Source organism: Castor canadensis, chromosome 7 (assembly GCF_047511655.1).
Source record: "Castor canadensis chromosome 7, mCasCan1.hap1v2, whole genome shotgun sequence".
NCBI lineage: Eukaryota > Metazoa > Chordata > Mammalia > Rodentia > Castoridae > Castor > Castor canadensis.
The window spans coordinates 86,898,594-87,034,924 of record NC_133392.1 but is presented as its reverse complement, the minus strand read 5'-3'; the positions used below and the strand labels follow the sequence as shown (position 1 = coordinate 87,034,924).

General features: G+C 38.4%; 2 protein-coding genes and 1 long non-coding RNA gene across 9 annotated transcripts; 1 reads left to right on the top strand and 2 right to left on the bottom strand.

Annotated features, from left to right (window-relative positions):
* Nucleotides 1–15,096: 15,096 nt before the first annotated feature.
* Kyat3 (kynurenine aminotransferase 3) lies at nucleotides 15,097–63,417 on the bottom strand. Of its 4 annotated transcripts, none has more exons than XM_020157228.2 (14): nucleotides 63,282–63,417; nucleotides 53,755–53,854; nucleotides 44,339–44,397; nucleotides 43,776–43,920; nucleotides 41,266–41,415; nucleotides 37,635–37,721; nucleotides 37,075–37,200; nucleotides 36,861–36,981; nucleotides 30,607–30,683; nucleotides 29,361–29,450; nucleotides 25,567–25,753; nucleotides 20,323–20,396; nucleotides 19,765–19,851; nucleotides 15,097–15,355 (listed from the first exon to the last, which is right to left on the bottom strand). In XM_020157228.2, the coding sequence occupies exons 2-14, from the start codon at nucleotides 53,851–53,853 to the stop codon at nucleotides 15,293–15,295; spliced, it is 1,365 nt and encodes a 454-aa protein (XP_020012817.1). In that variant the 5' UTR covers nucleotide 53,854; nucleotides 63,282–63,417; the 3' UTR covers nucleotides 15,097–15,292. The 4 variants fall into 4 exon arrangements, with proteins under 4 accessions (XP_020012817.1, XP_073935594.1, XP_073935596.1 ...); XM_074079493.1 differs by lacking the exon at nucleotides 63,282–63,417 and adding an exon at nucleotides 44,581–44,692; XM_074079495.1 differs by lacking the exon at nucleotides 53,755–53,854 and having other exon boundaries at nucleotides 63,282–63,343.
* A 218-nt stretch (nucleotides 63,418–63,635) lies between these two features.
* LOC109698698 (uncharacterized) lies at nucleotides 63,636–113,665 on the top strand. Of its 4 annotated transcripts, none has more exons than XR_012449818.1 (7): nucleotides 63,636–63,981; nucleotides 92,403–92,496; nucleotides 95,594–95,864; nucleotides 98,642–98,726; nucleotides 106,295–106,386; nucleotides 108,642–108,786; nucleotides 110,644–113,665. It is a non-coding gene; the product is annotated as an uncharacterized lncRNA (long non-coding RNA). The 4 variants fall into 4 exon arrangements; XR_012449817.1 differs by lacking the exon at nucleotides 92,403–92,496 and adding an exon at nucleotides 101,893–103,573 and having other exon boundaries at nucleotides 63,637–63,981; nucleotides 98,642–100,507; nucleotides 110,644–113,587; XR_012449816.1 differs by lacking the exon at nucleotides 92,403–92,496 and having other exon boundaries at nucleotides 110,644–113,660.
* Nucleotides 91,615–102,438, bottom strand: LOC109698697 (guanylate-binding protein 1). Its single transcript, XM_020183051.2, has 10 exons — nucleotides 102,249–102,438; nucleotides 100,335–100,462; nucleotides 99,127–99,236; nucleotides 98,574–98,770; nucleotides 97,642–97,884; nucleotides 96,565–96,845; nucleotides 95,477–95,689; nucleotides 94,588–94,690; nucleotides 94,147–94,340; nucleotides 91,615–92,629 (listed from the first exon to the last, which is right to left on the bottom strand). Exons 1-10 carry the CDS (start codon nucleotides 102,436–102,438, stop codon nucleotides 92,513–92,515), a joined length of 1,776 nt encoding a protein of 591 aa, XP_020038640.1. The 3' UTR covers nucleotides 91,615–92,512.
* Nucleotides 113,666–136,331: the final 22,666 nt, after the last annotated feature.

The following is a 136,331-nucleotide window of genomic DNA, read 5'->3' as shown; positions in this document are numbered from 1 at the left end:
CTGGAAATGAATCGCTCTTGACAAGGGATTGGAGGAGAAAGGTGTTTCCACTGGGAAGAGGAATCAGACACAGTGACCATTTTGTTTGTTTTCTTGAGCAGGTAGACAATATTAGCTTCCTTAGAAAGAACAAGAGGCCTGATCCATAGGAACACAGAAACTGAAATGTAGGCATGGATGGGAAGTTGGGACTCTCCCTCACTCCCTGTCTATTCTTCTCCCCCTGTCCATCTAAAAAGGGCTTGAGAGTCTCCACCCCAATCCAGCTGCTTTTTATGGTAGGAAATCTTGGTTAGTGAAAAAAGAGGAGGGCAACTGGGCACTGCTGGTGATCGAGAATAAGGGGCTAGTGGATTCACAGTAGGTATTCAACAGTGTTTGTTGAAGGAAAAAAACCGTTAAAGAAATTGAAACCCCAGGGGAGGGAGGCAGACCAACTGGTTAAAGTGCTCCTGTTCCACCCAGATGGTCCTTTTGTGTTTTCTTTTGTTTTGGCAGTGGTGGGTTTTTAACTCAGAGTCTCCTGCTTGCTAGGTAGGGGCTCTACCACTTGAGCCACATCCTCAGCCCTATTTTGGTTTAGTTATCTTTCAGTTAGGCTCTTGTTTTTGCCCTGCCGGCCTCAGACCACCATCCTCCCACCTAAGCTCTCTTGTATAGCTGGGACCACAGGCTGTACCACCACACCTGGCTTATTGATTAAGATGGGGTCTTGCTAACTTTAACTTTTTGCCCAGGCTGGCTTGGACCCATAGTCCTCCCCATCTCTGCCTCCCAAGTAGCTGGAGTAACAGGCATGAGCCACTACACTCAACTTGGAGTGTCTTTTATCCATCATAACTTTGTAAGGATTTATTTTATATTACAATAGAAGACAGAATACATAAGCCCTTCCTTTTCTTTTGTTAGTATGGCGTTAGCAATTTATAAAGTATTTTCATCAACATTATCCCATTTAGACTTTATTTTTGATCCAGTGTTTAACACACACATGCACATCCACCCACACATTAGGGTTTTATCACTTAGGAATCAGTGACCTAGACTAGCATTTACCAAAACTTCTGGTTTGCGAACACTGATATTTTTATGTAAATTAATTAGCATAATTATATTAATTATTTAAACTTACTTATCTTTTTTAGATTAAAATTTATTAGAAAAGCTTATATTACTACTACTGTGAAATTACAACTTGATGTGATACCTATTACTCCTAAAATACAAAATGCTTTATATACCTAATAAATGATCTTTGAAAGTTTGTAACCTATACATAGTTACCTTTTTAAAAAAAAACTTTATTGAGTTATGATTACATATCATAAAATTCATCTGTTTAAACTTCAATGATTTTAATAATGTCATTCAGTTGTACAAACATCCCCATAACCAAATTTTAGCATATTCCCCCTGTCCCAATAAGAAGACTCATGCCTACTTATAGCAAATACTTTCCCCTCCCAAGCCCAGGAACCACTAATCTGCCTGCTGTATCTGTAGATTTTCTTTGTCCAGACTTGTCATATAAATGGAGTTTCATGATATGTCATCTTTTATGTCTGGATTCTTTCACCTGCATGTTTTGAAGGTTCAGGTGGCCTCACTTTTAGTAACATTGATACATATCCTTCACAAAAATGACTGAATGGTGATGTTGGATAAGATAGTGATTTCCTAATTTAAGCAAGGATTGACAAATATTTGTATGGGAAACTAAGACAGTCTCTTGGACTAGGAAGAACAGAAATTCAGAGAAATGCATGACCAGATTTGACAGGACTGCCTGAATGCTATAGGGCTGTATGTATTACTTCTAGAAAAGTGAGTTTCAATTTTTTTATCATTGAGCATTTATACAATGTTCAAACACCAAAAATTAGAGAGAATGATATAATGAATCACCATGATACCAGGTGGGGGCTAGGCAGGGAGTTAGGAAACCTGATGGCTGAGAACCATGACTTGGATGTTGACAAGGAATCACATCCTTGTGGCTGTGACACACGCAGGGTTTTTCTGATCCACAGCCCCTGGAGCCCACGAAAATAACACCAGTCTGAAGATTGAAGGCCAGCACCTTCCCCTCCGCCCGGTTTATGGAAGGAGTTGAGGATACTTGGCAGAGTCTCTGGGAGTTAATTCACATAGCCCAGTTTTCCAGGACTGATCACTCTCATCTTTGCAGATCCCAATAAAAATGTGGTATCTTGGGACCTCCACTGCAGTGCCTTCCCAACCTCATGTCCTGTTTGCTTTGCTTTTTCTTTGCCCTCATTCAGGCAGCAGCAGCAGACTCTCTGTGCTGGGCTGCCTGCTGCTTCTCTGTGTCCTAATAAACTTCTTCCTTTTCTTATCTGTCTTGGTAAATTCTTTAACCCACCTGTGGCCCCATAAATCTCCAACAAGCTCTATTATCCCAAATAAATAATTTGCAAGATTTTACCCCATCAGTTTTATGTATCTATTTTATTTTTTCCTTTGCTAAAGTATTTAAAATAAATCCCATATGTCATCTCCACCCATACATGTATTAGTGTACATTTAGGAAAAAACAGACTTTTTAGCCAAGTTTACTTTCAAGTTACCAAGTAACTTGTACTACACCAAGTTTTCATACAGGTGATGGTCCTGGTCCTGCTTCTTACAGTTTGGTTTCTCTAGGCAGAAGAATAAGGCCCTGCTAGAGCTGAGGCAGTTCACATGCTTTAGCAGCAAGCTCTGGAAGCCACATTTCATGTAATGCACAGAGACTCCTTGTCTCTACTTGCTCTTCTCCCCATATTATGGAAGTGCCCATGTTGAAAGGACCAGAGGCAAAGGCACTGGGAGGTCAGCAGAGCATTACAGAAATAGGAACATTGCTCATCATTCAGAAGTTGACTTTGTTATGTCTAGTTTTTTTTTCTGGGTGGAATAAACTCTAATATGTAGGTTTTGCCATGAGGCTTCCAGGATATAATTCTTAATAATTATTCTCCTATTTTAAAGAATAACACACTTCTCAAATTCCAAACACCGTGTAGTGGAAGCCTGGTGGCAGGAAGTCAAAATCAAACAGAGGGTGGATCCCTTCCCTTAAGGATCTGCAAGAGCTGGTTGAATTCTTTCAAGTTGACCCAAGGTCCCCATTCATCACGTGCTCTAGCAAACACCTCACATTCATTATCTATCTACTTTTGATTATCTTCTCAGGCAAGTATTATTATTTTCCTTCCAAAGGCTTAAAAAGATTGAATAGATGAATTACCTGGGGTCACACAATATGTTAGTGGTGTAGGTAGACTTCTAAGCCAGAAATGACTGATAAAAAAATTTCCCACTTCTATATATTCATTCTATGTAACTGTTATTATAAGACTATATTTCTAGGTCCAAAATATTGTGTCCTGAGAAATACAGATTATATTTGTAAAAATGTACTATCTTTTTTTTTTGTCTGTTCTTTTTTGGTGCTGGGATCGAACCCAGGGCCTCACACATGCTAGGCAAGCGCTGTACCACCGAGCTACATCCCAGCCTAAAATGTGCTATCTTTTTGATTTATTAATAAGGGAATCAATTTATGGAGAAGTAGTAACAAGAATTAATAATCAGCTGGGCGCTGGTGACTCAAACCTATAATCCTAGCTACTTGTGAGACAGAGATCAGGAGGATCCTGGTTCAAAGCCAGCCCGGGAAAATAGCTCTCAAGACTTTATCTTGAAAATCCCCAAAGCAAAACAGAGCTGGCCGAGTGGCTCAAGTGGTAAGAGCACCTACCTAGGCAAGTATGAGACCCTAAATACAAAGCCCAGTACCACCCCCCAAAAGAATTAATAATCATGAATAATAATAGCAATTATGAATTAGTAATAGCAATTATGTAATTCTTACTATGTAGCAGAGACTATTTTAGGACTTTGCATATATTAACTTATTTAATCTTTCCAACAACTATATGACTTTGGTGCTATTATTGTCCCCATTTTATAGATGGAGAAATTGAGGTACAAAATGGTTAAGTTGCTACCCTGAGGTCGCATAGCTAGTCAATGACAGAGCTGGACTCAGAACCCTGACAAATTGGTTCCAGAATCCATGCAGTATGCTTCCTAATAGTAACTCAATATACAGAGATTTACAGAGTTTAAAATCAGGGAATGGATGTAATAAGCAATGAACTTGTAGCAATTGCATAGTCTTAATTTTATGGGGCAGCTGTGATCTAAAATACTCTAGCCAATTGTCTACACAGGGCTCTTGAGTTTGTCAGGCCGTGTGAAATATTCCTGGCTCATACCCCATTGTTAAATGAACTTGCATATGTGATCTTGAAATTAGCAGTTTTATTTGCTGTTTACTGATTTCATTGAAACTTTATTTGTGGCTTGTCTTCCAGTTGAAAATAAGTCTGTCTTTTTATTTGGGAAATTCAGCAACTTCTCCAAGTCCTAGGAGGTCATATGCAGACTTAAAATACTAAAAATTTGTAGATAGAAAATATTAGCTGTCAGTTTTCTCCTTATAGAATCAGAGAGGAAGATTGCTAGAAATTAATTCACTTTTTACTTCAGTGTTCATGGAGCAGTAGTTTTCTTTTGAACTTTTGAATTACTGTGATCAAAACAAAACAAACAGCCCCAAAGGGGTCACATGATAACTTGTAACTTGTTAAATTAATATTTTTCAAAAAGATACTATTTTGCTTGAAATATGTGATTTTTGCTACACTATTAAATGTTTTATTATATATATATATATATATTTTTAAATTTTTGTGGTACTTGCGTGTGGTGGTGCATGCCTGTAATTCCAGCACTCTGGAGGCTGAGGCAGAAGTATTTTGAATTTCAGTTGGAGGTCAGCCTGGGCTATGTAAGAAAACCTTATCACAATTTTTTTTTAGAAGGATTTGTTAATATGGAAATACAAGTTAAGCATCCCTAATCTGAAAGCTAAAATGCTTCAAAATCTGAAACATTGAGTGCCAACTAGATCCCAAAAGTAGAAACCTCCATATCATAAGACTTTATTTCATGCACAAAACTATTAAAAATTTTATATAGAATTAACTTCAGGCTATATGTCTACTGTGTATATGAAACAAATGAATTTCTTGCTTAGACTTGGGTGTTATCTTTAAGATACCTCATTACGTATATGCAAATATTCCAAATTCTGAAAAAAAAAAACCAAAATATGAAACACTCTGGTCCCAACCATTTTTCATATGGGATACTCAATTTGTATGTTTTTTCAGTTAATTGATAATAAAATAAATTAAGAGATAGGTTATGTGATTTCTTAGGATAATTTATCAATTATTATAGAGAGCCACTACCATTTCCTGAAAATTTAAAATTCTGAGCACAAGAAAAATTGTATTAACATTTTCACATGACCTCATATCTAATTTACATAATTCAAACTCATGTAAAAAGCTCCCATATTGTACTCATGCACTTAATCTATTCATTTTTTTATACACAAACAGATCTCATTCAATAGTCTATTTAGTTTTTTTCAAGTAGCAGAGTTCAGCCAAATACTTTGAGTAGGTAATTTATTTAATAATTTATTTATATCACCTAATAATGAAAGAATTGGTTGTTTCCAGTTTTTTAGTATTATAAACAATACTATCATGAGCACCTTTGTAGGTGATGATATGTATGCTGAAAGAGTAAATATCTATTAGTGAAGCCAGGCCATCGAAGGCCATATTCATATTATGTTTGTTCAACACTGTGAAACTGCCCCCCATAAATGCTATGCCAGTTTACTCTTCAACCAACAGCTTTCCTAGAGAGAGCCTGTTTCCATGTCCATGCTTGTTCAGCAGAGGCTGAGACATCTTCTGATCATTTCAGACCTAAAACCAGACCCTGATTAGAAATACCTACTAACCAGGCAAAAGGGAGATGGATGTATCATTCCTAACTTTTATTTATGACTACTTTTCTCAATTTATTTATTTATACTAGTGATAACTAGCATGAATTATAAGTCCCAAAAAATTGCTAAATTTCTGTACTTTTGTTATTTTATATGCCACTTCCTTATTCTGTTTTTCTCCTTAGCACATAGCATCTAATGAATCTTTAACTTGTTTACTGTGTTGTTTTCCCCCACTGGAATATAAATTCTAGAAGGTAAGTATTTTTGCCTGCTTTGTTTGCTACTGTATTCTCAATACCTAGAACACTGACTGTTAGACAGTAGACTTCCAATAATTATTTGCCAAATAAATTCATTGTAAAACCAAATAAAAATGTATCAGTACGTAAGCAAAAATGAGTAGAATTCCTTCCTTACCCACTCAACCATACTGACCACAAATTCCACTTCCTTTTCCAGAGTAAACCACCGTAATCAATGAGTGGCATCCTTGTAAACTTGTTTCTCTGGATTATCCATGAATAACTGCAGCAAAATTTTATATATGCAATAGAAACATAGAATGTTATACGTTTATTTTTATTTAATTAAGTTCATTTACTTCAGGTATTACTTTATAATTTTTTTTTCTTCTTTGTATATATTTATGGTAATTTCCTAGCTGTGCAGAAATTTCCTCCTTCTTTTTACCTTCTTCTTTGCCTGACATACTTTAGATGTAACTTTATTTATCCTTTCTTGTACTGATGAAGAGTTAGATTGTCTCTGATCACTCCTGCCTTTTAAAACAGCAAATTCTGAGCTTGTGTACATGTGTACATGTATGTGGACAGGGATACATACAGGACATGGATTAACTACACCCAAATATAGTTATCTTGAAGCTCCAGGGGCCAAGGGCAACATTGATCTGTCTGTCCTAGGAATTGGGCTTCCAGAAGTCAGAGTTTCACATTATTGATTAGCTGAAGCCTTATACAAGGGTCCTTCAGGGGCCTGGCTGAAGTGACCAGTTGAATCTGGCATTTTAGGAAATCACTAATAAGTGAAAGATGTGGGCCAAAGAGAGACTTGAGATGAAAAACAGATCAACAACAATGGTGCTTGATGGCCAAATTTAAATGACCGAAATTCATCTGTCTAAGAAACACGATGTGCCTAGACTTTGCTCTAGGTGCTGGGGATTCAGCAATGAACAGAACATTAAAAATCCCTGTCCTCATGGGACTTTTATATGGGGGATGGGGAGATAGATTAAATTAGAAAAATGTAAGTTAGATGATGCTAAGAGCTCAGGAGAAAAATAAGGTAGGAAAACGAGATGGGAGAGCTAAGAGTTACAACTATTTTATTTATTTATTTATTTATTTATTTATTTATAGATGGTTTTTTCACTATGTTTCCCAGGCTGGTCCCAAATTTATGAATTCAAGTGATCCTCCCACCTCAGAATCCAGAGCAACTGAGATTAAGGGAGTATATTACTCTTCTTAGCTAGGAGTTACAACTTGATTTTTATTTTATTTTATTTTTTTGGTATATGTAGAAAGCAATTATGAAATTTAGAAGTTACAACTTTAAATGGAAGGGCAAGTCAGTTCTCTTGAGTAGAGAATTGAGTAAAGAGCTGAGGTAATTGATTGAAGGCTGGAGGAAAATCATTCCAGGCAGAGGGAATCACAAGTGCAAATGAATCAACTTAGAGCTTGCCTGGTCTTCCAGGATCTTCCAAGAAGGCCAGGGTGGTCAGTGTTGAAGACAAGCAAGAGTAGTAAGAAATGAGGCTAGAAAAACAGGGGTCAGACTATGCAGGGACTTGAAGGTCATGGTGACAGATTGAATTTCTCTACTAGGTGAGACAGAGAGTTGTTGCAGGGTTTTGATCAGAGAAGGAAGTGTTGTGGACTATTCAAAATGATAACTAGGAAACATGGTACATGGATACTAGTGCTTTACTAGGACAATGACCAGAGGGAAGAATTTTAGAAATATGAACCGTTTTCATGAATTTTGTGCTTTTTTCCTGTGTAAATTGGCTAGCAAAATGCTTCAAGAAGCACTGTAAAAATAGTGTTATGATAAGTCACCTCAGGAATTTATACAGAAAATGAAATTATAGTATTAAGAACATATTTCTCTGAGTTTCAGCTAAAGTGATATGTTTATACTTTTAGTAGATGTATGTTTGTGAGAAGTATGAGAGTTTATAAAAAGAATACTTCAGACAGGGTCACCAGTCTCATAAAAAGATCAATTGTTATTTCACCTTCTTAACAATGAGACATTTGCCACTAATGGAAGGCTTTAAATAGTATTTTTACAAATGCTGTATCTAACTGAAAAGGAAACTAGAAGTTTCAGAATATGTGAAGTTAATATTGATTAGAAAATCCAATTATTTCTACAATTTATTCTGAGATATCCCAGGATAGCTGTTTGTCAGCAGGTGAACTTCCTATTTAATTGGCATGATTGAGTAATTAGATGTATTCTCAGAGCAGCAATAAAATGAAATTCTCAGGTCTCTGTAACATGGTTGAAAGTTTTTGTTTTGTTTTACCCCTGAGTTTATACAACTAAGACCAGGGAGAGGTCTTGTTTTATCTGGAAATAATTTTTAATTAAAAATATTTGGCAATGGCTGGGTGCTGGTGGCTCATGCCTATAGTTCTAGCTACTCAGGAAGCAGAGATCAGGAGGGTCATAGTTCGAAGCCAGCTCAAGCAAATAGTTCATGAGACCTTATCTCAAAATAGGACTGGTGGAGTGTCTCATGTGGTAGTGTGCCTGCCTTGCAAGTGTAAGGTCCTGAGTTCAAACCCCAGTACTGCAAAAAAAAAAAGGCAATTATGCACTTATATAATTGTTTTCATCATAAGAACTGTAGGAAAAGTTCCTGAATTTGTCAAAATTTTTGACAACTTGACTTTCTCTCATTCTAAATCCTTCAGAGCCTCATCATCTTTTGTCTGGGCTCCTGAAGGAGCCTTCTGGTGAGCTTCTCTCTGCCTCAGGCCTTTCCCTAAGATCAGTAGATCTTTGCACCATTATTATCTATGTTAGAAGTAATATATTCCTCTATAAATAACACAAAACTCTACTACAGTTGCTTAAACAAATAAGGGTCTATTTGTCTAAGTAGGTGCAGTGGCTTCATTTGCTTCCAGGATCCAGGTTTCTATCTTTCTGCTCTGTGCTCGTTCAAATGAAAACTTTCATCCTCATGATAGTTGCTGCATAAATATTAAGATGGCCTCCATTCCAGGAAAGAAGAAAATAGAAGGTATAGATGACAAAAGACTTATGAGGACTTTGCCTTTTTACTTTTTTCCACAAAGGAAAGCCTTTACATTTCATTTATGAATAGTTGCAAATAAAGCTGAGAAATTTTTAGCCTGAATAGTATAAGTAGTCAAAAGAGAAGGTGGAGCCAGGTGCTGGTGGCTCATGCCTGTAATCCTAGCTACTCAGGAGGCAGAGATCAGGAGGATCTTGGTTCAAAGCCAGCTAGGGCATAATAGTTCTAAAAAAAAAAAAAAACTCTGCACAAAAACGGGCTGGTGGAGTGGTTCAAGGTGTGGGCCCTGAGTTCAAGCCATAGTACCACACACACACACACACACACAAAAGAGGTGGACATTATTGCTTTTTGATAGCCAAACCATAGTTTTTGTCATATTGCCTTTCTTCCACAAAAGAACTTCAAAAGTTCATCATCATTTAATGTGCAAAGTCTTGTAATTGTGTAACATGATGTCTTAGAATGACTACTTACTAATGGGGACTTTGTAGACAACTTATCTTTACTTTTGCATTAGTCATGGCTGTCCAGAGAAACAGAACCAATTAGGATGTGCAGACAAATAGAAAAAGGGTTGTTTTAAGATATTGGCGCATGTGATTATAGAGATTGGCAAGTGCAAGATCTACAGGCTAGCCTAACAGCTTGGAGAAGAGAAAGAGCCAATGTTGCAGCTCAAGTTTGAAGGCAGTCTACTGGCAGGTAAAACACCCAAATAGAATAAAACGCAAGCCACCAATTAAGATGGTGATCCCATCTCAACTCACAGGATCATCCAGAATAATGTTTGATCACATATCTGAGCACCATGATGTAGCCAAATTGAAATATAAAATTAACCACTATAGGACCTAAATTTAGTATGATTAAATATGAAAAATGACATATGCTAAAAGGTAAAGAGGAAAAGGCTCAGTTGAGAAATTGAACTGAGATCCATAAATAGACCTTCAAATAGGAAAGAATGATTGGGAAAGATGAGCCTGCAGTGTCAGCAGAGCCTACATCATGCAGAATATTATAAGCCCTGCAAAGGAGAGCCACCTTTGTGTGAAGAGCAATTGGGAGTTAAAGAAGGGGCTTTAAGTCACTGAAAATGTTTACTCATTCATTTACTCTTCTCTTCATTCTGTCCCTTCTTTCAACCAATGTAATTGTGTGGAGTTAACCTGGCATTGGCCCAGATCATTTGGCATGTCTGATCCCTTTGTTCACTTAGTTAAGGGGCAAGTAAGTAACACACAATAAGCCATTGCTGGAGTGTCTAAGAAAGTGTCCCTTTTGTTGCATTTGTTAGTGTGACCATATGATCCTTAGAAACTGCTTCAGCTATGTTATGGTGACACACAGAGAAGACAGCTGTGAGATGGAGCTTGGTGACAGAGTATAGTTTGAGTTCTGGATCGACAGCTATAACTGAAACTAGATTACTTTAAAAATATTTGGTTGAGACAGAAAATTCCTTTTTATTTGACTTAACCCCATAACTAACACACACACACGTATGTACAAAACATGATCACATTTGCAGTTTAAGAAGTTCATTTGGTCTACAGGGATCATGGATTGCACAGGAAGTTGAAATATGTTATTAGATTGCACCAGAATGGTGGCAGTTGGGGTAAAGGTGATGATTTAAGAGCTATTAGGATACAATAGAGAGGACATGCTTGAATGTGAGGGAGAATCCGAAGGAAAACTTAAGAATGGTTCCTATATTTTCTAGCTTGAGTTACTGGATTGGTGACATCATTCACTGAGCTACAGAGACCAGCCTGTATTTGGTTTGCTACTTAAAAATTCACATGGAGATGACAAAAATGTAATGGTATATACATAGATCTGAAATTCAGTCGAAAAGACTGTACTAGAAATGAATTTGGGGATACCTGGTAGAGAGAGAGAGAGAGAGAGAGAGAGAGAGAGAGAGAGAGAGAGAGAGAGAGAGAAAGAGCAAATGAAGTCATTTAATAATAGGGTATAAGAAGACCACAGTGATTCCTAGTGGTAAATACAGAGCTAAAGTCAAATGAGGCAGGAAATTTCCTTTAAATTTAGTAACATGAAGCTGATGTGGTTGTGCCCACCTGTAAATCTCAGCAGCTGGGAGCCTGATGGAAGAAGATGGTGAGTTTGAGGCCAGCCTGGGCAACAGAGCAAGACCCTGTCTCAAAATTTGCAAGGCTGAGTTACTGTCATCTTCCAAACCTAATACTTCACCCCTACCCCTGAGCCTTGAATCCAGTCTTTCTCATTGCTCAGGACAAAGTTTGTGCCTTTTTTTTGTGGTACTGGGGCTTGAACTCAGGGCCTCATGTTTGTTAGGCAGATGCTGTACCCCTTGAACTACTCTACCAGTCTTGAGATAATTTTTGATTCATTTTCTCTCATTCTCCTTATAAGTTTTTGATTCTTCATTTTCTCTCATTCTAAATCCTATTGATTCTACTTTCAAAATATATCCAGCATATGGCCATTTCTTTCCTTTGCAGGGCTGCCACTGTGACCTCTTGCCAGAAATATTGTAATGGTCCTTGTATCTTTGCTGCTCCTAGTCTATTTCCAACAATAACAAGTAAAAGCCTCAAGAACTCGAGGTCCCCTCAAGAAGAGAGTGCAAGGAATGTACTCAGAACAGAAGGAAAGAGAAAGGTTGGGTTGCTTAAGCAAAGTGCTCGATTGTCAACAATGGAGGAAGCGGCTGGAAACTTCAACCTGGATGAGTGCAAATGCAGATGCTACTACATTGTAGGGCCAAATACTTTGAGCGGCAGTGGAAATAACCATGATCATCAGCAACAAGCTAGGTGCTAGGTGTGAGCTGGGGTATCAGCCAGAGCCTACGCTAATCTTATTGTTCTGTGGGTTTCAGATTCCTGCAGACCCTTCTACTCCCCTTCCCACTGTAACTCTAACTGCTTGGGCCTGAATATCTGGTTAGGCATCTGGAAGTCCCAGGTTTGGTCCTGGCTTCTAACATCCCAGGGATGCTAGGGTCACACCTTGGTCCAGTATTGCACTATTCACTTACAGGTCCTATATTTTTTTATTTTATTTTTTGTGGTGCCAGGGATTGAACTCAGCCCTCATACATGGTAGGAAAGTGCTCCCATCCCAAGGTCCTATATTTAAAATTCATTCATGACAACCTCTGCCCCTTGAATCATCTGCGGAGTTCTCATGGACCAGTGTAGGCTTGTCAGACCAAACCATGGAAACACTTACCCAAGTGGACCCACAGAAAATTTAAACCTCTGAGGTGAGGGATGATGTCAGTTTAAATAATCACAGTATCAGATTACAGTATTATAGAACCCTCTGTCTACTGAGAACGCTGGTTGATTCTCTGAAGGCAATATGAAGAAACCCTATGAAAACTATGCTGCTGGAATTCATTCACATTATTGTGAGTAGGGGTAGTTTGTTAATATCCATTGCTGCATGGTATTCCACTGTGTCAATATACCCTCCAAAACATTGATGGGTGTTTTTTGCTGTTTCCAGTTCAGAATAATTGTAAACAATGTTACAATAAGTATATGTTGAAAGTGTAGAATGGCACCCTGATTCTCTGGATTAAAACATCATCATAATAGTCCCAAGATCCAATGTTACTTCTCTAATCTAATGTCTACTACTCTCCCTCTTGGTTATTCCACCCAAATGAGACTCTAGTACTCATCAAACATGGCAGGCACCCTCCTGTTGCAGAGCTGAAGCACTGGTCCTATCCGATGACCGTAATGTTCTGAAGATCCCCACAAGGCTCTTCTCCTTACCTCCTTTCAGTCTGCTTCTACATCTCCTCTATAAAATCCACCTGAGCACCTATTTAACATTGCAATTTGCTTCTTCAGCACTCTCATTCCCCTCTATCCCGCTCTACTTCTTAATTCTTTATACACTTGTTTACATACACTATATTTCACTTTGCTTGTGATTTAGTCTTGCTTCTCTGGCTAGATGGAAAGCCTCTGTGAGCAGGAATCTTTATTTGTTCATTGATGTAAAGCAGAGAATTTCTGATAGTGTCTGGTACATACAAGTTCAACAAATCTCGTGGAAGAGTGGAAGGGAGGGAGGGAATTTTGCCCTGAAGAAGAGATGATAGGGTAGTAGATAGAATGTGGAAAAGGATTTTCTAAGATGGGAGAGGTGTGAGCATGCTTCATCTGTGAGGGAGTCAGTAGAGGATAAGGATATGAGAATGGATCAATCCAATTCTCAGAGAGTGTGAGGAGAAATGGGATCCAGGGCACAAGTGGTGGGATTAGCATCAAATGGGTCCAGAGCTGCAAAGAGCAGGTTTAAAACTTGACAAAACTTCTTGAAGTCCTCAGCAAGGGTGCACAGGCTAAACATTTCCCATGGGATTTGTATCGCTATACAACAGTTGGCTCTTGGGGTTCTGAGCCTCTTTCCCCTCTTGATGCCTGGGACTGACAATTTTTAACCAATGGTCTTCCCTACTATACTACTACCCTCAACCTGTCAGCCCCGAACAGGTTAAGGTATGACCTTTATAATGGGAGAGAATGAAGAAAGGATGGGTGCTGAGGCAGGTCAGTTACAGACTTGCAGGAAGGATCCCAGGGAAGAGTGCAGCTCTGGTGGCTTCTGTTTTTCCTTCTGTTTTTTGCAAACTCAGATGCAGCTATATGCTATGATTCAACTTTGCTGCTAGTGGCAGGTGAGGGTGGAGAATGGAGGTTGAATTCTATTTTAAATTATGGAGAATATTAGGAAATGCTGCTGTTGTAATAGGTAGAAAAAGCTCACTGGGGGAAACATAGGATTATATCTAATTTAGGTTAACAAAATTCATGGCTGCTAGAATTTGCTCTTGTATGGTTTGCTTCAGTAATGTTCAGCAGCCCAGGTGCAGGCATGGAGCTTCTGAACATTCAGAAGCTTCAGAATGGCAGGGTTGAATTATCTTTTTTTTTTTTAACCAGGAAATTGAGTTAGAATAATGGGGTACTAATTTAAGATAGCAAAAATATCTTGGATTTCCTCAGCAGCATCAAGTGTGCTGTCTTTCTGGAATTAATGAAGCGAAGGACAATGAACTCAAAGTTTGGTGAGGAAGGGAATGATGATATGAGAACCAATAGGAATAAAACCAAGGGCTATGTGGATTACAAAGGTGATTATCAAATTTTAATCTGTGGAAGTGCCAGATCCTGAAATTAGCCCTTAGTAGGTCTGGGGTGAAAATCAGAATTTTTTTTTTAAACAAGGATCATGGTTGATAATGACATAAGAGGGCTATGGACCTTTTTTTTTTTTTTTTTTGAGAAGTAAGGGACTTGAATCTGTAGTAAGTTTTAAAAAGTGTTATCTTGAGAGGAACAGAAGGAACAGAGGGAAAGAGAGGGAAAGACACACAGAGAGACAGAGACAGAGACAGGGAAAGGCAAACATGAGCTGGAAGGATAGGTGGTTATAGCATCAGATAGTGAATTTATTATCTCAAAGGTAAAGGAGCCTTCCAAGGGAGTGGGTGACTGAAGTAGAATAGAGGTGAACATCACCAGAAATGAAGATGTCAAGGTACAGGAAGCCTAAATCGTTCTTGTGGACCTTGAAGCCACCCCAAATAAGGACAGTACTTAAAATAGAGGCAAAACCACCAGCAAATTTCAGGGTCATTGGTAAGGTACTGTCAGTGCAGAGAGGGTCAGAGGGGATGTAACTGGTTAATTCTTTACACAACAGAGAGGTGAAACTGGGTAACACCATGACAGTGCTTGTTGTTTGGTAGGCTTTACATAGAAGTTCCTAAAAAATGAGCTTTACAAGAAGTAGGTGCTATTTTTTTTCCTTTTTAGAATGAGGAAAATGAAGCACAGAGGGTTACGATTTTCTCACTTATACACTATGCTATGTTGTCGCTCATAAAATGATACTGGAAGATGTTTTAATAGATTTCTTATTGAAAAAAAAATCAAGTCTCCTGCATATTGTTAGGAATGGGGTTAACTTTGGAAAAAGTGAAAAAAAAGTTTATTTTTACTGAAATATATGCTTTTCAAAATCCAGCAGGTGGCAGCACTGAGTAGCAATTTCATACTAGTCATGTAGTGGAAATTACTAACATTCTGCACACATCAGGACTTCTGTCTGCTCCATGCCTTGATGATTTCCTCAGCAGCATCCAGTGTGCTGTCTTTCTGGAAATTAATGAAATAATTGTGGTCACTGAAAACCCACATAAATTCAAGGCAAAGTTTAAAAATAATAGTAATATTCTCCACTCCTTGCCATTTGTCCTTATTAATCTGTCCATCCCAAGACAACCTCTAACAGCAATTTCTGGATTTAGTTCTAATGGTTACCATCAAAATCTAAAAAATTTATGCTTTTGTTTCCTTATTTGTGAACTTTTAATTTCATTTGTGAACTTCACATATTATTCATTATACTTTTCTTTGAACAAGGAAAATTTAGTATAGTCTAAACATGACTCTGATGGGACCTTTTTCTATCAAAATTTCAGTTATGATTACTGAAAAATAATTTACTTAGTTTTTAAATAGGTAATGCATGCCAATGGTATAAAATTAAACTGAAAATCTAGCCTTGTGTTTTCATCTTCTGCTTCTTTTCTTTCTGTTCCCCTCTCTACCAGAATGATTAGTATGAAAGCCAATAGATAGGGGCTTGTGAAGTGGAAGTCTACCTGTGGAGGCTGGGGAGCCTGGGCAACCTAGCCACAGGATAATGCAGTCAGAGTTGAATGGGTAGGGAGGGTGGTCATGGTGGGTAGAAAAGGTGGTGATGACAGAAGTGGGGGTATGGAGTCAGAGCCCAGGGAGGGGGAGTGTCTGTGTGATAGGCCCCATGCAGAGTACTGGGCACTGGATAGGGTGAAGCATGCACCTGGCATGGAGTGTCAAAGCCTAAAAGGGGCAAGGAGGGTTTCTCTGCAGTGAGACCATAGGCAGCCCAGTGTGGGGTATTGCCCAGGAGAGCATTTCTGTGAGAAGGTGACAGAGCAGGATGGCATGGGATGTTGAAGCTGTACAGTGAGAGTGATGAACTTATGGGGACAATGGCAACAGCTTGGCTCAAAGTGTCAAAGCCTGGGTGGGGTAAAGGGATCCATTTAGAGATTTGGGGTAGGAGGTAGAGGAAAACAGGGGCATTCACAGGAGATCGATCACATAAGTATTGATTAAAAAATTAGGTAATGGGAACCAGGTTTTTTACTGTTGAGGAAGTGGAATTGGAGAAGCCTAGAACAATCCCCATGGTGGTTTCAAAATATTTGGAGATAAATAAGTACAGATGAAAACAGATGTGCAATTAGCCCTACTTATCTGCTAGTTCTGCATTTTAACCAACTGATGATTAAAAATGTTTGAAAAAGAGATTATGTCTGTTTTGAACATGTACAGATATTTTATCATGGTTCCACTCCTTCTCTTACTTTCTGTGGTACTGGGGTTTGAACACAGTACTAGGCAGGTGTTCTACTGATTGAGCTCCAACCCTCTTTGCCCAGGCTGGCCTGGACTGCAGTCCTCCTATTTTGCACTTCCCACTGTTGCTAAGATGACATGCATTTGCCACCAATCCCAGATTTTTTTTTCTTTTTCTGTTGAGATGGGGTCTTATAAACATTTTTTGCTGGGGCTATCCTGGAGCTACGATTCCCTAGATCTCAGCTTCCTGCATAGCTTGGGGTGACAGGTACACACAACTGTGCCCAGCTATTGTTTGAGATTGGGGTCTCATAAAATTGTTGCCTGCCCTAGAGTCAAACCATGATCCTGCTGATTTTAGCCTCCCAAGTAGGTAGGATTACAAGCATGAGGCACCAGTGCCTGGCTCATAATTTCTAAAATCTAATAGGTTTATTTTTCCTTCAGTTTCTTACCTGAGCTCTGACAGGTACCATTTAATCTTCTTATACTATCTTGCACTCTCTTCTTTGAACTGTAAAAATCTCTACTTTAATCTTTTTTAAGTTTAGAGTTTCAAATGTCATAATTTTCATTTGCTCAATGGCAACATTTTTTTCCGGTGACTATTCTCTGATGCTTGTTTTTTTCTTCTATCTTTCTCTTTTCCTTGTAGTGTCCTTTTAATGACTCATAACTGGTTCCTTTTTGATATGTGATCATTTTTGATTGTGTTCCCTTTGCAAGTTCCCACTTCCAGCCTACACCCTGTTCCTACTGTTTTGGATAAAGAGTTTGCTACCTGCTAGCTCTGTCTAGGATTTGAAGATGGATTTGCAGATTTGTACCTGGGAGGAGCCGGGTGGAACTAGAAGTCAGCAGAAAAATTCTCCCTGGCTCACACTTAAGTTTACTACAACTGATGTAGGGGTCAGTCTTTTAGACTTTGTTTCTTCCTAACTAATTAAACGGGCTATACCAAATTTAAAGTATCTCCTCCACATTGCCTCAACACACAATGTATTGCAACAATGACAGGTGAAAGAAGAAATCTACAGCCCAACCAGAGTCCCCTTTCCACCATGCCTCACACAGGGCTTAGATGACTGTGTGCTTCTACCCTGTTTCTTCCTTCTGAAATTCAGTTCATCTTCAGTTGTGCTGCTATTCTTGGTGATGAGCATACATGTGGATAATGTGAAGACACAGAAGCAGAGTCCTTTCTAAATTATCTTCCCTCTACCATTATATCATGGTATTTGGCAGCCTTCCTTAGACACTGGGAAATTTGTGAATTAGTTGACAACTCTCCTGGTTGTTTCTAAATAATTTCCAAGAAGAGAACAGAGTAAGTCTGTGTTTACTACTTTAAAACTGAAGTTTTCTGTTTCTTTTTTCTTCTGTTGATTATTGTTATAGTTTCAGTATCTTATAAACATAGTCCCTGCCTTATGGTGGTTCAACTTAGTATTTTCCGACTCTACAGTGGTGAAAAAGCAATAGATATTCAGTAGAAACCATACTCTGAATTTTTGTCCGGGTTAGCTATTCACTGTAAGATAATGTCACCTGAGGCTGGCTGCAGTGGTGAGCCGTGTGAGCAGGAGAGCAAACGAGTGAGACTCCACGGTACACTGGGTCACTCAGATCTGCTGTGCACTAGGTTGGGGCATTAAATGTATTTCTAATGTGATATTTTCAACCAAGTTTACCTGGCTATAACTCCATTGTGAGTGGAGAAGAACATGCCTTTCTATTTCCAGATCCAGGCTATTGTAGACTTACTTTTCCCCTACATTTCAGTGAGTTGAATATTTGCATCATTAAGTTATGAACATTTATTTCTTCCATAGTTTGTTTATAGGTTATTTCTAAATGTTCAAACAGTGTTTACCTTATTACTACTGGGTATATGGCAAAGTGAGTTGGTATAGACGGTGCCTCTCTCTTAGGAAGACTATTTTCAGTAGTAGTAAAATGTGAAAAACAGCAACAATACCTTCAGATCTTCTAAGTCTAATGAGTTCTCTCAGGTCTTGTTTGTTGGGATATCTTTTTTTCTTTTTTGAGGGTTGGGGATCCAACCAGGGCCTTGCACATGCTAGGCGATTGCCCTACCACTGAACTACACCCTCAGCCCCCATTTTCACTATTAAATAATAGTTTTTTTTTTGGGTATATACTACTAGACTGATTTACTTTTTATTTCTGTGCTTTGATATGTTATTTCTGGTCTCTATTTGAATGTGTATTTTGGTCTCCAGGGTCTCTAATAAGAATTTAGTTAACATTTCTTTGTTTCCATGCACAGGATATATAGCAAACTGAATTTTGAGGGGAGAAACAGCACATTTGGAACCCCCAAATCAGTGTCCTGCTCTTTGCTATACAGATGGGTGTGGCATTTTCCTTTTCCTTTCTTTCTGGGGTACTGGGTTTGAACTCAGGGCCTCTCACTTGCTTGGCAGGCGCTCCACCCCCTAAGCCAGGCCCAGCCCATTTCATTATTTTCAGATAGGGAAAATACTTATTGCCTTGGACCCTATCCTTCTATCTGTGCCTCCTGAGTAGTTGGGATTACAGGAAGGACCATCATGCCTGGCTTGTTTGTTGAGATGGAGTCTTGCTAAGTTTTTGTCAGGGTTGGCCTCAGACCTTGATCATCTCCATCTCTACCTCCTGAGTAATTTAGGATTACAGGTATGAGTCACAGGTGCCTGACACTTTTAAGTTCTTGAATTTTCATTTGATTCTTTTATATATATAGGCAGTTCTAATTCCTCTATTAACTCCTTATGGTCATATTTTCCTTTAGTTTTTTGACTATATTAGTAAGTAATATTTGCTTTAAAGTCCTTGTCTGCTAATTCCTATATCTGGGTCACCTTTAGGTATATTTCCATTGAATAGTTTAAAAAACTATAGGCCGGATTCCCTTGTGTCAGTATGTTTTACCACACAGTGGGAAGTGTTATTTTGCATGATAAGGTGTCTGGATTGTGTTGCTTTTGCAAAGAAGGTTGAGTTCATACTGCTAATAGTTAATTTAATTCAACAGGATAAAATTTTAAAAAATGCCTATGAGCATATAGTTTTAGACAAAGAAAAAACAGGTGCTTTGTAAATTGGAAGGAGGGATATTGTAAATCTATTTCTGAGTCGAACAGGAAACTTACTTTAATGAAGCAAAACCGCACAAACTTCTCAAACTGTGATTTAGTCTCTGAGTTACAGAATGCTGACACAGGGATGGCTGATAGTTTCTGAAAAATAAGTAGGATGATATAATAGGAAAATAACTTACGTATCAAATATTAATTTTAAGAACATAGACATTAGAAATAAATGGATACTTTTAAATATTTGCAATAATCTCCAAAAAGAAAAATGTCTTTAAAATGCTTCAGAAATCATGGGTGGAATATCATATAAGAAAACCACAGTAAAAGGTTTTTAAGCCAGGTGCTGGTGGCTCTCACCTGCAATCCTAGCTACTGTCAGGAGGCAGAGATCAGAAGGATCGTGGTTCAAGGGAAGCATAGGCAAATAGTTCTGTCAGACTCTAACTTGAAAAAACCCTTCACAAAAAAAAGGGCTGGTGGAATGGTGAACTCAAGGTGAAGGCCGTGAGTTCAAGCCCCGATACCACAAAAAAAAAAAAAAAGTTTTTTCAAAGCATGCCAGCAAGTTAACCATTAATACAATGCAATATTGCAAAGGCCAGTAAATATTACCTTATTTTTAGTCATCCACTTCACAAATTTATAGTCATAAGGCTCGTTATTCTTCATATCAGAGAGGTCGGCATCTAAAATACCACTGAAAATCAGCTGTTTAGGAACACAAGCAACAGGCATTTCACTTCTTAAGTCTGTTGAGATCCAACCCTTCTCCTGATTTAAACAGGTTCAATCTAGAACCTTCTCAGGGACATTCACAGAACATGCTGGGTTTCCCACCGGATTCACCATGCGGTGAAGTGAGGTGCAAGTGAGGGAGTCTCAGATGAGGCTTACTGATAGCCTCATCTATCAGTAAGCTCACACAGTCACCTGGCCTCACTGTTGCTGGCGCAGGGAGAGAATGGAGAATGGGAAGAAAGAGGAGCATGGTCACTCTTTCTATTTTCACCAGTAATAATTCTATCTCCCAACAGATTTTTAGGCTCCAGAAGAATAAAGTGTCTGTTTTACCACCTATTGTATTTCCAACTCTCAGGTTAGTGTGTCTAGCACACAAGTAATGAAAAGCATATTTGTTGAATGAATAAACTAATATTATTCTCAATCTATAAACAGAGAATGTATGTTTAGATCTCCCAAATGCTACACTTATTGTTTATCTCTTGTTTCCATGAATTAGGCTATTTTTTAACTGGGGGAAAATACTTCAAATATGTATTCTTATTCTTTTCACTTTCATCAATCTTGCTTTAAAGTCTGGGGAAGATACTTCTCTGGCATTCAGTTTCAACCGTATTAGCTTATTCTCTTAGATCTTTTAGAACACCCCAAAAGAAATAATGTTGATGCATATTGTAATGAATGAAATTTACAATTTACTGCTTAAACAAATCAAGGCAGAGACAAGGTCTCACTATGTAGTTTCAGGCTAACCTCAAATTCATGATCTTCCTGCTTGTGCCTCCTGAGTGCTGGGATTACAGGATGTAACACCATGCCAAGCTTGATATAGTACTTCTTTTGTTCACTAAGTACTAATGGTTTTTTAAAACTAACCATGTTTTTTTTTGTCTTGACAGTGAAGAAAGCTTCACTTGTATTTTTTTTTCCTAAGTCTTAATATGTTTTCTGGTGATTTTGTATCCAGTCTCCCCTATTGTAAGGAGAATGTAAAATTCCCTATAACAGTAGTAGAAGAGGAAGATGTTACTAATTATAACCGACACTGTACTACTCATTTATTCTTTGTGTGTGTGTGTGTGTGTGTTAGAGAGGGATTGAACCATAGCCTTGAGCAGGCTATGCAAGCACTATACCACTAAGGGCTGGGCTGTACATCCCCAGCCTTCATTCATACTTACAAAGCTTAGAAAAATGGAATTTCCTGCCATGGTACTGAAAAGGGGAAGAAGGGAATAAATACTATTATAAGGGTTTTAAAGTTAGAAGGAAGTTGGAATCTATTTTTCTGAGCTAGCAATCCTCAAAGGAACTAAGCAAAGTCATTCTTTATTGAAAGCAAGAGTTTAAACCAGATGTATGAGCATATTTAAGTAATCTATGAAAATCCAAATAGACTTTTGTATTCCTGTTACCTCCTCCATAATCATGAATCTCTAATCTCACCAGAACAATAGCAATAACCTCATTTGTTGTCTTGTGCTTCAATCAAATGTTTCCCTTTTTAGTTCTAGAATGAAACTCATTGTCTGGAGTAGGACTGGCAGAAAACAGAAGTTCATTGGTGAGGACATGGATATCTGGATTCACAGCCCAGTTCTGCTACCTGTCAGCTGATTAACTTCAGTAAATTACTTGATTATAGTTCTAGTTTTTCTCATCTATCAGTATGATTATGATAGCACCAATCTTGTAAGGCTTTCTGGAGAATATATTTGTAAAGCTCTTAATATAATACTATATCACAAATGTTCATTAAATATTAACCAGTCATTATAATTAATTATAAGGGGAAATAATCTCTCTGTTCATAAATGTTATGGCTTACTTTTATTCTCAGACTATCATCACATGAAAATTTTTCTTTATATCTTTGGTAAAGGTGTGATGGTTAATCTTGATCATCAACTTGTTTGGACTGAGAAACACTTAGGAGATTAGTAAGGTATAGTCTGTGTGTGTGTGTGTGTGTGTGTGAGCTTCCAGAGACAATTAGATCATGAGAGGATGGCATTATTGGGAGGTGGTGGAGAGTACAAGGCGGGCCCAGTTGGAGGAAGCAGGTTACTGGTGTGTCTTTGGGAGTTATATCCTGCCTTGGTCCTTTCGTGTGTTGCTTCCATTCTGCTTCTTGTCCACCATGGGATGAGTAGCCTGCCCTTCCACATGCTCCCTAGATCCTCTAAAACCATGAACTAAAACAAATTCTTCCCTTTAAGATGTTTATATCAAGTATTTTGTTACAATATTGAGAAAAGCTAACTAACACAATAGGACAGAATCAACCTCTAATACATGAAAGAATTCATACGATGCAGTTTAATCAAAGCAGATGAAACTGTAAAATAAAACAATGTTTTTTATATGTAGGAGGATTTTAGACATTTAGCATTTTTTCTGAGGTGAGGGACATGTTCTCATTCCCCATCACCAGAAGAGGTTTTCTAATTAAAATCATTTCTGCTTTTATTTTAACCACACAAATTCAAGATGTAAGACCTAAACTAGTATTGCATGCAGGATGGGTTGACTGAGGACCAAATGGGAAACTAATTAAGAGTTGAGCACAGTGATCTGAATTGTTATCACTGTTCTATTGATAATTAATGTCACAACTGTGATAAATCCTTTTTAGAGTTTACTATCTGGAATAGTTTGAATCCAAAAAAGAATTGTTCTTATCTAAAAAGCTGTTAGACTTCCTTTATCCAAGCATCATGTAACTGGTTCCAGTTTCCTACTTGTGTTTACTGCCATGGAAATCTCAGTTCCTGCTATTTGCAATACTATGTGACCCGGGTAACTGAAATATTTGCTTCTTTCACCTCCTATGTGGCATGATTTTCGATTTATAGTCAGCCATTTCTACTCACTTGTTCTGGTGTAGGCTTTTTTATATGAGTAGGCTCAAATTCCTCTTAGAAACATATGAAGTATGAACCATTTTCTTTTAATAAATAAACTAATTCATGTGGAAAATCTTGTAGATTTCTGATTCAGAGTCAAAAATACAAGTGATGGAAAAAAAGTGCTGTTTCTTTTTATCATCTTACAAATTGAGCTGCACATTTAGAGTCAAATAGGAAAAATACTTTCCAAACCTTAGGATATTGAACATATTGAGGGATTTTGGGTAAGGATGGTGCTCAGGAGCCTGCCAAATAAAGCTTTATGGCAATTGGACTGCAAGAGCCTCTGCTTCACAGCAAACGAAGGAGGAGCTTACTTCAGTTTGAGTCAAACCTCATGCAGTGAATTCTTGTGATTTTTTTTTTCAATGTTTGTGTTTAGTTTCCATTCTAAACACAAGCTGGACTGTTTCATACCAGAGGCAGGGCTTTGTCACCCTGGACACTGTTTCCAATTTTCTGCTCCATACCCCTGAGATACCTTCTTATATAACCACATCCTGATGACTATACCTCCCTATGGGATGGCCATAAACAACCTACTTGACTTGTCCTAGTGACTCCTACACTCTTCATGGACAGCAAAGATATGCCACACTGACAATTTCTCAAAGTGTAACTCTATTGAGCTTGTGTATCCTTACTCTAAACCCACTGATTAGTATGGTCTGCAGGACAATGGCTTAGAACCCCAAAAAAGGCTTTGGGTCACAAGTCTGTTGTTCTGTCTTGTTCCCCACCCACTAGATGAGCACATATGTTCCAGAGGGCTGCTTACTTCCTGTTAGCCCTGCCAGGAGAGCTATATTCTTTTCTCAGGGATCTGTATGTAATATAATGCTCTGTCTTCTCAGGTGTTTTGTTGTCCTGCCTCTGCTGTGTCTGACCTGACCAATTCAACCAAATTTGACTCTCTTCCAGGTCAGAGTGCTCCTAGAGAGTGGCTATTTTGTAGTAACAAACTGGACACAGGTCAGACGAAAGCCTCAGGGGTGTCGTCCAGGACAAACAAGTTTCCTGTGAGAGGAATGTCTGGTCACGGGGTCAGGCACTTAGGCTGTTCACCAGGATAAGGAAGCATTCTGGGCAAGGCCCCCTGCAAACATCCATCACCACTTCCCCTACAGCCCCATCAGTGCAGGACTAGTGCTTATAGCCACTCTCCAGAGACTAAATTACAGACAAGTTCTAACACCTCACTTCCCTGAAATCTGTGAAGATGGTAATGAAACATTCTAAGAAAGAGAAATTGCTAATGTCAGAATGGCTGTGTATTAGAAAATAATTCCTACATGAAGAATATAAAGTTAAAAATACAATTACTGTTATTATAAAACTGAAGTTTTTTTTAACTATTTCCACTTTTCTAAAAAATGTGTACAAATAAAAAAACTTCAGTCTTTTTAAGTTCAGTGGCATATAACTTTATTGTGATCAAATTTACAATATTTAAAACTATATTTAGAATTGGCATACCTTGTCAATTAATGATGCTTATAGATTATTATACTACTTTTAAAAGAAAATAAGTTATATATAAAATATTAACATGCTTTTAACTTCTAGACTTGCTGATAGCATGTCAGAATTATATCTATTAGTTTTAGGTAATATAAAAACTAGAGCTTTTCAGAGACAGAACTGTTTAGAATCTAGCTATGTGACTTCAGGCAAGTTATTTAAGGCTTTCTAAGCCTTCTTGTCTGTAAAGCTAACAAAGTCTTCAAAAGGATACTTGAGTGCTTGGCATACAGCAGAATCTCAATAAGTGTTATTCTCTTTGTTTATTTTATTTCAGTATGTTTGAAAATGGCAAATATTTCCTGATGGCTTCAAAATTTCTGGAAATCCCATTTATCTAACAAACTAATGTTTCCTATTAAACGAAAAGGAAATTGAAATTTTACTCAAATGAACCCAGGGTGCATGTGTTAGTTCATGGATGGAGTTTTAAATCCTACACCAAAACAGGATTAGGGCAATTCTATGCTTAACAGAATATCTGAAACAATACTGACTCTGTAACCATTTAACAGTGGTCATATTTCAGGTAAAAGTCCTAAAAGCAAAGATAATTGTAGAGAATTTGACATTGTAAAAAATCCATTCTTTTCTATGAATAAAATGTTGCTATGGCTTTGATGTCAATCTTTTCTGCTATGAGTTCACACTTAGGCATATTTGAAGTAATAAAACCTTTACAAACCTAGTGAAGACACATCAGCAATGATGAAGTATCCGCCATCAGGAACTATGGGTTTTAGGCCAACACTTTCAAGTAAATGTACCATCCGATCCCTTTTTACTTCTAACTCTCTTGGCAAAGAATTAAAGTAACACTCTGGGTCATCCATACGTTTGATGTCAATCCAAAAAGCTTGAGCCAAGGCTTCCTGTAAATGTTGAAAAGTGTGGAAAGGAACTATGATGTTAGTAGTGCTTGGTCCAATAGACCAAGCACTATTTGCTTGGAGGTCCAGGCAAATAATCAAGAACTTGGAATAGCTAAGAGACCGAAGGAAAGAGCAAAGTAGTTAAAAAAAAAAAAAAAAAGAAATTTGGTGGTACTGGGATTTGAACTCAGGGCTTCATATTTGCTAGGCAGGTGCTCTTACTGCTTGAGCCATTCCACCAGATGAGAAGAGATGTCAGGAACTAAAGGATAAATTCATTCACCTAGTAAATATGTTTTGAGCCTAGCATTCAGTTTGCTCTGTTGGAAGAGTAAGAGAAGTCCAGTGCAGCGAAAGAGTAGCAAGAGACTCAGCGTGACTAGGGATGAGCGAGACAGAGGGGAAGATCACAGAGAAGGCTTTGTGGCAAAATAATTCAGCGATAAAACAGAATTAAAAGAGAATGACAGAGCGAATAATATTGAAATATATTGTGTCTGTGTATGACATGGCAAAACAAAACACACTGAAAGCTGCTGAATAATGGGTAGGAGGATAAAGAGGTAATAGGGGGTTAATTTGATTAAAGTCAATGTATTCATGGGTAAATTACTATGGTGAAACCTCTACGAACAACAAATATACACTATAATAAAAATGAAGGATAAGAAGATGAAATGGGTCCTGTTCGGGAGTGAGTAGCAATGTGAGAAGGAGGGTGAATGAAAAGGGCAAAGGAGAGCAAATGAGGTTGATGTACTTTATATACTTGTATGAAAACAGAACAATGAAACCTGTTCGTTGTTTTAAGATATAATGTTTTAAGAATTGTTTTAAGAAGGGGAGAGTGGGGAGGAAGAAGAATGACGGAGGGGGTGAATCTGACCAAGTTACATTGTAAGCATATATGGAAATGTCACAATGAACCTGTTCCCTCTGCCCCCCGTACAACTAATATGGCTTTATAGAAACACTAAGAAATACAACAAAAAAGTCAAGCTAAAAAAGACCAAAACAAAAACAACCCAGAATGGTCCTCCAGTACAAGGAAAAACAGATCAGTTTCCAAACATAGTTGTCTGAAGGCAAAACAGGGCACCTCGCTTAAATGAAGAGTAATATGGTTTAGAAAAGAAAGTTCTAGAGTCTCAGCTGTCTGTTCTTAGCAATTGGTTCATTCACTACAGTAGAAGACACTGCCCTAGAAAATTCCAAGTGTAGAGACATAATTGTTTATTCCAATGAGAGCATTATCCTGGATTGCTCTTTTTTTTATAACCCCATATGTAATTCATCCATAAATAGAGTCCATCACTTCTTACTGCTTCTACCATTTCCACATTGGTTCAGCCCACTGGCATCTCCTTCCTGAACCTCAGGAATAGCCTCTGATTCAGCAGAGCACCAGATTCTCTTTGAAAATACAATCCATCCCATGCCAGTCTTGTGATCAAAACTCTCCCATGCGTTCCTATGTTGCTTAGCCCTAACAGTGACATACTTGCCTGGCTGAATCTGATTCCCAGTTACTTCTCTTATCTTAGCTCCTCCTGCTCTTCTCCCTTGATCACTTCATTCTAGCCTCTATGCTGTTCAATGACACGTACATGCCAGCCAGGCTGTCTCCAAGGGGACCTTTGCACCTGCTGTTTTCTTAGTCTACAGGTTCTTTTCTAGATAACCACATGACTGCTAAACCTCCTTCAGTTTGCTGCTCAGATGTTACCTTTTCAGTGAGGCTTTCAAAGATTACCCTATATAACATTATATTTCTCCTCCTTGGAATTTTATATCCTCATCCTCTATTTTTCTTCTTTGCATCTATTAACATCTGAAATACTACATTTTAAAACTATTTATTTATTATTGTGCCTCCCCCCAGATGGTAAGCCCTATGTGTGCAGGCATTTTTGTCTGCTGTGTCTCTAATACTCAGTAAATCTTTGTTGAATAAACACATAGTGAATAGGTTTATTTTGAGAGGATAAAATAAGCTTAATATATAATAAGCCTGGATGTCAGAACTAGCCTTTATCATAGTATTATTTTAAAGAATCACTAAAAATAAAAAATAATTTTAATGCAGTTTTCTCCTATTAGGTACTTTTCCTTTCTCTTTTCTTTTTTCTAGTCCTGGGGTTTGAACTCAGGACCTAGTGTTTGCTAGGTAGGAGGCCTCCTACTTGAGTCACACCTCAGCCCGTAAAAACATATTTTTGATAGGAAGTAAAAAAATCAAGTTCAGGTATAGTCAGTACATTTTACTCTTTTGTCCTTTTAGTTGCTATCTAAAAATAGAATTTTTTTCAGTATTTTGTTTATTCACAGAATGACAATAAACAGATTCATATTTCTATAACTATGTACAAAAATCCTCACTACTATTTCACCCACTTCTCTTACTCTCACAAAGAACCACTTGTATTAGTTTCTTATGGATCCTTCCAGAGTTCCTTTAAGAAGGCAAGTAGCTGGGTACTGGTGGTTCACACCTGTAATCCTAGCTACTTGGGAGACTGAGATCAGAAGGACTGAGATTTGAGGCCATCAGGGCAAAAAGTTTGTGAGACCCCAGCTCAAACAATAGCTGGACATGATGGTGTTAGCCTAGGTCATCCAAGGACAGTGGGAAACCTAAAATAGGAGGATCCTAATCCAGATAGGCTTGGGCAAAATGTGAGACCCTATCTCCAAAATAACCAGAGTAAAAAGAGGCATGGCTAAGAGGTAAGAGGTAGAGTGTGCCTAGTAAGCACAAAGCCCTATGTTTAAACTCCAGTACTGCAAAAATAATAAACAAATAAATAGATTCATAAATAAGTAAATAAAACACAAGAAGTTTTTCTCTTTCTTATACAAAATGCAGCATAAATACACACTGTTGTGTATCTTGTTTTCTTTTATACTTCAGAATGCATTCTGTAAATCTTTCCATAACAGTAATTATGGAGTTTCTTCATTTTTTTTTTTTTCTTCATTTTGAGCCCATGGAAGCCAGGAAGCAGACAGAGATAGGTCAGAGTCAGGGACAAGACATGCCCTTCAAAGACACACCCCTAGTGACCTCCTCCAACTAGGCCCCACCTCCTAGCTTCTATCATCTCCTAACAGTACTATCAAATTAGGAATGCATCAATAGATCAATCCATTGATATGGTCAGAACGCTTATGATCCAACCATTTCTCAGTGATTGGGTCCACCAAGCATTCCACACATGATCCTTTGGGGCCATTTCATATCCAAGCCATGACATAGCTCTAGGATAAATTCTCAGAGACAGATTGTTGTTTCACAGGCCCCACACAGCTGTAATTTTGCCAGGTATTGCCACTGTCCTCTACAGAGTTTGTGTCACCACCAACAATGTATGCATGTTTAAAGCTACTACCTGAGGCACAAAAACACAAAAAATAAGAAAACGAACCCAAACCAAAAAAACCTATCTCAATAACAGTAAATACATGTCTGTTCCTAAAACCCCAAATGCATTAGAAGGCCCTGGTCAAGAAGGACATAACAGGGTGAACTAAGTCAATTTGAACACACAATATAAGTGATGTCTTCACCAATAAACCATGCTTCAACTCAGGTTGCTACATCACCTACCTGCAAAGGAGTTGCACAGGTATAAATGGTGTTTTGTTGTACGGTCTGTAAATGTTTTATCAAATGATTAGGGCCAATGGACCAGCCAAGCTGGGAAAAGAAAAGGTAAAAGCAGATTTCAAAAGTTAATCCAATAGTATTACATATCAACTCTGAGGGAGAAGTTAATGCAATTGTTCAGAAACGTTCACACTGCATAAGCAGTGCAGTATTTGTACTTGGAAGCATTTCAACTGTTCTTTTTGTGGAGAAGTTGCCAGCTGGAGTCATCAAACTGTCTTCATCACTCAACTCTGACTTTGGAAGGTAAACAAAGCCTGCAACCATTATTAGTCTCTTCTCATTTGCTAATTTCCTTTTTTCCCTTGTTTTTTGAGATAGGGCTTCACTTGGCCTTGAACTTCAGATGCTCCTGCCTCAGCTGGAGTGCTGGAATTAAAGGCATGCACCATGATTTGCTACTTCTGATATGCCAGAGGAATGAAAAACAGCAGCAAAGCCTGTTTGAATTATAGATACAAGTAACTCTGAATAAGAGCCTGGAGAACTGTTCTATAATGAAATCATAAAGACTTTGATTTTCCATGTCTCCTTGATGCTCCCTGAATCTTAGCCATGTTCAAAAGAGGAGAGGCTGGAAAAGAATTGAGTTTCAGCTGGATAAATTATTATTATAATAAACAGTAAAGAGGTTAAGTGCACTGATTCTGAAGCCAGACTACATGCCCTGGCTTGAATTTATTAGCAGTGTAATCTCAAGACAAGGTAATTCTCTGTGCTTTAGTTTTATAATCTATAAAACAGGGATAATTGTACCACCTTATAATGTACCTGTGAGAATGAAATAAATTAGCACATGTAAAACAATTAGAGTCTGGCAGAGTGCCAGAATATTAGCTATTATTTTTCTTCTTTTATAATAATATTCAGTTATCTGAATATTCTTTGTGGAAAAAAAAGTATCATTAGTTGATCACTTATAAAAGGAAAAATTACCTAATTTTTCTTTTAGGGAAATTGCTAGACTCAGTAAGTGTGAAGTTCAACATGAAAGCTAAATAAATCAACAGGTAAAAGACTGCATAAGCTGAGTGTGTATTTAAAACAAAACACCCCATCAAAGTAAAACATATGCCTATTTTTAAGCAACTAAATGTTTTCTTTTTCATGGAGAAAGGGGTGCTGAGGATTGATGCCCTACTGCTGAGCACACCCCCAGCCACAGCTAAGTTCTGCCTTCTCTCACCTTCCAGCCAGTCACACTGAAAGTCTTCCCAGCACTTCCTATTGTTATTGTCCTCTCCCACATACCCGGAAAAGTGGCTGCAAAGGAACAGAAAGATGGTGGGGTTAAAATAATTGCTTTCTAATCAATGTACATTTAGTATAATCTAAAAATATAATACAAGTATAGGAATTCAAAGAAAACAAATGTATTAATTATAGTATAGTTATCTTAATAGGCTTTTAAGGATAATGCAGCTTTAAGTCCAAACTCAGCTGAAAATGTTGCAATAATTAAAACACTGTGAAACCACTTGATCATCCTCAATAGATGTAGAAAAAGCCTTCGACAAGATCCAACACCACTTCATGATAAAAGCTTGAAGAAAACTAGGAATTGAAGGAATGTACCTCAACATTGTAAAGGCTATATATGACAAACCTACAGCTAACATCATACTTAATGATGAAAAACTGAAACCATTCCCTCTAAAATCAGGAACCAGACAAGGGTGCCCACTATCTCCACTCCTATTCAACATAGTACTGGAATTTCTAGCCACAGCAATTAGGCAAGAAGAAATAAAAAGAATACAAATAGGTAAAGAAACTGTCAAAATATTCCTATTTGCAGATGATATGATCCTATACCTCAAAGACCCAAAAACTCTTAAGACACCATAAACAGGTATAGTAAGGTGGCAGGATACAAAATCAACTTACAAAATAGCTTTCCTATACACCAACAATGAACAAACTGAGAAGGAATACATGGAAACAATTCCATTTACAATAACCTAAAAAAAAAAAATCAAATACCTAGGAGTAAACTTAACAAAAGATGTGAATGACCTCCACTAGGAGAATTACAAACTCCTGAAGAAAGAGATTGAGCAAGACTACAGAAGATGGAAAGACCTCCCATGCTCATGGATTGGAAGAATCAACATAGTAAAAATGGCTATACTACCAAAAGCAATTTACATGTTTAATGCAATTCCATCAAAATCAAAGTGACTTCCATCACAGAGATTGAAAAATCTACCCTAAAGTTCATTTGGAAACACAAGAGATCACAAATAGCCAAGGCAATACTCAGCAAAAAGAGCAATGCAGGCAGTATCACAATACCCGACTTCAAACTATATTACAAAGCAATGTCAATAAAAAACAGCATGGTACTGGCATAAAAACAGACATGAAGAGCAGTGGAACAGAATAGAGGACCCAGATATGAACCCACACAACTACACCCACCTTATTTTTGACAAAGGGGCCAAAAATATACGATGGAGAAAAGACAGCTTCTTCAACAAATGCTGCTGGGAAAAGTGGTTATCCATCTGCAAGAAGCTGAAACTAGATCCATGTCTATCAACCTGTACTAGTAGCAACTCAAAATGGATCAAGGACCTTAACACCAGACCTGAAACTCTAAAGTTAGTACAGGAAGGAGCAGGAAACACTCTGGAACTAATAGGTATAGGTAAGGACTTCCTCAATAGAACCCCAGCAGCCCAGCAACTAAGCGAAAGAATGAACAAATGGAACTTCATAAAATTAAAAAGCTTCTGCACAACAAAAGAAATGATCTCTAAACTGAAGAGACCACCCACAGAGTGGGAGAAAATATTTGCCAGCTATACATCAGACAAAGGACTGATAACCAGAATATATAGGGAACTTAAGAAACTAAACTTTCCTCAAATCAATGAACCAATAAAGAAATGGGCAACTGAACTAAATAGAACTTTCTCAAAAGAAGAAATTCAGATGACCAAAAAACACATGAAAAAATGCTCACCATCTCTAGCCATAAAGGAAATGCAAATCAAAACCACGCTAAGATTCCACCTCGTCCCTGTTAGAAAAGCCATCATCAAAAACACCACTAACAAGTGTTTGTGAGGACGTGGGAAAAAAGGATCCTCGTACACTGCTGGTGGGAATGCAAGCTGGTACAACCACTCTGGAAAAAAATTTGGAGGCTTCTTAAAAAACTAAACATAGATCTGCCATATGATTCAGCAATACCACTCCTGGGGATATATTGAAAGGAATGCGACTCAGGTTACTCCAGAGGCACCTGCACACCCATGTTTATTGCAGCGCTATTCACAAGAGCCAAGTTATGGAAACAACCAAGATGCCCCACTACTGATGAATGGATCAAGAAAATGTGTTATTTATATACAATGGGATTTTACTCAGCTATAAAGAAAAATTAAATCTTAGCATTTGCAAGTAAATGGATGGAACTGGAGAACATCATTCTGAGTGAGATTAGCCAGACTCAGAAGACCAATAATCATGTTCTCCCTCATATGTGGTCTTTAGATCTAGGGCAAATACAGCAATGTTGTAGGACATGGGTTACATGACAAGGGGAGAACATAGTATGGGAGGAAAAGGATTAGATAGAAAACCCAAAACATGAAAGAATTTGATGTCCCCACTCCAGAGGAACTAATACAGAAACCTTAAAGTGACAGAGGTCAACATGAGAAGGGGATCAGGAACCAGTGTAAAGATCAGTTAGAATAGGAAAAGGGGAACAGGTACTAGAGAAAAGGTTAGATCAAAAAGAATTAACCTAGAAGGTAACACCCACGCACAGGAAATCAATGTGAGTCAATGCCCTGTATAGCTATCCTTATCTCAACCAGCAAAAACCCTTATTCCTTCCTATTATTGCTTATACTCTCTCTACAACAAAATTAGAAATAAGGGCAAAATAGTTTCTGCTGGGTATTGAGGGGGTGGGGGGGAGAGGGAGGGGACGGAGTGGGTGGTAAGGGAGGGGGTGGGGGCAGGGGGGAGAAATGACCCAAGCCTTGTATGCACATATGAATAATAAAATAATAAAAAAAAAGAAGTATGGCTAAAAAGCCTTATGTGTTACATTAGAAAATAACTACCACACCTTGCAAATTGTTGAAATAGCCATTTCTCATCTTTCATAAAACAGGCTACTGTACTTATTAGAATACCCAAGTTTTTCTTAGACTTTTTTCTGGTACTGAGGTTTGAAATCAGAGCTTTGTGCTTGCAAAGCAGGTGCTCGACCACTTGAGCCATATCTCCAGTCCATTTTGTTCTGGTTATTTTGGAGATGGGTGGGGGAGAGGGGTCTCAAAAACTATCTGCCCAAGCTGGTCTTGAACTGTGATCCTCCAAATCTCAGTCTCCCAAATAGCTAGTATTACAAGTGTGAGCCACTGGCACCCCGTGAATACTTAGGTTTTAACGCAAACAAACTGCATTTTCTTTTTTTTTTTCATTTTTCTTTTATTATTCATATGTGCATACAAGGCTTGGTTCATTTCTCCCCCCTGCCCCCACCCCCTCCCTTACCACCCACTCCACCCCCTCCTTCTCCCCCCCCCAATACCCAGCAGAAACTATTTTGCCCTTATTTCTAATTTTGTTGTAGAGAGAGTATAAGCAATAATAGGAAGGAACAAGTGTTTTTGCTGGTTGAGATAAGGATAGCTATACAGGGCACTGACTCACATTGATTTCCTGTGCCAAACTGCATTTTCTAAATTATTAAATAGTAAATTGATTTCTTTGCTTGTTTTAACATTATAAGATTTTACAACAACTAAAACATGAGTTAAAAATTGAGTTAACTAAAAAAGCTAATTGTTCCTGTTGGACTGATTTTTGACCAAGAGATATTTCCAATGACCTGAAGAACTGGTCATCACCAAGATGGGTGGTGGGGATGCAATTTGGAGACAATACCATTTTGCCGTGTTAAGATATCATGCCCTGCAATTCTTTGCTGCCTTCTCTGTTTATATACTCTCCTTGAAAAAATTAATTCTCTTGCATGGGTCTGGCTATCCCCCAAATTTGGATGACAACCAAAAATTGTATGTCCTTATAATCTGATGCTGACCATTCAATCCATGAATTTCATTTATCTCCAGATATATGCAACTCTAAGTCTCAGAGCCACTCAAACTTAGCAAAAGTTTGGAGCAAGAATTGTCTTTGCTTACCTCTTGACCACAGATCTGTTCTTTCTTCCATATTGTCTCTGGCTAATAGCTTCCTCACTGCTGAGTAGTATGTTAGGGATCCCAGAATTACACTTGCTTGTTTCCTTCTTACTTTCAGATGCTATGCTCTATGCTCTGTGGTTTCCACTTCTGTGTAACCCAGCTGGTCTCAAACATGGGATCTTCCTGTCTCATACTCTGGAGTGCTGCACTACTTCTGCTGTAGCTTCTACTTCTATCAGCCACCATGCATCATTTCCACTTCCAGGACATGTGATTTGCTTATGACCCTCATCTGCACCTTATCTTTATCCATATCCAATAAATCCAATCTCTTTGTTTCACTCTTGTAATAATTCTCAAAGTATGCTCACTGATCCTCCAGTGATTAAGTTAATGTATACAATTTTTTCTTATTTTTTTTGGCAATACTTAGGTTTGAACTCAGGGTCTCACGTTTGGTAGGTAGGAGGCTACCACTTGAGCCACACCCCATAGCCCTGTTTTGTTTTAATTATTTTTCAGGTGTTGTGTTTTTTCCCCAGGGCTGGTCTCAGCCTGCAATCCTATCTATGTCTCCCACATGGCTGGGATCAAGGCACATACCACCACACTGAACTAATTGAATGAAACAGGATATCTTTAACTTTTTGCCCTGGCTTGAACCCCAAACCTCCCAATCTCTATCTCTCAAGTAGCTGGGAGTACAGGCTAATATACAGAATTAAAAAAAAAAATCAATTTAAAGGTTCTTCCACACAATTTTCTTAAATCTTTTGCAACTGCTGCCACTTAGCTGATAGTAAATGCTACAGATCATGAAATAAATGAGTATTTAGTAAATGGCAAGATCAGAAGAACTCAGATGTGTTTGTTGTAATAGCTCTTTTGTTATAGACAAGTATAGATAGAATTACGATTTTATATTGATTTCTAATTGTCAGATTTCTGTTATGAAAAAGCATTTCTAGGTTCAGGATGGAACTGCTTCTAGTTACACTATGTTGCTATTTCATGATGCAGGACATTCTGGTTTCAAGGTGTTCCACTAAGAATTTTTAAGAACCACTGACTCTCCAACAAAGTTTATACACTCTTTACTCTCATATGCAAAGTCCACTCTCACTCAGTTACCATGACACACCTTTGTAAATCAAACTGTTACCTTTCTTAAGTATACTTGATCTTTTACGCCTCTTTGCCTAAGTCTATACTAGTTTATATGATAGGAACTTAGTTTCCATTTCTCTGCCTACCTCATTCCTTCTTTTGCCCACTGCTTTGCTGATCTCCTCAAACAGTTGCTTTCTCCTCCCATCTCAATAGCTATTTGTAATGTATGCTAGGAACAATTATGATATGTGCAAAACTGTTTGCATATATGTGCCCTAATTTTTAATTTCTCTCTACCACAGCATCTCTTAATCATCTTCCTCCAGTACATCTTGTATTTCCTACTTATTTATTCAACAATTACTTCCTGATTATCTACCATGTGCAAGACCCTATTTTGGAAAACAGGGATTCAGAAGACACCAATCCGAACAATAATCTCTATCTCTTGCAGTATACATTCTGATTTTACAACTGAATAAAAAACAAAACAGAAAATAGATGAAGCAAATGCTGGAAGGAGAGGCATAACAACCTTAAATCTGGTGTTTGGAAAAGTAATATTGAACAAAGACTTCAAGGAGGTAGAAGACTAAGCCGTGTGGACATTATAGAGAAAAGCGTTTCTAGGCAAGGAAGCTCTGATGGTTGCAGCCCATCTTATAATCCTATAGTTGACAGTTTGTGCTACCCTAAAGGACAGTGTGGTATTTGTGATAGCCCAGTAGCAATGGCAAAATCCAAGGCAAAGACTGAATCATGGCAATAGCTACTGTCCCTATAATTTCTGTTGCCTTGGCATTTTGGCAACTTGCTCAGCACAAATAGTCCAGAGCATCTTCAGGAACAGTTATGTTATTGATGTCTTACACACAAAGGAATTCTTGGTAAGAAGCCAAGGATATGGGCAAAAGCACATCTCTTTGTCTTCACAGCTTTACAGTGTAATCTGAAATCTCCTCCTTAAGTTTGTACTGTTTCCTCTTCAAGTTGTTCTTTAACTCACTCAACATCATTCATTTGAATACTATTTTTAGATATTCATCGGATCCCCACACAAAGGTTATTTTAAAACTGAACTGAGATACTTTTCTATCAATTGTTCCACATGTGTCCAAAAACAATGAAATTTGTGACCCTGTGTAATATTCAGTACCTATTTTTAAGTGCTTATTTCCAGTGTACACAAGCCATTCATAAACTTCATCACTGATGCAGAGAGTGTCATATTTGATGCAAAGGTCAGCAATTACTTGGAGCTCTTCTTTGGTGTACACCTATACATACAAAGCAAAGAGCACAGCCAATTATTCTTCAACATGTGAGAAAACAGTAGATAAAAGGCTTTGAAAAGGAGATAAGAGACTCACCTTGCCGATGGGATTATGTGGCGTATTTAAGATAATGGCTTTGGTTTTAGAATTAAATTTACTCTCCAGTTCCTGAGGATCCAACGTCCAGTCAGAACTAGACCATTTTTCCCCATCAATAGGTTTCTAAGCATGAAGAATGAAGTTGCGATTTAAACAAATTAACTCATGTTTGCTGTCTTACAAATAAATAACCTAATAAGGAAAAAAAGTTGGAGAAAGGCATGGCAAAGGTAACTGAGTAAGTGGCTAATGAATTGAGAACAGAATAACTATGCTTAGTTCTGCCTTGAGAACCCATGAGGTCTGGAGTCTTACATTCACACCTGTTAAGTGGAAAAATGATCCCTGTCAACGTAACAGCTGTTAAAGTGCCTAGATTCTTTTCCAGGAGCCAGCTGCATCACCAGTTAACATGCAAGCCACTGTAGGGCTAATAGAAGATTCTGATTCACCTTAGAGCATTAACTGCTTTGAAAAGACTTAGGAGCTTTATTGGTGACAAAGTAATTGGTATTATAAAAAATTCGTGAAGCACATGAATGGACTGGCAAACTTACAGATCTTAGGGGAATAAAAACTGGTGTTGCTCCAGCCATTCTCACCATGGGCTCATAGCAATCATAAAAAGGCACCATTATTATGACCTGTAATAAAAGCAAATAAGAATATAACACATTTATTCATTCATTTTATGAACACTATACATCTCATGTATGTGAGGCACTGTACTGTGTGTTGAGATACAGCACTAAAAAAGACAGGCCCTACTTCCATGCAGCTAATGTCAGACCATGAAAGACTTGGATAGAATCTTATCCATGGAGTCTAAATGGAGTCCTTGGTCTCTCTGGGAGATCTATGGATGGGTCTGCAGGGGGGCACTTGAAATGATAAGTTTTTAATATATATACAGGTAGACTTCTCTAGGGAGAAGGCTATCCATTCATCATATCATATTTTCAAAGGGATGCTCTAATCAAAACCATTAAGAATTTCTTTATATTTCAAGTTTAAAAATAGATCATAGGCTATATAACTGTTATATCAGACAGTGAAAGAAGTGGTTCTATAAAGAATGCTCACTGGTCCAGAGTGCAAGTTTACAAGCATTAATCCTGAGGACAAAGATGTTGCTTTCTTTGCAACAGACGGTGGAAGGCAGGGAGTCTGGATGCTATTGCTCTTTTCTGATATTCCCTCCAGTTGTCTATTATCTGGAGCCTGTGTTTTTCCACAGTCTTTTGGACATTCTCTTTGTCCCGTCACCCATACAAGCTCTCTCCCAGTCACTCCTGGCTAGGTTTTCAACTGAGAAGCCAATCTAGCCAGTGTGGTAACCATCCCACCACCAACCTGCTAGCCTGACCTAGCATCTCCAACTTTTTGTTTTTCTATAAGGAGAGTTTGAACACATAATTTATAACTATCACATACATTTAATTTTTCTTTCTACATTTTTAAACCTAGCCATATTTTACGAAAATTTCATGTTATTAGTTTTTATTATTTTGATTATCTATTAAATTTTAGAATACTTTACTTACCTTCTGCTTATATAAATAACAGTGCTGTGTTTATCTGTGAGCATATAATTTTCCATTTTTTAAATAGTTTGTTAAATAAATTCATGATTGCTATCTCTAGATTAAAGATTATAAAACTTTTGTGGATACAAACATGCACATATATATAGTCAAATTGTTTTTGAAAAATATGACAAGCTGGGTTCCTGTGGCTCATGCCTGTAAATCCTAGCTACTCAGGAGGCAGAGATCAAGAGGCTGTGGCTCAAATCCAGCCCAGGTAAATAGTATGTGAAACCCTATCTCAAAAATATCCAATACAGTGTGTGTGGGTGGGGGGAGGTGGCCCAAACAATGGATACACATGTGAGTAAATACAAAAAAAATGATAAAATAAAATAAAAAGAGAAAAAAAAAAATCCAACACAAAAAAGGGGCTGGTGGAGTGGCTCAAATGGTAGAGCACTTGCCTATCAAGTGTGAGGCCCTGAATTCAAGTTCTAGTACTGTCAAAAATAAAAAAAAGGAAGACAGCAATGTATAACTCCAAAAGTATAAAAACTTAAATAAGTTTGCCTTATTTAACTTTTTGGTGGTTAAACTTAATGGTACTCTAATGTGCAGTTTTTACTGTTTGCATTTTTGGGGGGGGTGTGGGAATGGGGTTTACACTCAGAGCTTTGTGCTTGAAAAGCAGATACTATATCACTTGAGACACACTTCCAGTCCATTTTGCTCTGGTTATTTTGGAGATGGGGGTCTCACAAACTATTTGCCTGGGCAAGCCTCCTGATCTCAGTCTCTCAAGTAGCTAGAATTATAGGCATAAGCCACTGGTGCCAGGCTACAGTTTGCATTTCTTATGATGTAAAATACCTGCCCAGCCTTTTACATGGGAATCATATATCTTAAAAGTCCCTTTGTACTTGTGCCAGACTGAGTGCCCACTAGGTACAGCGTGCTAAGTTCAGTGTCAGGAGCTGTGGAGGACAGAGAAATGAATCAGGAATGGATCAGTGGACTACAGTCTTTGTTCCTCTCAGAAATTCTCAGGGACCAAGATGACCGATCTATTTCTGCAACCTTGGTGGGAAATGTAGTGCCCAATACAAAGTGAGAGTAGGTCTGCACAATGGATAGAACTTACCTCTTACTCTTCACCTTAAATTATTTATCGTTAGGATGGAACAATTTCCCTCTCTTTTTGAAGAGTACTTAACCTGCACGCACTGTTTTAGGTGCTGGCAATACAGCAATAAACAAGTTCACCCAGAAACTTATATCCTACTGACAGAGATGTAGAATGCATGAGAAAACAGGTAATGTAGATATTTTCAGACAGTAATAACAATGCTATAAAGATAATAAAATCAGTCAGTATTATAGAAAACAACATTCATGTTACTTCAAATTACTACATAAAGTGATGAGGGAAGAAAGTATAAAGAAGACGAACGTCTAAACTGTGGGACATTGCAACAGAGCACAGAGGAGGACACAGCAAAGGACCAGCAGCCTCAAGATATGACAGCATGCTCCACCACAGTGCAGGATCAAGAGACTAGGTGTAAGACAGTGTGACTGTACTCCTTACCAGGTGACCTTAAATAGCTTATCATCTGACAGTAGAGGTAATTGCAGATGCAAAGGATAATGACACAAACCACAGAGCAGTGTCTTCTATAAAAGTAGTCTGGAAGAGCTATGAGAGCTCAAAGAAAGGGAGCCGTACAGATCAGGATAAACATTCCTACTTCAGATCCAGCTTAAGAAAACTCTACTGAGCTTTCCAGACCTGCGATACCAGAGCAGATTACTTTTTCCTTTTGTCATCACCATATATTGTACATCTTCACTACTGACTAACACACAACAGTCCCCTTTATCCATTTGCAAATCTATCTGTCCTGCTAGATAGGAAAGCCCTTTCACATAAAAACTGCCTTTTAAATTTTTTCTCTCTTGCAGTGCCTATCATCATAAAGTAGATCCCCAGTAATTTCTGAATAAATGAACAAGGTCAAGAAATATTAAAGTTGGGGTATTATAGCGACAATGGGGCAGTAGGGGCCAGGATGACTGACACAGGTGCACAAAACGGTCTTGCAGCATGGCACTATATGGCACTGTTCCCATCACACTGGACACAAAAAGGCACTGACCAAATATTTGTTGATTGAGTTCAATTAGAGATTATTTTTAGCAATGAAAACAAAGTTCTCTTTTGGTTCCTCATTGTTAGTTTATTACACCTACCCTTAGTCTAGTAGTCTATAAAAACAAAAAGAATTAACTCATGCAACAACATAGATGACACTCACAGATACAATGATAAATCAAAGAAGCCGACTCCAGAGTATATTCTGTTCGATTCTACTTTTATCAAGTGAAAGAGCAGTTCGGACTAACTTACGGTGATGGAAGACAGAAGGGTGCTCAACTCTGGGAGAATGTGGACTATGAAGGGGTGCAAAGGAAACTCTGGGTTATAGCTACATGGAAATTCACCTAGCTCTACATGTAAGAGGTATGAACTTTACTGGATGTGCTTAGACTTCAAAAATAATTTAAAATGAGAATGAAAAGAACCTAAAATAAGTAAAAGATTTAAAGGTGGGACAAATGATAATGACTAATACAGGCATGATAATGTCAGTATACTTACTTCATCTCCTTCTTCAACTAATCCTTGAATGGCATTAAAAAGGGATCCATATGCTCCTACTGTCACAAGGATTTCTTTATCTGGATTGATTTGATTTTGATAACATTTTTCATATAGGCAGGACAGAGCTTTCACAAGTGATGGATGACCCTGTTGGATTAAAAAATAAGAAAACACCTTGAATAGTTGGTTACTTCTTTGAGCTACTATGACTCTGAAAATGTAAGTATTTTTAAAATTTGGGTTTGATGTTTAGAGTTACTCAAAGGGGAAATTTTGTTTTTAAATACTAGGATCTGAACACAGAGCCTTGTGTTTGCTAAGTAAGTGCTCTTCCACTTGAGCCATGCTCTCAGTCCGGCTTGTTTTTTGAGATAGGGTTTTGCCAACATTTTTCCCTGGCTGATAGCTCCACCTCCCAAGCAACTGTGATTATAGGCATAAGCCACTGTGCCCAGCTTGTATTTTCTTAATGGCAGTAAATTTTTAAAATTTTTTCCTACTATCATATGGCTTCTTACATGAATGAGTTTGATCTCTTCTAATTGTGTTCTGGGATCTGTTGTTCAAATGCCCCTTCAACTTCTACTTCTTAGCCTCTAGAAATCACTCTTCTACTCCTGAGTAGCTGAGACCACAGGTGTGTGCTACCATGCTCACCTTTATGTTATTTATCCATCCATCCAGTCACAGATTCTGAGATTGATTCATACCTTGGGAATTGTGAATAGCTGCAATAAATATGGAAATGCAGGTATCTTTTCGGGAAGCATTCAGCTGACACTGCATTGAGCAGGTTTTTCCTATGCCTTTACCCTTCTAGTCACTTTCTGGAGCTCCCATAGCTAGAATAATTGTTTAATGGTGTCTTGTAAGTCTCAGAGGCTTTCTTCATTCTTTTAATTGTTTTTCTTTTCCCTGGTCTCAATAATGTTTTGTAGCTTTCAGTGTTCAACTTGCATATCCATCTGTATCTATCTATCTATCTACCCATTTTCTGTCTATCCACACATACAGTTTAAATTCAGTCCTAAATGTTCCTTGCTTTTGAATTCTATTATAAATAATATTTTTAGAAATTTACCTTCCAGATATTGTTTCAATACAAAAATATAATTGATTTTTTTTTTTAATCCTGGCCTTTTGTCCTGCTATCTTGCTTGATTCACATACTAGATACAGCAGCTTTCTGGCGGAATTCCTTAAGATATTTTATATACATGATTATGCTTTCTGCATAAGAGAGTTTCAATTGTTTTCTTTCTAAACTACATATCTTCATGTCTCATAGGGCCTTTAGCACAATCTTGACTAACAATGCTGAGAGTGGAGATCCGTGTCTGTTCCCAATCTTTTTACATTATGTGGTTTATAATGTAATCTGTGGTGTCTCATAGATTCCCTTTATCGATTGAGAAAGTTCCATTTTGTTCTCAGTTGGCTAAAAGATTTTATTACAAATGAGATATGAATTTTGCCAAATGCTTTTTCTGTATATATTAGGTTGATTATATAATTTTTCCTTTTTTATTCTGTTACTATGCTAAATTACAATGGTTGGTTTTTGAAAGTCAAACCAACCTGTATTTCTATGATAAACCTCACTTGGTTGGGATGTACTATTTTTTACATTATATAGTTCTCTTCAATGAATCAGCTTCTGATCTCATTATTTTCCCTACTGTTTGTTCACTTTTAGCCTTTCATCATGGATTTGCACATGGCTGAGAGGTAAGTCTTGGAGTAGGTGTGAGATGGGGGTCTACATAGTTGATCACACCAGTGTCAAACTGTTTTACCCTGTGCTCCCATTCCCATAGCAGCACCCCCATGGTCTTTTGTTGCTTCCTTTATTTTTATTTTTTTTGATGGTGCTGGGGTTTGAACTCAGGACCTTATGCTTGCTAGGCAGGCACTCTACCACTTGAGCTATGCCTCCAACCCCTCCATGGTATTTTGTAGTTAGACAGTAAAGACAAAAAATAAAAAGACTTCTTTCTCTTCCTTGTCCCTTTTCATTCCCACACTATCATAAAAGGAAAACAAATGCTCAGACACATAATAACTGCATGGCTTTTAGACATGACAGAGATAAGCCTATGGTTCAGAGGTTCATGTTAATTTAGGAAATGTCTGGATGTCCTATGCACTTCATCACAGAAGGATGAAGGAGGGGATTGCAGTAGGATAGACAGGAAGACAGTAACTACTTGGAGACATGAGTGTCAATGAGACAGAAAAGGAATGTTTCAAAAGAATATTTTCCCTTCCCTTGTCCTAATATTTCATTTTGGAACAGCAATAAATTAAGAGCTAAGACAGAACTGTGGACCACTTGGAAGGTGGAGAAGGATCATCCTAGAGGATAAGGGCAGGGGACAGAGCTCCTATGGTTATCAGGTTGGTGTGGTTGATCCCAAAAGGTCAATTACATATAAATAAGAGAAGTATATATACACACAACACAATGTGAAATAAAATCTCATGTCATGTGGTCCTGATATACTTACAAAGCCTCGTGTATACTGATTCAGGCCATCAATTAATGCAATCTTTGATAATTCTTCTTTTACATATGTAGGAGGGGAGATGTCTGGAAGCCCTTGGCCAAGATTCACAACAGAAGGATCTGCAGCTAACTTGGTAAATTCAATCCTAAGATTAAAAACAAAAACTGATATTAATAACTGCTGTAATGATAAAGTTTGCTTTTTATATTGTATTATAAAATAGAAAAAAAAAAGACTTAATTTATACTCTTACAGATTAAAAAAAAAAAAAGAATTCCCAACAAAAATTTTACGACCCACAAAATGAATTTATCTAATTTACAAAAAAAGAAAAAATTTCATGGATTGGAAGGTAAGTTTTATGAAGCATCAACAAAATTTGTTTTTTGCTAAATGGATAAATCAGTGCATAGATGGCTAACTTCCTTCCATTTCATTTAGATAAATGAAAATGAATGGCTTCATGTTTGGAATAAGGATGAGGCTAAAAATCCTCAACTGAGGATATAAAAACACGCAGGAAAACGTTACCACATGGTTGTTGTTTATTTGAAGATGCTCACCATACATTACTATCAAGTCCTTCAATTCGTTTTGCATTTTTGAATTTCAAAGCCATTTTCTGAAAGATACAAATATTCTTTTAGTTCTTCAATCAAAATTTGGGAGAGTTAATTATTTAATCAGTGAATCATGGGTTACCCTTTCTTTTTGCTACTGTCACCTGTGAATAACCATATTCATATGGTATCATAGAGATAAGTTCTAGAGCCCAATACAAGATTCTGAGGACCCCATCTCTTACCTGCTTTTTCAAGGATGCTTTTTCTTGTGATCCTTAGATCTTCACACTCTTACTTAAAGAAAATGTATCATCCTAGCCTAAAGAGTTAATCGATTTAAAGACCTGAAATGTACTAAAAAGAACAATAACAATAGCAAAGAAAAGTTATTTAAAAAGGTATGAACCATGCTCTGAAGATCATTCTATATAAGATATACTAAGAGTTTTGTAAGTTCCTTGTACGGCATACAGGAAAGACTCAAAAAGTCTTAAAACTACTCAATAAGGGGTTCTAAATAATAATAGCTAATATACTGAGCAGTGAGTATGTGCCAGGCACTCTTCTATATGCTTCACATAATTAACTCAATATTGACATTAGCTCTAGGGCATAATTCCCTTATGAGTCCCACATACATATAAGGAAAGAGGGTTAAGATTACACAACTTTTTATAAATTCATAAAAATAATAACATTCAAACCCAAACAGGCTTAGCCCAAGATTTGATTCTATGGTCTGACTTTATGGAAGTATCACCTTGTACTGTGTTTTCCATAATAAGACCTTCTAAAATTATTACTGGAATGCTGTCTCTTAAAAGTATAATTAGTCATTCAGATCAGGTCTACTGACACCATGCAAGCTAAGACTGAGGTAGAAAAATATTAGAAGTTATAATTATCATACAGCATATGATATTTTAGTTTTTTAAATTCTAAAGTTACATTTACACTGTCTCTCAAAAGCATTGACTTATCATTGAGTTCATTGTTAAGCTGGTGGAAATAAAATGATTGACAGCCTTTTTGTAAAGAATTTTATGATAGAATATTAAAGTAATTTTAATTCAATTTGAGAGGAAGATAATGATAATGGTTATTTAAAAACCATTGTTCTCATTCTGTTCCCAATAATGGGACCAAAAAATACTCTTCAGTCTCCTAGTTTTAATTTTTGAAATACCAGTGAAGTGAATCACATGCAAATTCTCCAGAGGCTAAAGTACCTTCTAGAATAGTATGTAAGTCCCACCTGAACATGATGCTACTGTAGAGAATATAATTCTAAAACTAAAAAACCCAGCATTATAGGGAGAAAAAGATATTTTAACAAATGCCAGTTGCTGTCTCTGAAACAATGTTGTGAGCTTCGTGATTCATTCAGTGTGACCACAACCACAAAGTACAGGTTCATATATGAAAAAGTCAGCCTGGTGTGCAGTACATAATTTAGACACCAGGTACAACTGTACTTAAAATTTAGATAATTGAGGTTAAATGCACTTTTAGATTTAATTTTCTTTAAAGTTTGTATCTAGACCAGCCTTTTCTCTCTTTGCTGCCCCTGCTTCCCCCTTCACCCCAATTCCACGCCTCAACCATTCCCCTCTGTTAAATTGTGTATGTGCTTTTTCATTTCTGTATGTAATTTTTCCTCTGTTCAAATCTTTCTATACCAACCAATGTTTCTCAACCTCTTTGGATACTTTTTTCTTAATCATTTCCCCTCTTCTCAATTTTTGTCAGATAAGGCTGAGCTTTGGATGGTCACAGGGCTCTGCAAGAGCTAAGATTTATTTTGCCTGCCAACCTCTCATTTTCTCTTCCTTAGGGGTGACAATGCCTCTGCTGAGAACACACGTTTCTGCTCAACTCTGTCTGAAGTCCCATCCACACTGCCCCTACACTTGGCTAACACTTACTCCATCTGCCACCTTCAGTTTTCAAGTTAGGTTTCATTCCCTGTGGAGGGCCTTCTCTGATTCCCCAAGTCAAGGTCAGATACTCCTATGTGCTCCCTCTAAATGTTGTATTTTCTAGCACTTCTTCTATACATTACTGTTTTTTTTTGTTGTTGTTTGTTTATCTCTATTTGCCCTAGACTGTGAGAATAGTTTGTTTATTCATGTGTGTCAGTATTAGGGTTCTTGAGAGGAACACAACCAATAGGTTGTGTGAGATTTATTTTTAAGGAATTGGTTCATGGAATTGTGGGAGCTGCCAAGTCTTAACTATGCAGAGCCAGCCACAGGCTGGAGATGCAGGAAAGAATTGACATTACATTGGGTGGTGAGTACCAGGGTACACAAGGGAACATCTATAAGGCTCATATACTTTTTGGATGCAGGTAACCAAGTGAGGAGACTTTTGCTATGAGGTTAATTATAAGGCTGACATAGTTATATACTGTATTACTCGATCATTGATGCAGAAATCATAAACAGCTGAATCTTTTGTTAGCTTGAAGCTGAGGAATACAGTTCTGTAGCTTCACCACAAGGTGGCACATTTGGCAAAGATAAGGAAAAGCTTATTCGATCTTAAATTGTTAACTATAAAGGTGCTAGAACAAGGAAAGTTTGGAAAGATGAAATAACTCATAAGACCCTAGTACACCAAAGTTTGAATTGCCAGTAATATCTGATGCAGATAGGTTGTGGGATGGCTCAGATGTGGAAAAGTCTTTCCAAGTAGGGGCTGAAGTTGGGGAAATCAAGAGTGTTGACATCTGTATACTAGGGGCTATGCTTCAAGTATTTACACAGAGAAGCAAATGTCACATCAAAAAGTAAGTAACTGTAATAAATAAAGAGCAAGAAAAGGCCTGAAATAGAAACAGCAAAGCTATGTGCAATGTGTACTCTATGCTGACTGTGGCAGGGATTTTATGGTACCTCTATCAAATGATCATTCAGTTGTAATTCTAATGGATGCAATTTATTGTATTTTGATAGGCAGATTTTAAATAGTTGCCAGGGCATTCTGAATTCATGCCCTCTTCTCCCTCTGGATGAAGTGCTCAAGCAAGCAGACTTAACAAAATTACCTTGTAGATTTTAGATGCGTCCACAGTATGACTGTACATTAAAAACAAACAGATGAATTACTTTCTTTTGCCACTAGATGTCATAGCACAAAATAACAGAATGTTCCTGCAATGGTGGGAGGGAGGACTGAGTGGAAATGCAAAGTAGGGGAGGAGGACTTAAGGATATACAAATACAAAGTCAATTATAATAAACCAAAGGTGTTAAACTGCAACTTTTTAAGTAACTCATATTTAGTTGTTTTTTTTTGATAAAGAATTATTTCTGCAGGATGATGTAGCTATTTAGCATCTGTTGACTGAATAAATGAGCGAAAGGGAAGGAATATGGCCTCCTTAGAAGATAATATACATAGAAAAAAATTTATACTTCCATGGAAAACCATGCACATCCTTAGCGGGCTCATTTTACCAGGGCTGAAGTTTGCCTTTGAGCGACTTTGCACCTTTCTAAATTGAAGGTAAACAGGCATACAAACTGCTTGTGGAGTTTTGACTGACTTCAACCTGTGGAAAAACCAGTTTTGCTTTCAATTTGCAATTCAATTCCTTTACTACATATAAATTTGTGCTTTTTGATTTTTCCTTCGAACTTATCATAACTTCTGTCTCAGCGCTTGTATCATTTCAGCAAAATAAAAAACCTTAACACATGTTCATTTTCATGTTTGCATGAATCATGACTTAACCCTTTGAAAAAAAACCTCATCTTTTAACAAAACTTTTAGAGAAACAGGCTAGTGGGAAGAAGGGTTTCTCTAAACCCCAGAGGTGACAGCAGAGGTAAACATATAACTGAAAAGACAGGAAAAATGAACAGTTAAGACATGTACTGAATAATGGGGGATGGGAGGGAAGGGTGAGGGAGAGTAATGGAAGGGCTGAACTGACCAAAGTGAAGTGCACTCACAGTGTTGATTCATCAAGAAACCCTCCAACACTGACTTTGGAATTAATAACAGAAGACAGGACTGTGAAAGAGGTTCAGTGTGTGTGTTGGGGGGAGGGTAATGGGGAAGGGGGGAGAGTGAATGAAGGAGATGAAGGTGAGGGAATATGGTTGATGGGCTTCATATACATATACAAAATAGCACAATGACCCCTCTTGAAATTGCTTTAAGTGGGGCAGGGAGGAGTCAAGGGGGGAAGATGGTGAGGGTAATCTAACTAATGTACGATGTAAGCCTATTTGGAATTGTCACAATGAATGCCCCCTGTACAATGAGTACATCCTAATAAAGATAAAGGGGGGGAGGAGGAAAGAACAGTTAAGTAAGCCAAGAAGAAAATTTGATATATTCACTTGAAAAATTGGGTGGTGCATGCCTGTAATCCCAGCACTAGAGAGGCTGAGGCAGGATGAGAGGCTTGTCTCAAAAAAACAAAAACAAAATGGGTCCAAGCAAAGCATGAGCAAAGGAGTGTTTGAGTATCACCCCCTCACCTTATATGTACAAGACTGCACCAGTTTTCCTTTCCAGACTGTTATTCTATTCCCACCCACCAAGCACAGTGAATTGGATTAGGGTTGGACAATCTGACCAAATCAATCAGGACAATTCCTGGAGGTGTGGACTTTGAGGCTGACAGACAGGTTATTTTTTGCTGGAAAAAACCTGGAAGAGAGGTAAATTTGATTTGGGCAAGCTTGTGCAATTCCTCCCAGATAAGCCATGCTTGGTGCCTTGTAAAATACACCTCCGTTTTAATTAAAATTTCCAAGGTTATTTAGCTCTGAAGTACATAGATCTTAGTTCCAAATTCTACATCAAAACTAGCATGTGAAGTAGGCAAATGCTTGACTTCTCTGAAATTCAGTTTCCTCATTTGTTAAAAATGAAAACAAATGCCTGCCTCAATGTAAATGCTGTGAGGATCAGGTGAGGCAAATCATGCAGGAAAAACACAGCTCTTGACATATATGTAAGAAAACTAGTGCACACTCAGAAAGCATGAAAGATTCTTGCAGATACAAGTAAGATGACGAACATTACACCAAAGGGGCATGGAGGTGTTGGGTAGGCATGGAGGTGTTGGGTAGGCATGGAGGTGTTGGGTATGAACTGAATTTATACAAATACTGTTTTCACATAAAAAAAGACAGCTGATTTCTTTTGGGAGGAACAAATTAAAGGAGAAGGAAAAATGTCTTCTTGATATAAAATCAATGATGTTTTTGTGCTTCTATGGCAAGCATTTAAATTTTTTGAAGTCTCCTTTTTAAAGCAAAATACTAGATGTTATTTTTTGGAGCAATTTTAGGTTCACAGCAAAATTGTGTAGCATGTAGAGAGCATATCCACAAATCCCTTCAACACCTAAATTCCCCACCATCAAAATATCACCCTTTGTTAGACTAATCATTTAAGGTTTAGTCATTCCGGCAGCAATTTTCAGTCCATTTACTTTTCTATCTTTCTATTAATTTATTGACTATCCTAAAAAAAATCTTTCATAAGCTCATCAAATTTGTTGAATCTTCCTTGCTTCCCCTCCCCCCCAATTGATCTATCTATTAATCATATGCCTATCAAAATACGTTTTCTGGCTTTCTGGCACCAGAGGATAAGTTTAACCTTCCAATTTCATTTGTGAGCCAAATTTCTCTGAAGAATCCACACCTGTTTTCAAGACCCTGCATACCGTTTGACCTTGGCTGACTAAAACATTGTGACTGTGGAGAGATGGAATGTTGCGTTCAAGAGAGCCAAAGTTACCATGGGCTATGTCCCATTAACAGCCATTTCACTATCATCCTCTGTGTCTGACCTAACATCCTTGTGATTACTAGATGAAACTCTTGGAATGTACTTCAAAGCCTGACAAGACCTCTAGCATCCACCAACTGTAAAGTTAAGAATGCCATAGTTAACATCTGAATCCTATCAAATCCTACCAAGGTCAGGTTTCCTGAGCTTTTTGTAGCCTGGCTACAGGATGACTCTACCAATGTATTTTGTTCTATGACTACAAAGGTCATGCAACCTCTTCACAGAGTAACTTGAATCCATGTTCCCAGGCCATGGTCACTCATTCATGATTCAGAATAAACTATTTTTTTCCCTCCAAAGTAGAGTTATTATTTTATGTTGTCATTCCCTCCCTCCCTCCCTTTTCCTTCCTTGCTTTCTTTGAGATGGGGGTTCATGTTACCTAAGGTGGCCCTAAACTCCTAATCTCAAGAGATCATTCTGTCTCGGCCACCTGGAGTAGCTGGATCTATAGGGGTGCTCTACCCTGCCAGGCTCTTTCTTTCAATTTCTAGGCCTTTAAGATCTAGGTGCTAAAATAGGGGATGGAGAGTGATTTTCATCTACATTCCTCTTATTTGCTCTTTTTGCTATATAAACAGTATTTTTTTCTTTAGTATACAAAACATTATTCACTTAAGATAACAGAAATAATAAATAAGATGTTTTCATTAAAAAAAAAAGTAATGAAACAGAGGTGTAGCCCACCCCACATTCTATTCCTTTCCTCAGAGACAAACATAGCAAGTTTTCAATGGGAGTCTGGTACCAGGGGGAAGGGGTAGGATACAAGGAAAAGGTGTAGGAGGGTGAATATGGTAGAAATACTATGTACTCAGGTTTGAAAATGGAAAAATGAGAGATGTTGAAACTGTTTCAGGAATGGGGGGATGGAGGATAGAGGAGAATTCAACTATAATTCATTATAAGAACTTTGGTAAATGTCATAATGTATCCCCAGTACAGCAATAATAATAGTAAAAAAAAGTAAAAAGAAAAAAAAGACTTTTAGAAAAATTTTTTCTAAAAAAGGATGGTATAGATAAATAGAATTTTCTAGTAAAGACAGTTTTACAGTAAATAGTCTTGTAAACTCATCGCTACTGCTCTTAAAATACTGTCTACTTTTTTATTTGCCCATATCTGTCTCTCTCTCTTTAGTACCATAGTTTTATATGATCACGTTAGGTGATCAGTCACTCCCGTGGCTTCAACCAGCTTCCATGAGTGGGAGAGGCCTGGCGCTAACCAGGTAGCTGTGGTGACAAAAAAGAGGAGAGGGAGAATTCAAGATGCTTATGAAGCAGAGTTCATGATATATACATGCAGACACTGATGATAGCTTCTATGAACATCTTAAGCCTATACAAAATTTGAGAGATTAGAATTAGTTTGAATGACTCAGAACTGCAATATTCTACCATTTTTGACTTTTAAAAGTGATGATTTTTTTCTATTTTTACCTAATATAAAACACTCATATATACATCACCCAGATTTAGTAATTATCAACATTTTGTCTCCCTTGTTTATCTTTCCTTTTTTCTTTTCTTTAATTGCTGAGTAATTTTAAAGCAAATCCTAGCCTTTATTCATTATACCCCTGTATACTTGGCAGATATCTCTGAAAATAATGACATTTTTTTTTATAACTGCAATGGCATTGCTATGTTTAATCAACAATAATTTTCTTCCATCATCTTATACCCAGGCCACATTCATCTTTCTCTTTCTATAAACAGTATGTTATTTTTTATATTGTTAAACAAAAATTACAGGTCATTGTTTTAGTCTAAGCTCCCCAACAGACCAGGCTAATAATCAAAATGGAGTCACTCATGCTAAAGATCCACAATAAACACCAAGCTGAAACTTAGCCTACTTTCCAAAAAATAAGGATGAGTTAATAGCCAAGTTTCCCAAATAAGCCAGTTCCAATTAACATGATAATGAAGTTCCTTTGACCTTAATCCTGTCACTTAAAAGATAACCGATATAAACCAATTAGCTATTTTTTATTTTTAATTAATCAATTAATTAATAATTTTGATGGTATTGGAGATTGAGCTTGCCAGGCAAGCATTCTGTCACTTGAGCTACACCTCCCCCAAACCCTTTTTGCTTTAGTTTGTTTTTCAGATAGGGTCTTGTGTTTTAGCCCAGGTTGACTTCAGACAATGATCCTCCTTCTGTGTCCTCTGTGGCTGGGATTACAGGTATGTACCATCACATCTGGCTGGTGTTTTGAGACAGGATCTAACTAACTTTGCCTAGGCTGCCCTCGAACCATGATTCTCCTGTCTCTGCCTCCTGAATAGTTGGGATTCTATAATCCCAACATACACAGTGTACCACTATGTTTGGCCCAACTAGCTATTTTTCTATCCTCAACTCCCTTTTCCCTCTTTCTCCTCAGCCTCTCACTAGGAATGTAACTTTGAAAACAACTAGTCTATTTTTTGTGTCCTGTTTCTGCATTCTTAAATCCTTTTCTGTATAAGACCAACCTCTTCTCCTAAGCCTGCTGGAACACTTACTCCATGGAAGTAAGAGTCACCCAACTCTGGGATAACAAAATATACCATTTAAGATCCTTAAATTAAGTTATTGCAGATTTGTCCTTTGACAGCATTTGGGTAGAATGGCAAGTTCCTAAATGAGGTCTATGCAGCATATTTGGTGGTTATGGGTCTTAAACCACTTTTTATGGCAGAGCAGTCCCTCCAACTCCCTGCTGCTACTTGTTTCCCTGACTTTAACTCACAGAAGAAACTGGATCAGTTATCCATCCTGAGGTATTCAGAACATGACACACATTCTGGATTTGTTTGTTTGCTTTTCTGTGATTACATTTCACCTGCTCCTCTTCTGGCCATATTTCCTACAATCAGAAGATCAGAGAATCTGCACTTTACTATGGCAGATTTGGCTGTGGGATTATGACCTTGGGCAACCTGATCTCAGGCTGCACATTCTTATTTATAAACTCTCAGATCCCAGCTACTTGGAAGGTAGAGGTAGGAGGATCATGTCTGAGGCTAACCTCAAGCAAAAGTGAAAGACCCCATCTGAAAAATAATCAAAGCAAAAAGGGATGGGTGAGTGGCTAAAGTGGTAGAGTGTTTGCCTTGCAACCACAAGCCATAAGTTAAGAAAAAAAATCATATATAAAGTATACACAACAAACTTTGTGATCCATAGACAGGCAAGCAGTTGCTCAGTGAATGTCAGCTCTGGTCAATGATAAAAAACATCCTTGGCTTATATAATCAAGACACTCATTCCAATAAAATACTTATTAAAGGTACTGGAAAGCCAGATGTGGTTGTATACATATGTAATCCCAGCTGAGGCAGGTTTACAAGTTTCAGGCCGGGCTTGGTTATATAGCGAGTTCAAGGACAGTCTGAGCTATATAACAAGACCTTGTCTCAAAAAAATCAAGGGCTGGGGATATAGCTCAGTGGCATAGTACTTGCCTAGCATGCACAACACCCTGGGCTCAATTCTCAGCACGGGAAAAAAAAAAACCCAAACCTGAAAAGTTCCATCTTTTTCATCTTACAGAATACAGAATATGTATAATAATCTGTCTGTATACGATAAACAATACCTACAGCAGAAGTAGAGAATCCAAGGATTTTTGAAGAATAAATTGTCTTTAGAAATTTTGCTCTACTGCCAAGGGAACAGAGTCTCCTCTGGATCAAAAACATGCTACAGGAGAAAAGAAAAATTGAAAAAGGGAGTAAATATATGATAGTTACATACTATGATAGAGCTAGCTGATAGACCACAGACTTGTATAAAATATGAACATACAGTTTTTAGAACTAGTTTCCTTCTTCCTTGCTTCTCTCCCTCCTTCTTCCTTCTCTCCCTCCTTCCTCCTTGCCTTTTCAATTATTTGCTTTTTATGCCAACAAAGTTTTTTTGTCCTTATCTTATTAAAACATATACTGTGAAAGAAATATGAAAGGTGTCACAATCAAAATGGAGTTGCTTGTGTCAACCCTAATAAAAAAAAGTAAATAAAGCTGGAAGGTTATAAAAGAAGGGAATCTTACATATGGCAGTCTGATAATAACTATCACCAAAGACTGTCAGAACTACAGATTACACTGAGGTCACATAACCTGATACAAAAAGTACTTTTACAAATAACTCTTCAAACTTGGACTACCACAACTCTCATATCAGTCATATATTGGTAAGGATTATTGTTTCAGAACAAGTGATGTAATCCTCATTTTTTTCTTTAAAGACCCGCTCTTGTCTCAATCTCTTCAAATATGCCTGTAATTTATTAAGGCAGTCATATTCTCATTTCAGTGCTCTGCTATTCCCAAATAAAAATTGGTATTCTTTCAAGAATGTCTCTCTGATCCACTGATGTTTTGTTTAGGCTGACAATACTTTTATTATTTTAAACAAGAAATATGTAAGGATATTCTGAATTCAAAATATAAGGTGCTACTCGAGTCAAGAGCATTACATTTCAGTAAATAAAATTTGAGTTTCTAGCGGCTTTAGTGTCCACAATATATCAATCTAGGAACTTCTTAAATTTTGGAATCATCTGGATGACAGTCATTAGTAAAAGTACAACTTGTAAGCAGGGTGTGGTGGCTCATGCCTAAAATCCCAGCTTCTCTGGAGGCTGAGGCTGGAGGTTCATGAACTCAAGCCCATCCTGATCAACACGGGGAGACCCTGTCTCCCAACCCTCTCCTCAAGAGCAAAACTTGTAACAGTAAACTAAAGTTGTTAGAAACAGGCTATTTAGAAGTTATTTGGAAAGATGATGTCAGGAGGTCTTGGTAAAGGCAGAGAATATATGAGAGAATCTTAAGACAAAACTTTCCTAAATTCCATAGACAGCTAGCAAGCCATTTCAATAGATTCCAGTCACACAATAGACATGATTTTGGAACTGCTTCTCTACCAGTAGGGAAATTCTTATAGATCACGGGTAAATGTAGAGAAATCAAGGCAATGAGACTTCATTTCTGGACTTCATTATTGGAAAGAAATGCCAGCTTTGTGAAAATATTCAGGGAAACAGAAACTTTTTGTTAGAATGTTGTTCTCTCCAGCATGTAAGGCTGCTGTGCCAGCACTGGCATTTCCTTTATGCTCATCAAAACTTAGCCAAGGAGATGCAGTCTGTGGGTTCAAGGGGACACTTTGGCTTGCTAAGAACCTCTTTAAGTGACTAAAGTGTTATAGCTACAAAAAGCTGAGAAAAACAACACAGAGGATGTTTCTTAAAAAGCAGAAAGCATGGGGCATAGGTAATTGGTACACTATGTGCTAAGCATGTTGAGGCTCTGAGTTCAATCCTTAGCACAGAGAGAGAGCAAGGAGGGGAGAGGAAGGGAGGGAGGGAGGGGAGAGAGAGAATAAAATTCTGCTTTTGTCAATAAAATGTAAGCTTAATTATTGCTCCTAAAAAAGGCCTTCCCTGGGTATGCGAGCTATAATAGCCTCAGGTGTTCTATGTTAAACTAATCTATCATTAATTTTGTGCCAACATTTTCTGTTCATTTGCTTGGCTGTTTTCTCATTTGCTCTTTGGGTAATTTAGAACATAAGCTCCACCAGGAGGGACCTGGTGTGCTCATTCACCACTGGATTCTCTGCCACTATTTAGCATTCAATTAAATAATTGCTGAATGACTCAATCAATACATTAAATCACATTGTAAACAAATGATTTAAGTAGGCTATTTATGAGAAGAATTCTCTCATAAGATATTTTTGTAAGTAGTTACCCTTTATATTTTAGGTCTTTCTAGTTTAAGAGCAGGTTTTCTTAAATCCAGACATGTTGGTTCTTATGACACTAATTGTTGTGTTTTGGATAGGCTGTAGGACAGTTTTAAGAAGGGAACTAGCCAAGAATGGGATCTATATTGAACAATCATCAGGATTAGTCTTTGATTTAGGACAATTATTTTTTCAGCAAATAAATGCCCATTTAACTTAAACATGATTTCTTAGTGAAATGATTTCTTGCAAGTAGACAAACGAGAGAAACACGCTTTAACTTCTTAAGACAAATGGACTAAGAACCACTTTTCCTGCATTGTATCTTCATATTCAAGCAGGTTTTTCTCCTTGGATAAATCACTGATTCACGCTGAATCTGATGTTACCTATTTTTTTCCCCCCAAAACAGATCAATCAATAAATTCCTGCTGGAGGTAATCTCAGAAGGCAGTTTAGTTACTGGCTGGTCACTCTTTAGACAAAGCTCTAGGGAGATTTCACCTCAGGCTGAGTGAGCCACTCCTTGTTGTCACGCCTCAGTACTCACCTTCTTAAGGACTAGATGTGACCTGTTGTCATCTGGAAATCCAAAGCCTAAGCCCCAGAACCCTCTGCCCTATCTGTCTTTTGCAGCTCAATAGCTCCATTATGCAGTGTACTTCCTGGCAACTGAGGCTGCTCTCCATTTTTCTTCCACTTTCCAACCCTTCCACTGTGTCTTTGAGAAAAGTTGCGTCATAATCAGCAAATCCATTTTATCTTTCATAGAGTATTCTCAAATCTCACTGTTCCCTGAAGTGACCACTTCTATATTCCTCAATGTTGGCTTTTGTTCTTATATGCTGTGCTCCACATATTTCTCTTTTTCTTTCTTTCTTTTTTCATTTTTGCGTTACCTACATACTTATCAGTTATTTGTGGTGAGAACACCTAAAATTTTCTTTTTTTTTTTTTGGTGGCACTGGGGTTTGAACTCAGGGCCTCATGCTTGCTAGGCTAGGCATTCTTACAGCTTGTGCCACTCCACCAGCCCTAAAATTTTCAGTTTCAAGTATACAATACACTGTTGTTAACCACAGTTCCACGCAGGATTGCTTACCTCATTCTTGCTATTTTGTCATTGCCAGACTATCATTTCTCTCATCTGCCTCATTATTATCTCCTGACATGCTGGTAAGTTTCTATCATTCATTAGGGAGTTGCCACTAGGCAATGTTTTTTTTCTTAACCCCAAGTATTGTGATCATTCTAGGTAGTTTTAATGTATCCAGAGATAGCCTATCAAAAAGTGACACACTCCCCTGTCAGTTGCTGTGGCCCTCCATTCTGTCTTAGTCACTCCTACAGTCATACCCTGTAATCTGTCAATATTCCAGTGGCCTAATTCTAAAATAATTAATTGAAGCATTCTGCTCTTTGACCATAAACTACTTATTCTTTTAATTTCCTTAATCATCCCAACCACCAGTATTCTTCAGTGCTGCCAGCATCTCCAGGAAGCTGCCTCTTCCTTTCCCAGTCAGCCTCATCTTCCTTTATTTCCCAGTTAAGCACAGCTCCACCATTTCAATAATGTTCTTGATAATTCTATAAGCCCCTTTGTCTTTTCATCTGCATGTAAAACTCCAGCACTGGTTGAACTCAACACACTGTCTGTTTTTCTTATGGTTCATCCAGCTGTTGACTGCTGGAGAAAGCCACAGAGAATACAGTAGGACTGATTTCACTACAAACTCATGGTCATTACCTTAGTTATCTTTCCACTGCTGTGAAAAAATATCTGAGAAAGTCAACTTAAAGGAGAAAAAGGTTATTTTGACTCATGGTTTCAGAGGTTATTTTGTCAAGATCAGTTGACACCATTTCTTTGGGCCTGAGGTCAGGCAGAACATCATGGCTGTAGGAATGCTTGGTGGAGGAGGCCAGTCATATCATGGCAGCCAGGTAGCAAAGAATGGGAGAAAAGAGAGACAGAGGAAGGGTTCAGGGACAAAATAAACCTTTCAGAGTCATGTTCCCAGCAAACTACTAACTCCAACTAAATCCTCAACTCTTGATTAGCCCATTAAGCTACGAACTCATCACTGGATAAATCTGCTGAGGTCAAAGCTCTCATGATCCAATTACTTCTAAATGACCCCACTTCTGAACATTGCTGCTTTGGACACCCAGCATTCACTTTGTGACTCTGGGGGACTTCCATGCCTAAAGTGTAAGAGTCACCATCTCAAATTGATCTTCAACACTCCCTACCACTTCTATTCAATTTTGTAGGCAATACTTCTCTCCTGTAGACCAAAATAATATTTTTTCCCATACTCCTCTAAACTAAGACCCTCTACTATCCTTAGTCTAAGCAGATGAGCTTGCTTCCTATCACAAGGAAAACAGAAGTCATCAACCTGCCCAACTCTAAAAATCCAAACCAAAAAGTTCTTTTTTTCTTCTCTGTCTTAAAGGAAGTGACCCTCTTACGAAAGCATAGTCTCGCCTACAATAGATGGTCTCACTCATGATTTTCGACTCTATGATGGTACAAAAGTAATATGCATTCAGTAAAAACTGTATTTGGAATTTTTATCTTTTCCTAGGCTAAGGATATGTGATATCAGGCAGCGGCAGCTGGCTACAGTTCCCAATGAGCCACACTATCTCGAGGGGAAACAACCCATACTATATAATGGATTTTCTTGTTAAGCTATGATGTTTGGTAGGATAGGAGTAGTAAATGAATTTTCACCTTAATGACGTTTTCAACTTCAATGGGTTTATGAGGATATAACTCCACTATAAATCAAGCAGCATGTATACTTAGATCTCATTCCCTTTTACCTCTATGGAAGTTTTGCTATACTGATTCTTCTTTTTTTCTGTATGTTCAACTATCTACTCATGCTCCTTTCTGTTTAAACACAGCAAAAACAAAATAAAAACACAATTAAACAAGAAATAAAACTCTCTTCCCTGTAGTTCATTTTACCTCAATCTGGTGCAATCTGACTTTTGTACCCATTACTTCATAGAGGTAGCTCTTGCTGAAATCAGTTTCAACCTTCAGATTGTTAAATCCAGTGGAAAGTTTGCAATTCTTACCTTTCTTCAGCTCTCTGAAGAGTAATTTATGGCCAGGCAAGCCCTCTTTCCTTCCAGAGACACTATATTCCCCTGGCTTTGCAAGATTGCCACCCCTCATTTTCCTCCTGCCCCTCTCCCATCTACCATTAAATGATGGAATTCTCAACACTCAGATTCAGGCTGGGTTTACTTCTCAAACTTGACTCTCTTGCTAAGTAATCTCATTATGGAAGAAACTGGAGGAATATTGGTGAGAGCACCACTACCAAGAAATCTAAGCAACTGATAAGAAGATTTGTTAGCCACTGGGCAGGTGGTTTTAGGAGCAATGGACTATGGTTGTGGGGGGAAAGGCAGGAAGCTGTTGCCCTCTTAAACGACTGTTAATGCTTCTTCAGTTTTAGGAGTTTTTTGCTTCAAATAAGACCTTTAAAGAAACCTGCCAAAATCACTGAGTCACTCTAATGCATCCTTATTAGGTGACCTAGAGTAAACTTTGCTGCTTATAATACTAAATTCACCACTGATAACATTCCTGTGTACTGTTTTTGTTATTTGTTTTGAACAGGTGATGCAGGACCTCATACTGAGCATGTGTAGGAATGTGACGATGGGGTTTCCTATGTGGACATGCACCATTTTCTCCTTGCTTGCTTTGTTTGGGGAGGCACTGCTTTGTGAATTATTTCCAGTGTGCTCCCTATGTGCTGTAAGTAACAAACATTTCCTCACTCTTTTACCTCCTGCTTGTGCTTATTGGCTCTGTACTCCCCAAGAGGAGAATCCATGGTGCTCAGTTACAGATTCAGAACCTCTGAAGCCAGCTAGTTTTCTTCTGTACTTTAAACAAACATGTTTTATACAACATTTATATACACCAATAAGCTAAATAAACTAATAAATTGGATGCTGTGAAAAGTTGAAAGAATCAAAAGGAATCTGGCTTTTAATTCTAAACAGTATTTGTACTGCATTTTTGTAGTTTTTCCCTAAAAACAATGTTCTGTGAAGAAAACCAGGTCCACATAAATCAGGGCAATCTAGGCAATCTAACAATTTCATATTGTATATAAGGTAAACTCTATGTTCAAACACACATAGTCAATAGAAAATCAATATTTTTCTAATCAATATAAACAGTGATGTTTATTATCACTGGTACTGACTATTTAAAATAAAGATTCAGAATGTATGCCTGGAAGATCTGGGGGCAACCTGAAGCTGAGAAAACTGATGAATTGTTGGGGACAGAAAGCAAAACTCAAAGGTAGGCAAAGCAGTCAGAAAGACCTCTATAATGAAAATTACAAAGCTCTGAGAAAGAAATTGAAGAAGACACTAGGAAATAATAAGACCTTCCATGTTCAGGAATCAGCAGAATTAATACCGTGAAAATGGTTTTACCACAAAAGTGATCTATAAGACAGGCACCAGTGGCTCATGCCTGTAATCCTAGCGCCCAGGAGGCAGAGATGAGGAGGATCGCAGTCCAGAGTCAGCCAGGGCAAACAGTTCTGTGAGACCTTATCTCAAAAAATTCCATCACAAAAATGGGGCTGGGTGGAGTGGCTTGAGGTATAGGCCCTGAGTTCAAACCCCAGTACCACAAAAAAAAAAAAGTGATCTGTAGATTCAATGCAATTGCACTGAAATTCCAATGTCATTCACAGAAATAGAAAACTCAATCCTAAAAGCATAAAAGACCTAAATAGCCAAAACATTCCTGCATATAAATAGTAATGCTAGAGGTATCACAGCACCTGACTTCAAATTGTATGACCTATCCATAGTAACAAAAACAGCATAGTACTGGCACAAAACCAGACACATGGACCAAAGGAATAAAAGATCCAGAAATAAGCCTGCATAGCTAATGCCATTTGATTCTTGGCAAAGATGTCCAAAACACATTGGAGAAAAGACAGCCTCTTCAACAAATGGTGTTGAGAAAATTGGGTATCCACATGTAGAAGACTGAAACTAGCTCCCTCTCTTACCCTGTACAAAAATCAATTCAAAATGGACCAAAGGTCTTATAACATAGGGAAAACACTTGAAGATACAAGCATAGGCAATGATTTTCTGAACAGTACTCCAATAGCTCAAGAAAAAAGAGCAAGAATTAATTGACAAGTGGAATTGCATCAAATAAGAAAGCTTCTATACAACAAAGGAAACAATCACCAACTGAAGAGACAAGTAACAGAATGAGAAAAAATCTTTGCCAGCTATTCATCTGATAAGAGAATAGTACCCAGACTATATAAAGAACTAAAAAAATGGAACTCCAAAAGAACAAATAATCCAATCAAATGGGTAAAGAGATTGAACAGACAATTCTAAAAAGGGTATAAATGGCCAATGACTACATCAAAAAATGCCCAACATCCTTCACCATAAAGGAAATGCAAATCAAATCTATACTGAGATTCCATCTCACTCCAGTCAGAATGTTATCATCAAGAAAAATTGGCTAGCATTTGTTGCCCTTAATGCAGAGAAACTAAAGCAGATACCTTAAAGCAACTGAGGCCAATAGGAAAAGGGGAACAGGTACTAGAGAAAAGGTTAGATCAAAAAGAATTAACCTAGAAGGTAACACCCATGCACAGGAAATCAATGTGAGTCAATGCCCTGTATAGCTATCCTTATCTCAACCAGCAAAACCTCTTGTTCCTTCCTATTATTGCTTATACTCTCTCTACAACAAAATTAGAGATAAGGGCAAAATAGTTTCTGCTGGGTATTGAGGGGGGTGAGAGGGAGGGGGCGGAGTGGGTGGTAAGGGAGGGGGTGGGGGCAGGGGGGAGAAATGAACCAAGCCTTGTATGCACATATGAATAATAAAAGAAAAAAAAAAAAAAGAAACCTAACAACAACAAATGATGGCAAAGATGGGGTCAGGGGTGGAGATCCTCATACACTGTTGGCAAGAATGCAAATTAGTGCAGCCACTGTGGAAATCAGTATGGAGATTCCTCAAAAAAATTATAAATGTAACTACCATATGATCCTGCTGCACCACTCCTGGGTACATACCCAAAGGAATCAAAGTCAGCATACAATAGCATATCTGCACACATGTTTATAGCAGCACTATTCACAGTAGCCAGGTCATGAATATGTATGTATACACACTGGAATTTTATTCAGTCATAAGGAACAAGATTTTGTCATTTGCAGGAAAATGGATGGAACTGGACATTATTATATTAAGTGAAATGAAACAGACTCAGAAAAATTATGTTTTCTTTCATATGTGGAATCTAGATTTAAAAAGACACAAAAGCAGAAAGAAGACTATTTGGAGGAGCACAAGGTAAAGGGGTGTGTGAATACGATCAAAGAACATACTATTCCAAAATACTATGCCATTATTTTGTACAATTAATAATTTTAAAAAATTTAATGCTCTAGACTTAAATTCAGATTGCCAAGTTATAAACATTTTGCCTATGGGATATACATGCATATGGAATAGGCAGGAAGAGATTTAATTTGTCCAGAACGTTCAGGTTAACTGGAAGCTGAAGGAAGATTACCATGAAGCAACTGCAGAAAGGGCGCATGGAACGACGAACTGCCCACGCTGTGACAAGTCTGCCAAGCGAGGTTACTTTCACGTCATGGTCTACCTGTTAGTCCACTTTAAAGTTCACTGATTACAACAAAGGCACCCAGGAGGCGAACAAGGTGCTGGCTGGGGAAGTACGGTAGGAAGGATAAGCTCAAAACCATGTGATTAAAAAAAAAAAAAAAAAAAAACCATGTGATTGCAGAAAGAGTGGAAAAAATTAGCCTAAGATGTCTGCAGTGTCTCAGGTGTCAGATCTCTAGAAACAGATTGGCTGGCTCTTGTCCTTTAAAAAAATTTTTGCATTCGGCTAAGATTCACACATATGACCAATAAACAGGCTTTGTTTCCTTAATCAAAATTAAGAATTCGGTTCCGGATGAACTGGAGTCTGCGTTACCCTTTCCAGAGTGTTTTCTAAAATATCCCAAATGGCAAAATCAAGAGCAAAAGGGGCAAGACTGACTGGGGTCCAGCGTTTTCCCTGGGAGGCCGGTCATTTGCACGCCATTCCTTCTCTAGAGAAAACCGTGTTAATCTCGGGGCGGACCCCAGCAGTGGCCTCCACGGTCCTCCAGGTCCCGGCTCAGGATCCAGCAGCTCAGGAGCGCTAGTATGAATCGGGATGGATACCCAACCCGGCCAGGCCGGCCCTTCCCCAACCCCGCCAGCCTCGCCTTGCACACCCCGCTCACAGCAAGGCAACCCAGCTGTGTAACTCACCTCACTTCCGCCGCTCCAGTCAGTCTCCCGCCTGGACTTCAGCGTGCGTGTTTTGGTCGTGGGGGCGGAGCCTGGACGGGATCTAGATCTAGGTTGCGGATTGGCTGTGAGGTCCGCCGATCACGGACTGAGTGCAACTGCGGCACTTACATGTGGGAGGGGGTGGAGGGTGCAGAATGGAAGGAGTCAGGGGGCGGGGTGGAGGCGGGCCTGGACGTGGCCGGGGATTGGCCGTGGGCTCTGCTCTAAAGGTACGGATTGGCTGCGGAGTTCTCCACGGGTGGGCGGGGAGTGGATTTAGATAAGGATGAAGATTGGTGTGGAATTTAGGCCTGGGGCTTGGATTGGATGTATGTGACTGGGGAGAGTTATAGGAAAGATTGGGAGGGTGGGGAAACTCTCCGGCCCCTGAGGCATCAACAAGGAGACAAGGAGTGGATTTTGATTAGAATATGGAAGTACTCAAAAGAGGGCAGGCCTAAAGACAGTGAAAAGGGCTTGTGTAGATGTATTTGTCACCTGTGATAGCGGAGAGGAACTTGACCTTCTTGAACAGTAAGATGAGTTTGATGAAAGAACTAAGAATGAAGGGGGATGTGAGACCGAAAGAGGAAGATATATGACACTTTAGAAAATAAAGACGGAAAATTTAAGGAAGAACACCATGGGTCCCTCCTTTGGGGCGGGCAGTTAGAAAAAGGTAAGTTTCTGTTAAGAGTTGAGTTTCATGTTTGTATTTTCTTCCTCTTATTTTAAGAAGACGAGATGGTAGGTAGAGGGAGCGAGAATAGCATCAGCAGAGTTATTCAGGCTGCGTGGAAAAAGAAAAAGTCTTTGGTTAAGGAATGCATTGTAGTTGGCACGGTGTATTTGTTTTTCTCTGTGCTTAGGCAAGATTATTAAACAATTATTACTTTGATCATCTCATCGTGATCACAGAATTACCTTATCTGATGGTTTGAAGTTGTTCTGTTTTAACAGGGGAACACTATGGCCAATTCTCAATGTCGTTAAGGTTAAATGTCGGTTCAGTTTCCAACGCCAAGTGTTGCTTTTCTTTTTCTCACATTTTACAAATATGAATTGAGTGCATATGTGCTGAGGCCCCTGGGGAGCACCGGGCAGAGAAAGTTTGTGTCTTAAAACCTTACACCCTGGCAGGAAGAGAAAGAAATAAGCAAATATAGAAAATGATTTCAGAAGGCTATGATAAGCAGCATTCTCCACCCCGCCCCCCTCAGTGCTGGAGATTAAACTCAGGGGCTTGTGAATGCTAACAAAGTGCTATACTTTTGAGCTACAACCCCAGCCCTTGAACAAGGATTGATGGAGTTAGCCAATGGTTTAAACAGAATGATCAGGGAAGACACTTTTGAGGAGATGATATTTGAACCCAGAATTGAATCATAAGGAGGCAACGTTGAAAAAAAAAAAAAAAAAGAACTGAAAGACCCTGAATACGGGCAGAAAGGGATGACCTGAAATTGCTAGCAAATAGGTGTATTACCCTTATGAAGGACAGACTGCAGGAGGTCCCAAAGGTGATAATTGGCAAAGGAGACACTTCTCTGTGCATCAGGTGAAGAATTGTCCCTTGGTAGGTCACCAGATATGCACAGATGACACACAGGAATTTTCAGGTGTTCAGAGTTCTTGGGTCCACTCTGAGAATGAAAGCACAGGCGGACTCCAGCAGCAAAGTTTGGAAAGATTTTATTTGTAAAGAAGAGAAGAGAAAGGCTGCACGGGGGCATGCAGGGGGACCTGGAAACTGGTGGTCCCATGGGTCAAGTTGGAAATTGGGTTTTTATAGCCTTTTTGTATTGCCCGAGGACAGAGATGTCTCTCAGGTGCAAACAGAAGTTTCCTGGGAAGAAGTGTCTCCTTGGCCAATTATCAACTTTTGGGACCTCCTGCAGTCTGTCCTTCACTTATGACCCCTGCTCAATTGTTTTCTGAATAAAAAGACAGTATATCTCTTTGTGGATAAGCCTTTTTCCATCTCCTCATCTAAAGATCTGAATGTATTCTGAAACATAACAATATAAGCATGGTGAATAAACCAGATTGCTTATCTCAGAACAGATTGCTTAACTTAGAACAGAGTCTAGTCTTCAGTAATATGCAATCATTCCATAGGAAAAAGGGAAAGATCCCATTACTTGGGAGACTAAGGTAGGAGGAGGATTGCAAGTCCAGAACTGTGAATGTAGCTCAGTGGTAGAGCACTTGCCCAATACTCAAAGGACCCTGAGTTTGATCTCTAGTACAAAGGGAAGAAAGAAAGGAAAGAGAATCTTTAGGATGGAGTTACTAATTAATTATCCCTACAACTTCATATTCCCTTATTCTATCTTCAGTAAGAATCCCCCCCAGATTTCATCAAAGTACCAGATACATGGTATTAAGACTGCATTTCCAGTCTCTGTTATAACAAGTTTGGCTACAAGACCAAATTCTGGCCAATGGGATAGAAGTGGAAGCTGCACGTGCAGCTTTGATGTCTCAGAGGAGTAGTGGGCCCTTCCTGTTCCCTTGGTTAGTCATTTCCCTGGCAGTTTGAGAGCACTAGGAGGCTGCAACCCTCTGGGAGCACCACGTGGAACCTGCAAGGTGAGGAAGCTATAGAGCAGTAGAATGACAGAGAAGGATCTTGAGCCCAGGCATCACCTCATACCAATCATTTATCTTTACATGAGGGAAATCAGCTTCAAGTCTGTTTACACTTCAACACTTGTTTCCTTATGTGTAGTCATAGTGTGCTTATGATGGTTTCCTGATTCTTCTAGTTTCCTTCTCTTTAAAAGGAAGGCTGTCGGCTTCGGCTTTACCTTTATATTGGCCTTCTGGGTGGCAATAGAGGAGTCACAGGAAGGAGAGCAAGGTGGGAGATAATAGCAATGCTTCATTATCTGGAAATGCTCCTCAGGAGGTAGCTGAGACTTCTAGGTTTGAGAATCAGGCAGGCAAACCTGCATTTTCCTTTTCCTCATAGCCCTAGAGCAGTACTAGAAAAAGACAATTCAGCTTTGTAAGTTCCCAAAGCCTTCTCCACCTTACTTTCCTGCTATAAAGAATTTTGTGGCCAGGCTCAGTGGTTTACTTCTATAATCCTAGCTACACAGGAGGCAGCGATCAGGAGGATAGCAGTTGGAAGCCAGCCCTGCAAATGAGTTTGAGAGACCCTATATCAAAAAAACCTAACACAAAAAAGGGCTGTTGGAGTGGCTCAAGGTGTAGGCCCTAAGCTCAAGCCCCAGTACCACAAAAAACAAAAAAAAACAACAAAAAATTTTTGTGTAAATGTTTTTTTTTGGTGGCACTTGGGTTTGAACTCAGGGTCTTGTTCTTGCTAGGCAAGCACTTTGTCACTTGAGTCATGCCCTGGGCCCTTTTTACTTTTAGTTTGTTTTTCATATAGGGCCTCATGCTTTGCCCAGGCAGGCCTTGAACCACAATTCCTAACTCTGCCTCCTAAGTAGCTGGGATTATAGGCATACACCATCACATCCAGTTCTAGTGTAGCTGTTTTAAACACAATATTGTATGTGGGCATACAAATACATGTGTTTGTATTAGAATATTATAGTAAATTAATGCTTCTCAGCCAGGGAATAATAACTATACAAACATTAGTTAAGTATTTAAAAAAACCTTAATAGAATCTGTATATTCAACCATAGGAAGTCCGCTTAGGGTAACTATATATCTATGTAGTATCTTTTTTGTCTATCCACATGTAAATTTGGCTGGATTGAGAACAATTTAACTGTTAGGATTTGTTATTTGAATCAATCAGATAGTCTGTTTTTTGGTTACTGCTGTTTGAACTTATGTTTGCTAGGCAGGTGCTCTATCACTTGAGCCATACCTGTAGCCCTAATCAGAGAGTCTTTATAGTCTGAACAGTTTTTAAGAGGAAAAAAAATGAAGTTTAACTCTACAAATTAGGATGGTAGGAAAAATCCATTAAAAAAATGGGATAAAGGCCAGGCATGGTGGCTCATGTCTGTAATTCCAGCTATTTGGGAGGCGAAGATCAGAAGGATTGCACTTTGAAATCAGTTCAGGCAAAAAGTTGGTGAGACTCCATCTCAACAAACAAAGCTAAGTGTGGAGGTACATGCCTGTCATCCCAGATACAAAGAAGGCATAGGTAGGAGGATCATGGTTTAAGGCCAGCCTGGGCAAAAATCCAAGCCTCAATCTGAAAAATAACCTACAGCAAAAAGGGCTGGGCTAAAACCCTAGTACCACAAAAAAAGAAAAGAAGAAAAAAAGAAAACGGAATATGGTTTATGTTTGTAAAGTATAATAATAAAATGCCTTGATGACAACTCTAGCAGGTACTGTACTCTTGGAGACATGAATTAGGTATGCAGCTTCTGGCTAACAGCATCAGAAAAAGTAAACACGCAGGTGAGTGTCACTGGGTTAGAACCTGGTAGAAGCTGTACTTCTAAGGAAAGTGTTGTTTCCTTTCTCAGTATGCTGTTGCCCTGGAATTCCTGGTGCACGTTCATGATGATGCTCTTAAGCTTTCGGAGGTCACTTTCCTTCACATCACTGCCCTTTGTCATACTGTGCAATGTTCTGTGGCTTTATTGCTGGTACAGTCAGTGCTACATGCTCCATGTCAGGCTAATCATCAAAACAATGTTAGGAACGTAAGTCAACCTTCTCTAGTCCTTCAAGAAGGGATAGTGATGAAACCTTTTGTGGACAGTAGAGAAGGAACAAGCAACTGAATAATTATCAAACTCCTGAATTACTCAAAATAATGTTTAATAATCAAATGGTAAACTTTCAGGTAGAAGCATCAGGAATGGAGTTGAGATGATAAAAAAATTGCATGTAAGATGCTCATTTGCTAAAACAAAACGTTCATTTTATGGAGTGTTTACTACATGCCTGGAATCCTTCTAGACTCTGACAATGTAATGGACAAAAAGTACAAAGATCCCATCCCTTGGGGCTTATATTCTAGTGGAAGATATGGGTAAAAGGTGTGAACAAAACTCACAGGCAATGAAAGATAGTGATACAACAATGGGATTGGACTTTGAGCACATGATAAAAGTGAGAGCACACAAGGGAGGGGTGAGGATAGGTAAGACACCTAGAAAATTGGCTAGCATTTGTTGCCCTTAATGCAGAGAAACTAAAGCAGATACCTTAAAAGCAACTGAGGCCAATAGGAAAAGGGGACCAGGAACTAGAGAAAAGGTTAGATCAAAAAGAATTAACCTAGAAGGTAACACACATGCACAGGAAATTAATGTGAGTCAACTCACTGTATAGCTATCCTTATCTCAACCAGCAAAAACCCTTGTTCCTTCCTATTATTGCTTATACTCTCTCTACAACAAAATTAGAAGTAAGGGCAAAATAGTTTCTGCTGGGTATTGAGGGGGTGGGGGGGAGAGGGAGGGGACAGAGTGGGTGGTAAGGGAGGGGGTGGGGGCAGGGGGGAGAAATGACCCAAGCCTTGTATGCACATATGAATAATAAAAGAAAAAAAAAAAAAAGATAGTGATAAATCTTGTGAAGAAGATAAAAATGTTGGCCACTAGATGGAGCACAGTGCTTTCTTAATGTCTCACCTATCCAGTTCACTAGAGGGATAGGGATGATGAATGCATGATACATTACTGAGTGAAGTTGGGTTTGGACGAAGGTGGTAGGTTTTCTCTTTTCCTATCTGTCACCTCCCCATTCAGAATTTTTAATTAGTTAAATGGTAAGGGGAAATATGGTTAAGATATACAAAGGAACTATATAGAGTAGTATAGGATGAGTAGACCAACTCCTTCCTAAATCATAGATATCCTTCCCTTAATTTCTTTTGTTTTTATATGAAAATTTTTATTAGGACATATTCATTATACAGTGGTGGAATCTGAAGTGACAATTCCAGTCAGACTTATATTGTACATTATTTACATTTCCCCTGTTATATGCCAGTGTCGAGGGTCCTTGCCTTTACAGGCCAGAGAACTGGCTCATGAGGCAGCTGAATGATGAGCCAAAGCCAGTATATAAAGCAGGATTTATTAGAGAGAAAGGAAAGGCTACAGCTAAAGAAGAGTAACAGAGCCTGGAAGCTGGTAGCTTGCTACTCAGGTGAAGGCTGAGCTTTTTATGGACATTATAACTCTGGGCTGGGGGAGCGGGGTTCTCACTGGCTGTGCATTTCAAGGGCTTTCTTAGGTAAACTGGTTTGGTTTGCACCTTTATTGGGGGAAGGGAACAATCTTGAGAACATTTTGCTCATCAGCCCTGTGGCAGATCTATCAGACTCTGTGTCTCTCCTTTAGGATGCAGGAATGCAGGCTTCCATTTCCTCAGGAAGCAGGAATGATATTGCTGTCCATGGGGGATGGGATGCTCACTCATCTGCCTTAGATCTCCAGACCCAACACCCCCATCGTCTCTACCCCTCAGCCCCCTCCCTACCCCGCAAAGCAATTGCAAGAGGTTTTTTAGTTCTTTTTCACAGAGGTATATGAAGTCCATCAACCATATACCATCACCTTAATCTCTTTCCTTTACCCTCTCCCCTCAAGGATCCCCCCCATACACACACTGCCTATTTTACAGTTCTGGTTTTCATTGTTAATATTTAAGTTGACGTTCAAAGCGATGTTTCAGTGTATGCCCACTGTGGATGTGCTTCACCCAGGGCTATTTAATCCCTTCCATTGCTCTACCTTACCCCTTTACCTCCCACCTCCCATTTTTCAACAGCTTTCAATACACATCCTTATATCCTCTACCTTCACATCTTATGTTGCGATATTAGTATTGCTCTATCATTCTCCTTTCCTTTCTCTCTTTCCTCGAGTTCCACAGAGTAGTTCCACTGTTACAAACATGTTCTACTTCTAAGTTTGTATATGATCATGCTTGTTTTTGTGTATGTGTTTATCTTTGGATCTATCTTCCATGTATGAAAGAAAACATGCAGCTTTTGTGTTTCTGATCCTGGCTAACTTCACTTAGCATGATGTCCCCTAACTGCATCCATTTACCTTCAAACCCCATGTCATTATTTCTTATGGCTGACAATACTGCATTGTGTATATATATCACAATTTCTTGATGTATTCATCAGTTGTATGGTATGTGGGTTCTTTCCAGAGCTTGGCTATTGTGAATAGTGCTGCGATGAACATCGGCGTATAGGTGTCTCTATTGTATCCTATCTTATGTTCTTTTGGGTAGATGCCCAGGAGCAGTATCACTGGATCAAATGGCAGTTCTGTCTCTAGTTTTTTGAATAATCTCCATACTGCTTTCTGTAGTGGTTGTGCTAATTTGCGTTCCCACCAGCAGTGTATAAGGGTTCCTTTTCCCTCATATCCTCACCCAGGATTTATTGTTGTTATTACCCTTGCTTATGGCCATTCTAACTAGTGATAGAGTAATACTGTCACCATTTTGTGAATCAGCCAAAATGGCAGCCCCACCCCTTAACAGAAATTCCTGAGCTGTAAGACAGCCCCACCCCTGCCAGAGACTACCGCGCATGTGCTAACTTCCTTAACCTCCCCCTTCTATAAAAGCCACTCCTCACCCAGACTCTGGGCTGTGCCATCTTTTTCCTGGCCAGCCTGGCAGTTTGGGCCTGCCATTAAACTTTGCTCTATGGACGTGAGACTTTTCTCGTGAGGTTTCTTTGTGAGCAGTGTTTTTTCCTAACAACTAGGGTGAGATGAAATCTAAGCGTTGTTTTTTTGCATCTCTTTTATAACCAGGGAAGTTGATCACTTCTTTGTGTATTTACTGGCTATTTGTACATTTTCCTTTGAGAATTCCCTGTTTAATTCATGTGCCCATTTCTTTATTGGGGAGTTGATTCTTTGGGTGCTGAGTTTTTTGAGTTCCCTGTAGATTCTGGATATTAGTCTCTTATCAGATGAATAGCTGGCAAAGATTTTCTCTCATTCTGTGGGCTGTCTCTTGAGTCTGGTGACTGTTTCCTTTGCTGTGCTGAAGCTCTTTAGTTTGATTCAGTCTCATTTGTTCATTGTTTCTCTTAGATGCTGAGCCTTTTCAGTTCTGTAAACAGAAGTCATTCCCTCTACCTATATGTTCTAGTGTATTTCCTACTGCTTCTTGGAGTTGTTTCAAAGTTTCAGGTCTTATGTTAAGGTCTTTGATCCACTTTGAATTGATTTTGGTACTGGGTTAAATACAGGGATCTAGTTTCAGTCTTCTTCATAAAGATATCCAGTTTCCCCTTTGATGAAAATCAGTTGGCTATAGATGTGTGGGTTTATGTCTGAATCTTCTATTCTGAATAATTGGTCTTCTTTTTTGATTTTGTGCCAATGCCATGCTGTTTTTGTTGTTATGGTTCTGTAGTATAGTTTGAAGTCAGATATTATGATGCCTTTAGCATTGGACTTTTTGCTCAGAATTGCTTTGGCTATTCGAGGTCTTTTGTGTTTTCATATGTATTTCAAGATTATTTTTTCAATGTATGTGCAGAATATCATTGAAATTTTGATAGGGATTGCATTGACTATGTAGATTGCTTTTGGTAGTATGGTCATTTTCACAACGTTGAGTCTACCAATCCATCTTCTGATATCTTCTTCTATTTCTCTCTTCAATTGTATATAGTTTTCATTCAAAAGGACTTTGGTTTCTTTCATTAAATTTATTTCAAGGTACTTTTGTTTTTGAAGCTATTGTAAATGGGATTGTTTCCCTGCTTTCTTTCTATATGTTGGCATATAGAAAAGCTACTTATTTATGTATGTTAATTTTGTATCCTGTTACTTTGCTGAAAGAGTTTATGATTTCTAGTAGTTTTTTAGTAAAGTTTTTGGACTCTCTTAGGTATAGAATAATGTCATCTGCAAATAGGGATAGTTTGACTTTTTTCTTCCCTATTTTAATCCCTTTTATTTCTTGCTCTTGTCTTATTGCTCTGGGTAGGAATTCCAAAACTATATATATATTTTTTAAAATTTTTTATTATGTGCATACATTGTTTGGGTCATTTCTCTACCCTGTCCCCCTTCTCCACCCCTGTCTCCCTCCCCTCCTCAGTTTCAGGCAGGTCCCGTTCTGCCCTTGTGACTGATTTTGTTGAAGAAAAGACATTAAGCATAATAAGAAAGACAAAGCGTTTGTGCTAGTTGAGTTAAGGATAGCTATACAGAAAGAATCCTACTATTGCTCTCATGTACCCATGTGTTACGTCCCATGTTGATTCAACTCTCACTGATCTTTACATTGGTTCCTGCTCCCCTCCTAGTGATAACCTGTCATTTTAAGGGTTCTGTATTAGTTCCTCTGGAGTGGGGATATCAAACGCTTTCATGTTTTGGGTTTTCTACCTATTCCTGTATCTCCCGTATGTGCTCTCCCCTTTTCTTGTGATCCAAGTCCAACCACATTGCTGCATTTGCCCTAGATCTAAAGTCACATATGAGAGAGAACATACGATTTTTGGTCTTCTGAGCCTGGCTGACCTCACTCAGAATGATGTTCTCCAGTTCCATCCATTTACCTGCAAATGATAAGATTTCATTTTTCTTCATGGCTGAGTAAAATTCCATTGTGTACAAGTATCACATTTTCTTGATGCATTCATCAGTAGTGGGGGATCTTGGTTGTTTCCATAACTTGGCTATTGTAGATAGTGCTGCAATAAACATGGGTGTGCAGGTGCCTCTGGAGTAACCTGAGTCACATTCCTTTGGGTATATCCCCAGGAGTGGGATAGCTGGATCATATGGCAGGTCTATGTTTAGATTTTTAAGAAGTCTCCAAAATTTTTTCCAGAGTGGTTGCACCAGCTTGCATTCCCACCAGCAGTGGACTAGGGTTCCTTTTTTTCCCATGTGCTCACCAGCACTTGTTGTTGGTAGTGTTTTGGATGATGACTATTCTAACAGGGGTGAGGTGGAATCTTAGTGTGGTTTTGATTTGCATTTCCTTTATGGCCAGAGATGGTGAGCATTTTTTCATGTGTTTTTTGGCCATTTGAATTTCTTCTTTTGAAAAAGTTCTGTTTAGTTCAGTTGCCCATTTCTTAATTGGTTCATTGATTTTAGGAGAGTTTAACTTCTTAACTTCCCTATATATTCAGTTCCTTGTCTGATGTGTAGCTGGCAAATATTTTCTCCCATTCTGTGGGTGGTCTTTTCAGTTTAGAGACCATTTCTTTTGTTGTACAGAAGCTTTTTAATTTTATGAATTCCCATTTATTCATCCTTTCTCTTAGTTGCTGGGCTGCTGGGGTTCTATTGAGGAAGTCTTTGCCTATACCTATTAGTTCCAGAGTGTTTGCTGCTCCTTCCTGTACTAACTTCAGAGTTTCAGGTCTGGCATTAAGGTCCTTGATCCATTTTGAGTTGATACTAGTACAGGGTGATAGACATGGATCTAGTTTTAGTTTCTTGCAGACAGGTAACCACTTTTCCCAGCAACATTTGTTGAAGAGGCTGTCTTTTCCCTGTTGTATATTTTTGGCACCTTTGTCAAAAATGAGGTGGGTGTAGTTGTGTGGGTTCATATCTGGGTCCTCTATTCTGTTCCACTGCTCTTCATGTCTGTTTTTATGCCAGTACCATGCTGTTTTTATTGCTATTGCTTTGTAACATAGTTTGAAGTCGGGTATTGTGATATCTCCAGCATTGCTCTTTTTGCTGAGTATTGCCTTGGCTATTCACAGTCTCCTGTGTTTCCAAATGAACTTTAGGGTAGATTTTTCAATCTTTGTGATGAAAGTCATTGGGATTTTGATGGGAATTGCATTAAACATTTAGATTGCTTTTGGTAGTATAGCCAGTTTTACTATGTTGATTCTATTGATCCATGAGCACAGGAGGTCTTTCCATCTTCTGTAGTCTTCCTCAATCTCTTTCTTCAGGAGTTTGTAATTCTCCTTGTAGAGGTCATTCACATCCTTTGTTAAATTTACTCCTAGGTATTTGACTTTTTTTGAGGCTATTGTGAATGGAATTGTTTCCATGTGTTCCTTCTCAGTTTGTTCATTGTTGGTGTATAGAAAAGCAAATGATTTTTGTAGGTTAATTTTATATCCTGCCACCTTACTGTAGCTCTTTATGGTGTCTAAGAGTTTTCCAAAACTATATTGAGTAGGAGTGGAGAAAGCAGACAGACAGTCCTGTCTTGTTCCTTACTTTAAGGGAAATGGTTTCAGTTGTTCTCCATTTAGTATGATGGTGGCTCTAGGTTTGTCATATATAGCTTTTATTTTGTTGAGGAACATTTCTTCTATTCCTAGTTTCTTCAGAGCTTTAATCATAAAGGGTGTTGGATTTTGTCAAAGGCTTTTTCTGCATCTATTGAGAGGATCATTGGTTTTTGTCATTGCTTTTGTTTGTACTCTTTATTTTGTTTATGGATTTACATATGCTGAACCATACTTGTATTCCTGGAATGCACCTGACCTGTTCATGTTGTATGATCTCTTTGATGTGTTGTTGAATTCTGGTTGCCAGGATTTTGTTGAGAATCTTTGCATCTATATTCATTAAATATATTGGTTTATAATTCTCTTTTCTGGTTACATCTTTATTGAATTTTGCAATGAGAATAATGCTGGCTTTCATGAATGAGTTTGGTAGTGTTCCTTCCTTTTCTATTTCCTGGAAAAGGTTGAGGAGTATTTGTGTTGGTTCTTTAAAAGTTTGGTAACATTCAGCCATGAATCCAGAAGGTCCTTGGCTCTTCTTTGTAAGGAGACTATTACTGTGTCAATTTCACTGCATGTAATAGGACTATTTAGGTGGTTAATACCTTCTTGGTTCAATTTTGTTTGGGTATATGCATCTAGCAATTTATCCATTTCATTTAGATTTTCTAGTTTACTTGAATGTAAGTTTTCAAAGTATCCTCTAATGATTCTCTGGATTTTGTTAGTATTTGTGGTTATGTCCCCTTTTTCATCTCTGATTTTATTAATTTGGGTCTTCTCCTGCCTCTGTTTTGTCATGTTGGCCAAGGGTTTGTCAATCTTATTAATCTTTTGAAAGAACCAACTTTTTGTTTCATTGATTTTTTTGTATAGTTTGTTTGGTTTCGATCTTATTGATCTTTATTATTTCTGTCTGTTGGCTTTGGGTTTGGTTTATTCTAGAAGTTTAAGGTGCATCATTAGATTGTTTATTTGAGAGGTCTCTGGTTTTTTTTTTTTTTAATATAGGCACTTACAGCTATAAACTTTCCCCATGGCATGGCTGTGCTGTGTCCTACAGATTCTGGTAGGTTGTATTTTCATTTTCACTGGATTCTAGAAACTTTTGATTTCTTCCCTTATTATTTCAGTCACCCATCAGCTTTTCAGTAGTTTGTTGTTCAGTCTCCATGTGTTTGAGTATTTTCTGGGGTTTCTTTTGTTGTTGAGGTCTAGTTTTATTCCATCGTGATCTGATATGATGCAGAGAGTTATTTCGATTTTTTTGAATTTGTTGAGACTGGCTTTGTGTCCTAAAATATGATCTATTTTGGAGAAAGTTCCATGGCTACAGAAAAGGATGTCTATTGCCTAGTTATTGGGTGAAATACTCTGTAGATATCAGCCATGTCTCTTTGGTCTAATATGTGGAGTAGCTCTGAAGTTTCTTTGTTAATCTTTTGTCTGGATGACCTACTATTGGTGGCAGAGAGGTATTCAGGTTTCCCATTACCTCTGTGTGTGTCTGTCTGTGCTCTTAGGGCCACTAGAGATTTTTTTTATTGTTGTTGGCTTGGTTATTTGCATTATATTCTTTTTTATTATTATTCATTTATTCACATGTGCATACATTGTTTGGGTCATTTCTCCCCCCTGCCCCTGCCTCCACCCTCTCCCCCCAAGAAGAACCTGTTCTGCACTTTTCTCCAGTTCCATTGAAGCATAGAAATAAGCAATAATAAGAAAGACACAAGAGATTCCAAGATGGCGCCTAGAGGGAGGAAGCAGAAAGTGAGCCTCCTATAGTGAAATCTTGGAGAGATGCTGGAGACACACTTTGCAGGCATAATCACTGAGAAGAGGCATAACATTGACCCTTCCACACCTCTAGCCGGAGCAGAGAATCTCCACTTCACATTAAATGGAGAAACCAGGAGGGCCCCTGGGCCGCCAGTCACCTGCGCCCAGACGGCTTGGGAAGACGCAGACCAGGTGAGCTTCACGGTACCATGGTACTCCCACAAACAAGCCTGGGCCAGAGCAGCATAGCCCCCTGGACAGACTGACCTCCACCCAGGGGGAAAAAAAACTGAGTAATAAGCAATAAGAACAATAAAGACATGCAGGAAAGAGGGTGGGGTACCCTGAGCGCCGAAGATTGGGGGAAGGAATCCTTCCCGGGACTGTAAATAAACAAGCCAGGTGGGCCGGAGGGGTTCTGGCGGGAGAGGGGGCACGCGCCCAGCAACCAGGAGCGGGAAAGCTTGTGAGAGTGGCAGAGGGAGGAAAACTCCACAGGAGAGGAGGGAAGACCCACTTCCCATGTGAACTGTAAACAAACATGGCGGCTGGCAGGAGCATTAGCACCGCCCAGTAATCAGGAGCAGGAAAGCTTGTGAAAGTGGCGGTGGGAGGAAAACTCCACAGGAGAGGGGGGAAGGCCCACCTCCCACATGAACTGTAAATAAACACGCAGGCCTGACAATGCAGGTGCAGTGTCACCTTTCCCAGTGTGCTTGGAAAGGGGAAAGCTTGTAGCAGAGGCTCTTGCACAGGAGAACTCTGAGCAAACAAAGCCTACGGGGCCAGGTGAGTGCTAAGCTCACCCCAGAGATCTGCATAAATAACGCCTCCAGCAACAGCAGACTGACAGCAGCGGGCAGGCAAGCCACAGCTGCACATACCATTCTCAGAACTGTCTCCAGACTCTTTTTTTTTTTCTCCCTACCCTTGATGAGAGAACAACTGAATTACATCTGCATGCTGAAAAACTTACTGAAACTGTATTGCATTTGAACTTGGGACACTTGGGTTTTTTTTGTGTGTGTGTGTGTGTGTGTGTAGTTTTGTTCTACTTTATGCATCCCCTTTGGTGGGACAACTACAGAACAACATCTGAGGCACCATATCCAGGATTGGAGACTGAGATGACACCCAAATTATTAAGAATGAAACTTCATTGCATTTGAACTTGGAGGTTTTTTGGTTTTTTGTTTGTTTTTTTTTTTTAATTTTCTATTTTTATCTTATTTTAATTCATTTTTATATATAGATATTTCTTTCATTTACTTATTTTTTACTTTTATTCTGATCTTTATTTTTTTATTTTTGATTTTCAATCCTCTCTCTGTCTCTCTAATGTCTGTTCAGCTTACTGTCAATTAGTACACTAACATTCCCTGTTTATACCTTTGAAACTTTCTTGTCTGATACCTTGTTCTGTTTTCTCCTTCTTGTCTGTGTATTTGAAGGCTGTAAGAGAGAAAAAACAACATACAAAGGTAAACCCATCAAAATCACAGCAGATTTCTCAAAAGAAACATTAAAAGCAAGAAGAGCGTGGGGTGAGATCTTCTGGGCACTGAATGAAAATAACTTCAACCCCAGGATACTCTACCCAGCAAAAGTATCATTCAAAATAGATGGAGCAATAAAAGTCTTCCATGATAAGCAGAAAATAAAACAATATGTGACCACAAAGCCACCACTACAAAAGATTCTGCAAGGGATTCTGCACAGAAAGTGAAACCCAACTTAACCATGAAAAGACAGGCAACACCAAACCACAGGAAAAGAAAAAGCAAGACAGTAGAGAGTAACATCAACTTAGGTACACACAATCAAACCTTCAAACAACTAAGACAACTAAATGACAGGAATCACCACATACCTATCAGTACTAACACTTAATGTTAACGGACTTAATTCACCCATCAAAAGGCACCACTTGACGAAATGGATTAAAAAGGAAGATCCAACAATTTGTTGCTTACAGGAGACCCATCTCACTAACAGAAATAAGCATAGGCTGAGGATGAAAGGCTGGACGAAGATTTACCAAGCCAATGGCCCCCCAAAACAGGCAGGAGTAGCAATACTTATCTCTGACAAAGTAGACTTCAAACCTACATTGATCAAAGAAGATAAAGAAGGACATTCCATACTAAGAAAATCAATTAGGCAAGAAGAAGGAATAAAAGGAATACAAATAGTTAAAGAAACTGTCAAAATATCCCTATTTGCAGATGACATGATCCTATACCTTAAAGACCCAAAAAACTCTACTCAGAAGCTTCTAGAAATCATCAATAGCTATAGCAATGTAGTAGGATATAAAATCAACATAGAAAAATCATTAGCATTTTTATACGCTAACAATGAGCAAACTGAAAAAGAATGTATGAAAACAATTCCATTTACAATAGCCTCAAAAAAAATCAAATACCTAGGTGTAAACCTAACAAAAGATGTGAAAGACCTCTAGAAGAAAAACTATACACTTCTGAAGAAAGAGATTGAGGAAGACTATAGAAAGTGGAGAGATCTCCCATGCTCATGGATTGGTAGAATCAACATAGTAAAAATGTCTATACTCCCAAAAGTAATCTACATGTTTAATGTAATTCCCATCAAAATTCCAATGACATTCATTAAAGAGATCAAAAAATCTACCATTAAATTTATATGGAAACACAAGAGGCCATGAATAGCCAAGGCAATACTCAGTCAAAAGAACAATGCAGGAGGTATCACAATACTTGACTTCAAACTATATTACAAAGCAATAACAATAAAAACAGCATGGTACTGGCACAAAAACAGACATGAAGACCAGTGGGACAGAATAGAGGACCCAGATATGAAGCCACACAACTATAACGAACTTGTCTTTGACAAAGGAGCTAAAAATATATGATGGAGAAATAGCAGCCTCTTCAACAAAAACTGCTGGGAAAACTGGTTAGCAATCTGCAAAAAACTGAAACTAGATCCATGTATATCACCCTATACCAAGATTAACTCAAAATGGATCAAGGATCTTAATATCAGACCACAAACTCTAAAGTTGATATAGGAAAGAGTAGGAAATACTCTGGAGTTAGTAGGTATAGGTAAGAACTTTCTCAATGAAACCCCAGAAGCACAGCAACTAAGAGATAGCATAGATAAATGGGACCTCATAAAGCTAAAAAGCTTGTGTTCATCAAAAGAAATGGTCTCTAAACTGAAGAGAACACCCACAGAGTGGGAGAAAATATTTGCCAGCTATACATCAGACAAAGGAGTGATAACCAGAATATATAGGGAACTTAAAAAACTAAATTCTTCCAAAACTAATGAATCAATAAAGAAATGTGCAAGTGAACTAAACAGAACTTTCTCAAAAGAAGAAATTCAAATAGCCAAAAAACACATGAAAAAATGCTCACCATCTCTAGCAATAAAGGAAATGCAAATTAAAACCACACTAAGATTCCACCTCACCCCTGTTAGAATAGCCATCATTAGCAACACCACGAACAACAGGTGTTGGCGAGGATGTGGGGACAAAGGAACCCTCTTACACTGTTGGTGGGAATGTAAACTAGTACAACCACTCTGGAAAAAAATTTGGAGGCTACTTAAAAAGCTAGACATTGATCTACCATTTGACCCAGCAATATCACTCTTGGGGATATACCCAAAAGACTGTAACTCAGGTTACTCCAGAGGCACCTGCACACCCATGTTTATTGCGAGACTTTTCACAATAGCCAAGTTATGGAAACAGCCAAGATGCCCCACCACTGATGAATGGATTAAGAAAATGTGGTATCTATACACAATGGAATTTTATGCAGTCTTGAAGAAGAATGAAATGTTATCATTTGCTGGTAAATGGATGGAATTGGAGAACATCATTCTGAGTGAGGTGAGCCTGGCCCAAAAGACCAAAAAGCATATGTTCTCCCTCATATGTGTACATTAGATTAAGGGCAAACACAACAATGGGATTGGACTATGAGCACATGATAAAAGCGAGAGCACACAAGGGAGGGGTGAGGATAGGTAAGACACCTAAAAAATTAGCTAGCATTTGTTGCCCTTAACGCAGAGAAACTAAAGCAGATACCTTAAAAGCAACTGAGGCCAATAGGAAAAGGGGACCAGGAACTAGAGAAAAGGCTAGATCAAAAAGAATTAACCTAGAAGTTAACACACATGCACAGGAAATTAATGTGAGTCAACTCCCTGTATAGCTATCCTTATCTCAACCAGCAAAACCCCTTGTTTCTTCCTATTATGGCTTATACTCTCTCTCTACAACAAAATTAGAAATAAGGGCAAAATAGTTTCTGCTGGGTATTGAGGGGGTGGGGTGGAGAGGGAGGGTGCAGAGTGGGTGGTAAGGGAAGGGGTGGGGGCAGGGGGGAGAAATGATCCAAGCCTTGTATGCACATATGAATAATAAAATAAAAAAAAAAGAAAGATACAGCATTTTTGCTAGTTGAGATAAGGACAGCTATACAGCATTGCTATCCTATCATTGCTTTCATGTACAAATGTGTTACAACCCAGGTGATTCATCTCTAACTTATCTTTACACTGGTTCCTGATCCCCTTCTCATGTTGACCTCTGTCACTTTAAGGTTTCTGTATTAATTCCTCTGGAGTAGGGCCATCAAATGCTTCATGTTTTGGATTTTCTATCTAACCCCATACCTCCCATATATATGTTCTCCCCTTGTCATGTAACCAAAGTCCTATAACATTGCTGTATTTGCCCTAGATCTAAAGACCGTATATGAGGGAGAACATATGATTTTTGGTCTTCTGAGTGTGGCTAACTCGCTCAGAATGAGTTCTCCAGTTCCATCTGTTTACCTGCAAATGATAAGATTTCATTGTTCTTCATGGCTGAGTAAAACTCCTTTGTATACAAATACCACATATTCTTGATCCATTCGTCAGTAGTGGGGCATCTTGGCTATTCCCATAACTTGGCTCTTGTGAATAGTGCTGCAATAAACATGGGTGTGCAGGTGCCTCTGGAGTAACCTGTGTTGCATTCCTTTGGGTATATCCCCAGGAGTGGGATTGCTGGATCATATGGCAGGTCTATGTTTAGATTTTTAAGAAGCCTCCAAATTTTTTTCCAGAGTGGTTGCACCAGCTTGCATTCCCACCAGCAGTGGATTAGGGTTCCTTTTCCCCACGTCCTCGCCAAGACATGTTGTTGTTTGTGTTTTTGATGATGGCTATTCTAACATGGGTGAGGTGGAATCTTAGTGTGGTTTTGATTTGCATTTCCTTTATGGCTAGAGATGGTGAGTATTTTTTCATGTGTTTTTTGGTCATTTGAATTTCTTCTTTTGAGAAAGTTCTATTTAGTTCAGTTGCCCATTTCTTTATTGGTTCATTGATTTTGGGAGAGAGCAGTTCTTTGTCTTATGTGTAGCTGGCAAATATTTTCTCCCACTCTGTGGGTGGTCTGTTTAGTTTAGAGACCATTTCTTTTGTTGTGCAGAAGCCTTTTAATTGTATAAAGTCCCATTTGTCCATCCTTTCTCTTAGTTGCTGGGCTGCTGGGTTTCTATTGAGGAAGTCCTTGCCTATACCTGTTACTAACTTCAGAGTTTCAGGTCTGATATTTAGGTCCTTGATCCATTTTGAGTTGATACTAATACAGGTTGATAGACATGGCTCTAGTTTTAGTTTTTGGCAGACAGGTAACCACTTTTCCCAGCAGCATTTGTCGAAAAGGCTGTCTTTTCTCTATCATATATTTTTGGCCCCTTTGTCAAAAATAAGGTGGGTATAGTTGTGTGGATTCATATCCACGTCCTCTATTCTTTTCCACTGGTCTTCATTTCTGTTTTTGTGCCAGTGCTATGCTGTTTTTAATTGCTATTTCTTTGTAGTATAGTTTGAAGTTGAGTATTGTGATACTGTCAGCATTGCTCTTTTTGCTGAGTATTGCCTTGGCTATTTGCAGTCTCTTGTGTTTCCAAATGAAATTAAGGGTAGATTTTTCAATCTCTGTGATGAAAGTCATTGGGATTTTGATGGGAATTGCATTAAGCATGTAGATTGCTTTTGGTAGTATAGCCATTTTTACTATGTTGTTTCTTGCAATCCATGAGCATGGGAGGTCTTTCCATCTTCTGTAGTCTTCCTCAATCTCCTTCTTCAGGTGTTTGTAATTCTCCTTGTAGAGGTCATTTGCATCTTTTGCTAAGTTTACCCCTAGGTGTATGATTTTTTTTTTGAGGCTATTGTAAATGGAATTGTTTCCATGTATTCCTTCTCAGTTTGTTCATTGTTGGTGTATAGAAAAGCTAATGATTTTTGTAAGTTGATTTTGTATCCTGCCACCTTGCTATAGCTGTTTATGGTGTCTAGGAGTTTTTGGGTAGAGTTTTTTGGGTCTTTAAGGTATAGGATCATATCATCTGTAAACAGCGATATTTTGACAGTTTCTTTACCTATTTCTATTTCTTTTATTTTTTCTTCTTTTGTAATTGCTATTATTATTTTGTTGAATATATTATGTTTGCTTTTGCTTGCTTCTCTTCTCCTTCTTCAATGCCCATGATTCTCAGTTTTGGTCTTGTAATGGAGTCAGTGAGTCTTGAGTTGTTTGACTAATAGTTCTTTGGTTTTTCCTTTAATTACCATTTAATCTTCAAGTTCTGTGATTCTGTCTTCTGTTTGTGTATTCTGTTGGAATGGCCTTCCATTTTGTTTAATTCTTTTTTCTGAGGTTTTCCATGTCGAGGGTCACTTCCTCTTTAATGTTGTCAATTTTCATCCTTAATTCATTTATCAATTTATGGTATTTTCTGTTTCATTTTGGTTTTTATTTAGGGCTCCTATGATTTCATTTGTTTTTGTGTTTTCTCATATTCTTTAATTTTGTCCTCTTGGAATTTCTTGAGTGCCTCCTGTACATTTTGGTTGAACATGTCTAGTAACATCTCCATGAAATTCTCTGATTACTTGCAGGATTTCTTCTTTCAGAATGTTCTTGTGGGCTTCCTTAGGTCCTTTGGCATAGTTTATCTTTGTTTTGTTGGAATCTGGATCTGGGTATCTGTTTTCTTCATTTCCCTCTGAATCCTGTATTAATTTATTTTGAGGGGGAGAATGGTTTCCATCTCTTTTTTCATCTTCCCATATTTCCACTTGGTACCGTTTCTGTCCCTGGACTATGTGTAATTCAGTGTTAGCTGAATTACAATAGTGAAACTAACAAAATCAAGGAAGAAGGAGAATATAGAGAAAGAAAGAGAAGTAGAAGGAAAAAAAATAAAAAGAGAGAGTATGAAGGAAAACAGCAGGAAGAGATGGTGGACAATCAAAGTGCAAACCAGACAGCCAAACCTTTAAAGGAAGGCAAAAAAAAGAAAAAAAAGCATCATTGGTTCAGGAACAGTAGAATTTCAGTCTTAGTAGATCCACTGTTACTCCTTTAGCATCTAGACCTGTCTGTGTCTCCTAGGTAGGTTTGGAGCCCTCCTGTGGTGGGTGGCAGGTGGGTGGGGTCCCATGGGCCTGCAGGCAGAGGCCTGTCATTGAAGTGATCTAGAAGGTCTTTGGAGCATGGGCCTGGCATGCCTGAAGGATGTAGCTCCGGAGGAGTGGAGATTGTGAATGCTTGTGGATTGCCAGCTTGGCAGGCCTGTGTAGTGGAGATTGTGCAGGTCTGTGCAGGCCTTAGGGGGGTGGCCTGGTGGAGCGGAGATCATGCCAGCCTGTGTAGGCCTGAGGGGCATGGCCCAGTGGAGGTCATGAGTGCCTGTGGATCACCGGCTTGGCAGGCCTTAGGGGCGTAGCCTGGAGGAGCAGTGATTTTCAGTCCTGTGCAGCCCTGAGGGGTGCAGACCGGCAGAGCAGAGATCATGAATGCCTGTGGATTGCTGGCTTGGCAGGCCTTAGGGGCGCAGTCTGGCGGAGATCATATGGGTCTGAGGGGTGGGAGTTTGGGGGAGTGCCGCCCTGGTGGGGCTAAGGAAGGGCCCAAGGATCAGACATCCCATGGCCTGTGGAGCAGTGACTCCGCAGGCCTATGGGGCGGGGCTTGGCATGCAGGGCCAGCAATTCTTTTAGTATATTGTGGTGTGGAGAAGCCTTCCAGGAGCTCGGGGTTCAGAGTGCTGATGTTTCAGCTCTCTGTTGTGCTTTATCTCAGCCAAGGGTGTCTCCAGCATCTCAGCAAAGTCCCTGGGTCACGGAGCTCACATGGTCTGTGGCTGTATCCCAGTCACCATCTTGGATCTCCCTCGATTATAGATTTTTTAAAGTAGATACCCATCTACATGCTCCTGTGTTTGGTGCATATATGTTAGGGATTGATATTTCCTCTTGAAGAATTGTTCCTTTCATCAATGTGAAGTGAACTTCATTGTCTCTTCTGATTGATTTTTGTCTGAAGTCTAGTTTGCCAGATATGAGTGTGGCTACACCTGCCTGCTTATAGGGCACATTTTCTTGGAAAGCTTTTTTTCTACCCTTTGATTCTAAGCCAGTGCTTATTTTTCTAAGTGAGATGAGTCTATTGTAAGAAGCATATGGTTGGGTCTTGTTTTTTAAACCCAATTTGCTATTCTATGTCTTTTGATTGGGGCATTGAGGCCATTTACATTCAGTGTTAAAATTGAGAGGTACCTGTTGTTTCCCATCATTTTTGTTCCCCCATTGTTTAGTTTTACCTATTCCTTTACTGGTCTGCTTGCTCAAAAGGGTTTATTCTTTTTTCGAGTCTTCCTATTTTACTCTAGTTTCTTCTATATGTAGAAGACCTTTAAGTATCTTCTGTAATGCTGGCTTGGTAGTCTCAAATTCCTTTAGTTTTTCCTTGTTGTGGAAGGTTTTAATTTATCCTTCAATTAGAAAAGATAGTTTTGGTGGACAGAGTAATCTAGGTTGACAGTTGCTTTCTTTCAGATCCTGAATTATGTCTTTCCATGACCTTCTTGCATTTAGAGTTTGAATTGAGAAATCTGCTGTCATTCTAATGGATTTGCCTTTATATGTGATTTGTCTTCTCTCTTTTGCAGCCTTCAGAATTCCTTCTTTGTTCTGTGTGTTGAGTGATTTGATTATTGTGTGTCTGTGGGTGTTTCTTTTTGGTCCTGATGGTTTGGTGTTCTGCAGGCTTCCTACACCTGGTGACTCTCTCTTTCTTGAGGTTAGGATCATTTTCAGCTATTGAATAGGTTTATGCCTTTAGTTTGTATCTCCTCTTCTTCTTCTACACCCATGATTTGTAGGTTTGGTCTTTTCGTGGTGCTCCAGATATCTTGCATGTTCCATTCTTATTTTCTTAGCATTCTTTCATGGTCTTTTACTGCTTGCTCTAATTCCTCTATTTTGTCTTCTGTTCCTGATTACTCTATTTTCAACTTGTTTCATTCTGTTCACCAAGAATTGATTGAGATATTTATTTAGGATATTGAGTTATTTATTTCAGATTGATTTTTTTCAGGGTTTCCATATCTTTATTAATTTCCTCTTTCATATTTTGGATAGTCTTCTTAATTTCATTCATCTCTTTGTATTCTCTTTGAGCTCATTTAATTGTTTTTTTCACATTCTCTTTGAAGTCAAATACTAACTTTTGTGTTTCTTCTTTGAGGTTGTTAATCATTTTTACTATTGTTTTTTGGAATTCATTATTTGATAGCTCTTTCTCTATGCAGGTATTTAGATCCTTAGTGTTGGAATAGGCTTTTGAGGGAGAGTGGTTATCTTGTTCTCTCATTCTGCATTGAGATTTACACATCTGGAATTGTTTTTGGCTAGGATTTTAATCCCTTGTGTTCCTGTAGTTGGGATTTTGAGTTTTTTTCTCCTGAAGCTCCAGCAGTATTCCTCAGAGAGGGGTATGCTGGATAGTTTGCCCCTTGCAGAGTTCTTGTTGTGTTGCAGATTACCTATTTTCTCCCCTCAGTGAGGGAGCTAGAGTTCCTGGTCTTTGATGGGGTCATGGCTCTCCTGCATCACAGTGGGGAGTGCTGGGTCTCCGTGCACTGTGTGTGTGTGTGGGGGGGGGCAGGCCTCCTAGCACCAGCAGAATAATGGGTTGCCACTCAGTGGAGAAGTGTCCAGCTCTTGGACAGAAGAGATATGGCTCTGCTGCAGGGAGTCACAGTGTGAAGTGCTGGGCTTCTGTGATCCTTGGGGAAACAGGGCTTCTCATGCCACCTGCAGAGTAGCAGGTTATAACTTACCTGCTCTCAGTGGGGAATCTGGTGTTCTTGCTCTTTGATAGAGGATTGAGGGCTCTTTTGCTGTCAGGGACAATGGGGATTGCTGGGCCTCTGTGCCCTGTGGGGAGGGAAGATTTCTGGTGCCAGCAGAAATAGCAAAGCCCAGAGCCTGAGGTTTACTTAGGTGTGTGGTAGCAGACTCCTGGGAGCAATGCCAGTGGGCTTGAATTGTCTGGTGCCCACAAGGCAGCAGATGCCCTGGGGTCTACTTGCATTGGGGCATGGGCTTCCAGGAGCCACAGCAGCTGCTGCAGGCACAGGGGACTCAAGTCTGCAGGCATCAAGAGCCCTGGGGCCTGCTTGCTGGTGCTGGGCTATGAGGAGGCACATTACCTGCTGCAGGCAAGGGGGAACCAAGCCTTTGGGCAGCAGGAGTTCTGGGGCTTGCTTTCCAGGTGTGGGCTCCAGCAGAGCAGTGCAGGAGCACTGTAGGCATGAGGGAACCAAATCTTTGGATAGCGGGAGCCCTGGGGCCTACTTGCCAGCACAGGCTACCAGGAGGCACGGTAGCTGCTGCTGACTTGGGAGAACCAAACCTGAGGGCTGTGAACTTTGAGGTGTGTGTATGTTGGGGGGTGGTGATAAAGGAGGAGCTAAAAGATCAATAAAAGGAGAAACCCAGGGTATTTCAGCAGACTACTGGTTTCTGGGTCCCACTGGCTTGAATTTCTGAGCAGCCTTTTCTTTCATCTTGTGCCAATAAAGATTTCTTGCTTTAACTCTCTCAGTGTTCCTAGCTTTAATTCCTTAAAGCTTAGAGAACAAGAACCTATGGTAGCTGAGTGTCTCTGACCCGTCCATCACAGGCTTCCAGGAGCACAGTCCAGTGGTGCTGCTGTCAGCATGAGGGAACCAAGCCTGCAGGTGGTGAGATTGTCAACACAGGCTTCAGAGAGCACAGTACAGTGGCACTGGTACTGGGTTGGGAACCAAGCCTGCTGGCTTGCACCTTCTGTTACCCATGGAACAGTGGGAGCCATGGGTCCATCTTACACAGGGTGCCGGTTTCCCTGGAGTTTCAGGGTGAAGGTAACAGGCTGTGTTATATGGGGATGAGCATGGAGCTTCAAGTTCCTGTGTGTGCCAGCAAGCAGGACTTACCACCAAGCACACTGAGAAATGGAGCCTGGAGCTGTGGAGACTTCAGGGAAGGGGGATTGGGAGTGTTGAATTGCAAATTGTTCTTCCCATTTTTCCCATGGTTAGTTACTTCTCTATTTATGGACTTGGAGAGGACTTTGCTTCTTGCTAGTTATGGGACCTGGTGGGTGCTTTTTAGGGTCCTCTGATCTTCCTTTTTCAGGGTAGTTAGTCACTGCTGGTTTATAGGGATGTACATAATTGCCATCTTGTCTCCTCCTCCCTTAATTTCTTGGTATGTAATTTTATGATATATTTGTTTAATATTGCTATTTACCAGTAGACTGTTAGCTCCTTAAGAAACAAACCTCAATTGTGCTCTCTAGTCCTTGGCAGAGTTCCTTTTGATACTCAATCAGTATCTTTTGAATGAATAGCTCCTCTAGCCTAAGCAGTTGTTGTTTTCTTTTGTTTGTTTGTTTTGGTAGTACTAAGGTTTGAACTCAGTATCTCTACTATTGAGCCATGCCCCTAGTTCTTTTTTAAGTCTTGGCTTATTTTTTTGTGTAGGGTCTCTGATTTTTGCCCTGGACCATGAATGGCCTATTACTTCTGGCCTCTCACCATAGCTGGGATCACAGTCATGAACTCTTCTTGTTTTATTTATTGACAAGCTTTCACTAACTTTTCCTAATGTGTTGATATGGGGGTCTCAATAACTTTTTTTTTTTTTTACCCAGGCTATCCTCAAACTTTGATCCTTCTGAACTCTGCTTCACAAGTACTGTGATTACAGGTGTGAGCCATTGTGTCTGGCTACCAATTACTGTTTTCTATGCAATCTCACTTACTGTCCTACAAGGACTGATTTGGACATACACTGGGAAAAAGTGTCTCTAATGAAAAGTAGGAGAGTTTTCCCATTGTATTTTCTATGCCTTCCTCTATGCCCAGTGAGTGGAGAGGGTGGGATATGTGTATGCTCCAGGCACACTATTTGACAGTATGAGTTCGGGGTCATATTTCTTCCCTTTTTATATTTGGATAAAAGGCCAACACACATCACTGGATATTTTAGTGCCCACTGGAACTTAACCAATCAATGTGAAGCACACACTTCTGGTAGGACTAACTGTAAAAAAAGGGTCTGAACTACCTTCTCTACAATAAGTAGATGGACCTTTGTAAGAACTAAGATAATTTGTTCTGAGGAGACTGGTAGACTGTGATCTATCCTGACAATCTCTTGCTCTTAGAATGTTTTTTAGCACAGAGAGCTTGTGCATGTTTTGTTAGGTTTATATCTCAGTTTTTCAACTTTCTCCTAGCTATTATAAATGACATTGTTTTGTAAATTTTGATGTCCCATTATTCATTGCTTGTGTATAGAAATAGTTGAAATTTTATTTTTGTTTGTTGACCTTGTATTTTTTGGCCTTATGAAACTTACTTATTAGTTCTAAGAGTAGTTTTGTAGATTACCTGGATTTTTAAAAACTACAATCAGACTGTCTGCTTATAAACAAGAACAGCTTTATTTTATTCTTTCTGATTCATAGGCTTTTTCTTGATGTACTGTATTAAGATTGCCATTGTAATGGAAGAGAGGTGACAGTGGACGTCTTTGTGTTTTTCCTGGATGGGAGGGTCACATTCAGTCTTTCATCCAGTGTGGCAATAGCTGTAGGCTTTTTGTAGATGCTGTATATATACCAGCTTAAAGAAGTTTGCTTCTATCACTACTCTGCCAATTTCTTTATTATGAATGGGTGTCATATTTTATCAAGATTTTTATATGGCTGCTTATGTAATCCTCTGTTTTTTTCCTTCTTTAGACTTTTAATGTGGTCAATTACATTACTTGACTTTTTAGCCATCACTTGTTTTCAAGATAAACCCCACTTGACTGAAATCCATCATTTTTGTGTGTTGTTGGATTTGATTTGCTAATATTTTGCCAAATTTTACATCTATATTCCTGAGACATGCTTGTCTATAGATTTCTTTTTTTATACCTACTGTCTTTGATTTTGATATCAGGATAATGCTGTCCTTTAGAATGAATTTGGAAATGTTTTCTTCTCTTGGATTTTATGAAAGACATTGTGTAGAATTTATATTATTTCTTCTTCAAACACTTAGTAAAATTTATAAGTTAGGAGAAGTCATCTGGATTTGGAAAATGGTTTTTAAGATTTATTTTTAGCTAGAAATCCAATTTCTTAAAAAGTTATATGACAATTCAGGTTATCAGTTTTATCTTAGGTAAGTTTTAGTGCTTTATGCTTTGTGAGAATTTGACCAATTTATCTGAGTTGTCAAAATTATTCACACAGAATTGTCAGAGTGTTGACAATTAGATGGCCTTTAGTTGTATTAGTTGTATTAGTTGGCCTTTTAGGTGTATCAAAAATTAATAGATTTTCTTAAAACTTTACATGTTTTTATTTTTTGGTAGATAGGCTTTCTTTAGGCTTAGTCGATTCTTGAACCTGGACATTGTGAGACACTGAGCGATTTCTGTTCTTTTGTCAGGATCTCAATGTTTCCTCCCTCTAGATCAAGAGAGAGCTTATATTTCCTCTCCCTAAAAGTACAGGAAGAAAAGTAGCAACTTATCCCTTAAATAAGAGAAGATATCCTTTTCTAAACTCAACATTTTTGACACAGAAACACCCCAAGTGTCAGGAAATGTAAGGCTTCTCTGTGGTGGCATCTGCAGAAGGAAAACTCAAAACCTTCCATTGCCCTTTTCTTTTCATTGCTGCCCAGTGAAACTTCTCAGACCTACTATGTTAGAAAGCCAGGTGAAGGGTAGGGACTAGGGAAGCTTTATATTTAAAAGTTGACTTTAATGCTCATTAGGATTGAAGACCAGTGGTGACAGCAACATTCCTCCCAAAAGAAAGAACCTTATTTTATTCTTGGTGATATTAGAAGAAACATGAAATCAGAAGTCAGAGTATTGGAATTGATTTGGGCTTTGATGCTACCTAGCTAGGACTCCAGGGACTTAAATTTTGCTGAGTTTAACATTTGTTAGTCTTACATGGTTAGCAAAGGAGCCATTATTTGTTTTTGAAGGCAGTTACTCTTTTCTACCATGAAATTTCTTCAACTAATAGAAATATACACTTGTCCTCTGTAGCAATGCTGCTTGGAAAAGACAAGATAAATTGTATCTACGTAAACATTCCATCTAATGCTGTGGTGTTTGCCTAGACCCCTCTGAAGTTCAAGTTCAAGTAAAGAAATGCTGCTTGGCAGCACCATGTGCAAGTGTGAAAGGAGGCATTTGACCCTGATGGGAAGGGAAGGTACTCAAAGTAATGAAAGACTCTAAATAATTTAGAAAAAAAGCATATTTATTAATGTGAATTTAATGGATTAACTACTTCCCTGCTTTTTTTCTGAGCATGTAACATTTTGAAACATCACATAATTTTTTCAAACTTCTAACATATACAACATAATCCATATGATTTTTTTATTTGTATGTATGTTTGCTTGTTTGTCCATTTTTGTGTTTTGAGACAGGGTCTCACTCTGTAGCCCAGGCTGGTCTCTCATGATCTTTCTCCTTCAGCCTTCCGTGCTGGGTTTATAGACATGTACCACCATGCCTGGCTTCCTCATGGTATTTTATAAATGTAAACAACATAAGTCAGGTATATAGAAATGTGTCCAGAGTTTCTATAAAGTAGAGGTGTGGCAACTATGGCTTATGGGTATCATCTATTTTGAAGATAAAGTTGTACTGGACTGTAGTCAATTTATGTATTCTGTCTAGTTGCATTTGCATTATATGCAGAGTTGAGAAGTTGAGACAGACTTTACAGCTTGCAAAGTCATACATAGTTGCTATCTAATCTTTTGCAGAAAAGTTAGTCACCATTGCTATAAAATCTAAAACCTTATTTTTGGTGAAAATCTGAGAAAAAGAATTAAAGCCTTATGAAACACATCTTACTTCCAGCTTGAAAATAATTTTTAATCACTTTAAAAAACTTCAACTACCTAGCTTGGACTTTTGGCAATTGAAATAGAGTCTCTGTATACTAAATAATAATACCAGCAAGATTTTATTGGTCAAATGATGTTAAAACAACCCATACTCTCTTTACAGAACATCAATAGGATTTCAAGTAAAACTGCTAATAATTAGGAAAAGATTAGCTTAGGTTTTACAATTACAAACAAATCAATAAAGTAGCTCTGTTTTCTAACACGTTATCATTATTAAAAATCCATCTTTACAAATCATCAATAAACTATGCATAATTGTGGATTACTGTGTAAACCATTGTCAGCTGTGTAAAGTTCTAATGTGTCCCTTTAAAGTTACAATGTAGATGAATTGAGCAAGAAGGGAGAGTTTACTTCTTTAGCCCATTTGTCTATGGTTCTACCTTTTCATGCTAATGGTTTCTTCCATCCTCTTGTGGGGCTTATGTAGAGATTCTAGATTTCTATTCAAGGTGGCTTGCTGTGCCTTGGAATCTATCGAAGATTATCTATCCAGTGTTCAGAAATCACAGTATTTCTCCTAGGTTAAACAGCAACCTTGATGTAATGGAGAACTGTATGTTTTCTTCACTAAGCAAGAAACTAGGATGGCTGTTGCTGACTTTTGGACCCAGTTATATACTTGGCCAAATTGGTGCCAAGACTTTTACTTAAGACTTTGTTCCATGTCTGTTTGTCTACTGGAGGTCATTTGGAAGCACAAATTTCTCCTGAGTGCTGTGAGTATCAATGTATGGGTGCAGAGGTAAAATGTATCCTTTCAAAGTTTATAATCTTTTACTAAGATATACATGATTTCAGTTATTGTGCTGCATATCTTTGCAGATTTTTGGTGTTTTGATGCAAGACTCAGTTACCACAAAGTGAACTGACACTTGTTTGAAATTCTAAACTTGCTTCAGCTGTGCCTTGGATGAGGGTAAGAGGAAAGGTCTCTAGCTTATGACACATCTGGGCCTGGGTCTTTCCATGTTCTTCTTGAGATTCTGTATCTCATTATGAAGCTGTCTGCTCTCCTCTTTGAATCCCTCCTTTAGTAGTCGGGCTTGTTCCTAAAAAAAAAAGACAAATGGAAACATAATAAACCAGAGCATTTAGTAAATCCCATATTCTACCTGTTTTTCATATTCATTGATTTTTTTTTTATAGCAGTACTGGGCTTTGAACTCAGAGCCTCACATGTGCTAGGCAGGTGCACTACTACTGGAGACATACCCTCAGCCCTTTTTACTTTGGTTGTGTTTGAGACAGGGTCTTGCATTTATTCGTCAGGCCAGCCTGGACCACAGTCCTCCTATCTACACTTCCCACCTTGGATGGCAAGGAGCTGGAGGAGTGGCTCAAGTGGTATAGAGCCTACCTATCAAGTGTGAGGCTCTGAGTTCAAGCCCCAGTACTGCAAGATATTTATGTATATATACATGTACATATATACATAAATACATATACATCTGGGGTGATAGGGCATGTGCCACTACATCTAGGTTTTATTGGTTGAGATGGGGTGTTGGGGAAAATTTTGTCTAGGCTGACTTTGAACCACATCCTCTGGATGTCTACCTCCTGAAGAGTTAAGATTTCAGGCATGAACCACTGTGCTTGGCTTTGTTGATTTTTCAGTATTTAATTCTTAATGAAATTTCTCTACTCTTTTTAATTATATTTTTTCTTGGGCAGATGAGCTCTGTGATTGCTTTTCCTTGGCATCCTTTACCTAAGAAATAGTTGCAACTATACCTCCTCATATGAAGCTAAATTATTAGTGTTGGTTTTCCCCCCATTAATTGTATACAAGCTGTGTGGGAAATCTTAATCATATGTTTGGCTTCAAATTTTGTCCATGCCTTATAGACTCCTTATATCCACCTACACATTTTATTATATACCTAACACAGAAATAAACTATTCTCAAAATCTAATGAATGTCTGATTCTTAGATAGGACATTTGATCTCAGTCTCCACAACTTGGTAGTCAGAGTGGCAGAGATAGATAAGGAAATTACCACACCGAATTTCTGCACATAACTCCCAACTCAATACAAACTGGGAGGTATGAGGTTGGTGTGGCAGACTTTCATACAGGCATGAGGGTTAAGGAGTCCTTCTGTTAGTAAATGTTCCCTTAGAGCTAAGTCAGCAGGTATGACAGAAAAAAAAATTGTGAATTCCACTATGTGGCAAAAGTAGCCTAGATATTTTACCAGCTTTGTGATCTTACAAAAATTATTTAATCTTATTTGAATATTTTTGTTCCTTCTCCTAACTAATAAGGATATGATTCTTGCCTCAAATAATCTTAAGCAAGAGTTATCAATAAAATATTTTGATGCATAGTTAGGAAAAGCTTACATTAGTTGAAGGATATGTTGATAAAGGGCAGAATGTGATGCCATTGGAAATAAAAGCCACAGATGGACAGCTGATGGTCAGACAGACACACAGGAATCAAAAAACAGCAAGGAAGGTACTTTTTAGGGATTCATGTTCTGCCTTGCCACACCAAGTTTTTGTGATGAAGAATGGAGAGAAAACAGAAAACAAAAGCCTCAACATGGTACAGTTGAATACCTGAAGTTTCAGAGCAAGAGTCTTTTCTTGCTCTGCCATCAATTGGGCCCTTTCCGTGTTCATCCTCTCAGTCAACTGTCTCAAATGTTCCTGGTAACTCTTCTCTTTCTGTTCCATCATCTGCTCATTTTTCTTCTGCATTTCCTCCAACATTTTTGCTGCAGCCTGTGCAGATTCAGCTTTCACGCGTTCCACTGAGGAGGCAAAGGAGGCAGAAAAATGTTAAGTGGGGCTACCACGCTGCCTTGCCTGCTTCAACCTCATAAGCTTCCTTGCTATTGCTGCTGCTGACTGTGTATGCTTTACTCAGGTTTGATGTCAGAAAGTGAGACACATCTTTGCTCTTCTTGCTATAGTTTAAGGATCCCTGGCTTACTTTGTCAAATAATTTAAACATTTTAGAGCTTTTTACACTATCTACTCTCTTGACTTGTTCCTCACCTTCAATTTCCTTTTCCTTTTCTGAGAGAGTCTGGTCTGTCTGTAGGATTGCATCAGTCACATCCTCCTTGGACTGCAAATATTTCTGCAGAATCTCTTCAGCCTTAGGGTCCAGAGAACATGGAGTTAACAACAGGAAATGACTATAAGCATTTGTTCCTGTCTCCCCACCATCTTTTCCTCTTAATTGTTCTTCTTGGGCCTGTTCTGCCTGGTGACCAAGATTGCCTTTTACAGGAACTGGCACATACTCTAGGCTGGCTGGTCCATGCACTCCACTAAACAATGTCTTTTGTAGGAGCCTCGTACGGGGGAACATGGATTCTCTCTCTTTTTAGATTGAGTGCTCTGGGTTTGTAATTAATGGTCCTGTGTTACCAAATGTGGTGAGCCTTCTGGAGAATTAAGCCCTCATGGCGAGAGCAGATCAGAGAAGATAGTGCATAAGGGAGGAAAGTGTGGGGATGGAAAGAGTAATGGACAGAGAGACAAATGATGTCATTTGAAATCATGGAGGTAGCTGTCCTTTAAAGCTAATCTGAAGTCCAAACTGGTGAATTATCATTTTTGTTTAAGGGACCATCATTGTATTTCTGTTCCTTGAACAAAGAATGTCCACCTGTGATGGTTGTTGTCAATAACAACATGGTGGATTCGATAACAATAATGAATCTGATAATTCAATTTGTAACTCAGTAGTTAAGTGAGTACCCTCTCTGGTGAGTATCTAGGACATATCTATTATAATAATCCCCTGTGCAAATTGAATGAAAGCATGAATGTTATGCAGACAGTAAGGCCCCTGTCTGTGCAGTTACACTTAGTGACATTGCTTTTTAAAGGAGGCAGGTCAGCCCCTTCCCAGAATACGTAGATAAATCTTGATTACCTGTATTCCTTTCCTGGGTTCCTCATAGTACTTTTTCTTCAGGTCTTGTATCTTCTGAATAAAGAGTCGATAGCCTCCTGGTTTAGAATATACCCCCTGTTTCACTTCTTCTTCTAGGGGACTGAAAATATCCTGAACTAAACCTGAGCAACGATCTGAAGATGCATCCATATTCTGTTTGCAGAACTCATCCCGCTTTGTTTCTAGATGAGTCTTTTGTAAACATAAGAAGAAAAAAGAATGGAAAAGTTATTAGCTTGAGCTCAGAATTCCTGGGAACACTTCTCAAGAAAACATCTATAACTGAGAAAAACTTAGAAGCATCTCAACAGGACCATATCCTTCCTCCTGATTTCAACTTTCTCATGAAGTCTTATTCTTCTTGGAGGTAAAGTTCAGAGCAGTGATTGCCAGCATTATGTTACACCTTTAGATGTAAATTACTTTTTCAGATTGGACCAATGGCTGCATATGGAATAAACATGGCTCATGGAATAAGCCTGCTTTACAAAACTGTTACTAAAATTTTCTTTGCTTTTGGCTTGCATATTAGATCAGACTGGTAACAGTGTGCATGTAATTTGGTTAGAAGTACTGATGGTTACTTATAAGCTTTTAATATTATTAGCTTATTCATGAAAGAAGTAATGTCTCCCCTGTATAGCTATCCTTATCTCAACCAGCAAAAACACTCGTTCCTTCCTATTATTGCTTATATTCTCTCTTCAACAAAATTAGAGATAAGGGCAAAATAGTTTCTGCTGGGTATTGAGGGGGTGGGGTGGGTGGTAAGGGAGGGGGTGGGGGCATGGGGGAGAAATGACCCAAGCCTTGTATGCACATATGAATAATAAAACAATAAAAAAAATTTGTAAGGCAAAAAAAAAAAGAAAGAAAGAATGTCTCAAAACTTTGAATCCATAATAATAAAATTGTTTTGTTCCAGTTATTATAATTATTAATAGGTAACTGTTACCATTTTAAAATCTACTAATAATTGTCTCCTTCAAAATGAATACTCATTTCATTTTCTCATAGTACTTTGCCTTCCAAAATTCAAATTCATATAAACTTGAAAAAAAAATTACCCCTAATTCCTTTTGAAATACTTGGTCAACATCTTTGAAGGAATTCCTGATGAAAATTTCTATGGCCTCTTTCTCACAAGCCCTGTGCAGGTCCAGCAGTTCCTGGAGGGTTTCTGTGGGCAGCTGCAACTGCTGGTGCATCTGCTGGACATAGTGGGCTGTGGCCTTTTGCACTGCAGCTGCATTCTCGATCTGCGCCAATGCCATAACTGCGTTCTCCATGCAGGGCAGACCCCCACTGCTGATGGCATTGATGTAGGTCAGCACCAAGTTCTGTAAACCTGTAGGTAACGATGCTTGTTACAGATGCAGAAAAATCTCTATTCTGTATAAATTTGAGCAAGTCAGTTATCACCTGTTTGCTTCAAAGCATCAGTGTCCTCAGCATCACTCTAAATTTGCTTGAAATGCAGCATCTCAGCCCTACTCTACATCTACTGAATTTGACTTTCTGCTTTGTCAAGATCCCCCTCACCAAAGGCTGAGAATGTCAGTTCTAGATTATGTAGGCCTGTGTTTATTGAATGTTTGCATCCATTTTAACCAAAGCACCATTTGAACAGGGATCATACCTCTTTTATTTGTTTGTGTATCATTAGTCTATCAATAGTAAGCATTTGATCACTATTGGAATAAGAGATGCTATTCTAATCAGGACTCCTCCATTTGGTTTACTATCATTGTCTTAGAGAACTTTCTGTATATGCTAACACAATAGTTAAGCCACAAGTAGATATGAGCCCTTAAAATGTGGCCATGTGACTTTAATTTTAATTTCTTCCATTTAAATTAATTTACATTTAAATTACATAGCCACACTTGTTTAATGGCTACCATACTGAAGAGTGCAGGTCAGCTTACTAGGACAATTTTAAGCAATAATTTTGTTTTCTTTTGTCCTTTCCTCTCCTTTTCCATAAAGAAATTTGATTAAAATCCATTAGAAATGTTGGTGCCATCTACAGTTTAACACAGTGATGGGGATAGATTTGTATTTTTCAAAGCTGAACTAGGATGATGCTATTTCATGCTTCTTTGGTCTTAACAGTAAGCAGAGGGACTGGGAAGGGAACTCACGAGGTCCATTGACCTTGATGCCTCCTGAGAGAGTTTTTGTTTTGGAGTGGTTGAAGATGTAGGAACAGAATCCTGCCACCTGTTGCACAAATTCAGAGTCTAGCTCATTATCATGCAGTGTCTCAAGTTGACCAAGCTTCTTTCGATGAGCAGGCCTATCGAAGACAAAGCATTTCTTCTTTGGGAAGAACTTCCGGATACAAAGTCGGGGAAGATTAAAGTTTTTATCTTTTTGACTGGTACCTGGAGGAAGATAAAAAAGAGTTTTGCAAAAAATTTTGTAAAGGGCCAAATATTAAATCTTTCATGCTTTGCAGCCCAGATAGCCTCTTTTCTAAGTATTTGACCCAGTTACTGTAGCATGACAGCAACCATCGACAATATGTAAATGAATGGACTTAGCATTACCCAATAAAGCTTATTTCCAAAGACAGCTGGCAGTGCTGTATTAGCTGGCATTTGTCTGTGGGCCATAGTTTTCCAACACTGTTAATGCTTTAATCTGTGCTCTCCACACACACACATTTATTGTACTCTATATTCTTTGTTTAAGTAGAAAATCAAATCCTAAACAGGGAGAGAAAATTAACATAATCATAATAAAGGAAAGGTGAAAGAGAAAGACTTGTTTTTAGAACATAGTAAGAAATAATTTAAAATCAAATCTACTAATTCATGCATTAAAGATGAATTCCTAGAAATAGCCAACTAGAAAACTGTAAATGTAAGAAAACTATAACTAGGGCTGGTGTGTGGCTCAAGTGGTAGAGCACCTGCCTAGCAAGTATGAGGCCCCAAGTTCGAACCCTATTATTGCCAAAATCAATCAATCAACAAATAAATAAATAAAAGAAAACTGTGAATAGAAAAGTAAAAAATACTACTTCCGAGTGTTTTGACATCCCTGTTTACCAATTGTAAGTCCTCGTTACCTTGTACTAGCTTCAGGGAATTTTCCAGGTACTCATCTGCTGAGACAGATTTTCCATCTACCTCCAAGTCCAGGGAGAAGTCTCTCAGAGTCCACACAAAGTCTGGGAAGAAGCTCACAAAGTCAGCTGAATCCTCAACCTCATTCTCCTCAGGTGAGGATTTTGCTCTGATTCGATCTGTCAGCTCTGTCACATAGCTGAGCAACTAACTAAGGAAAACTAGCAAAAAGAATAGGGCTTCCCATCCCATGTTAGTTCCACATATTGCCAAACTTACATTCTGTGATTGTTCTTAACTCAAGTGTCAAAATGCAAATCCTTACCTAAATTATCTGTTGGATAAGACCCATGACATAGAGTTTATTTGTGCTACCTTTATGCATGTGGGGTAACTTGCTTAGCTTACCTACATATTACTAGGTACCTGAATTCTTCCCCTGTACTTGACTTATTTTTATGTTTTCTCTCATTTTTGTTGGATTTGTTTGTATCCAAGAGTCAGCCAGCTGGGTTATAAAGATAGGTCTCCCAGTCTGGACCAAAAAATGGATACTGCAGTTGGTCCATGGCCTGCTGGTTGATGGTTCCCATGCTGTTGTACACAAAGGTGCTGCTCAGGAGTATTGCCAGGGCAAAGATCCAGCTGTCATTCTGGTTGTCACCCTGGAAGTCAGAACACATTTGGGCTAGGAGTAGGTTTGTTCTTATGCCACTTTTCAGAGCAGCTATGGTAAAAATGTGCTCAGTTAATTATAGTTTTGTTTTCTTTTACATTAGTGACCCATAAAAAGAACCCAAATCCAAACCAAAAAGATTGTACAAAGGACTATGAATATTTTTTTAATAAGTATTTTTAATCAGTTACTAGTAATTCTTATGATCATTGGCAGATAATTGCAGAGTCAAACTTGGTGGGCACTCAAAGATCTTAAATACAAAATAAATTTAAAGTGTTCTCATATTTTATAGCAAAATTGACTTATATAAAATACTTATAGCTTTGTTGAGCAGTTATTAAATACCTAAATATTATTTACCAAATTAAATATTGAAAACAATACTATAAGGCAAATACAGAACTATCTCATCCACTAGACAGATCAGAAAGCTGAGACTAAAGGAAGTCAAATAATTTGCTTAAGGCCACTGAATTATGAACAAAATTTAAATTTAGGATGTGAGGGCGATCTGGCTGTGACATCTGTCACCCCATTGATCGCCAGGGTTGATTCGGCTGATCTGGCTGGCTAGGCGGGTGTCCCCTTCCTCCCTCACCACTCCATGTGCGTCCCTCCCGAAGCTGCGCGCTTGGTCGAAGAGGATGACCATCCCCGATAGAAGAGGACCATTCTTCGGTCAAGGGTATACGAGTAGCTGTGCTCCCCTGCTAGAACCTCCAAACAAGCTTTCAAAATTTAAGTTTAAAACAGGACCATGGGGCTTCAAAATGCAAATCCTTACCTAAATTATCTGTTGGATAAGACCCATGACATAGAGTTTATTTGTGCTACCTTTATGCATGTGGGGTAACTTGCTTAGCTTATAGCCTATGTTAGTAAAGTGCACTGACATCTTGCTTTTTTAGGATTTTGTCTTATTAATATTTTCCTCAGCTCTGGGTGCTAACCACAGTCTCATAACATATAAGTAAAAATGAAAAGGCACATTATGGTGAAAAACTTCATTTAACCAGAAACTGCATAGTGTGGAGAATAATCAGAAATGAAGATCTTAATCCAAATTTGAATCCTCAAGTCTTACTTTCTCCACATCTCCCAGGCCCTCGGTGTCGAGCAGTACTAGGGTGTGGCCTGGCTTCCTGGGATGAGGCACACACCACATCCAGATTCCTTTGGTGTGAGACTGCACTGTGGAGCCCAGAGAGAAGCCTACAAGTACAGAGGATAGGATTATGGATGGATATTTACTAGCAGGTAGTTCTGGAAATTGACATAAATGTTATCATAGTCAAGTTTCGAAGAGATAACTGAGACCACAGCCAGACCACTATCTGAGAAGTAATACAAATTAGAAAATCCAATACACGAAAAAATTTAACACTTTTCTGATTTAAAAAATTCAACAAGCTAGAAATGGAAGAAAGTTACATCAACACAATAAAGGGTATATGCATGAAAATCCACAGCCTAAATCATGCTAAATTGGTAAAAGACTGACAGTTTTTCCTCTAAGATCAGAAACAAGAGAAGGGTGCTCACTTGGTTCCTTGTGTTCAACACAGTACTGAAGTTCTATCTTCAAAGGTAATAAAAGGAAATATAAGGCACCCAGATTGGAATTTGTTTGTTTTGTTTTGTTTTTTAGTGGTACATGGGTTTGAATTTAGGGCCTTATTCTTTCTAGGCAGGTACTCTATCACTTGAGCCACTCCCCCAGCCCTAAGGCACCTATATTGGAAAAGAAGTAATATGATCTCTACTAACAGATGAGATGACATTTTATGTAGGCAATCTTAAATATTCTACAAATGACTAAGAGCTAATGAATGAATTTGGGAAATATGCTGCATATCAAATCAACATGAACTAGTCAGTTATATTTCTATAAACTAACAGTGAACAATGTGAATAGGAATGCACATTTACAGTATGCTTAACCAATAATAAACCATTTGGTAGTAAACTACTTTTTATTAAACTTAGGGATATGTACTGAAAACCACATGTCATGGTTAAAAGAAATTTATGAAGACACATAGAAAAACATCCTATGTTAATGGAAGAGTTAATATTCTTACAATGTCACTACTTACCAATGTGATGTAAGATTCAAAGAATCTATGTCAAAATTCCAATGGATCTTTTGTAAAAGTAGAAAAATCCACCCTAATTTTTATATTAAATCCCCCAAATAATAATAAAAATGATAAAACATTAAAATGGAAGTGCAAATTTTGAGGTTTTGCACATTGTGAATTCTCATACTTACTACAAAACTGTGGTAATTAAAATGGTGATATTGGTAGAAAGACTAAAATATAAAACTGAAGTCAGGAATGAGACAAAGGTGTCCAGTCTCTTGACTCTTATTCAACATAGTGCTTGAATTCTTACAGCAATAAGGCAGAGGAAGAATAAAAAGGATACAAATAGGAAAGGAGGAAGTCAAATTATCCCTATTATAGATATGATTCCTATACTTCATTCTCTTTCTTGCTCTCTCCTTTTTTTTTAACGGTACTAGGGATCAAACCCAGGGATCAATGGAAACTTCTTATTATTACATGAACATTTTAATAAGTCTTACAATTTTTAATATGTAAATTAATTATTTTTATTACTGCCTTTCCTTCTTCTAGGAAAGGAACAATTAAAGCTGTTAAAAGGGAGACAAAGGCATTGTGGGACAAGGAGGTGAACAGACTCTTCTACCCAAGAACACGAGGATAAAATGCCAAACTGTGAATGGGTGTGGGAAAGCACAGCTGTAATTCCAGCACTTGGGAGGCTGAGGCAGAGGGATCACAAGTTGGAGACCAGCTTGAGCTGTATAGCAAGATCCTGTTTTTTTTTTAAAAAAAGCCCAACTGTGAGTGGAAGAGTGACCTTCCATAGTCCTCCCCTTCTCTACCTACATCTCCTCATATCACATGATGGATGCTGACAGTGTGGGTGGACAAAGGGGACACAGCAGAACTTTGTTGGTGGCACTCACCCTTTTTCTTCCCAGCCAGCTTGTTCATCAGGTAGGATTTGCCTGTGCGGTAGAGGCCCACAATAGCCACCACCACGACAGGCTGCGTGATGGCAGACAGGATGTCCAGGGCCTCCTGATTAGCCAACAGTTGTCCTTTAATGTTCTCAATGAGGCACACAGGGCCTGACATGTGGATCTCAGAGGCCATGTCCAAGGTTGTCACTTGTCTGCAAGGAGAGGTGGAAAGAATTAGAATTCCCAGTCTGCTTCTCTGAGACACGGGAGAGCTAAAATTCCCCAAGCATGAACAAAAGTGTTATGTGCATCAGTAAGAAGGATAGGGAAAAATCTGTCAGTTTAGAAAATTACGGAAGTACTATCAAAGTAGTTCTTTAAAAATGTTGCTGTAACAATGATTTATAAACTTTCAGCTGTCCTCAGAACCAAATGTTCAATTTATCATCAAAATCTTTCCTTTAGTATTGTTAAAATTTTCACATGACATCAGATAGAAACTAGAGTAGGTTTTAAAGAATTTATTTTCCATCCTAGCTATATGTAAGAAGTTAAATATTGATGTATTCATTCATTACCTTGTATAATGACTAAAGACTCTCAGGAATAATTATTTCATTATTTGATATATGACCTTGGGTTAATTTCCAGGGATTTTTAAATGTGTTTTTTCCTCCCACCTCAAGTATTTATGCTTATTTCATTGGCATGGGAATCCACAGAACTCACTATTATCATTTTAGAAGAGGAATCAAAACAACTTACTTTTGAAAATTTTATGAACTACATGACCATGGGTTTACATAACTAGGAACCTTTCCTTGGAATGGGCCAGTGCAAGCACAGTGCCCTGAAAATTAGCTTCACAGAAAAGTACCTTAAATCCAGAGAGAGGATAAGTGCACAATTGCAAATACTGAATGTTGCAGGAAATAAGTAAGGATTAAGAAACAAGGAAGCAGATCGGGAAAGCTAGATAAGAAATTATTCAAAGAAAATGTCTGTTTCCAGATATATGCTTTTAGGTTTTCTGTTTTATTTTCCATTTGGTAGAGGAGAGGAAGGAGAAATGGGAAGAGGGGGGGAGAACAGGAGTGAAGAGCAAAAGATCAGGAGCTGACCAGGAGAGAGTTGTTAGTTTGGAAGGTGATGAGTGAGACTGGGGCCCAGCTGGGTCAGGGGAGGAGTTTCCAGAATGCAGAAACTGTCAGAGATCAAGAGGAGGCCAGGGTAAGCAAAGGTGCTACCTAGGGCTGCACTGCAGGAGGTTATTTAGAGGAAGTCTTAAATAAAGCCCAGCAGCCACATTCCAGGGCAAGGGCTAAGAGGTGAGTAGGCTCTGAGAAATTAGTGTCTCTGCATCAGGTCTGAGGGAGGAACTCCACTTTGAAGACAAATTCAGATACAAGATTAGAAAGGATGCCGGGCTGATCATTTTTCATTCGGGGTTCCAGGTTTTTCTCTCTAATCTTAATAGTGTTGGTGGCTGTTTACTCTGCATCTCTTTTTCCTTCCTCTGAAAGTAACCCAAAGGCCGTTTAGTTTCTCAGCTGCAGTATGAGCAGGGCTGAGCAAGCTCCATGAGTGACCCTGGTCAACAGAGACAACGTTAACAAAGAGAAAGATCCTGATGTGTTCCCACCCTCAGTCAGCCAATGACTGCTGGTGCCTAAGATAAAACAAACCCAGTTGTAGCATTCAGAGACCTGCTGTCCTGATACATCCATATTTCATCTGACCCCAGGTCGCACAGTAGGCAATATAGGCCCCAGGTCCATGACAGAGCCCCTTCAGAGCTAGAGAAGCAAGTGTTCTTACCTGCACTCTCCCTGGGTTGGAGTGGAATGACTTCTCTCCTCTCTGAATCTCACAGGGTTATCAGGCTGTTATTTTATCCTCCAGTGTTATGAGGCTTTCTGGACTTCCCCAAGTGATGAAAGAATGAAAAGTACAGCACTGAATTACAGTAATCTGAAACTGAAAGTGCTTAGTGAATCAACAAGTATAAAAGTGACTTCTGGAACTGTGCTAGGGGAGGGTTGACGGATTGGTCAACCAGAACCCTCATATTTTGTTGGAAGAGATCTTTGAAAGCATTTGCTGTTTTAAAAAACTGTCCTATAGATATAGAATTGATGGGATTTTTCTCAAAGTTGGAGGTCAGTTCCAGCACCATAGAATGAGAAAGTCTAATTTTTAAGTCTAATGTTCAGATTAAGAAACCAATTCACAATGGAGCTGGTCAGTCTTTTAGAGATGCAGTAAGTGAGGGAACGGGCACAACTTACATGTTGCTTATATTCAGTACAGTCAGAAGGAGGTGCCTTGTATTTTACAGGTGTTCTAGGCTCAGAGGTGACTGTTTTATGTGGATTCCACGACTTACATCTTTAACAAATATTGCCCCATGATTTTATAGAAAATGAGTCACAGATACACTTTATCAGTTGTGTAAAATCATAGCATTATACTTTGAATCCAAGAAATCTTGTTTCCAAAGCTGCTTCTTGAACTATCCCCACCAGGCTGCTTCTATGTTTGTTGAGCAAATAATAGTAAAGGCTTTCATTTTACGTTATTTGCAAGAGCTTCATAACTAGCACATGATAAAAGCGAGAGCACACAAGGGAGGGGTGAGGATAGGTAAGACACCTAAAAAACTAGCTAGCATTTGTTGCCCTTAATGCAGAGAAACTAAAGCAGATACCTTAAAGCAACTGAGGCCAATAGGAAAAGGGGACCAGGAACTAGAGAAAAGGTTAGATCAAAAAGAATTAACCTAGAAGGTAACACCCACGCACAGGAAATCAATGTGAGTCAATGCCCTGTATAGCTATCCTTATCTCAACCAGCAAAACCCCTTGTTCCTTCCTATTATTGTTTATACTCTCTCTACAACAAAATTAGAGATAAGGGCAAAATAGTTTCTGCTGGGTATTGGGGGGGGGGAGCGGGAGGGGGTGGAGTGGGTGGTACGGGAGGGGGTGGGGGCAGGGGGGAGAAATGAACCAAGCCTTGTATGCACATATGAATAATAAAAGAAAAATGAAAAAAAAAAAAGAGCTTCATAACAGAAACTCAGTCCTGACTACAATCATAGAGATAAATGGTAATTTTCTCTTATTTCAAAATGCAAATGAGAACTCTGGGGGGTGTGCTATGCTTTGGATATAGCTTGAGTGTGGCTCCCAAAAGTTTGTGTGGTGATATTCAAAGGTGGTGGTCTAGGTGATTATAATTTTTAGAGAAATTAATACTTTTCTTGGGGCTGTGTTTTGTAGTTATTGTGGGAAGTCCCACAACTCTTATTTTTTATTGTTGTGTTGGGTGGGATTACATTGTTTTTTTTTTCAAGTTAGATTCCTCTTTTTTTTTTTTTTCAGTGAAAGTAACAGTAAAGTTTATTAGGAGAGGAGCAGGGGGGAGAAAAGAGAGAGAGAAGCATTTCCTGTTCACCATGCAGGAAATGGGAGCAACCACTCCTGGTCCCTCTTTCCTTCTGTCTCACCATGGGACATCTCTCTCCCTCAGATAGATCTTCTTGCCATGGTGCCACCGTGTTGTAAAAACCCAAAATACCCTCATCAGAGGCTGAACAGACAAGGCCACGCAATCCTGGACTTTCAGCTTCTAAAACTGTTTACAAATCACATCTGTTTTCTGTATAAAATATGCAGTCTTAGCTGGGCACCGGTGGCTCATGCCTGTAATCCTGGCTACTCAGGAGGCAGAGATCAAGAGGATCCTGGGTAGAAGCCAGCCTGGGCAAAATAGTTGGTAAAACCCTACCTCAAAAAAAATCCTTCACAGAAAAGGGCTGGTGGAGTGGCTCAAGGTGTAGGCCTTGAGTTCAAACCCTAATACCACAAAAAAAAAAAAAAAAAAAAAGAAAAAGAAAAAATGCAGCCTTGAGTATTTTTTCTTCTTTATAGCAACACTAAACTGAGAGGCTAAGTATATCATGTCAAAATACCTGAAGCAAGTCCCATGATGAAATGCAAATTTTAAACACCAGTTAACTTTAAACTCTACTCTATTGGTCCTTTAAGGAAATGGTCTTGAGAAGAGAGGTGGAAGGGAGAGATTTGCCAGGTCCTCTGACAATCATTCCACACTCTGGAGTTGCTTCATTCCAGTGCAGGTATCAGTATATGGAATTTTATGGAATTTGACAAATACTGTCTTTTCTTTTTCATCACTGATGTGCTCTTTTTAAGTATCTCTGGGTAAGTAGTATTTTAATTTGCTTTAGAAATTAATATTTGGTGTAGTCTTTTAGTTGCTGGAACACACCCACATTCTTCTTACCTTAGGCATATTTGTACCAGCAATTTTCTGCATCTGAAGCTTTCCTACCCTTTACCTTGGGAAGGCTAGTTCTTTCTTGTACTTGCGGTCTCTGTAAATTGGCATATTCTCAGAAGAATCAGCCATGGCTCTGCTTTCAATTTCTATCACATTTTAACTTCTATTTTCATTTTCCTTCTGACTTCCTGAAATTCAAGCTCAAAATGTAAGGAACTTCATGCATTCAAAGATGAATCCCCTATCCAAAACAGGGCTTGGCAGAAGATGTAAGGAAACTCAATGAATGTTATATGTGGCTAAATATAAAATGGCCCTGAATGTGGAATAAACCCCACAATTTTGACAATTTTAAGGTATAAACTTTGAAGTGTCAAAGAAATAGTAAAATGCCAATGTAAAGCATTTGTTAACTCCGTTACATATACATATCTAAAATTACATTCACATATACATATAATACATGTGCATTATTTTCCCTTACATTTAAAAATAGCTTTATTTCCTATCCTTCCTTCCTGTTTTAGCTTCATCATTCCTAAGGCTATTTTAAAGTCATTTAGCTTATTTTCAAAAAAAAATCCTTACTGCTGTCAAAATTATTTGAACCAGAACCATTTAAAATCACTGTAAATTATCCTAAAAGAAGACATCAGCAACGAAACATTTCTTCCAGAAGGTCTGTCACTCCGGAGTGATTTGCAAGTCTAGCGCTTGAGTCATGACCTGCTTTCTCCACATCTCAAGTGCAGTTTGACTCAAGCTGTACTCCTGCTGTGTTTGGCTCACTCTATGGGGATCCCTCTTCATTTCCAAGTAGGGACAAGAGACCCTATTGGAGGGCAGGCCACGAGCACTTCTTGAACCTCCAAGATGTAGAGACTAACTTCCTGGTGAGTGTGACCAGAGGCCAGCCCTACCATGGCAGGCTGAGAACACCTGACCTGGTCACCCTCACTCTGGTTCACATTTGGGGTGCACTTTCCATGCTGAGAGAAACCAGTGTAGCAAGACCTGCAATCTCCACCCTTGTCCAATGGAAGGAGCATAAGCTCAGACATTTTGCCAGGGAAAGAGGCAGTCTATAAAGACAGAGAGTTCTAGGGTGTGTGGGGGTGGGGGGTGGATAAAGGAGAATGATGGAGGGGATGAATTCAACTACGATGTAGTGTAGCAACTTTTGTAAATGTCACAATGTACCCCTAGCGCACTAATAATGATAATAAAAAAGTTGAAAAATGAATCTAAAAAAAGAAAATGTCTGCCTGCCAAATATCAAAATCTGAAGAACTATAAAAATATTAAAAAGACAGAAAGCTCTGAAGGGCTTCCCAAAGAAACTGACTTTATTTGAAGTGGCGTGTGGGGGAACTCAAATCCAGAGAATTGAAAAAAATTGTTGCCATCATATCTACTTTACAAAAAATACTGTAAGAATGTTTTCAGACAGAAAGCAAGTGTTCCTGGACTGTAATACAAATCTACAAGGGAAAACAAAGAACATCATTAAGTGAATTAAGTTAACGTAAAAAAGTATAAATGCATATTTAAGAAACAATTGTATAAAATGCTACATATATAATTGTACTGCATGGCCTGATACATATATAATTGTATTGTACTGACATGTCAATGGCATGCTTTAATAGGCAAATACTGATTATTTCTGGCAAAGACCATATATTTATATAATTATTTTTACCATATTTATGTCTCATAGTACATTGGCTACTTTGAGAAAATGCAGTTGGATTTAGTGTGATAACTTGAAGCAAAATGTGTTTGTTGTCTACAATATGTCGGGTATTGTTCTGAATTTTTACTGGTGTTACTGATTTTTCCTTCTGTATTTACTTATGATATAGCCATTATGATCTGCATTTTTTGATCAACAAATGCAGTTTAAAGGAGATTAATGTGTTTTAATAGCAGTTTTTTGGGTCACAGTGTCCTGACTGTTGCTTCATTTGGGTTTTCCTCAAATGTTGAGTCAGTGTGTTAAAAGAAGTTCAAATTAAGATCCTTTCTGTTTTGCCAAAGTGGACTGACTCTTTCTGCTAATGTGTTTCCTCTCCCTTTATTCTCCCTAAGTTGAAGTCTGAAGAACATTCTAATAAATGAAAAGTTTCAGGACTTTGTCCACTTCTATTCATGAATAGAAGATTTCTGGAGTCACTTCAGGACAACTTGAAACTATTTTCATTTTGCACAAACCTTAAATTGAAAGTGAAAGCAGGTAAGCTTTTAGTTTCTTGGAAATAGATTAGATAGAGGAAAATCCTTTTTAGGTACAGTAATTGAGAGTACATTTGTGTAGTTTGTTAATCTAGCTAAGGGTTTGTCAATTTTGGTTTTACAAAAAAAATAAAACAGCACTTAATTGTGTTGTTTATCTTTAATATATATCTGTTCTAATCTTCATCATTTCCTTCTTTCTATTAATTTGGGCTTAGTCTGTTCTTTTTCTAAATTCCTTTAAAGGTAATGTTAGGTTATTTATTTGACATAGTTCTTTTATAGGTAGGTGTTCACTACTATTAAGGTATACTTTTTGTACTGCATTCACTCCATCCCCTATTTTTTGATAGGTTATAATTTTGTTTGGTTTTGTCTCAGAGTTTTTTTTTTGAGATAAAATCTCTCATTGTGCTGCTCAGGCTGGCCTAGAACTCACAACTCTCCTGCCTCAGGCTCCTAAATACTGGGATTGCAAGCATGTACCACCGTGTCCACCTTTCAAGACAATTTTTATTTTCTTCCATGGCTTTTTCTTTGATCCATTATTGTTTAGGAAAAATGTTTAATTTTGATAAATTGTGGACTTGCCAATTTTCCATGTACTATCAATTTCCAGATTCATTCTATTGTGATAAGACAAGATACCTTGTGTGATTTTAATCTTCTTAAATATGTTAAGACTTTTTTTGTGGCCTAACACGATATAACCTGGGGAATATTCCATAAGTACTTAAAAAAAAAAGAAGAATGTGTGTTCTGGTAGAATTGTAATGAATGTATAATGTTCATTACACCCAAATGTTCTATAATGCTGTTCATATCCTGTGTTTCTTTATTGACCTTCTTTTTGGTTATTCTATTATTGAAAGTATGGTATTGAAGTTGTCAATTATTGTGCTATTTATCCCTTCAATTCTGTAGTGTTTGCTTTATATAGTTTAGAGCTCTGTTGTCAGGTGCATAATCTTTTATAATTAGTATTTCTTCCTGGAGTGCTGATTTATTGTATCCTTCTTGGTCTCTTTTGACAATGTTTGACTTAATGTCTCTGTAATCAGATACAAAATTTATGCCCATTCCTACTCTTTTTTGGTTACCATTTGCTTGGAATATCTGATTTCATCCTTTTACTTTTAGCCTGAATTTTTTTTTCCAGATATATTTTTAGAGTGATTTTTAGATCTCTTACAGACAGCATATAGTTGAATGTCTTTTTAAAAAAATTCCATACAGCAAATCTAGGTCTTTTAATTTGGGTAGTTTATTTACATTTAAAGTAATTACTGAGAGGGAAAGACTTACTATAATATATTGTTAACTTTTACTTTATGTATTATTGAATTAACATATTATAAAAACATAAAAAGTTCATTATGTGTGTGTTTCTAAGCAGACTTGAAATGCTTATTGGGACAGATGTGTGACTACAAGAATTTAAGTATTAGCAGAAACCTAAGTAATAGAATGTGATCAATTACTTTGTGTATTTGTTGTTTAAAGAAATATTCTGAATATAGGGAAGAAAACAGAATATGGGAAAGATTAGAAGTGGTAACATAAAAATCTGGGCTGGGCTGTTGTAAAGAGAAAGGCTTGTAGTTCATTCTCAAAGTTTGTGATTAGTAAGGAAAAATTAAGAGAAAAGAACTTCTGGGTTGGGTAGGTAGCTCAGTGTTAGAACACTTTCCTAGTGTGCACAGGCCCTGGATTTTATGCTCAGCACCATGAGAAAATAACACAATAAAACAAATGAAAAACAGGAAAAAGACCCACACAAAAAAGTAACTTCCCCTGTCCACATATTCAACAAAATCTACTACACTGGAATGTGATTTTTCAATTGTCTCTGCTTTAGGAATGAGGGCTGCATGATGTACTGTGTCCCACCCTGTATCAGAATGAATTGAAAGGTGGGAGGCCATCAGCATCACAGCTGCAGACTTGGAGTGGCCAGTCAGAGCCCCAGCATGTTTTCAGCTAACACTAGAAAACCTCCCACATTCTGCAGGAGAATAATGGAACTCATCTTCATTTTCTCTTTCCTTTGAAGGGTATGGAGTTTATTTATTTGAATTATTTGAGTACTGTGCTTTTGTTCTAGTGGTTGATTCTAATGGAACAAAGAAGTCATCACAAACTAGTATACAATAAGATAGTTCTGCAGGTGAATTCTCTGGGAAGCAAATGGTGTGGAAGTCCCTATTAGATATTTTGGGCTGTCCTTAGTTCAGTAGTATGCCTCATCTCTCAGGTCAGGATGTCTTGGAGGTTGGGCTCCTTGCTTTCTTTGATATAAGCACTGGAGAATGAACTAGAACTGATGTATTGCCAAAACCTGGAGATAGTCTTGAAAATCTTACAGGCAGCCTACTTGTTTTAATGGACAAACACAAATATTGTATTTGTACTGACTAGCTCCTCAAGAACACACAGCTCCAAATGATTATGTTACAAAGACTGTTAAAAGCAGATACATAAGTAACTAACATCATTTTTCTTAATAAAAATCACTAAAAATTGTGTCATGCCATTAAGCATGACTATTGGATTATAAACACCTTTTTCAATATAGCAGTCATTAAAAACCACAACATGTTCACTCTACAGATCTGCCAAATGGGAAAAGGCAGATTATATTGTGGTTTGATGAGCTGTGAAGCTCTTGCAATGCTCATATACTAGTGTTGTGAATATAAATTAATATAGCTATGAAAATTATTGACAGTATTTACTTTTCCTAAACATTGGCATTAATAGAAGGTCATCACTAGATATCCACATGAAGAATATGCACATTTGTAAACTAAAAGATATGTGTAGAAATGTTCGTAAGAGCACTGTTCATAATGGTCATAAACATGAAAGTATTTGATGATAATCAGGAGTTGAATGCATAGATAATTTATTTTTTAATATAATTGACCTATAGCTATACACAGAAATATAGTATTTATATAGTATAGAAATATAGTATTCCCACATGTATACTATTGAGAATACAAGGTACTAAAAGTATATATTTCATTATTGCATTGAAATAAAGCACACAAGCAGGATAGAGATTACTGTTGATGATGTGGGAGGAGATGGTAGATTCTGACAGGCAGCATGAGGAGGGCTTAGGGGAACTCACATTCTGATATTTTTGGGGTGCTGGAACTGTAGGTGTATTTCATTTGTGAAAAAGTCACAGAGCTGAATATTTATAATGTGTATATTTTCATGCATGTGTGTTTATAGTTCAAAGAAGTTTACTTACATCCTGTCAAGGAATAAACTTAACAGAATATGTAAGGACTATACGCTGAAAGCTGCAATATTTGTGAAAGAATTAAAAAGTACTAAGTGGCAGGACATATTATGATCATGGACTGAAAGATGCATTATTTTAGGATTAGCACTTTTACAAATTATCTCTAGATTCAGTGAAACCTATTCATAATATGCAGAATTGTTTCACGGCACCTATAATGAAAGGATAGTCTTCTCTATAGAAGGTGTTGGGCCAATATTATATAAGCACCATAAAGAAATTAAACATGGTTTAGTATATCATGACAGTAGAAAATCAATTCCAGGTGGTCCATAGATCAAAACGGGGAAGACAAAATAACAGAATTAAAAAAAAAAAAGATGACATTATTTTTATGTTCTTGAGGTTGGAAAACAAAAAAAAAATTGGACTGAAAAAAGATTCATTAAATTTAACTATATTACAGTTGAGAAATGCTACTTAATCAAAGACAATTAAGAGAATGGAAAGGCAGATCAAAGATTAGAATATGTTTAATACACACACACACAAGTACACAAACATGTACATGCAGTATTTAATGCAATCTCAAATCAAGATAAAAGACAACTCATTAGAAATAGAGGCAAAAGTCTTCAGTATGCACATTAAAAAGAGAATGTCCTAGTGAGCAAAAGGATGGAAAAATGCTCAGCTTCCCTAATAATCCCTTATTCTCAAAGAAAAGCAAGTAAACCTATGAACATAATCTACATAATTACTAGAGTTACTGTAATTGAAAAAGCTGAAATGTCTAAGTGATAGCAAGAATATGGGGTATTGGGAATTCTTATATACTGTTGGTGAGTATAAATTGTCACAATCATATTGAAAAGCTGTTTCATATTATCTACTATAAAGTCAACAAATGCAGACAATATATATCAAATAACTCCACTCCTAGGTATCAGGAGTAAAATATTACAAAATCCCAAACTTGGATGAATTTAAACATGTAGTGTTGAGTTAAAAAAAATCAAAGAAAATAAAACATCCTGTATATTCCAATTTATAGTAAGAAAAATACTGGCTAATGCAAACATGGTATTAGGAGTCAGGTATGGGGGGGGAGATGATAGGAAAGACTTTTGGACATAAGGACACCATGGAACTGTGTGGGAAACCCTCAGGACCCACAAAGCCTCTTGGAAAGGAGTGGAGTCACTGTAGCTTTTGTGCGACAGCCCTAAGAGAGATTGCAACAGTCCAAAAGGATAGTTGCTGAACAGCCCTGTTCTCTCTCTGCCTGGGTCCTGAGAACATGGTGTTCTGCACGTGGGCTCGTAGCCAAAGCAATGTGACAGCCAATCCCAGTACAGAGGTCGAGGGAAACCTGGGGACTGCCACATATTCCTTCCTGCTTGTATGTACTGCTTAAATACTCTCTTCAGAAAATAAACTATGCCACTGCTGACCCGCACAACCCTGAGTTCATGTCATTATTATCCTCTTGAGCACCCAAGACCAGAGTCGGAGCCCCACTGCAGCTTGACCGCGGCAGAACTTGGAGTCTATTAGATCCTGCTTTCCTGCATGTGAAATGCCTCAAAGTTTAACAGTAAGAGTAGTGGTTAGGAAAGGGAGAGCAGGTGCTCTCAGTGAGAAGGGGACTGATACACCAAGGATGCCTGGAACAAGTGAGTAATGAGTAGGATGGCCTGAAGCCATGTGCTCCAAAGGCACTTTGTGTGTTTTGTTGTTCTTTTCTGCCTTGTGGTTTGGAAGATTAGGGTTGAGGACTTTAAGAAATAGGGTAAATGAGCTGGGGGCTTGTAGCTCACACCTGTAATCCTAGCTACTTAGGAGGCAGGGATCAGGAGGATCAAAGTTTGAAGTCAACCCCAGACAAATAGTTCACGAGACCCTATCTTGAAAAATACCCAAGACAAAAAAGGGCTGGTGGAGTGGCTCAAGTAGTGGAGCACCTGCCTAACAAGTGTGAGGTTGTGAGTTCAAACTCCAGTACCAGGTATACACACAAAAGAAATAGGATGAATGATCTGGACACCACAATGAAGAGGAAAAAGGACATCTAATGCCTGCTACCTCCAACTCTTTCATAATATGGATGTGGAAGAAAAATATAGTCACCACTAGTGGTAGGTACTGGCACACCAGGTTTGTAAACTCTTTGTACCTCTCTCAGCTTTGTGTGCTCCCAGTGCCCCTCTGTCACCAACTTGTCAAAGGCATAAAAATACTTAACTCATAATGTTTGTGAGGCTGGACTGAGGTAATGTACATAAAAGTCTAGATACACTGTTTGGCTCATATCTAAAACTTACATTTTCCTAAATTTAAAAAATTTTATTTGTTGTATAGGGGGAATTCATTGTGTCATTTCCAAATAGGCTTATATTGCATATTGGTTAGATCACCCCCATCATCTCTTCCACCGACCCCCTCATTGCCCCTCTTCAAGCAATTGTACAACGTTTCATTGTTCTATTTTGATTATGCAATATTCTTAATGATTTTTTTTATTGTTGTACTGGGTGGGGTTACATTGTGGAATTTACAAAAGTTCTTATAACATATCAAATATATTAGAATTCACCCCCTCCATCATTCTCCAACGCCCCCCCCCCGGCCCAATTCCTGGAATAGTTTCAACAGGTATCACTTCTCCATTTACATATATGTGTACACACTATTTGCACCATATTCACCCTCCTACAACTTTTCCCACCTCATCCCCCTCCCACTGGTACCAACCCCCTCCCCAGGCAGGACCTGTTCCACCCTCCTGTTCTAAAATTTTGTAAAAGAAAAAAAATTGACATTTTTGCTTGTTTAAGATAGCTACACAGGGAGTTTCCTTGTTCCTAGTATTTTCAATGAACTATTAAACATCAAAATGCATTTCCCAAACTTAATTAAATTTTATTCTCCTTCTGGAAAAGTTTTAAGACCACAAAGTGTTTTTTTCAGCAGGAACAAAGAGTTTATTGTGAGGACACAGGGAATCTCAAAGAAGGCAAATAGAGGTACCAAAGCTGGACCTTAGGTAAACCTGAAAGTGTTCAGGCACCTCCCCTCTTCCTTCCTTTCCTCTTCCCTCCTCAGACCAGCTTTACAACTTAATCATGTAGTTAGTAAGGACAGTCTCATTCTTAAGTCAGCATGGCTTCTCAAATATTTAGAGTGAGCTGATGCAGTCTCCAAGTGCCCCAATACTATAGTTCTCCAGGTGATAAAATCTGATTGCACCTCTTTGAGTCACATGCCCATACCTCATCCAATCAGTAGTGGCTATGATGCTCCTTTCTGGCTGTGAGTGGCCCTGGCATTCAAAGCAGAAGCTGAAGTTGGGGGTAAAACGAACAACTTTGACAAGAATAGATAAAAAGAATCTTCTCTTGCCTTAATTTTATATTTTATTTCAAAAACAGTAATATTCTTAGTCCTAAAATTTTATTGTCTTAAGATTTGCCCATCTTAGTTTCATGTTGAAACTTTTTCCTCCCAGATGTTAAAAATTGCCACATCTCATTGATCAGAGGAAAAACATGAACATGTATTCAACAAAATGCATGCTTAATAATTATTTGTGATCCATCACACATGGACCTTAAAGAGAAAACATGTGTAATGCATGGTTTTAGTGTTCATTTTATTAGTCACACAAAGGGGTTACACAGTGTTCTTACACATGCATGTGTTGTACATTGACCACATTAACTCCCTCTGTTGTTCTCTCTTTTCTACATTCCTCCTCCCCTTGTTTTTAATAGCTTTCCATGAGTTGCCTTGTGCCACTTTCATTTGTAGGCACACTGTATTTTACCATTGTTCTCCCCCATCATTCTCTTTCCAATCCCCCCCAACCTCCACATTTCCCCCAGACAGTCCATCAATTACAGTCATTTTTTGTATGTATGGATATATGTATGTATGTTTATCTATCTATATATATTAGTCTAGACTCTGCATATGAAGGGGAACATGTGACCTTTGTCCTTCTGAACTTGGCTTAGCTCACTTAACATGATGATTTCTAGTTCCATCCATTTTCCTGCAAATGCCATAATTTTATTCTTCTTTATGACTAATACTCCATTGTGTATGTCTAGCACATTTTCATATCCATTCATTGGTTGAAGGACATATAGGCTGATTCTAAAGCTTGGCTACTGTGAATAGTGCTGCAACAAACATGGGTGTGCGAGTGTCTCTGTTGTGTCTTGACTTATTTTCCCTTCAGATATATGCCCCAAAGTGGTATCATAGGTCTTAAGGCAGCTCTGTTTTTGGTTTGAAGAACCTCATACTTCTTTCCATAGTGGCTGCACTGATTTACAGTTACACCAACAGTGTAATGGTTTCTGCCCCCCTCCCCCCATCCTTCCAGCAGCTAGGGTATTTTCACTAGGGTGAGATGTAATATCAATATTGTTTTATATTTCCTTAATGGCTGGGGATGCTGAACATTTTTTCATGTATTTGTTGGCCATTTGTATTTCAAATGAATTGTATGCTCAATTCGTTTGCCCATTATCTTAATTGGGTTGTTGGTTCTTTGGGAATTTAAGTTTTTGAGCTCCTTGTATATTCTAGTTGTTAATCCCTTATGAAATGTATGGTTGGCAAAGATATTCTCCCATCCTCTGAACTGTCTATTCATTCTAGTAACTGTTTTCTTTGCTGTGCAGCTTTTTAGTTTGGTGCAATGTCACTTATCAATCCTCGTTCTTATTTGTTGAACTATTGGAATCCTATTTAGGAAGTTGTTCCTTATGCCTGCATCCTCTGGTGGTTTCCTTATGTTTCAAACTTTCAGATGTCATGTTATGGTCTTTGATTCACTTTTAGTACAGGGCGAAAGATAAAGGTTTAGTTTCAGCCTTCTATACATGGGCATCCAGTTTTCCTAACACATTTGTTAAAGAGGCTGTCTTTTTATCCAATGTTTGTTTTTGGTACCTTTGTTAATAATCAGTTGCCTGTAGCTGTATGGGCTTATTTCTGGGACCTCTACTCTAATCCATTGATCTCATGTCTTTTTTGTTTGTGTGTTCCAGTACTATAGCTATGTAGTATAATTTGAAGTCAGGTATTGTGATACCTCCAGCATTGCTCTTTTTGTTAAGGGCTGCTTTGTCTATTCAAGGTATTTTTTTGCTTCCAAATGAGATTTAGGATTGATTTTTCAACCTCTTTGAAGAATGTCAGTAGAATTTTGATGGCGAGTGCCTTGCATATATCAATTGTTTTTGGTAGTATAGCCACTTTTACAATGTTGATTCTACCGATCCGTGAACATGTGAAGTATTTTCATCTTCCATTGTCTTCTTTGACTTCTTTCTTCAATGCTTTATAGTTTTCATTGTAGAGGTCATTTGCTTCCTTTGTTAAATTTATTCTTATTTTATTTTTTAGAGACTATTCATTGGTGATGTATATAAAAACAACTGATTTTTGTATATTGACTTTTGTGTCCTGTTACTTTGCTGAAAGTGTTATGAGACCTAAGAGTTTTTTGGTGGAGTTTTTAGGATCTTTTAAGTATAGAATCATATCTTCTGAAAATAGGGATAACTTGACTTCTTTCCCTATTTTAATCTCTTTAATTTCTTTCTCTTAAAAAGGTTTGTTCAAGAAGAATTAACCTAGAAGGTAACACCCACACACAGGAAATCAATGTGAGTCAATGCCCTGTATAGCTATCCTTATCTTAACCAGCAAAAACCCTTGTTCCTTCCAATTATTGCTTATAGTCTCTCTACAACAAAATTAGAAATAAGGGCAAAATAGTTTCTGCTGGGTATTGGGGTGGGGAGAGGGAGGGGGTGGAGTGGGTGGTAAGGGAGGGGGTGGGGGCAGGGGGGAGAAATGAACCAAGCCTTGTATGCACATATGAATAATAAAAGAAAAAGGAAAAAAAAAAAACAAAAACAACAAAAAAAAATAATTTCTTTCTCTTAGCTTATTGCTGTAGCTAGGAATTCCAGTATTATACTGGAATGGAGTGGGGAGAGTGGACACTCTTGTCTTCTTCCTGACTTTATAGGAAATGGTTTTTAATTTCCCCCACTTAGTATGATATTGGCTATTGGTTTGTTATATATAGCCTTTATTATGTTTGGGTGTAATACTTTTATTTCTAGTTTCTTCAGCACTTTTATCATGAAAATGGTGTTGAATTTTGTGAAAGATATTTTTTTCTGTATCTTTTGAGACGATCATGTTGTTTTTGTCCTTAATTATGTGTACCATTATGTTTATTGTTTTGTATGTGTTGAACCATCCTTGCATCTCTGTGGTGAAACCAACTTGATCATAAAATGTTGTTGGAGTCTGTTCGTAAATATTTTATTGAAAATTAATGCATCTATTTTTATCACAGAAATTGGCTTATAACTCTTCTTTTTTTTCATCTTTATCTATTTTTGGCATCAAGGTAATACTGGCTTGATAAAGTGACTTTGATAGTATTCTTTTCCTCATATTTTTTTGGGATAGTTTTAGGAGAGTTAGTGTTCTTAAAAGGTCTGGTAGAAATCAATAGTGAATTTATCCAGTCCTGGGTTTTTCTTTTTTGGAAGATTTTTTATTACTGTTTCAGTCTTGTTACTCATTATAGATATGTTTAAGACAATATTTTATATTGTCTTGATTCAGTTTTGGTAGCTCATATGTGTCAAGGAATTTATCCATTTCTTCTTGATTTTCTAGTTTGTTGGAGTTTAAGTTTTCAAATATTCCCTAATGATCTTCTTAATTTCATTTGTATCTGTTTTCATATTCTCTTTTTCATCTCTGATTTTATTAATTTGCATCTTCTTTCTTATTCTTTTGTCTTGTTGGTCATAGGTTTGTCAATCTTATTTGTCTTTTCAAAGAACCAGCTCTTTGTTTCATTGATTCATTGTATTGTTCTTTTGATCTCCATTTCGCTATTTTATTCCCCAATTTTTATTATTTCTTTCCATCTACTGGGTTTGGGATTGGCTAGTTCTTGTTTTTTTAAATAGCTTGGAAATGCATCTTTAGGTTGTTTATTTGAGATCTCTCCAATTTTCTGATGTAGGGACTTGTGGGTATAAAATTTCCTTTTAGCATTGCCTTTGCTGTTAACCCCAGGTTCTGGTGGGTTGTGTTTTCATTTTAATGTAATCTGGGGATTTTAAGTTTCTTTCCTAATTACTTCAATAACTCACTGATTATTCAGAAGTATTTTATTCAGTCTCCATGTATTTGAATAGTTTTGTACTTTTCCTTGCTATTGATTTGTGGTTTTCTTCCATTATTATCTATTAGGACTCAGGAAATTATTTCAACTTTTTTGTATTTGTTGAGACATCCTAAGATGTGATTTTGGAGAAAGTTCCATGGACTGCTGAGAAGAATATATAATCTTCTGTAGGATGAAATACTATATAGGTATCTTTTAAGTTCATTTTATCAATGATGTTGGTAATTTTAAGATGTCTTTGCTGATTTTTTTGGTCTGGATGTTCTATTTATTGATAAGAGTGGGTTTTTGAGGTCCACTACTATTGTAACAGGCTCTGTAACTTCAGTAATGAAGTTCAGTAATGTTTGTTTTATGCGCTTGGGGGGCACTGACATTTGGTTCATATATATTTAGAATTATTGTATCTTCTGGATGGATTGGTCACTTTAGTAATATGTAGTCACCTTTATAAAATCTCTTCTGACTAGTTTTTGCTTGAACTCTGTTTTGTCTGATATGAGTATAGCTAATCTTTTTTATTTCAATTTCTACTTGCTTGGTATATCATTTTCTATCCTTTCACTTTTAGTCTGTGTGTGTGTCTTTGGTTATTAGGTGTGTTTCTTGTAGACAACAAATTGTTGGATCCTGATCTTTTATCCAATCAATGTGTGGAATGTTTTGATTGTATAGGTAAGCCCATTTATATTTAGGGTTATGATTGAGAAGCAATTACTGTTTCCTGTGATTTTTATTGTTTTTTCCTAGGTTAATTTGTGTTGCTTGTCTTTTTCTTTCATCATTAGTCATCTTTGGGTTTTGCTGGTTTGCCAAATTGGGCTTGTTTGATAATTTCCTAGTTCTCTTGAGTTTATCCATTCCCCTTTTGAATTTTATTCTTTTCTGGACTCTTGCTTGTGACTGTCTTTGTTCCTGTTATGTGTATGGCATTCTCTCAACTATTCTGCAATGCATGTTCAGTGGACATGAATCAATTTAGCTTATTCTTATCCTGGAAGGTTTTTATCTGTACATCAAAATTGAATGATAGATTTTCTGGATATAGTTTTCTTGGTTGACAGTTATTTTCTTTCAGGGCTTGGAATACATTTTCCATGATTTCCTAGCTTGTAGGGTTTGTGCTGAGGGGTCTGAGGTGATTTTTATGTATTTACCTTTGCATGTAGGCTAGCTATTTTTCTCTTGCAGCTTTCATATTCTTTGTTCTCTAATCTTGGAATTTCAATTATGATGTAAAATAGATATGTTTTTCTCTATTCATGTCTATTCTAAGTTCAAAATGCCTCCTGTACATGGGTGCTTATTTTTCCCAAGATTAGGGAAATTTTCTGCAATGATTTCATTGAATAGGTTTCCTATGCATTTCATTTGTATTTCAGCTTCTTCTTCTACCACATGGATTCTTAAGTCTTTTGATTTTGTCCTAGAGTTCTTGAAGATTGTGTCATAGTTTTTCATTCTTTCTTTGTTATTGTCTGAGTGCAATATTTCCCCCATTTTATCTTCAATCTCTGGTATTATTTTTCTGCTTGATCTTTTCTGCTGATAATACTATCCACTGTGGTTTTTTCTTTCCTAGTTTTTTTTTTTTGATTGAGCTTTTCATTTCTAACATTTCTGTTTATTTCTTTTTCCACAGTTTCCATTTTCTTGCTGAATTTCTCACCCATGTTGCTGATCTTTTAATCTAAGTCTTGAATTGATTTCCTAACTTCCTTTATCAATTTATTTTAATCCTTCTTTAAGGTCATTGATTATTTTTGAAGTAGGATTCTGAATTCTTTATCTGATATGTAAGCCAATACATTGTCTTTGGATTCCATTATTGAGTTGTTGTGAGATTTTGGAAGTGTAACATTGCCTTGTTTATTCATATTTGTGTTTCTGCATTGTAATTTTGTGCATCTGTGGGATGAATTTCTTTTACTTCTTCTCTGATGGGAGAGAGCTGACTATAGTAACAAAGACAGTACTTATTTTAAACAAAGTAAGAAGTGAAGAGAAAGCTCAGCTACCTTCCCAATAAGGTTGTCTAGGAATGTGACACAGGTTGTTGGGGAATAGACTAGGAGCTTAACAAAAGTTAAGTGTATAGGTATTACAGATGAAGTAATATAAAGGATGGGGGTGAGGAAGGGAAGGAAGTAGGAAGATAGGGAGGGGAGAAGACATAGGAAATAATAGTATGGGAGAGCACTGTTTAATATTTACAGAGAAATATTCTATAAATATTAATATTTACAGAATGCTTTAGGAAATAGAGAAAACAAACAAACAAAAACCAAACAATCCCCCACCTCAATTCAACAAACAAACTAAAATAGACAAAACAAGCCAGACTGCATTTCTTGCTGAGGAGAAGTGAAGACAAGCTTGACCTTGTCTACATGGCTGATGTTCTCTTCCAAACTCTGGCCCTTAGAGACCCATCTGTGTCCTTCTAATGTGTTTAGATACTGTGACCTTCTGGACAACTGCCTGGAGCTCCTGTCTAAGAGCAGCATATTGTGGCTGCTATGGCAACCGCTTTAGAGAGGTGGGGCTTCCAAGTGGGCGTGTCTTTGGAATGCTGGAACTCCCTCTTGTGGAGCCCAGAACCAGGCAAGCATGATTGTTCACACTTCCCAGTTCAGCGATTCTTGTGCTGTGCGTGCGAGTGGATTCCTAACTCTGAGGAGAGGTTGCCTTGTTGCTTTCCAGTCCAGCACAGCACGGCAGGTTTCTTAGAGTGCATTTTCCTGCAGGTGGGGGCTCCTGTCTCCTGGTGGGGCTGCTTGCCTGTGGGATGGCACAGCCCCAGCAGCTGGGGCAGACAGGACTGCCTATCTCCATCTTCTGTTCTAATGCAGCTGCTTCCAGCAATGCCAGCTATCCATGTAATGTGGGCCAGGCTGCTTCCAGAAAGCAGTTGCTGCAAACTGTGGGTAGCACACTCTATGTAGGGCTTCTGCTTCTGGCAACCTGCCCTCTGCTCCTGAGTTCATGAATTGGCCCTTCAGATTGATACAGCTGTGCGCGGCCCTCCTCCTGCACTCAAGTAGAACTATTGGGAACAGTATACACCCACACTGATTTGTGGACTCCACAGTGAGTCTCCATTGGAATTTTGTTTGGTTAGTGGTGTTTGGAAGAGCTTGGGAGGGGGCTTTTGGAGGTGGAGAGGAAAAGTAAAATTAACAGACAAAAGAAAATTCAAATGGATAGTCTGCACTTCCCAGCTGGAGGCCTATCTTTACCCTCACACAAGGTTAGTGACTGAGGATGCATCCAGCTTCTGGCTGGTAACTGCTGAGCAGATTTAATTATGGAGAGTGCTGTATATTTGAACAGTCTGTTTTACCAAATATCCTGTTGGATTTAAAGCTTGTGAGAGGTACAGGGTTTTTTTTGGTTTGTTTTTGTTTTTAACCTGAAAATGCAGGTCTGTAAGTAGGGCCCTTTGCCTTACTTTGTGGTCGTGTCTTTAGTTTTCCTCTCCCTTCTGAGATGAGTTGGAACTTTTTGTTGATTTTCTCTGGTGTCTTTGCTTTTCCTTGCTCATTTGCTGCTCTGCCACCTCTTTAGTGGTTACCAATACTCTTCCTCTTTCTCTCTTTAGGATATAGTTTCTCTTGAGTCATCTGAGTTTTCTCACTTATGAAGTCTAAATGATAAATGCTTCTAATCCCCCACCCTGGCCCACACCTCCAATGTGGACGTTCGTATTTTGCCATCACTAACTACTTTGTCTAATTTTTCTCTTGATACTTCATGTCCACTTATGAAATAATTACTCAGCGTGAGAGGATATTAAAAAAAAACCTTACATAGCTTATTTTTTTCCTGCCTAAAAAATGATATACAATTTTTTGTCAAACCTTGGCTTTAGAGGCACTGTATTACTCAATATTCTTCAGAGAGACAGAACTAGTACAGTATGTACATGCATATGTACACTTATAGATTCTGTATGAAAGAGAAATTAGAGAAATTGGCTCACATGGTAATAGAGATGAGAAGTCCATCTGCAGGCCATCTGCAAGCTGGACGCTCTAGGATTGCTATTGCCCATATCAGAACATTGCAGGACCCCCTAAGTCCTAATTATGCTCCTTACCTCCTTCCTTTCTTCCTTCCCTCCCTCATTCCTTCCTTCCTTTTTCCCCCTTCTTTCTTCTTTCTTTCCTGGGTCTGACTGTATTGCTAATGCTGGGCTTAAATTTATGTTCCTTCTGCTTTAGTCTCCTAGGTGGTGTGGACTGTAAGTGTGGGTCAATATGATGCACAGCTGACATGCGCAGGAATTTCAGGTGCTCAAGGTTCTTGGGTCCACTCTGAGATTGAAAGCACAGGGAGACTTCAGCAGCAGAGGTCGGAAAGATTTTATTTATAGAGTAGAGAAGAGAAAGACTGCATAGTGGGGAATTTAGGGGGACCCAGAAACCGGTGGTCCCATGGGTCAGGTTGAGGATTGGGTTTTCTTTGCCTTTTTCTTTGTGTATTGCCTGAGGGTGGAGATGCCTTTCAGATGCAGATGGGTGTTTCCTGGGGAGGAGAAGTGTCTCCTTGACCTCCTGTGGTCTGTCCTTCAATTGCACTGGCTTGGGTTTAGTTTCCTGGCTTATGAAGAGGGCTGTTATGAATGGTCTTGCATGCTTATTTTACTTTACTTCACATATGTGCACGTTATTCACATGTGTGTATATATATATATATATATATATATATATATATATATATATATATATGCATATATATTTTCCTTTCTTGCTAATAAATCCTACTTTGTATACCAGATTTGGCTCATCATTCAGCTGCCTTACAAACCAGTTTTCTGTCCTGTAAAGGCAAAGACCCTTGATACTGGCCCACAACACTTCACACAGGCACAAAACAATCTTATTTTCTGAGCAATTGGGGATCTATTCAAGAAAGCATTACCTTTCCCTATACCTTCAGGATTTTTCCTATGTTTTCCTCTACCAGTTTCAAAGTTAAGATATTTGACCCCTTTGAAATTGATTTTTGTACAGGGTGAGATGTAGGGGTCTATTTTTATATGCATATATATACAAATTGGTTTCTGAAAATGTGTATGTTCAGAATTAGTAGACAACTATTATACACTTGTATTAATTATTTTTTTTGAGGTACTGGGTTTGAACTCAGGACTTTGCACTTGCTAGGCAGGCACTCTACTGCTTGAACCACTTCACCAGCCTATTTTATTCTGGTTGTTTTTGAGATTAAAGTCTCTCTTTTTGCCCAGGTCAGCCTGGATTATGATCCTCCTGTTTATGCTTCCTGCTGTAGCTAGGATAACAGGTTTGCACTACCATGCCCAGCCTTTTCTGTTGAGATGAGATCTCAGGAGCTTTTTCCTCTTTCTTTCTTTTGCTCTCTCTCCTTCATTCCTTCTTTCCTTCCTTCCTCCCTCCCTCCATTGGGTCTGGAGACTTAAGGCAGATGAGTGAGTATCCTGTCCCCACTGGAGAACAATATCATTCCTGCATCCTGAAATCTGCATTCCTGCATCCCAAAGAGGAGATCTGCCACAGGGCTGATGAGCAAAATGCTCATCAAGATTGTTTTCCCTCCCCCAATAAGGGGCAAATGAACCAGTTCACCTGAGAAAGCCCAGGAATCCATGGCCAATGAAAAGAACCCACCTAACCCAGAGTTAAAAAGTCCATAAAAACCCCAGCCTTCACCTGAGCAGGGAGCTACTGGTTTCCAGGCTCCACTGCAATGCTCTAGCTGTAGCCTTTCCTTTCTCTCTAATAAATCCTACTTTATATACCAGATTTGGCTCATCATTCAGCTACCTCACAAGCCAGTTTTCTGTCCTGTAAAGGCAAGGACCCTTGATACTGGCCCACAACACTTCACACAGGCACAAAACAATCTTATTTTCTGAGCAATTGGGGATCTATTCAAGAAAGCATTACCTTTACCTATACCTTCAGGATTTTTCCTGTGTTTTCCTCTACCAGTTTCAAAGTTAAGATATTTGACCCCTTTGAAATTGATTTTTGTACAGGGTGAGATGTAGGGGTCTATTTTTAGTCTTCTAAATGTGGATGTCCAGTTTTCCCAACACCATTTTGTTGAAGTGACTATCTTTTCTCCAATGGAGGTTTTTGATGCTTTTGTCAAATATTAGATGATCGTAGCTGTTCTGTTATTTCTGGATCTTGTGTTCTATCCTATTGATCCAACTATCTGTTTTTGTGCCAATATTGTTAGGAAAAATGTCACTCACAAAGAAAGCTCAAAAAAAAAAGTCTCACGTCCAAGAGCAAGGTTCAGTGGCAGGCTCGAGCTGCCAGGCTGGCTGGGGAAAGATGGTGCAGCGCTGACTCTGGGCTAGGCATGGCTTTTATAGAAGAAGGAGCTTGAGTAAGTTAGCACATGCACAGGAGTCTCTGGTAGGGGTGGAGCTGCCATTTCTCAAGAAGTGAGGCCTGAGGATAAAATGGCCACCGATTCACAAAATGGCGACATTATTACTCTATTATTCCCCCATTTTTTTTCTTTAAGTAGGGGCTGAGGATCAGAAATTGGGGTGAAGCATCAGCCTCTTAGCTGTTTCCTGTTGGCAGGAGGTGTTGTGTGGGGCAAGATACTCAGGCTCCTGTGGCTGTAGTGGCATCCTGGTAGGGGCCCTCACAGCACTCCTCTGGATAGTTTTGGAGAGATTGATATCCCTGGAGATACAACAGGTTAAACTTTTGATTAGCAATAGCAGACATGTGGTCTAAGAGAAATCTTTGTACTGTTTTTATGATACAAGGGAGGAAGCTTAAGAATAGAAGAGCAAGAAACACAGGCATTAGGATGGGCATTAGCCAGGAGAACCACTGTGAAATGTTCCCTAGAGGATTCCAAGAGTCCTCCAACTCCCTTCTCTGTTTTTCTAATTGCTCCTGGAGTTGTCTAATTTTATTTTTTTACTACCCCTTACTGATTAACATAGAAGCAGCATACTTCTTGTAAAAACAGGCAGAGACCATCCTTCACTGCAGTGAGCAGGTCAAGGCCTTGTTGATTTTGGAGTAGCATCATTACATGTGCAGCTGTTTTTCTTTCTATAGTAGCTTCTATAATGGACCTAACAGATCATATAACCAAAAGAAGGAAGCAGGGAAGTATTATGTATGTTCCCAGAATTAGGTTCACTGCTCCGCCAGTGTTTTAAATCCACCTATGGCAGAAAATTGAGAGCCAGATGAGTACCTTATGACTTAAGTTATTCCCACTAGTTTGTCATCTGCCTCAGTCTAAAGCAACTTTAAATCAACTGCTAGGCACCGGCAAGGCAAAAGCACTGACAAAAAAACTGCGGCTGCCACACTTGCCCTAACTCCGCCCCCACAAGAGGAGGAGGGAAAACAAACAGGCGGCAGGGATGCTGGCCCCTGGGCACAGTGGGAACGCCTGCCATAGCTAAGATCATCCATAGAGAGGACCCAGCACACATACTAGGCCACCAGCCACACATGGCTGTGGCTGCAGCCTGCTGCCCCTTCCCCTAGAATAAATGTGCACAGGTGTGAGTACACAGGAAGAGGGGATGGGTGACAGGACACAGGATCAGGCCTAGGCAGTCAGGCTCACTTGTTCTGGGTGTATGTGGGAGGGGAGGGTAGTGGTGCCTTGCGCACACCCTGCTCCCAGCCCCACCTCATGCCTCAGGCCACCAGACCCACCCCTTGTGAGTCAATTGTTAGCTCAAGGTTATAGTCCCAGGAACAGAAAAATGGGCATTACTGTGATCCCTAAACCTCTCATTTAAAATATTCTATACTTTCAGCCTCAGCATAAATTTTCCCTCCGAATATTACAATACCATACTCCAACTAAACCTTTTCTATGAAAGGGGAATAAAAAGTGAACTGAGGTCCCCTATACAAATTTTCTGTCATCTCTGAGACCACCCAGATTGGCTCCATAATTGCTATTTAGATACTCAAATGATGGCCATTCTTTGTAAGCCACAGGATAAACATGGAAAGGAGGACTAGAAAAGCCCCTTATCAATGACAAGTTCCACCCCTACTGCTCCATCCTGTGCCCTTCCTTCTAAACCACCCTAATGTTCAGAACCTCCTAATGGGTGCTTCCCTCTTCAACAGGTAATGGTAGGAAGAGGGCAAGTCTATGTCCCTTTCCAGTTATCCGATCTAAGGGAAATTTAAAAACATTTGGACAGCTATACTGATGCCCAGACAAATACATTCAAGCCTTTATCTCTGTGATCCAAACCTTTGAATTGACATAAAAGGATATCATGCTTCTACTAGACCAGACTCTTTCCTCATTAGAAAAGCAATGGGTTCTGGCCCAGGTCACTCAGGTTGGAAATGATTACCATTTACAATGAACCCCAATACTAGTGGCACCTAAAAATGAGGGAATAAATGTGATTATACCTCCAGGGGCATAGGCAGTCCCCTTGACAGATCCACATAAAAGGGGGCAGTGATATGGCTCAAGCAGTAGAGTGCTGCTTTGCAGACATAAAGTCCTGAGTTCAAGTCCCAGTATGGCCAAAGGAAAAAGAAAAAAAATATTGGGGGAAGAGGCTGTAGTTCAGTGGGAGAGTGTCTGCCCAGCATGTGCAAGGCCCTGGGTTCAATTCCCCAGCATTGCTAAATCAAAAAAAGAATGGTAAGGAAGATAAATGGCATTAATGTCACTTCAGCCATCTCTTAGTGGAGAGGCTAAAAAGGGCCAAAGTCAAACCTCTAAACTATTCCCAGGTAAATGTAGTACAGCAACGCCCTGAAGAAAACCCCCTTACCTTTCTGGAGCATATTAAGGACACATCAGAAAGCATACCACAGTGGACCCAGAGTAACAGGTGAGAGAGATTCTCCTCAAGAATAAACACAGTCAGCCCCAGACATTCATAAAAAACTCAAAGTCTGTGGCTGAAAGGAAAAAAATCTTTGGACCAAGTAATACAACTAGCCATGTCTGTATACTATAACTGGGACTTTACTAACAGGAGAGAAAAAGATAACAGACACCATGACCTCATCGTGGCTCTCAGAGAAGGCCCCACCTGACTGGGGCCTGCATCCCAAGCTCTTATATCTGTGGACAGGAGGGACACAGAGAATGCTTAAGGGGGGCAGCCCAGGAGTCAGCCCTGCCCCCAACTGGGACCCTGCCCTCTCTGCAAAGGTAACCACTGGAGGTCTAAGTGTCCCTGCCTCCAGATGGAAGGCGAGGTGGCCATCTCCTATGGATTGATGGGTCCTGGTCTCCTGTCTATGCTCTACTTCTTGGCATCAATGTTGAGGAGCCTAGGTGTAGCCATAATAGCAGAAAAACCAAAGGTCATTTTCCTGCTAGACAGTGGAGTCCATTTCTCTGTCTTACCTTTCTCTCCCAGTCCCTGGTCCCATGACAAAAGTTATCATTCAGGACAAATCTGGCTAGCCCCTACAGCACTAGTTTACCCAGCCTCTGGCCTGCTCTTGGGGAGACCTCCTCTTCTGTAATTCTTTCCTCATACTTCCTGAAACTCCAGAGTCTCTGCTGGGATGGGATTTACTATCTCAACTAAAAGCTCAAATTCTCCTCCCCCTGCCCCAGGCAGCTACCTTCTGCCCCCTCCTTCAGTAACAAATAGATCCCACAGCGTGGGCTGATGGGGTGATTGTAGGGTGAGCCAGGACGGCCCACCCTATTCAAATAAAACTCAATGATCCCTCTCAGTTTCCTCACCCAAAAATAATATCCCCTCAAGCCTGAGGTACGATGAGGCCTTATGACTATCATAAATTCCTTAAAAAAAAAAAAAAAAAAAACAAGGGCTAGTAATTACTTGCTCCAGCCCCAATAATAAATTTAAAATTCTTATAAAAGTTAATTTTACAATACCAGTTACAAAGTAAACAACTGGAAAGGATATAGATAGGTATTGAATGTATTTTTTGAGAAGTTAAAGGAAAAAGGAATGTTTTTTCTTTTTGGATGAGAAAGGATTTTGTAAAGAAGAGTTTGTCCTAATGATTGTTTCAAATATGGAGAGGAGGGATAAGGACAAACCATCAGAGTTGTATGAAGGTCTGAGTAAATCTTAAAAGTATATAATAAAATCTGCCGTGTATGATAAAAGTTAAAGTTTACTATAATTTAAGAGTTGCCTATCCTAGAAAAACAAGAACAAGCAAATACCAAAACAAATAGAAGGAGAGAAATAATAAAAATAAGAGCTGAAATTAATGAAATAGAAACCAAAAAAACCATACAAAGAATTAATGAAACAAAAAGTTTGTTCTTTGAAAAAATAAACAAGATCGATAGACCCCTGGCAAGCCTGACTAAAATGAGGAGAGAAAAAACCCAAATTAGTAGAATCAGGAATGCAAAAGGGGAAATAACAACAAATACCATGAAAGTCCAGGAAATCATCAGAGACTACTTTGAGAACCTATATTCAAATAAATTTGAAAATCTTAAAGAAATGGACAGATTTCTAGATACATATGATCATCCAAAACTGAACCAAGAGGAAATTAATCACCTAAATAGATCTATAACACAAAATGAAATTGAAGCAACAATCAAGAGTCTCTCCAAAAAGAAAAGACCAGGACCTGATGGATTCTCTGCTGAATTTTATCAGACCTTTAAAGAAGAACTGATACCAACCCTCCTTAAACTGTTCCACGAAATAGAAAGGGAAGGAAAACTGCCAAACACATTTTATGAAGCCAGTATTACACTTATCCCAAAACCAGGCAAAGACACCTCCAAAAAGGAGAACTATAGGCCAATCTCCTTAATGAACATTGATGCAAAAATCCTCAACAAAATAATGGCAAACTGAATTCAGCAACACATCAAAAAGATTATTCACCACGACCAAGTAGGCTTCATCCCAGGGATGCAGGGGTGGTTCAACATACGAAAATCAATAAATGTAATAAACCACATTAACAGAAGCAAAGACAAAAACCACTTGACCATCTCAATAGATGCAGAAAAAGCCTTTGATAAGATCCAACACCATTTCATGATAAAAGCTCTAAGAAAACAAGGAATAGAAGGAAAGTACCTCAACATTATAAAAGCTATATATGACAAACCTACAGCCAGCATTATACTTAACGGAGAAAAACTGAAACCATTCCCTCTAAAATCAGGAACCAGACAAGGATGCCCACTATCTCCACTCCTATTCAACATAGTACTGGACTTCCTAGCCAGAGCAATTAGGCAAGAAGAAGGAATAAAAGGAATACAAATAGGTAAACAAACTGTCAAAATATCCCTATTTGCAGACGACATGATCCTATACCTTAAAGACCCAAAAAACTCTACTCAGAAGCTTCTAGACATCATCAATAGCTATAGCAAGGTAGCATAGAAAAATCATTAGCATTTCTATACACTAACAATGAGCAAACGGAAAAAGAATGTATGAAAACAATTCCATTTACAATAGCCTCAAAAAAATCAAATACCTAGGTGTAAACCTAACAAAAGATGTGAAAGACCTCTACAGGTCAAACTATACATTTCTGAAGAAAGAGATTGAGGAAGACTATAGAAAGTGGAGAGATCTCCCATGCTCATGGATTTGTAGAATCAACATAGTAAAAATATCTATACTCCCAAAAGTAATCTACATGTTTAATGCAATTCCCATCAAAATTCCAATGACATTCATTAAAGAGATCAAAAAATCTACCGTGAAATGTATATGGAAACACAGGAAGCCACAAATAGCCAAGGCAATACTCAGTCAAAAGAACAATGCAGGAGGTATCACAATACCTGACTTCAAACTATATTACAAAGCAATAACAATAAAAACAGCATGGTACTGGCACAAAAACAGACATGAAGACCAGTGGAACAGAATAGAGGACCCAGATATGAAGCCACACAACTATAACCAACTTGTCTTTGACAAAGGAGCTAAAAATATATGATGGAGAAATAGCAGCCTCTTCAACAAAAACTGCTGGGAAAACTGGTTAGCAATCTGCAAAAAACTGAAACTAGATCCATGTATATCACCCTATACCAAGATTAACTCAAAATGGATCAAGGATCTTAATATCAGACCACAAACTCTAAAGTTGATACAGGAAAGAGTAGGAAATACTCTGGAGTTAGTAGGTATAGGTAAGAACTTTCTCAACGAAACCCCAGCACACAGCAACTAAGAGATAGCGTAGATAAATGGGACCTCATAAAGCTAAAAAGCTTCTGTTCATCAAAAGAAATGGTCTCTAAACTGAAGAGAACACCCACAGAGTGGGAGAAAATATTTGCCAGCTATACATCAGACAAAGAACTGATAACCAGAATTTATAGGGAACTTAAAAAACTAAATTCTCCCAAAACTAATGAACCAATAAAGAAATGGGCAAGTGAACTAAACAGAACTTTCTCCAAAGAAGAAATTCAAATGGCCAAAAAACACATGAAAAAATGCTCACCATCTCTAGCAATAAAGGAAATGCAAATTAAAACCACACTAAGATTCCACCTCACCCCTGTTAGAATAGCCATCATTAGCAACACCACGAACAACAGGTGTTGGCGAGGATGTGGGGACAAAGGAACCCTCTTACACTGTTGGTGGGAATGTAAACTAGTACAACCACTCTGGAAAAAAATTTAGAGGCTACTTACAAAGCTAGACATTGATCTACCATTTGACCCAGCAATACCACTCTTGGGGATATACCCAAAAGACTGTGACACAGGTTACTCCAGAGGCACCTGCAACACCCATGTTTATTTCAGCGCTATTCACAATAGCCAAGTTATGGAAACAGCCAAGATGCCCCACCACCGATGAATGGATTAAGAAAATGTATCTATGCACAATGGAATTTTATGCAGCCATGAAGAAGAACAAAATGTTATCATTTGCTGGTAAATGGATGGAATTGGAGAACATCATTCTGAGTGAGGTTAGCTTGGCCCAAAAGACCAAAAATCGTATGTTCTCCCTCAGATGTGGACATTAGATTAAGGGCAAACACAACAAGGGCATTGGACTTTGAGCACATGATAAAAGCTTTAGCACACAAGGGAGGGGTGAGGATGGGTAAGACACCTAAAAAATTAGCTAGCATTTGTTTCCCTTAACGCAGAGAAACTAAAGCAGATACCTTAAAAGCAACTGAGGCCAATAGGAAAAGGCGACCAGGAACTAGAGAAAAGGTGAGATCAAAAAGAATTAACCTAGAAGGTAACACACATGCACAGGTAATTAATGTGAGTCAACTCCCTGTATAGCTATCTTTATCTCAACCAGCAAAAACCCTTGTTCCTTCCTATTATGGCTTATACTCTTTCTACAAGAAAATTAGAAATAAGGGCAAAATAATTTCTGCTGGGTATTGAGGGGGTAGGGGTTAGAGTGGGTGGTAAGGGAGGGGGTGGGGGCAGGGGGGAGATATGACCCAAGCCTTTTATGCACATATGAATAATAAAAAAAAGAAGAAAATTAAAATAATTAAGAGTTGCCTAAAAGATTTTTAGGGTCCTGTCAAACTAAAATCAAATTCTGTATGTCTATAAAGTAACAAGGTATCTTTATATTGTTCTGCTCTGAATAACATCTGCAAAAAACTGTTATAGGGAAAGATTTTATCAAAGAAATTACTTTTGTTGTCTGTTGATCTTGTCAAGGTTTAAGTACTACTAAATCAGCTAATGTATTTATTTGCTCATGTGTCTTAAATGACCACCTTATAACAGTGTTGTGTCTATACTGTATCTAAGTATGGTACAAACATTTACAAAAATTAAGTGTCAGTTTATTAAAATGATGAGCTAAAGCTCTCTTTCATCCAGAAGTGTTACATTTAACCTAAATCCTGACAGTCAGCCCATGCCTCCCACAGGTCACCTACCTAAGTGTGGTCTTAAAAGGACAGACTTGCTCCCTGAGTCATGAGGGAATTGACCCAATTCTCTGTTTCCACTCCCCTATACCATAAAGCAGCTTAGTGCTTTCTTGTGAGTTACAGGATTTAACAGAATCTGGATCCCTAGATATGCAATCCTTAGCAGACACCTTTTTATGATCCTTCTAATATTTCTATTTGGATCTTACATAATAAAGGCTCTCAAGACTGTTTCCCCTCCCACAATAAAGGTGCAAACCAAACCAGTTCACCTGAGAAAGCCCTTGAAAACCCACCACACCAGACCACCCCACAAAGCCCTTCCTTCTTGAGCCCCTTTGAAAAACCCAGAAGGGATTTGGCATCCTCATGGGAACAACATTTCACAGTGGTTCTCCTGGATAATGCCCATCCTAATGCCTATGTTTCTTGCTCTCCTATTCTTAAGCTTCTTCTCTTGTATCATACCACATGTCTGCTATTGCTAATCAAAAGTTTAACCAGTTGTACCTCCAGGGACACCAACCTCTCCAAAACCGTCCAGAGGACTGCTGTGAGGGCCCCCACCAGGATGCCACAGGAGCCTGAGGATCCTGCCCCATTCAATGCCCCTGGACAGCAGGAAGTAGCTAAGAGGCCGACACTTTGCCCCAATTCCTGATCCTCAGTCCCTACCCCCATCATTATTAAAGAAAAAATGGGGGAATGATAGAACAATAATGTCATCATTTTGTGAATCGGTGGCCATTTTATCCTCAGGCCTCACTTCTTGAGAAATGGCAGCTCCACCCCTACCAGAGACTCCTGTGCATGCACTAACTTCTTCAAGCTCCTTCTTCTATAAAAGCCATGCCTAGCCCAGAGTCAGTGCTGTGCCATTTTTTCCCAGCCAGCCTGGTAGCTTGAGCCTGCCATTAAACCTTGCACTTTGATGTGGGACTTTTCTTGTGAGCTTTCTTTGTGAGTGGCATTTTCCTAACAATAAGTAGGAGGTTTCATTATGACATTTGCATACATGCATATAATGTACTTTGGTCATATTAACCTCCCCCCATTGCTCTGTTTTATTCCCTTTCTCCTTTTCACTTTCCATTTAGCACCCTCCTGTAGTACTACCCCCTATTTTCATGACCTTGTTTTTGTTTCTCTCTAGCTTTCACAAATAGAGAAATATATGTGATGCTTCTCTTTGTGGGACTGGATATTTCACTTACTATTATGAACCCCCATTCCATCCATTCTCCAGCAAACAACATAATTTCATTCTTCTTAATGGCTGAATAAAACTCCAGTGTGTGTGTATGTGTGTGTGTGTATGTATGTTTGTGTGTATCACACTTTATCCATTCATGAATTGGTGGGCACCTAGGCTGATTCCATGCTTGGTTATTGTGAATTCTACAGCAATAAACATAGATGTGTAGGTATCTCTCTTGTGTTGACTTATACTCCTTTGGATATACACCCAATAATAGTATAGCAGGGTCATAAGTTAGGCCTATTTTTAGTTTTTTTGATGAACCTCCAAACTGATTTCCATCATGGTTGCAATAATTTACATTCCCACAAACAGTGTATAAGGTTCCTTTCCCCCTCACATCCTTGTTGGTATTTGCTGCTTGTTTTCTTAACAATTGGCATTACTCTCAGCTTAGTTTTGTTGAGCATTTCCTACATGCTGTAGTGATGTTGAATGCTTCTTCATGTATTTATTAGTCATTTGTACTATTTTTTTGGTGGTGCTGGGGTTTGAACTCAGGGCCTCACATTCGCTAGGCAGGTGCTCTGCCACTTGAGTCATTCTGCCAATCCTTTTTTGTGTTGGATATTCTCGAGATAGGGTCTCGTGGATTATTTGCCCAGGTTGATTTTGAACTGACCCTCCAATCTCTGCCTCCCAAGAAGCTGGAATTATAGGCCTGAACTACCAGCACTGGGCTGCATTTGTATTTCTTTTGAGAACTGTCCATGTAATTCATTTGCTCCTTAATTGAATGATTTGCTTTTTGCTGTGTAATTTTTGAGCTCTCTGTATATTCTGGATCTTAAACCTTGTTAAGTAGCTGGTGAAGATTTCTCCCGTTCTGTGGCATAGCTCTTGCTTCTGGTAATTAGTTTCTTTTAATGTGCAGAAAAATTTAAATTTGATATAATCCCATTTGTTACCCTTGCTCTTATTACCTGGGCAATTGGAGTCCTATTCAAAAAGTATTTTGCAGTGTTTTCCTGTAGTAGTTTCAGATCTTGCATTAAGATCTTTAATCCATTTTGAACTGATTTTTGTACAGGATCAGATGTACAGGTCTAACTTCAGGCCTCTGCATGTAAGATGACCAGTTTTCCCAGCACCATTTGTTGAAGAGGTTGTCTTTTCTGCAATGTGTATTTGTGGCTCCTTGACAAAAATGAAATGATTGTAGAAGTGTGTGTGTGTATGTGTGTGTGTGTGATATTGCAGGTTCAACTTAGGTTCCCATGATTGTTAGATATTCACCAATTGAGCCACTCTGCCAGCCCTTTTGGTGTTGGTTGTTTTGAGATAGCTATGCTCTGGCTGGCCTGGACATGACCCTACTATTTGTACTTCCCTGTGTAGCTAGAATGACAAGTGTGCACCATGCCGAGCCACTGATTGAAACTGGGTCCTATGAACTTTTTCCTTGTGTGGACCTTAAACCATAATCCTCCTGATCTCTATCTCCTGAGGCTTGAGAAACCATGCCTGGCTCAGATGGCTATAGCTTTGTGGGTTTGTTTCTGGGTCTTCTACTAGCTTTTGCTATTCAGGGTGTTTTATATTTCCATATGAATTTTAAGATTGATTTTTCTATTTAATGAAGAATGACATTGGGATTTTGATGAGGAGTATATTGCATCTATTGATTGCTTTTGGCAGTAAAGTCATTTTCACAATTTAAATTTTGCCAGTCTATGAACATTTGAGATCTTCAATTTCTTTCCTCAAGGTTTTATAATTTTTGTTATAGATATTTCATTTCCTTAGTTAAGTTTATTCCTAGGTATTTTATTTTTTGGGGGGCTATTATGAATAGAATTGATTTTCTGATTTCTTTCTCAGTCAGTTCATTTTTGGTACATAGAAAACCTATTTTTTAATGTTAATTTATATCCTTCTACATTGCTGAAAGTGTTTGTCAGGTCTACAAGTTTTTTTCATGGAATATTTT

Bases quoted from the DNA above. Each gene is read 5' to 3' on its own strand.
- Kyat3 (XM_020157228.2), bottom strand. From the start codon at position 53,853: ATGTTTTTGATCCAGAGGAGACTCTGTTCCCTTGGCAGTAGAGCAAAA. The intron at 29,451-30,606 runs GTGAGAGAAGGC...TTCTTTTCCCAG, and splicing joins TCAGTGTGACTGGCTGGAAG to CTTGGCTGGTCCATTGGCCC. The intron at 19,852-20,322 runs GTAATATTTACT...CTTATTTTTCAG, and splicing joins AGTGGATGACTAAAAATAAG to AAACTATCAGCCATCCCTGT.
- LOC109698697 (XM_020183051.2), bottom strand. From the start codon at position 102,438: ATGGCCTCTGAGATCCACATGTCAGGCCCTGTGTGCCTCATTGAGAAC. The intron at 98,771-99,126 runs GTATCCATTTTT...TTAGTTGCTCAG, and splicing joins CAGGCCATGGACCAACTGCA to CTATGTGACAGAGCTGACAG. The intron at 94,341-94,587 runs GTGAGGAACAAG...TTGCCTCCTCAG, and splicing joins AAAGGAAAAGGAAATTGAAG to TGGAACGCGTGAAAGCTGAA.